At 40.2% G+C, this 144179-nt stretch overlaps 6 protein-coding genes and 1 long non-coding RNA gene across 8 annotated transcripts in view; 4 read left to right on the plus strand and 3 right to left on the minus strand.

Moving 5' to 3' along the window:
* Positions 1-13044: 13044 nt before the first annotated feature.
* Positions 13045-13539, minus strand: LOC122646183 (mannose-specific lectin-like). Its single transcript, XM_043839679.1, has one exon. The coding sequence runs from the start codon at positions 13537-13539 to the stop codon at positions 13045-13047; it is 495 nt and encodes a 164-aa protein (XP_043695614.1).
* Positions 13540-15609: 2070 nt separating this feature from the next.
* LOC122646185 (mannose-specific lectin-like) lies at positions 15610-16113 on the minus strand. Its single transcript, XM_043839680.1, has one exon. The coding sequence runs from the start codon at positions 16111-16113 to the stop codon at positions 15610-15612; it is 504 nt and encodes a 167-aa protein (XP_043695615.1).
* A 32735-nt stretch (positions 16114-48848) lies between these two features.
* Positions 48849-94485, plus strand: LOC122645593 (MAG2-interacting protein 2). Its single transcript, XM_043838904.1, has 12 exons — positions 48849-49068; positions 49175-49223; positions 58156-58329; positions 72358-72559; positions 74444-74643; positions 74859-75861; positions 76340-77316; positions 77917-78005; positions 79813-80172; positions 89563-90805; positions 91061-91326; positions 91837-94485. The coding sequence occupies exons 1-12, from the start codon at positions 48985-48987 to the stop codon at positions 94462-94464; spliced, it is 7275 nt and encodes a 2424-aa protein (XP_043694839.1). The 5' UTR covers positions 48849-48984; the 3' UTR covers positions 94465-94485.
* Positions 80922-116324, plus strand: LOC122645594 (probable small nuclear ribonucleoprotein G). Of its 2 annotated transcripts, none has more exons than XM_043838905.1 (5): positions 80922-80928; positions 98203-98253; positions 98383-98405; positions 115927-116048; positions 116131-116324. In XM_043838905.1, exons 2-5 carry the CDS (start codon positions 98219-98221, stop codon positions 116191-116193), a joined length of 243 nt encoding a protein of 80 aa, XP_043694840.1. In that variant the 5' UTR covers positions 80922-80928; positions 98203-98218; the 3' UTR covers positions 116194-116324. The 2 variants fall into 2 exon arrangements, with proteins under 2 accessions (XP_043694840.1, XP_043694841.1); XM_043838906.1 differs by lacking the exon at positions 80922-80928 and adding an exon at positions 95638-95641.
* Positions 99565-115131, minus strand: LOC122645595. The gene is made up of 3 exons (XR_006330482.1): positions 114998-115131; positions 106767-106775; positions 99565-99575 (listed from the first exon to the last, which is right to left on the minus strand). It is a non-coding gene; the product is annotated as an uncharacterized LOC122645595 (long non-coding RNA).
* Positions 116325-133177: 16853 nt separating the features above from the next.
* LOC122646186 lies at positions 133178-135941 on the plus strand. Its single transcript, XM_043839681.1, has 3 exons — positions 133178-133496; positions 133799-134004; positions 134142-135941. Exons 1-3 carry the CDS (start codon positions 133178-133180, stop codon positions 135939-135941), a joined length of 2325 nt encoding a protein of 774 aa, XP_043695616.1.
* Positions 135942-137716: 1775 nt separating this feature from the next.
* The window catches only part of LOC122646584 (inosine-5'-monophosphate dehydrogenase 2-like), an 18061-nt gene continuing 11598 nt past the window's right edge, over positions 137717-144179 (plus strand). The window contains exon 1 of the mRNA XM_043840164.1: positions 137717-138769. Coding sequence (XP_043696099.1) covers positions 137774-138769 — 996 coding nt within the window. The 5' untranslated portion in view covers positions 137717-137773. The remainder of the gene's footprint in view (positions 138770-144179) is intronic.

The following is a 144179-nucleotide window of genomic DNA, read 5'->3' on the forward strand; positions in this document are numbered from 1 at the left end:
ATAACAGCTTCGTTGACTCCCTGGCAAGGAGTGCGTTATCGGTAACGTGTTCGATGCTTTGACCCATTTCGGTCCATGGCTAAGAGACCTTTGTAATCTTCAGCCATGAGCTTTCACGTTATCCTCAATAAATTCTTTTTGTCGTCCCTCTGAAGTATAAGAACATAGACGACCGGTGTTGCTGGCCCAGATAGGCTGATCAACATTATAGACGACAAGATTTCCATCGGATTGCATCTGACAAACGCAATTCCAGCCTAATCCGTCGGTATTAGAACCCCATATTGGGGAATCTTCACGGTAGAGGACCAGGTTGCAGTCTTCTTGCATTGTAAAGTTATAGTTCTCAAATCGAAAAGAGTTTCCAGGATAGAGAGCTTCGTTGCTGTATAAGGTGAACGACTCATCAGGAAGAAGTAGAGGAGAGCAGAAATAATGATGGGTTGGATAGCATTAATGGCACCCATGCTTTCTCCCTTGCTTGTATCTTTGCAAGCGAAGTGATGTGTAAGCAGCAGGGGAGAGTTATTATATCTCTATTATTTATAGGTGAACTCGATCAATTCAGATTCTCTACGATGCATTGTCCGTGGCGGTCTGAGCAGTGCAGACACATGGATGCATGCAATGATCGCCTTACCCCTACTCGGGCATGACCCTAAGAATTTACCGCTCACACCATACTTGTGTACCTTTGATTAGGTAAGAAATGCTTAATTGATTTGGGGAAAGGAAAAGTGTTTCGTAATACCTCACTAGCCCCCAACGAATGGAAGAGATGGCGACCACAATCCAGGAGTGTTTTTATACTTTTACCTTTATCTTTTTTTCATATTTGAATGCACGATCTCGCATAACGAGGAATGGGATTTTTGGTGCATTCTAGAAAGAGAAAAAGGCCCATTCTTGACCTCATTCTAAGAATTTAGAATGAGAATGCATACCAAAAAACGTTTGAATCATTTCAGAACTGCATTCTAAACCTAGAATGCATACCAAACACTGCTTAAATGTTCTCGATTTCGTTCTGATCATCTATGTAAGTACTTTTCTTTTTAAATGGATTGTCTTCAATTCCATGTTATTTGGCAGACGTACGTCTTAGTGTCTACATGTACTGATCTCTAATCCATTAGATAATCAACAATGGAATTCTACTTTTGTGTATATGAGTTCGATCTAACCCTGCAATCCATAATACACAATAGCCTTCTCTTCCATACTTAGTTTCATTTATTCATACCCCATGGATGTGTAGGCAAAACTACGGTCTAGGGATCAAACCATGGTTCTCTAGGGAAACCAATTATAAATCAATTAGGGTATTGAACGCCCTGGGTTAGCCCATGGTGTCCCATGGGTACCCCATTTTAATTTTAGGGTTTTCCATGGTTGCCCATGGGAACCCTGGTGAATCCCTGTTAGGGTTTTTCCTTCCCTGTTGTGTCCCATGCAATTTTTTAACATAATAGGGACAGAGAAAAATCATCTCTAATCCATCACATGACAAAAGGGATCTATCCCATACTCGAATGTGTAGTGGAAATAAATCAATTCGAGTTTCTTTTGCATCCCATAAATATTAAACAATTAAAACTGAGGGAATTAATCAAGAACTGCTAACCTGGTGAGCCTTAAGTGTTGCTCCTCCAATAGACAATGGTTCTTCCTCCAAAAAGCACTCCAAGCAAACAAATCTGAACCTCCAATGGCGCTACCAAAGTTCTCTAAGCTAATCTGAATATATCTCCAACCAGATCTGGGTTTTTAAAACCCAAGCTCTCAAAACTAGAGAGCAAGAAGAAGAAATCACAAGAGAGAGAGAGAGAGAGAGAAGGAGAGCCAAAACCGTGGGAGGGGGTGGCTGTGAAATTTGTGGAAGCCTTGCCTCCCTCCTGCGTTTTGGGTTCTATTTATAGATGGATTTTAAAAACCCAGATGGGAAGAATCCCTGTGAGAGTCTGACACCCTCTCTCTTGATTTGCTCTATCTGTTTATCTCCTGATTGGCTTTATCTATTTATCTCAGATTGGCTTTATCTGTTTATCTCAAAATCCTTTGCTTGGTGAAGAAGCAGAATCTAATAAGGAAAGTATTACTTAATTACTTTATTTAATACCTATGGATAATTACAATTAGCACCATATCGATTAATTAAATGAAGAACCAATTAAAAAAAACAATTTCTAAATAACTCCCTATATGATAACAATTTATCATATACAACCCCCACTAATCAACACCATCATTATGGAATCTAGGGCATGTACACATGTACTGCCAAACCCCAATCCATAGTACATGTCTATATAAGAGCGTATGTGCATCTGATCGGGTCCCGCAAAACTCGATAAAACACTTTGTTCAAATAATCATATATAATGTATCATTTTATGTAAAATAGATTTTTGCAAAACCATTTCCAAAACGGCACTGGATCCAGATTCCGATCCGACCATACACAGACAGTCTCAATCTTGGTGTTCCCCAATCGGGCAGTGGTGACCATGTTGGATAACTCCTTCACTCACAAAGTGTTCACGCATCCCCAGAACACCGGCTTTGACTCGCTTGAGTCTCAGTCATTGATGAACCAAAGAATGCGGTCACACTTTGCATTGACAAGGTTCCCTCAGGCATAAGGTGTCGATGACACATGTCTGTCCCTTCTTACATCTAGCAGTAATACATGAGGGAATCGACAAAGTAGATTCTTCGCCAATGCACACATCAAACATGTGAGCACTCGCATTCGTATCTTGACATCGCATGTCTAGGCATACCCAATGCGACGATCATGTGATAAGGGTGCCCAGCCCAAACCCTAGTCATGACTACCATTTTAAGTTAAACTTATGGACACATAATGCTCAAAAAGTTTATATCGCATGTGACAATATAAAACTAAAATGTATAAAAGTTCAATAACAAAGGTGAACCGGACCAAACCAGGTTTGATGGACACACACTTGTCCAACAGGATGTTATGTAGTGAATTGATTAATGCGCTTATTTAAGCGTGTCTGATAAGAAGTGTGGTCGAGCAGTTACTCAAGCCCAACTGCAAGAATTCAATATCTTTGTTAATCAGAATAATTTGGTAGACCTTGTTTGGATTTTCGTATATGTGGAATAACAAGCAATTGCGGCATAGCAAGATAGAAGCATGTTTAAACCTTTTTTAAACTTGACCAAAACTTTAAAGGACTATTATGCCTTACCATGGTAAACCCGAATCTAGAATTTGGTGCGAAGTTGGCCATTATTTCATGTGAATTATTGTTTAGTATGGCCTTTCACTTTGAGTATAGCTCTTATTGTTTTCCAATGACGTTTCATTTATGAAAATCAGACCATTAAATCAAAAACTATATTTTCATATGTTGTGTTTGGAACTGCGTATGAAAATCGAATAAAGATAAAACATAATAAGACAAAAAACATGATAATATAATCATTGATTTATGCATTTATCTCTATGCTTAAATTCATCTTCTATTTTTTTTGGAATTTTTTCTTTTATTTTCTTTGCTTCCAAAAATAGCCTTAAAGTTTACCATTGATAGATGTCATTTCTGACATTAATTCTAGTTAGGCCCCACAAACCCAAAAAAAAAAAAGGAAATTATCAGCGCCACCCCCTCACGTTTGGCTATATTTTAAGGCACACCCACTAACTACCATAATATCAATGGTTACCCATTTTTGAACGGTGTTAACAATTAAAATTGTTTTGACCAAAATACCCGTCACACTAAAACATTAAAAAAACCTTACCTAAATCATTTCTTAAACACACACTGTATTCCCCTAAGAAAAAGAAGAAGACGACCTCTCTTCCTTCACTTCCCAAGCCCCCAAAACAATGCTGCCAGAACAAGTGCCACCGGAAACAATCACCACAACACCATTAACAACAGTAGCGACGGTGACGGCCACAAAGAAAAGCGTTGTTTTTCTAGCGAAAACCAGTACCCAGCCATTTCTTCCACCCTGAAGCTGTGGCAAACTTAAAATATTGGCAATGGGGGTCGGTCCTCTGTGATCCGGGTATGCGCTTGCAATGCTGGTCGGCGAAGGTCAGTCACGGGCCAAATGGTACGACGAACAAAATAAAAAACAGGGGTGGAAATTCATATTACAGACCGACACAATCAAATAAAATTAAACAGAAACCATAGGAATTGCAACGGCAGAAACGTTGAGGTTCAATCGTGGTTAATCCGATGGAGGTGGAGCAACAACAATGAATAAGTCAGAGGATTTCCCTGAGCTCCCTAGGTTGGTACCGTGATGAAGAATTAATGTTACCCCTCTCACAGTCGTCAAAATCAAATGGTTCGAATCACTTCTTCCCTAGGATGAACTGAGCTACCATGGATCCTGAAATTATTTTCATACATTGTACCGTGGCTGCTTCAGGGAGGATGACCGTGGCTGTTTCTTCCTACAGTTGGGGTCACAAGGATACATCAAAGGTGAGGAAATCGAATAGAAGAAAGACGGGGGGTGGGGGAAGAATGGGTTATAGGTTCATATGGTCACAGAAACACCACGGTAATGGTGTAATAGCTGGAAAATATAGAAGAGAATAGAAAGGGAAGAATGGAAATGCGATTTTAGCAACAGTAGAATGTAAATGGTAGGTTAGTAATGGGTTCAGTCATAATGGGTAGGGGTTTTGATCGGTGGGTTTTGGAAGACCAGTAGAGCATGAGAGAAATAAGTTTTTGGTTGGGAGACAAATAGAGAAGAAAAATGTTTGGTCAGTGGATTAGAAGGTGGAGATGGTGGGACGACTAGGTAAGGTTTTCTTTTGGAAAGGTAGAAGGTAGAGGTGGAATGGTTCAGTGATGATGGAATAAGAGTTTCAGTATGAAAATCGGAAAAATGAAAGCGAGTAGAGATGAAGACGACAGGTTGCGGTGGATGTTCTCCAATGTTGTTAGCTAAGTGTGAGGAAGAAGAGGATTTTTATCGTCTCAATTACATCTTCATCAATAACATTTCAAGTGCACACCTAAGATGAAGACACGTGGCTTAATAGAATCTCACGGTCGAAATTGAATTGAACGATTTCACTTTCATTTCACACATTGCTATTTTTCCCTCCATTCTCTCTCTCTTTCCCACCTCTCCTCTCTCAAGACGACCTGACCAGACGACGGTGGAGGTGGTTTCCGTCACCGTAATCTGCATCCTCACGCCGGCGCGGCAACCTCACGTCGATGGAGCACCCTCACAAACCTCTTTCTTTTTAAATCCCTAACTCCCTCTCTGCCATAGCTCCAGATTCGAATCGTTCTTCTTCTTCCTCGCACAAACGAAGCTATTGCCCCCTGCAACTTCAAGTATGAGACTATTTCAGTCAAAGAATCATGGTTTTCCTTATACCAAACCCAGCTTTGTTCTGATTTTGCATTTATTTTGCAGACCAAACCCTATCTCCTCTCCTCCAAGGCAGCGGCGTCAACGACTACGGCGACTCCTCTTCACACTCCAGGTATCCCCATGACTCCTTTCCTTCGATCTCTGTTACCTTTACATTGCCTCTTTGTTTTTTTTTTTTTGTGTTGTTGTTGTTGTTGTTGTTATTGTGTCGATTTGGAACCAAATCAATCAGTGATTATTTAGTGGATTCTGAGTGGTACTTCTGTGGATTCAGAAGTGAAGACCTGGTGGATTCCTGTTTTTGTTTTGTTTTTTTTTTTTGTTCTTTCTTTTTTATGTATCCCTTTCTATCATTCAAGCAAGGTTCAGGTTAGATTTGTTAGTTTCTAAACCCGATGGCTATAGTGTTTTACCTGAAATTACAGTTTCAGATTTGCTTCCATCCTTGATTCTAGCTTCTGATTTGGTTATTGATTGTTTCTTGCCATACCTGAATGCAGTTTATCTCTTTCTCTGTTTTCAGTCTCTTTTCGATTTAAAACTTTCCATCAATTTCTGGTTTTTCCTGGTTCATGTCAAATTTTTGTGTCGATTTGGTAGAAGATAGAATGTAAACTTGACAATTAATCAATTTATGGACCTGTTATTGGTTCTGTTTTGCATGGTAAGTCAGTCACTTAGATATGATGTGCTTAGTTGATGACATGAGTTTGGGTATGAATGCCCCTAAAATACTAACAGCTATGTTGTGAGTTTACACTATGGTACTCTTACATTTTGAGGTTTAAAATAAAACCCTCCTTCTGATAGATCATGGACCTCATTTTTCAGTGACTAGAACTCTTACATTTTTTGGGGTTTAAAATAAAACCCTCCATTCAATATGCTTTGCCATATTGCTTTTGATATTGATTGTAGCTGTTTGTGTCCAATAAATTACCTTCACTCTAGCTTGATTTGAAGAGTATTTGCATCCTAAAAAATACATCCTATTGCTGCCCTACATCCATGCTCTTAAAAATTGACTTGACTTCTAGCTTTCCCTACATCCATGCTCTTAAAAATTGACTTTACTTCTAGCTTTTCCTACATTCATGCTCTTAAAAATTAACTTTCATTCACCTTGATTTTATACTATAGGTTTCGATGCTTCAAGTCACACGCTCAGACTCCAATAACTGGGTGGTGTTGTAGATAATGAAAGAACAAAGAAAGTGATGCTGCCTCTAAGAAAAAGGGGAGGAAGGCTTTAGCCTGAGCCATGGGTTATTAGCCTCAATTGCAGCTACCAGCCTCCTTTTGAGTTTCTATTTTGTTTATTTGGACTAGTTATAGCAAGTTTTTTTTTTTTTTTTTTAGATTTTAGAAAATTTATTGCTTGTAATTGAAGCCAAGGCTGATCCCTCAGCATACATGTAGGGATTGACCCCTTGTAAGCACAAGGTTTTTTGAATGTCTTCTCTTTCAATGAAAGTTTGCAAGCACAGCTAACAAATTTATTAAGTGCACATTAGAAATTTCATGTATGGTCATGTTCCCAACTTTGGGTGGTAATAGCAGTGTATCAACTCTTGGAGTATGGATCGAGTGAGTCATGAATCAGTCAATTACTACAGCAAGTCTGTCACTTAGATGTGCTTAGTTGATGACATGAGTTTGGACAGATATGAGGTTCTTGATTTTAAAGCTCATTTAATGTGGAGTAATAATGATCATCTATATCTAATTTCTTGTTTTTTAAGGTGGTATTCTTTTTAGAAGGGATCATCTTTCCACCACTAACATGAGTGGGTGAAGCAGTCTTTTGTCATCATACCAGAAATTGGAATTTTTCTAGCTACCCAAAACAGATGATTCTCAATGAGGGGTCTCTCGTTCCATAAGCCCCACTACTTTCCCCTGCTAGTATAGCAAGGATATATATGTGATCACTTGAATTTCCTAGTCACACAAACTAGACAAAAAGGAACTCAATCCTCACATATCAACCATTTATAAAAGTTTTTACAAGATGTACATATAATAGTTCATCAATTGACTGAATTGGTCTGCCCATATTAAGAATTATGAAACCCTAAAATAAGCTTCAAGCCCCTTGAAGTACTCTTCTTCATAGGACGCTTGTAATAATTCTCCCTAAGAACTATGTCATTCACATAAGACCAAGTGGCCCTCTTGGAGTGCTCTCTGCCCATAAGAACCTCTTTGAGTATGGGTTCGCAAGACTTTCAGGGAATTCCTCAACAGTTTCACAGAGCAATCCTTGCAAACAAACAAAATAAAATCACAGTTAATATGATAAGAACAATTTCACCAAGACTCCACATTTAATAGACACTTTATTACCATGTCTAGTTTTTATATGAGGTGTCTATCAGTGTACATTTTTTTTTTTTTTTTTTTGGTTAGATGGGGGTTATATGGAGAGAGAGAGAGAGAGAGAGAGAGAGGGCAAAGGTGGGTTTAATGCAGGGAACTTGGACTGGTCCTAGCTCTTATGGATCCCAATCAAATGGAATGAGAAATGGTGTTCAGAACCCAAAATAAAACTCAAGTTGATAAAGAGATATCTTCATGAATATTATTGCACTGGGTTCAGTTCATATTGATCCTCCCCTGTACATTACTAAAATTCTAACAAGGAAGCACCATCATGAGGAAACAGTGAGGAAGTGTAGTTTGTAAGCACAGAGCAGAGATAGCCGGGTTCAGGTCTGTGTTTATAGTTCTTGAGAATTTGATCCATCATCTTCAATTACTATAATGTTAGGTATTGAAAATGATTCAGAGCTGATAAATCATAAAGAAAGAAAGATAAGGCAGTCCATATAAGCAACTTGCCTAAAGCATCCAGTCCCTTTTCTTTTTCTTGTACAACCTCGTGAATCTGGCATTTTCTAAGGAAGTTTCAAAATGCATGGACATGGAAGCAGTTAGCAATAGCAAGTCAAACTGAAACTGCTACTGATGATGATGCCAAAATACACAGGTTTCCATATCTATTATGTGCTTTTTCACAATGATATAAAGACCTCCAAACTAGAGAATTGTTGTCCCACTTTAAATCAATTTTCCTTCTTAACTTGACAAAAGTTGAACTTTGTCTTAAAGGTTTAACATTTCTATCAAGTTTACGTCCTATCTTCTACCAAATCGACGCAGAAATTTGACATGAACCAGGAAAAACCAGAAATTGATGGAAAGTTTTAAATCGAAAAGAAACTGAAAACAGAGAAAGAGATAAACTGCATTCAGGTATGGCAAGAAACAATCAATAACCAAATCAGAAGCTAGAATCAAGGATGGAAGCAAATCTGAAACTGTAATTTCAGGTAAAACACTATAGCCATCGGGTTTAGAAACTAACAAATCTAACCTGAACCTTGCTTGAATGATAGAAAGGGATACATAAAAAAAGAAAGAACACAAAACAAAAAAAAACAGAACAGGAATCCACCAGGTCTTCACTTCTGAATCCACAGAAGTACCACTCAGAATCCACTAAATAATCACTGATTGACTTGGTTCCAAATCAACAAAAAAAAAAAAAAAAAAACCACAAACAAAGAGGCAATGTAAAGGTAACAGAGATCGAAGGAAATGAGTCATGGGGATACCTGGAGTGTGAAGAGGAGTTGCCGTAGTCGTCGCCGCCGCTGCCTTGGAGGAGAGGAGATAGGGTTTGGTCTGCAAAATAAATGCAAAATCAGAACAAAGCTGGGTTTGGTATAGGGAAAACCATGATTCTTTGACTGAAATAGTCCCATACCTGAAGTTGCAGGGGACAATAGCTTCGTTTGTGCGAGGAAGAAGAAGAACGATTCGAATCTGGAGCTATGGTAGAGAGGGAGTTAGGGATTTAAAAAGAAAGAGGTTTGTGAGGGTGCTCCATCGACGTGAGGTTGTCGCGCCGGCGTGAGGTTGCAGATTACGATGACGGAAACCACCTCCACCGTCGTCTGGTCAGGTCGTCGTGAGAGAGGAGAGGTGGGAAAGAGAGAGAGAAAGAGAGAACGGAGGGAAAAATAGCAATGTGTGAAATGAAAGTGAAATCGTTCAATTCAATTTCGACCGTGAGATTCTATTAAGCCACGTGTCCTCATCTTAGGTGTGCACTTGAAATGTAATTGACGAAGATGTAATTGAGATGATAAAAATCCAGAAGAAGAAGGGTTTGTGGGTGTTTTAATTGAAAGGGTAGATTAGGTACTTCACCCACTAAGAAAGGTTGAATTGTCTTTTAAAAATATTATATAGTTGACATCACCACTTAACTAACTGTAGGGGGTCTGTGTGGAATTAGTTTGCTATAGCAACGGGTGGTTCTAATAATATAATAGTTAGTGGGTGTGCCTTAAAAATAGGCAAACGTCAAGGGGTGGGGTGGTGTTGATAATTTCCCAAAAAAAAAAATGCTATAATCCCAATTTTGAATCCCACATCAGAACTCGCATTTCCGTTTGAGCTCCACAATAAAGCCTCTCTTTTTTTTTTTTGATAAACAATAAAGCCTCTCTTCCTAAGAGGAAGAAGAAGAGAGGGAGGGGCACTTGGGTAAAAGGAGAAATTACCGAGAACATCTATTTTAACTCAACTCCATTTGTTTTCCAAAAAAACCGTTTTGAAATTTGCAAAATATGGTTTACCATGTTTCTCCAAAGCTGTTTCAAACACGAAAATGAGGCTGGTTTGTTTCGCTGGTATAGAAAAATAGACCGATGGTAACAAACGCAAGATTTCATTTCTCTGTGCCAGTAGCATAGAAAAACATTAAAAACAAGAAATAGAAGCGTTACCCAAACGCGAACTTAGTATTGGGCTTTGGGCCTTGAGTTTTGAACTTGCTTTTGAATTATTGACCCATTGGAGTGGAATATTCCAATCCCTTCGATCATAAATATTGCGTTGGGCTTGAGTTTGACTCATTGGCCCATGGGAGAGGAATATTCCACTCCCTCCCAAGAATTCAGATCGTCTACGGCCTGCTGCCCGTAGCAGCCATAGCAGCACCCTAATGAAGCGTAGCGCAATGATCGCCTTACCCCTACTTGAGCAAGGCGCTCGGGCAAGGGTAAGGTGGTCATTGCACCGTACCTCATTAGGGCACTGCTATGGCTGCTACGGGCAAGCAGGCCGTAGATGATCCTGATCCTCCTCCCGAGTCTTAAAAATGCCACATGGCATGTCGGGTGCAATTCAAGTTTTGTGCCAAGAGTTTAAGACTATAGTATAAACATTACTACATGGTTCCAAACTTTATTATCATAGAGACATGGACGACATATATAGTAGAGTAGTTCCTTCTAACTTTTGCTAATGTTACGTTTTGGCTCATCTGATCCAATTATCCCCAACCAATTCATTGTACCAAACTGTGCCGAGGTGCCAGTAGCCCAAATTGCACTACCATAGATAACCACATTGCCATCTTTCTGAAGTATAAGAACATAGTTGCCACTGTCACGATCAGTGTTGCTGGCCCAGACTGCTTGATCGGGATCACCAGGTTCATAGATGACAAGATTCCCAACGGATTGCATCCGACAATAGCAATTTAGGCACTTTCCATCAGTGTTAAAAGTAGGGGTGTCAATTCCAGGCCAGACCGAGCCCACCCGGTTAAAGTTCGACCCGGACCGAACCGATTCTTAAACGTGTCAGGCTTAGGCCCAACACGTTTAATAATAGGGCGGCCCCGCTGTGGGGTCCTAGTCCTTCGGACACCCGACCGGACCAACCGTTTTTAGGCCTGACCTAGCCCGCCCAGTTAGAGCCCAACCTAGCTTGACCCTTTAAGCAAACCTCCCTCCATTAATCCATTTAGCCCACCTGATAAACCCTCTCTTTCTTTTCCTATTTAACTCCTTAAAATGATTAGCCCATTAAGCCCAAATTAATGGGCAATTCAATTGATGGGTTTCCTTAACTCAGGAAAATGGTTATATTCTTCTCCATTAAGTTTCTCATTTCATAGAATCAGAACCAGACATATACAAAAAGGGCGGGGGGGGGGGGGGTCTTGCTCCAAATTGGTGTCCGTTAAATATTAGATGAAAGAACCTGCTAGTTAAATGAATCAAAGCAAGCACTAGTCCAGCAGAATCAAATATTTTAAAGACAAAACAAATTGCAGGACAAACCCAGTACCGTCAATGATGATTGAGCTGATAAGCATAAGCACTTCATAGATTTGAGTTAATTATAATTACAAAAAGAAACAAATCAGTAAATAAAAACTAATAAACATAAGTTCAGGAAAAGATTATGGTTTAACAAATTGGGCTTGGATTTGGGTCTTGAATGTGTTTTGGTGGAAACCCATTTTCTTTCTCTGCATTTTTTCAAGTAGTAATTTAATTCTGTTAAGGCCCGATTAAGACCCGGGTAAGACCCGATGACAAGTTAAACAGGCCCACAACCAGGGTAAGGCCCGATTAAAGTCCGATTTTAGTACCCGATTAAAGACCGACACCGAGCGACCCTGTCTAGGCTCGGACCGAATACTTAAATGGTCGGACACAGTGTAGCCAACACAATTGGTGAGGCCCGACCGAACCCGTCTGAGCCTGACCGGTTGACACCCCTATAAAAGCCCATATTGCTGATTCACCCTGGTAGAGAACCAAGTTGCAGTCTTCTTGAATTTTAAATCTATAGTTATCATATTCGAGTGATTCGCCATTATTGGGAGCTTCGTTGCCGTACAAGATGTTCTCAGCCTCACAACCAGTTGGGTTGTTAATGAGGAGGCCAAGGAAGAAGTAGAGGAGAGCAGAAATAATGAGGGGTTGGAAGGGATGGATAGAAATGGCTGCCATGATTCTTGTATATATCTTTGTACGTTGTGTAAGCAGGGTTACTAGGGTTGATCTCTATTTATAGATGAGTCATTCTTGGGCAAAAGATTAATCCAACCAGTAATTCACCTCCAACCACACTCACCATATCCAAGATTTTCCCAACAAGATAAGGTATAAAAGTCTTAAATTTGCAGCAAAAGCAAACATCCCTAGCGTAAAAAAATTTTGCTGCTATACTTGTAGCAGAACAAGGCTGACAGCCAAGGAAATGGAATAATTTAACCAAAGCTACCGTCTATATAGCCAAAGCTTGATTAGATCTGGGCCTAGTTGAAAGTGATCCAGAGCCCATCCTATAAGTTTTTGAGGTTGGGCCAGGGTGGTGGACAATGTAAATGGTGCAAATTTCAGGTGTGCTTCAGTTGGGCTTTTCATCGTCGCCATCATTATTGGTTCACAATCATCGTTGATTAAATGGAGTGAGACATGCATATCCCCAACCAATTCAGATCGTCTATGGCGCAGTAGCCCGTAGCGGTCTGTGCAGTGCAGACTGGGCCATGTGTGCGATGACCACCTTACCCTCGTTCGAACAAGACGTTTGGACAGGGATAAAGCAATCTTTACGCACACGGCTCAGTCTACGCTACTCAGACCGCTACGGGCAGCACGCCATAGAGGATCTGGATCCTATCCCCAACACATAATTTTATGGTGATTTTAAGTGAAGAACGATTATCCATAAAGACTCAAATATCAAGTGGTACAAGTTTCTCTACTATTATGGATTATTTTATTTCTAGAGACATACATAGTAGTTCCTTATTCCTTCCTTCCTTCGAATTACTTCTAATTACTGCTGATCCATAATGTAACCTTGTGGGTCATATGATCCGATTTCCCCCAACGAAGTGATTGGATCATCAGACTCTCTGGAGGTTTTGGTAGTCCAAATAGCACCGCCGTAGATAATCACGTTGCCGTCACTATGAAGTATAAGAACATAGTGACCCTCGCCACGACTGGTGTTGGTGGCCCAGATTCGGCGATTATTTTGATTATAGACTACAAGATTTCCATCCGATTGCATCCTACAATGGCAATTCCGGCCCAATCCTCCGGTATTAGAAGCCCATACTGGGGTAGTACCATGGTAGAGGACCAGGTTGCAGTCATGTTGCATTTTAAAGAGATTGTCACCACATTGGAGAGAGTAGCCATCTTTCAGAACTTCGTTGCGGAATAATATGCGCTTAGCCTCACAACCTGCCGGGTTGTTGATGAGGAGACCCAGGAAAAAGTAGAGGAGAGCAGAAGTAATGATGGTTTGGATAGCAATGGCACCCATGCTTGCTTGCTTGTATCTTTGTGTAAGAAGCACTAAGCAAGGGTTAGTTCATTTATAGATGGAATCATTTCTCTAATTGACAAAAGTAATTAATGAATGAAGATTCCAATTACATACGTGTTGTCAGTGTTCAGGAAATTGATACCACTAAGCCCCAACGAATGGAACAGATGGAAGGATATATAGACATATATATCACAAATATCACAACCATGCATGCATGCAGATGCAGAGGGTCCTTCCAAACACCACCATGATATGTCAATGCTGTTTCCCAGCCAGCTGGCCGGTGTGGTATTCATGCAATTGTTTAACAATCTCAGCAGGCAAATGTAATGGAATTAGTGTAGGATGCAAATACCCGTATTAACCCCCCCCCCCTCTCTCTCTCTCTCTCTCTCTCTCTCTCATGGTCGCAGAAGACGATACAGCAGGAGGTACGATTGATTCATTTCTTCCCCTTTTTCTTTTCAAATTGTCTGTTTGGTTTATGGGCTCGCTTAATTAATCCATGGAAAAGAAGTAATTGAATCCTGCTGGTTCTGATCTGTTCAAAATCTCAGGTGCGTCGAGCTGTGAATGGAAAAAAGGACAGTAGTATTTACAGGATACTCATCTGGAGCTCCGATCGCCATATTAGCTACAATATTGTCTCTCCTGCTCGGTGTGTAATGTTTGGGTCTCCCCTCGTTGGCAACCAAATCTTTGGCCATGCCCTCCGGCGAGAAAACTTGGCACCGTACTTTGTACATTTCGTCATCAGATACGATATTATCCCTCGGGTGTTACTCTCGATCTCTTCTCTCATCCATCAAAGGAAAATTGCAGACCCTTCTCCCTTGCTTCAACCCAACCCAGCTGGAATCCATCGCTAGAACTCAAGAAGCATCATCGTCCTTCTATGATGTAGTGAGAAATGCTTCGTCCCTTGCAAGCCACACCGCTTCCACATTCATGGGTTGTACCAATTCGTTGTTGCAAACAGTTACTAGCTTCATCGAGCTTAGTCCTTACAGACATTTTGGAACCTATGTTTTTTGCACAGGGAAGGGAAGAATGTCCACCGTTTAGAACCCAGATGCCATTCTCTAATTGTTATTTTATAGTCTTCAATTGGAAAATGGAGAAGCACTCACGGAAGTTGCTTGTAGAAGTTTCAAGGACCATCTGCAATACGGGAACGAAATCTCAATCAATTTGGGGAAGGAAGATGTGGTTGATCTAGAGCATCTTCTACTGCAACTTCCTCTATCTTCAGCAGGTTCTGGTAGCAATGAGATGGGATCAATGAAACGTTCATCAAGGAGCTCGGTGGTGGTGGTGGGTATGTAAAAGAAGATAATGATTTGGGGAAGATGAGGCAATTTTGGTATTTTCAAATTTTAGCAAATAGGTCAGGGCAATTAGGTCTTTTCAAAATTTTAGAAAAATAGAAGAAAGGGTAGTTTGGTCATTTTTTAGCCTTTAACACTTGGTGTGGATTTAAATGGCATTAGAGGGTAAAGCAGCGGTGGTACGAGGAATATTGAGGGGTGATACGTGGACTTATCGGAAGCTTAGTGGGTACGAGGAATATTGGGTGCATTACAAGGGGGTACGTGTGTTTAAACCAAAAACAAGAAACAGAAGCGTTACCCAAACATGACCTTAGTATTGGGCCTTGGGCCTTGGGCCTTGAGTCTTGAACGTGCTTTTGAATTATTGACCCATTGGAGTGGAATATTTCAATCCCTCCTATTATAAATATTGAGATTGGATCTTCTATTGCCGAGCTGCCCGGCAGGACCGTGCAGCCTAGATACAGTGAGGCGTGCAATGATCGTCTTACCCCTACCCGAGCATCTTGTTCTAGTGGATCCATAAATATTGCGTTGGGCTTGAGTTTGACTCATTGGCCCATTGGAGAGGAATATTTCACTCCCTCCCGAGTCTTAAAAATGCCACGTGGCATGTCAGGTGCAATTCAAGTTTTGTGCCAAGAGTATAAGACTCTAGTATAAACATTACTACATGGTTCCAAACTTTATTATCATAGAGACATGGACGACATATATAGTAGAGTAGTTCCTTCTAATTTTTGCTAATGTTACGTTTTGGCTCATCTGATCCAATTATCCCCAACCAATTCATTGTACCAAATTGTGCCGAGGTGCCAGTAGCCCAAATTGCACTGCCGTAGATAACCACATTGCCATCTTTCTGAAGTATAAGAACATAGTTGCCACTGTCACGATCAGTGTTGCTGGCCCAGACTGCTCGATCGGGATCACCAGGTTCATAGATGACAAGATTCCCATCCGATTGCATCCGACAATAGCAATTTTGGCCCTTTCCATCAGTGTTAGAAGCCCATATTGCTGAATCACCCTGGTAGAGAACCAAGTTGCAGTCTTCTTGAATTTTAAATCTATAGTTATCATATTCGAGTGATTCGCCATTATTGAGAGATTCGTTGCCATACAAGATGTTCTCAGCCTCACAACCTGTTGGGTTGTTGATGAGGAGGCCAAGGAAGAAGTAGAGGAGAGTAGAAATAATGAGGGGTTGGAAGGGATGGATAGAAATGGCGGCCATGATTCTTGTGTATATCTTTGTTATGTGTAAGTAGGGTTACTAGGGTTTATTTCTATTTATAGATGAGTCATTCTTGCCAAAAAGATGAATCATACCAGTAATTGACCTATAAATTCACCTTTACCCCACACTCACCATATCCAATATATTCCCAACAAGATAAGGTATAAGAGTCTTAGATTTGCAGCAAAAGCAAGCATTGATTAGCGTAAAAATGATAATTCATGATTGTGAAAATGATGAGATTCATGTTCCCATGTTTTATAGAAGGGGGAGAAAGGAGAATGGTGAGGCATCTATGCAATTTGGATCCTCTATTGCCGAGCTGTCCGGCAGGGCGGTGCTGCCGAGACATAGTGAGGCGAGGAATGACCGCCTTACCCCTGCTCGGGTAAGGCGGTCATTCCCCGCCTTGTTGTGTCTCGGCAGCACGGTCCTGCCGGGCAGCTCATTAGTAGAGGATTTGGATCCGGCATCTATTTTCGATGATGAAAGAATTAAGTCTCCATTTGACTGCAAGTTGTTTGGCTTTTTTTTCGATCGCTCAAGCAAATCGGTCTACCGTTTAATCGGCCATCCGTAATGGGTGATATGAGATAGAGAGCGCAAGCATGCTAGAGTCATGCGACTCAATGAAATGTGATGGAATAAAATCCAACTTCTAAACAAGACAAAATGAGATCTTTACTGTGCCTCGATTTCTCCAAAGACTTTAGGAAAATAAAAACGCAATGGAAGAAGAGGAGGAAGAAGATTGAAAATCAAATTGATAACTTGCCAATACATACCCGTTGAAAATACTTACGTGATCGTCTACGGACTGTTGAACACATACAACTTGGTGTTAACTACACTAAACACATCAAATCTTTTGTTGTCAATAGTGCATCTGTTGAAGTGGCCGGTCGCATCTTGTCTAGCGATGAACTGTTGAAGTTTCTCAACTTAATGTAAAACTGTACTATTGATTCTGACAACATGGCTAGTTGTAGATTGCAACCATTGATGATATTAACTCTGGATTGGGAAGGACCAAGTATTATATTGAATTCAATACTAGTAGATTCAAAGAACATATCAGTGAGAGAAACCAAAAGAAAGGCTTGATCGATAGGAAGACCAAATGGTCAAGGTAAAGATTATACTAAAAAAAACAAAAGATAAATTGTAATGTAAAGACATGTTTGTGTTGATCGGGGCTTGTTTTTTTTTGCATTCTCTTCTTTTATAGTTGCTCCCTTGATAATTGTGGGTTATTTCAATTTCCATTCTTTTTTTAATTTTAAATTTGAACATCTCTAAGTGGTTAAGTAACTATCCACAACCTTCTCTACCACTTTTCCACTTTGTTGTTCATATTCATAAAAGAACCCTTTCATGGCACGTGCAATGTACAACCTTAAAAAGTATGTATGGTGTTTCAGTCAATGATAAAAAATATGATGTAAAATTTATAAATTAAGGTGTAAACAAAAGTAAAAGGAAATGAAAGTGTTTTTCAAAAAAAAAAAAAGTAATTTTTGTAATCATGATTATGTAATTTCCTTAAAACTTATATCATATTCGGTAAATATCAAGATAGAGGGATTGGGTATGTAATCACTAATCAAGGCAAGTAAGTGTGACTAGATCAATTATAAAATACTCAAATAAAAATCCACACTAAGAGGTGAGATTTATCCCATGTAAGGTCTCATCATCCATTGCCCGTGAGATACAAGGTTCTTGTGGAGATATATATGGTCAGTTAGGGACATACATGGGAGGAAAACTTTTGTCATGAAAAAAGTATATGATTGAATTTGAATTTCATACGTCATACATGACAAATCCAAACCATGCCTTATATATATGCAACGGTATAGTTCAAAATTACTATAACATCCTTACATGCAAAAATAAGTTATAACTTGTCAAGAGATTTCTTTCTGGCCTCCTTGTCGAGGGAAACTTTTCGCTAAATAAATAACTTCTTTTATTTTGCGTTATAATGGCACAAGTAGTAGTTTATTTTTTAAAGGAACTTTTTTAATTTTTTGATAAATACTAATGGAACTTTTAATTTAGGCAAAAAGGTCTTATGATCAAGAAACTCAAGGAAAGAATTATGGTTTTGTGCCCTTTATTTGTGTCACAAGGTTGCAAAAACTTAAATATCATGCATGGGTTCTTACTACTTTTTACCCTCCAATAAGATCTATCCAAGGTCATACTTGGTACAAGACCTAAAATATGCATATCATTCCTCACAACTTTTTCTATAATCATTTTAGGCTTGCTCCTAGCTTTTAAAGCTCTTTCGATTGGGATCATATCACTCGTCCTTACTAGGGCATCCCTAGGCCCATATAGAAATTATTAGAATTGTACAACTCTCGAAATAATGTTTAATGGGGAAAGATTTGGTAGGTCGCCAGCTACCCTTCCTAAATGCCCATTCCATTCCTTCCAAAAATTGATGATGATAATTGAGAAGATCAATTTTGACATTGGCATTCTATAAGTACATTTTAGTTATCATAGTCAACGACCATGTCACCTCAAACGAATTTCTCATAGTTTATCATGTATGGAGTCTGTTTCAGTCCTATGTACTGCTGCAGTTTATTGCATTACCATTTCTTCTGTATTTGTCATATTGTGAGTATGTCCTGGTCTTATGTGCCGATGTGGTTTACTGCATTTCCCATTATACAGTGGTTGCATCTAGTATATTCAGCCCAAGACAAGGATTTAGGAATTAGTATCGGATATGGTATCGGCCAATCCGACATCAGTCTAAATTGCTCCGTAATGGTTTTAATCGGAAGAATTTACTATTATTTTTTCTTTAAAAATTGAATTTCCTTACTTTTTAAGCTTTATTTGTACTGACCCACTAATACTTGATCAGTTAGGTCGATATCGATACGAATTGATCAATCTAGCGGATCCCATACCGAATCCTCAAACCATGGCCCAGGAGTTTGCAGTACACACCACTACAACAATTAATCTCCATCTGAAGGCGATCAACATAGATCCGCGGAAGCGTGGTAGGATCGATTCTATCAATGGAGAATGCTATTAAAATATCTAGAACAACAGGGGAATCGATCGTTACCTAGAGTCTCACAGATGCAGGACCTCCAACCGATGATGGCCCTTTCTCAGTCGTTCCACACACTACGCAAAGCTTGGCGTTCTCATACGATCAAGCCAACTCCTCCACACATAAGGGTTCTCAAAACCCAAGCTTTCTCCAAGATCAAACACCAAAAGAGGGAGAGGAAGAGAGAACGGTTCTAGGAAGGGGAGTGCTCCACCGATTTTCCAAGGATGAGAGAGTACTTCTAAATTTTGGCAATTTCATGAATATATGTGATTTGCCCTCTCACTCCCAAATTGATAGCACACATGGACAAGGAATATTGAGTTTCCTATTGGGACTCAATCACCAACCCATCCAATCTTTCCCACCAAGGAAAGATCCCTATTGCTAGAGGAATCCAATATTGACCCAACGTCTTTTCTTTTCTAACACCATCTACACCACACTCACACACCGAATTTTTATTTTCCAGTTTCCATGCATCGTGTTTTAGCTTGGAAAGATCATGAGTACCAATCTAGTTGATTGTGTTTACTAATTTTTTCACTCATATACCCTTGAGCAAGGAGGTGGTGGTATTTTGCTTGGATGTGACAAATGTAGAATTATATCTTTGACTCTCATCTCTAGCATCTCCTCGCTCAAAGAGGGATCCGACTCCTCTCTAGGGAGCTCAGCACCCAGGGCACGCCTAGGGGGCATCCAAGGGTGGGGTTGTGCTGCACACATCTCGGTGTATGCCTAGGAATGTGTGCGGCACCACCCAATGACTAGCTACTCCCTAGGAGTGCTGAGCTCAACTCCTCAAAGAGGGGTATGATATAGATACCACTTTTTGTCACCCTAGATAACTTCTAGGGCCACCAAAATTCTATCTTGTCTGTGTGTCGTAATATTGACCGATTTGCCCTTGATGTGGGATGCCTTCCTAAGCCGTTTTTAAAATTGACCAAAACTTTAAGGAAATAGTATTCCTTACCATGGTAAACCTGATTCTAGAAATTGGTAAAAAATTGACCATATTATTTCACGTGAATTATCATTTTGTGTGGCCTCTCACTTAGAATTAGGGATGTAAATGAATAACCAAAATCTATTTATGTATCCGTTTAGTATTATCCGAATCCGTCCGAAAGCTAAACGGATGCGGATACGAATAGACTATAGTTATTCGAAAAGCTATACTTACATGTAAACGGATAAAATATCCGATCTGTATCCATTTAGCATTATCCAAATCCATCCAAAAGCTAATCAAATACGGATACGGACATAGCACTATCCAAACCGAATCTGATTTTTACATCCCTACTTGGAATATCCTTTCGATTCTGTTTCAGGTTGAATCAGGAGTCGGTCTCCATTCCAACGGATGGGATTCGCAATAGGCTTTCCAACAACGTTTGGTTCATCAAAATCGAACCGTTACATCAAAAGATACAGCTTCTTAAAGTTTACCCTCGATAGGTGTCATTTCTGACATTCTGGTCAGGCAACAGGGACAAAAAAATAAAAATGTTGTTTGAGCTCCATAATAAAGCCCCTCCTCTTCCTAAGACGGAGGGGGCACTCATAGGATTTGTGCCATAAGTTTTGGACTTGGCTTTGATCCATTGATCTATTGGAGTGGAATATTCCAATCCCTAGATCCTATGCTACATTCCGTTGGGTTTGAGTTTGAATCATTGGCCCATTGGAGGGGAATATTCCGATCCAATTGCTTCGAGTCTAAATATTTTTTTTTTATGGGAATTGGGAGGTTTACATATATAGTTGATAGAAGGGGGGGGGATAAGATACGAGCCAAGAGACTTGAACTTGAGACCTCTTGGTGAGCATGGGCATGAAGCGCACCATGGGATCGATCCCTACAGCATGTTGGCTGCAACTCAGGTTTTGTGCCAAGGGTAGATGAAAGCGGATTCGGCTCCTCTGGAGTGCGGGGGTGTGCTATAGATCTTGTAACGCGGCTTTATTTTTTGACAAGAACTTCATATATCTTCTCTTATGTTCACAAATCACGGCTCACGCTCACCAAAACATAAGACTGTTAGAATGAGAAAACAGTATGGATAAAAATGGGATTCCAGAATGGACCTTATTCTTGGATACATGCCGGGATTTGAGAACAAGAATTCAAAACAAACAACATTTCTTTTTATGTACAGCAGAATGCATACCAAACACAACCTTATTATAAACATAAATACATGGTTATAATAAACTTTAATGTCATGGACAATGTTACCCTTTTGGCTCAGCTAGCTGATCCGATTATATAACCCCAACCAAGTGTGTCGAGGTGCCGGTAGCCCAAATTGCACTGCCGTAGATAACCACGTTGCCGTCCTTCTGAAGTATAAGAACATAGTTACCACTGTCACGAGCGGTGTTGCTGGCCCAGACTGCTGTACAAGATGCTATCAGCCTCACAACCTGCTGGGCTGTTGATGAGGAGGCCGAGGAAAAAGCAGAGGAAAGCAGAAAGAAGGATGGATTGAATAGCAATGGCAGCCATGATTAATGTTTGTATCTTTGTGAAGTGCAAGCAGGGTTACTACGGCTATCTCTATTTATAGATGAGTCATGAACCTCCATGATAAAGCACAATAAGCACAAGTAGTAGTAGTTTAATTCCTAATTCAAAGAACTTTTAATTTAGGACAAAAAGGTCTCATGATCCAGCAAGTTAAGAACCCCATGATCAGCACAAGTAGTAGTAGTTTATGTTACGTGTAAGGCCTGCACTTAGTTTATAAGGATAAATTACATGTCACCCTTGGTTTTTCAAACGAAACTCAAATCACCCCTAGTTTTTGAAAATACTCATCCGTCCGTCTCCTTCTACAATAACGGTGTTAGTCTGCTGTTATTTATTGGTGTGAAAAGACTATTTTACCCTGGTACTAAAACATTAGAATTAAATTTATAATACTACCTTTCAAAATCTATGTTTGGATGTCAAGGGTAGTTAGGGATTTAAATTTATTTAACTGGCTGACATCATCACTTAACAGCACAAAACTAACGGTAGGGACTAATTTGTCATATTGGAGTCTAATACAGGGGGTGATTTGAGTACTTTCAAAAATCAGGGGGTGATTTGAGTTTCGTTTGAAAACCAAAGGTGACGTGTAATTTGCCCTAGTTATAATTAGTATTTGTATTGGAAAATTTCTTGTACCACCCCTAAGGTTTGTCTTAATTACACTTTCACATGTGAGATTTGGAAAATTTCACGAACCTCCCCTGCTTTCCAAACTAATTAACCAAAACATTCAATTCTTTAACTGTACATATTAAACGTTAAAATTGTGTTCTAATTAACCAAAATGCCCTCACATTCCCCAAATCGTTTAGGGTTTGAAAACAAAATTTCCTTCTTGGGATGAAATTCAGACCCTGCCTCTCAAATTGCTGGCTTCTATTCTGTTGCAGCCTCTCAAATTTCTTACGACCTTGATGCCTATCCTAAAATTGCTCAAAGGAGAAATATGGGCAGGGGAGAAGAGAAAACGCATACCTGGTCCTCTGGGCAGGGGCAAAGATGACTTTGGATGCAATTTAAAGACGAGAGAGATTGGCTTGAGGTTTAAGACGCTCAGAAGCTCACAAGTTACAGAAGCTTGAACCTCAGGAAATAAAAAACCTGATAAAAAATACCTATAACTGAACCGGGCATAGGTTGGGTAGGGTTTCAGTTGAAGGTCAGTAACTCCCTGTAGAGTGGAAATCTGGGAATGAAATTCTAGAGCTTGAATCGCCCAAAGGTGTATGGCCTAGCTAATTATTTGCGAGGGCTTTTAGGGCTAGCTTTAGAAAGTTACTTGGATTCCAGCCACCAGTCTAGGGTGCCTCCTATGGAGTCATCCTCAAACTTTGGCATCTTTTTTCAAGGAGTTGGGAACCCTTAGGTGCCATTTACTTCTACTGGGGGGGAGGGAGCAGGAGTGGGGCTGGGGAGATGGGATTGCAACGGCAACATGTCGATTGGGCTGCGCTAGCAAACAAGAACATGGGTGGGGCGGTGGTGTGGTAAATAGGAACAGAGGGCGGTGATTCCACATGGAGGGGGTGGTGATGATCGCACGGGGAAGAGGATGGTGTGGGATGGGACTGCACGATGGTGATGGTGGTAATGGTGGGTGGCGGTGGTGGTCGTATTGGGTATTTTTTCCCGGTTATATCAATATAGAATGGAAATGGAGAAAAAAAATACAAAGAAAACAAGGCTGCAGAGAGTTATTTGGGAATATTTCTTTTCCTCCCCTGTTTTCAGTCTCAAATGTTGGTGTTGTTCTACACCTGTTTTCAGCTTCAATTCCGTTTCACCGGTTCAAGGGTTTGCCAACGAACAACATTGCCCCCACTCTTCTTCTTCACAGAACAGTACTGCCCAACTCTCTGCATCTCTGAGCTCATGAAGGAGACGGTGGTGTTTCATCACCTGAAACAGAAAAGATGCTGACAATTTGGTGGGTTCCATTTGAATTTTTTTTTTCAAACCTAAAACGATTTGAGGAAGATGAGGGCATTTTGATCAATCAAAACACAATTTGAACGTTTAATGTGTACCACCAACAAATTGGGTGTTTTTGTTAATTAGTTTGGAAAGCAAGGGATGTACGTGAAATTTTTCTACCCTCATGAGAAAAAGTATAATTAAGACAAACCTCAGGGGAGATATGTGAAATTTTCCCTATCTTTATTTAGTTGTTGAAATGAGTGATCGGTTATTGAAGTTAGTTTTAATTTATTTTTAGGGTAAATTACATTGTCACTCCCTGAGGTTTGTATTAAATATAAAACGATCTCTTCTATTTTTAAATTATACAGTCACACCCCCTGAGAGGACGGTGAATAGACGGTGTTATATAATACATTTTAAATACCAACTTTGCCTTCTTATAATATCAGGTTAATACTCAATAGAAAATTTCAACTTTACCCTTTAACCCTTATGTTACAAAATCCTCTTTCTTCTCAGGCAACTCCACTGTCCTCTCCGGCAATCTGCGAGGGAGGAGCTCTCTGAGGGTAAAGGGCACGAAGACGAGAACAGATGGAGAGTTGCAGTCCTATTTATAACTTTCCAAATTCCAAAGCTTCCACTTTCCCACTTTCTCTTCTCTTCTCTTTTCACATCACAGAGAGAGAGAGGGAGCAGGTTCTAGAGATTACCAATACCACAGGGCCTAACCTCCCACCTCCTCCCTCCAAAATATATTCATTTTTACGGAAAGAAAAGAAACCCTCCACTGTGCAAGAAACCCGCCATTGTTGACTGAAGAACATCCTTCACAACAATTCGTATCAGAAATAGATAGTCATCACAGAAAACCGAATCAAAATCAAAGAAAAGCAAAAAAGAAGAATAAGAGAAAAATAGAATACCATTAAAAACCTACCTAATCCAATTAGATGGACTTCTCCTAAAATTTTGATCAGATCATCAGATAGAGATATCGGTAATTGATAACAATGTTGTCATTTGTTACTACAAATCGACGGAAAGAGACCATTTTCTGGTAGATTTCGCTTTTGCAGAAAGAGGTTAGTCAATTGAGAGTAGATACAATGTCTGCAAATAGAGAGAGAGAGCTCTTAAATGATCGAAATTATAGGAAGAAAGAGAGGATAAGCAACGAAGTTCTTTGTACGCCTCACGTATGTACGGTCCACCTCAAAAGGTAATCACAAGCATCAAATTTATGCCACCCTTTTTATTTCTATGATCGAATTAGCATATTCTTCAATTTTGTTCCGATTTCCGGAAAGCATAAATACCCTAAGCATCCGAACACTTCTCTGTGTTTAGGAAAAACACATTTCTTCTCCAAAGTTTCAGCTTTTCAGGTGGTGGGGCTAGTGGGGTTGCAGAGCAGGAGGAGGGATGGGGATGGGTGGGTCCCTTTAAATTTATTTCAAGGTAAAATTAGAAAAAAGAAAAAAATTAAGCAATTAGGGGTATATTAATCATTTTAAGTCATGAATTACCACCACTATACTACTTAACGGGCATGATATAATGGAGTGGGGTTGTCTGTAACAACTAACCAAACCTCAGGGGTGTGGCTATATAATTTAAAAACACAAGGGGTTACTCTATATTTAATACAAACCTCAGGGGGTGATAATGTAAATTTTTTTTATTTTTATGTAATTGTTGAAGGAGTTGAATCAGTTGTTGTAGGTGGATAGGAATCATGGAGGGAGGGTGGAGTTATCCTAACTAAGTAAGAGTTATACATATGAATTAATGAAAGGAGATATCAGAATATTAATCTAAAAAGTTTATATTGAGATAAGAGGATTAGCTACCTCCAAACAAGCCAGACGTCCGGTGGTTTCGTCTGTAAAGCCCCAAACTCTATTTTATTTTCTCCCCTATCCTCTCTCTCTCTGTCCTTTATTTTCTCTCTTTTTTTCTATTTTGTCTCAACAATATCCGTGCACTTATTATTTTAGAAGATATGAGCGTTTGTAGGAGTTAGTTATTAGGCTAAAGGTTATTTATTTGTTCAATTTGTAACAAAAGGGAGGAAAATTAAATATCAAACAACTGTTTTTCCTATTGGAGGTTGGTTCCCTCGAAGAACCGTGATTCTAATATTATTTATCTTGTTCTTATCTATTTATCAAAATAGGTAAGAATAAAGGAAAGACAGAGAAGAGAGAGCTTAGATATTTGACACAAGAGACATCCTAGTCCACCTTGACTCTTATAGCCGTTAAACTCGCTTGTAACAAGGCACATAACAGATTGGTATCCAAGCTAGGCATGGTTGACCGGCGGTTCATGCAACTCGAGTCTGAAATGGGTAGCTTGAAGTCGGATGTGGGAAATTTGAAGGAGGAACAAGAGCACAAATACAAGGAGATGATGGATTCAATGCAAAAACTGTTTGCAGCCATCAACACTCGTCTCGATCACGTTGCTGGCAGCCATGATCACAGGAAATCCTCCAACAACCACCAAAGGCGTAATGGAGGAAAACCAACGGTCACCAAAATAACTCAAATACCACTAGGATTGCTAGAACATGTTTGCCGAAGATGGTAACGTTGGATTTTCCAAAATTCAATGGTTCTGAAGACGCTACCAGCTAGATTTGCAAAGTAGATCAATTTTTTAATTCCACCAAACTCCAAAAGAAGAACGTGTACCACTTGCTTCTGTCAACTTATCTTTCAACTTGGCGGGTGATGGGCAACTATGGTTCTAATTAATGAAGGATGAACAAGTGAGAGTTTGGATATTTGACGCAATAGAGCATCCTAAAATAAATTCTTATAATATGAATTGGTTACACAAATAATAATAAAATAATGTTCCACACATTACAATAATAATAAAATATTACATTCCTCATTATAACGATATGAAAATGACAAAAATAGAATACTAAACATTATACGAATTCATATACTCCATGTGATAGATTACAACTTTGCCATTGACCATTAACAACATTAAGATAATATATTTAGGGTTTTTTTTCACGTACCCCCCTAAGGTTTGACGTAATTATGGAAAAATCCCTCAATTTTGCAAAATTATGTGTGCCCCCTTGAGGTTCTTAACAGTTAACATATTCCCCCATGCCGTTAGTCTAGGACTAACAACGTTAAAACCTTTGGATGAACTGACAAAAATGCCCCTCCTGTTGTGAATGAAACCTAGGCGGAAGTTTTAGGGTTTGAAATTTTGGGGGAAAATCCCAAATCTCAGCCTCTACTCTGCGCAACCTTCCTCCTGTGTCATCTTCCCCAATTGTGCCCTAGCAGATGAATCACCGTCATCGTTCAACTGAAACGACCCACATAGAAGTTTTAGGGTTTGAAATTTTGGGGGGAAAATCCCAAATCTCAGGCTCTACTCTGCGCAAGCTTCCTCCTGTGTCATCTTCCCCAATTGTGCCCTAGAAGAAGAATCACCGTCACCGTTGAACTAAAACGACCCAACGCAATGGTACTCTGAAAGTCATCTTCTTCAAATAAGGGAACATCTCCTCTGCTTTGCGTTACTTGCATTTCATCGTCCACAAAATCATGACCTAGCAATGAGAAGCTAGTCATCCCCTAGCTATGCCGTAAGCTAGTACACTCCTCCACCCTATTCGACTACAACTTGGAGCAGGCAGATTGAAGATATAGCGGCAACGCCGGTCCGATCATCCTGCAATTCTTCAATTGAAACCTCTCTGTAAGTGAAAACCATTAATTTGTTATGCATTTTAGGTTGTTTAACAACCCAGTGAGTTGTTAGGCTTCTTGTATCTTTAATCATCCACCAATTTCATATCTTGTCCGCTTGATAAGAGCTCCTATTTCATTCCATTCAGTTTAGTAAAGAATTGAGCACAGAGCCAATAAAATCTCACAATCTGATGATGATTACTCTTCCAAAACCAGGTTGCTTACAATGAGAGAACTGAGTCCCTGGAGCATTTGAATATAGAGAGCCATTATCAGTGGCTCAAGTGCTACCAATGTGTTTGATGTGTATAATTATTCAGAAATATGTATAGTTCTATTAGTAATTATTCAGAAATATGCATTGAGTCCCTGGAGCATTTGAATGTAGACAAAGGTCTTTACCCCTTCAAGGGCCCTTAATTAGTCAGAAATATGTATAGTTCCTCATATACTGGTTTCACTTTCTTTTACAAGTATAAGCCATTGACTATTAGTAACCTTCTGACCAATTAGATATGACATGTATCTAATAGTGCACCAATGTTAGTAAACTCCATTGAATATAAAGCAAACAAACAGGACAATAATGGACTGTATTTGATTCTTAGATAATATGTTATGTCTGTGCAATTTGTACAATGTGTTATATATTTTTCTGATGAAATAATATGTTATGTCTATGCAATTTGTACAATGTGTTTGATAACATGGCAAGATTTGAGTAATGTCAAAGACTGTATGCAAGTTGGTCTTTCATTATGTGAAGGCTGAATCCAGAGTGGTAGATATGGATAGATTTGGTTATTTGGATATGATTGCTGACATATATTACTCAGTTTTGAGTTATATACCCAAGGGAAGGTTTGTGAGGTTCAATGTGAAATACATAACACCTGATACAGGTAAAGAGATAAAATTGGAGACAGATGGAGATTTGATTAAGATGTTTGATGTGTTGAAGAACCAACATGAACTACACCTATATGTTTACAATGTGCATGTGGGTGATCCAGTGTCATGTACTTATGTGATTGGACACACAGTTGAAGTGATTGGTAATGATAATGCCATTGATAGACTAGGAAGTGGAGAGGCACTACTTTCACCTGCAGAGCTATTTGGTGGTGAAGAGCCAAGAGCTATTGAGACTACTAGTAGGCGATCAAAAGTAATTGTAAGGAGGGGTGGTGCTTCTTCAGGTTCACCCAATTTAAGGAGCAGAGCCATTGGTATTACAAGTACTAGTACTACACCCACTGTAAGAAAGAGTGGTCGTATTGGTAGTACAGTCACTGGTACTATACCTACTGTGAGGAATGATTATAGTAATACTTGTGTTCTTGGGGCTATAGATGGAAACCCTACTGCTGTGACATTTTACAACAAGAGTACTGCACATATGAGTGGACATGGTATGTCACTTGAAGAGGTTGGGATGTCTAGTAGATGTGTAGGTAGGGGAGGTGGGTTTGTTAACACAGCTACCACAAGTGCTACCAGTATTGAATTTGAAACAGTTGCTTCACCTAGCAAGATGCTTGACAATGAAGAGAATGAAGATCAGCTCAGTAGTGATTCCTCAAATGATGAATGGGAAGCTGGAGAGACGGATAAAATAAATGAGAGTCAAACTAGTAGTGAAGATGATGTTAGTGGTGAAGAGGTGGGGAAAGAGGTTAACAACAATAATGACATATCTGAATGTCAGTCTGAAGAAGGGGATAATGTTATTGATGGAGAAGGGGATGTGGACCAACATATCACATTTAAAGTTGGTCAAGAATTCAAGAATGTGAAACATTTCAGGGAGGTCCTACAGGATTATGAAGTTCAAGAGGGCTTCCATACTTTGAGATAAAGGAATGAGAAATCAAGAGTAGCTGCAATATGTGAGGGGAAAGGGTGTTCATGGAGGATCCATGCTTCATTAGAACCAAGGGATAGTATCACATTTGTGATCAAAGCACTTAATGACAGTCATACTTGTCAGAGAGGAGATAGCATCAGCAAGGTAACTTCAAAATGGATAGCAAAGAGACTTGCTTCTAATATGAGGGCAGACAAAGGAATGAGCAACAAGATAATGGGAAATGTGTTGAAAGAGAAGTATAATGTGGACAACCAATATACGAATGTATAGGGCAAGATGGAGAGCCTGATGGGAGTCATGCAAAGTCATTTAATAAGTTGAAAAAATATGGAGATATGATAATGGGAAAAAATTCTGGTAATTCATTTGCGATCCAATACCAGAATGCAAATAATTATGGAGAGATGGATGCATATGGGGTGGTTAGAGTAAATCCACAGTTTAAGCGTATGTTTATATGCTTTGATGCATGCATATAAGGATTTTTTAAGGGATGTAGGTCATTCATAGGCCTTGATGACTGTCATTTGAAAGGTGTATATGGTGGAATCTTAGTTTCTCCAGTTTCAATTGATGGAAACAAAGGGATATTTCCAATTGCATATGGAGTTGTAGAATTTGAAGGAAATGACAGCTGACTCTTCTTCCTCTACCATTTACGTGAGTCCATTGAGAGATGCATAGACAGATCCATTGGAGTAACGGCCCCTATTATACCACTCACATTTATGACAGACAAACAAAAGGTATAACTTTTTTCTTAAGTCAAAACTGAAAATCATGCTTTGCATTAATAAAAAATCTTATGGTTATGCATATGATGTCAATCAATATGTTTTACAGGGTCTTATTGAAGCTATTTCAACAATTTTCCCACAAGCAAACCATAGACACTGCAGCAGACATTTATACAATAATTTCAAGAAAGTATTTGGAGGTGGGCCTGCATTAAGGAGATATTTCTGGGATGCTAGCAAAACATACAATGTTTTCCAATTCCAAAGGGCTATGGATGGTATGAAAACAGAAAGGAATGATGCATATGATTGGTTGACGAAGACCCCAGTTAATATGTGGAGTCGACATACATTTGATCACAGAGCCAAGAGTGATCATATAACCAACAATATGACTGAGTCATTCAACCAGTGGGTTGGACCCTGCAGGGACAAGCCAGTCCTTACCTTAATCGATGAAATCAGATCTAAGTTGATGGGTAGGTTATAGAAAAGGTTTGCAAAGGCTTGTAATTTTGAAGATGTCATTACTCCAAGAATGAAGAAAAAACTTCATGGTTTCCAAAAAAATGTGTGGTATTATAGACCAACATATTGTGGAAGAGATAAGTATGAGGTACAGGATCAAAGTGCTAGGTATATGGTGGACATGGCAAATAACATATGTGAGTGTGGGATCTACATAGTAACTGGATTGCCATGTAAACATGTAGGAGCATGCATTCAATTTAATAGGGTACCTCTTCTACAATATTATGCTTCATACTACACAACAAAGAGGTATCTAATGGTTCATGAGGTAATGATTGATCCAATGTCTAATCTCAGTACTTTAGAAAAAAAATCCTTACCTCCTCCACCATTCAAGAGGTGAATTGGCAGATCAAATAAGTTAAGGAAGAGAGAACCAGATGAGGCACCTAAAGGAGACACTAAGAAGAGGGCTAGCACTGTAAGGTGCAGTAAATGCAACTCTCTTGAACATAATAGGAGGACATGCAAAGGACCTCCAGTTAATGAGAAGATGCCATCCTCATCTCAGAAGAAAGTACTTCTATTAACTGAATTTTATCATTCTCCTTTTAAGTTCTTGTACATAAATCTTTGGAATTTTAAATATTTGTTTTGTTGATGCAACTATAGAGGAAAGCAAGGAGTGATGAACCTGATGATATAACATCCTCTTAGAGGGTAACCAGGTCCTCACAGCAGTCTTTTATAACTGCAGTAATATGTAGACAAGCTAAGATTCAAGAAAAGATAGCAGCCAAGGCTATTAAAGAGAAGGCAAGGAGAGCCAGTAAAGCTACCAAATGACATGGAAGTTGGTATGTGTCTCATAGCTTCCCTAGCTTTAAGTATTGTAGGAGTTTGTTCTAAACTGACTTCATATGTTTTGAAAAGTTTTCTCAGTTTTAATGCATTTCAAATTATCATTCCCAGTTTCATCATCTTTGCCAAATAGACTGAAACAATGTGTTCTTTTGCCATGTACAGTTGAGTTGATGAGGAGCTGAAATGGAGTTGATGTTTAGGAGCTGAAGGCAAAACCTGTTTATGATCAAGTTTTGTTTTATGCATGAACAAGTTCTACTTTGATGGACCTTTTCAATTGATGAAAAATATTTAGTGATCTAATGTTTTGAGTTGGTTTTGAGTTGGATTTGGATCAACAATTTGAATTATGTTGTAACAGATATTGTTTTTAATTTGATGGATGGATCAATTTGGTTGTAATGTAATGGTTTGTTCAATTTTTATGACTGAAAATTGAAGCTTGCTTTTAGCAATGGAATGTGTGATACAGTGAGGTGAGAGGCTTTTTGTTGCAGTGATAGAAGAAGATCGGCACAGGTTGACTCAACACAGGCTTTCTGTTGAGTCAACCTCTAAAGAGATTGACTCATGCAGAAATGGGAAGCTATACTCATGCCTTGGTTTTTCTGATAATCCAATCGAATTAAACCTGGAGACAAATGCTAGGAGCCATGTGAAAGATAGAGAATGAAGAAGCAGTTTGAAGTTTAATTTCTTGCAATGGCAGTTGAGTGATAAAGATATCAGAACTGTTCATGTGCTAAGCAAATAAACAGGAATATATAAAGCTCCATCTGGATGGATGTAAAAGTTAAGATTTCTTAAGCTGAACAAAAAATGATGAAACTTTCTAACTAATACCAACAAATTGCAAAACTTTAAATTGTACTAAACCTGCGAAGCAAAATTTTCAGCTGAAACTCCCCTTCCCATACATTAGGTGAAATACCCTTCTCATACATTAGGTGCCCTTCCCACACACTCCATCATATCTTCACAACAATTACAACAAAGTTCAAGAGAAACAAAGCGACCATAATTTGACAAAACATCTTCATTACGACATTTGACTTTTTCATTTCAATCACTCTATTCTTTAAACCACATAATTCTTCCTCCTTCTGTTGCTCCCTCCTCTGTTGCTCTTCTACACTAATTTCACCCACATTATTTGATGGACCTGGAGCATTTGTGAGGCTAAATTGACCTGATTCAGTAATGGTACTACACCATTGGAAGAAGTTACATCCCCCCTTATTATTGTCTGCACAGTTATAATATAGCCTACTCGGGTTGTCTGTCGAGTTCAAGATCCTCAAAGCAGCTCTTTTCCTACAAAAACACAGCTTGTTCTCAAACTTAACGTAACATGAATTGCTCTCATTGATACTGGCAGAATTCATTTTACCTATAAAAATAACAAATTTTTATACAATATTAGCACTCCATACCACAAACAATCACACTCATTAATATTAGTCCCTTCCTTCCATCTTCTAAGAGATAGACTCATCAATCGCACTTCATTGATTTTGGGTAATTTTTAGCTCATTAGTCAGAAAGCAGGGAGCTTGGGCTGTTAGTCTTAAGTGTGTGAATTAGCAGAGCAGAGCATTTGGATGGGTAACTGTTGTGGGTTGATCCACCTGGAAGATATCCAAGAGCAGAGCAGAGCATTTGCATTAGGAGAGCAGAACAAATTATTTGTGTTAGTCTCAACCGACTGTTCCTACAAAGTCCAACTGAAACCACTATTCAACCTCAATAAACCACTACCACACTTCAAATCTCAGATACGATTGCATTGCACAACAGATTTTTGTTGGGATGAGTTGCAGGTCGCACCGAGTAGGTTGGAGTTGCAGGTCCAACAATGGTGGTCCAAGAATCGATCTGGGCGGAGGAGTTGCAGGTGGAAGATTAAACTCTCATGACTTCTAGAGCACTATTGCATCGGGTCGATTCTTCTGCTAGGGCACGATTGGGGAAGATTAAACTCTCATGACGCAGGTGGAAGATTAGAGGCAGAGTAGAGGCTGAGATTTGGGATTTTCCCCAAAATTTCAAACCCTAAAACTTCCGTCTAGGTTTCATTCACAACAGGAGGGGTATTTTTGTCAGTTCATCCAAAGGTTGTAACGTTGTTAGTCCTAGACTAATGACATGGGGGAATATGATAACTGTTAAGAACCTTAGGGGGGCACACAGAATTTTGCAAAATTGAGGAATTTTTCCATAATTACGTCAAACCTCAGGGGGGACTTGATTTTTCCATAATCAAGTCCTCTTTGATGCTAATATTAATAAAATATGCACAAATGCATTAAAATATTCACAAATCTCTAATATAATAATAAAATATTCATGACATACATGCGAGATGTTACATCTAGCACATCAAGGAAAGATTTATCATCTTGTGCACTTTATTTGTATCACAATATTACAAAAACTTCAATATCATGCATGGGTTCTCTTTCCTAAATACATGTACGTAGTAGTTCCTTCACATAGTCCATATGATATATACATGCACGTGTGGACAAAAATATGTGAGTGGTAAACATGCACGTGTGGACAAGAATATGTGTGTGTGTGTGAGAGAGAGAGAGAGAGAGAGAGAGAGAGAGAGAGAACGGAATGGGGAGGGAAATAGCAAATGATCAATATTTATGCATCCTTGCAGTTTATTCAACAAAGCCTACTAAAATATATTTATTGAATCAAGAATCAGCTTGATTCAATGTAACTAACACTTACGCACGTTTTTTTGTGCATATTTCCTTTTAAGTTTCAATTAAAATAAATTTATCATTACCATGTTTAGATTAAGAAAATAAGAACCAAATAATAAAGAAAAAAATTTATGGGAATAGCATGACCAGTATAAAACAAAAGGATAATAAAGAAAATTATGTAATAAGGGAAAATACCCGATTAATACGTGAATGCCATTTTTTTTTCATTGAAAATATACGCATAGATACTCTTCTATATATCATTAACATTCTCAAGATCAATGCACAACTTTTCCTTGAATCAACAAACAAAATTCTTGATAAATACATTTACAATTACAATACTAAAATAAATCAAGAAGATATTAATGTTTAAGAATTATAAAATTAAAAAAAAAAGAGTGTACAATCAAAATTAAACAAGTTAGATGGAGATCCAATTTTGTAAGCTATTGGATTCTCAGTATCTTGAAATACCAATTCCCATGACACTACTATTGAGGTTAAATGAAAATATAGATAAGAGACTTGATGGATTCGAACCACCATCTTCTTGAGGTATGGAGTCATTTCTCACACCTCAAGTACTCTGTCAATTAAGCTAAAGACCAATATTTAAATTATAAACGCCACGATGAAAGAAAGAGAAAGAAAACCTACTTGAAATATAATATTTCATACTGATAAAACCCATGCTCTTTTGCCAGTATGATGTTTCTATTAGGGGAAAAATGAAGGTACAGTTAATAGTAGTGAATTTAGTACCCTAATCCCATAAAGTGGTTCCAAAATTTGATTTATTGCAAATTTATGATTGAAATTAAATTAAAACCAAATTAAAACTTCAGTTACCATATCATCCTTTGATTGTGCTGGTCAATCCATATTGGAGTTTTTGAAATAAATGAATGAGAAGGAAATAATTACATAACTTCATTAATTTTAAAATATGCACTAAAGAAAAAGGTTTCTCTACTCACAATGGAAAATGTGGGAATTGAGAGTTTAGTGAAACAAAATTTAGTATATCATGTAGCTTTTTTTAATGTGGTTCGTATTGTTTGTACTTTGTATAAGTTTCAGAATACCCCCTTTTCTGATGTATAGCAATAAAAATTACATAGATATTGGATTGCTAACATAACCACTACCTATGCCATTTAATTTTAAATATGCACTTAAAAAGAGGTTCTTCTACTCTTCTATAGAACACATTTCCCTTTATTTTAAAGGAACCAAAATCTATCTTCTATAGATCCTTAACAATCAGAACAATATAACCAAAAGTTTCAGAAAAAACTAACACCATAGAAATTGTAAACACAACCTCACATTGATCTTTCACTACCCAGTGCCAAAAATTGAGACCCACAAAAGGTGTATCATAACAAAGTCCGTAATAAGTCATTTGGAGTTTGAAAGGTTCAATTGCTTAAAGCTGAGCACAACAGAGCATAAAGCAATTTCAGAAAGAAAAACGATGCTCAATCTTGCCAAAATTTTCTTTTTGTGAAGGGGGGGAGGGGAGACATTAAAGCAAGGAAGTTGTAAAGTCAAATACCTCAAGTAAATAACTCTGCATATGTTGCACCAAATATGACAACTTCTTAAATCTCACACCACACTTTCATGAAGTATCTGACCTTTTCTGTTCTCCTTTATTACAATCAACTATCTCCTCTTCAATCATATCTTAAACTGACAAAGAAAAAATAAGAGATGCTTTGAACTTTCCTTCTATTATCATCATTTCATGGAATTATTACTCTCTTAATCAAAGAGAAAAAAAATTAAAACCTACCAATTTCGTTGACCATCAAGCAAACAATTAAAACCTGCAAATGCATTAGAATGGAAATCGATAAAAAATGGATTAATATTAAAAAAAAAAAGAGCATAAAATTGTTTGTGTATGACTTGCAAATGAAGATGCAAGCGGTGGCGACTTATGGACTCTAGGTTTGATCAACAGAGCATTCAGAAGAGACCGATTCCCTAGCCCAAAACCATAAACCATACCATGATACAAGTTAGGGAGAGAGAATTAGTTTCACTAAAAGAAGTAATTTGTTTCGCTCTTACGTAAGTTCTAAAATCAGCACAGGGAATTCCTTCAGTAAAATAGAAAAATTTACTCTTGTGGATACAGTATTGTGACACGGATATGGGCCAAATTGTTCCACACACAAGTATGAATTCAAAATAATTCAGACGAGTCTTGCATGTTCTCTGTGTTATTCAATTTCTGATCTCATAAGTCACATGAGTCTTGCATGTTCTCTGTGTTATTCCATTTCTGATCTCATAAGTCACACAGGAACAATTTACCAGTTGGAGGATCACAAAATTGCAACAACTTTTTTGTAGCACTTCCTAAAGGATTCCTCTTATAACATCATAAATTTTTATAGCCTACATTTGTGTCAAAATGTTGGGTACATAGCCAGATCTATCTTTATATATTCTGCCAGATAATCTGCATTAAAATATCATTTTATAATAAGCTCATGATCTTAGAGTTCAAAGAGCATACAACTTGCCTCCACAAACACCCCCTACTGCCCCCAAAAGAAAAAGAGATTACATATCTTAAAGCCAAACATCAATTCAATTCCAGACAAAATTTTCAATCACTAATATATGATTCTGACTTACCCGTGTATAAAGTTTCTTCTTAGGATACAAGTATATGCATGTACGAATAGACATAAGTATTACTATTCTAGCAAAGTTCATGGACATCAATAGACTAACAATCCAAGTGCACACTTCATCTTTGATGTGCTTAATCATATCTATCATGGGTTACAGAGTTTAGCTCTACCAAATGCAAGGTTACAATTTTAATATTGTCCCATGAGGTGCATGAAAGGAAGCATAAGCACAACATGACAGCTTGAGAATGCAGTGAAGCATCATATGTTGTCAAACCCTCAGAGAATAAATATTTGATCAACACAAGGGCCTAGATACTTCTTAAAGAGAGAAGGTAAAACGTGTAACGTAAAGTACTTGTGTTCATTCAAAATCTTATAACATTAAAGGAAAAAAATCAGACCTATAAAATGTACTGGCTTACTTACAAGAGATTCTGCAGAATGAGGCCCTCTTGCTTTAGAATTTTAATTGTACTGGCTTCAAGACTGAATCCAAGGTCACTCCAACTACCATTTCTACAATCAATCAGACCTACAATATGAAAATATTGTACTGCTTAAAATGCATCATGTTACAGGCAAGGACATAAGAGAGAGTCGTAGACAACTAAACTCATCAATGACCTTGTAGACATGTTTTCCCTTTTAGTATTAAAATTAACACTGTAATAGACAGCTACAGATAAACCAAAATTTCCACAAATTGGGCTGATATAGCAAGAGCTCCAATACTCCTTTGCTGGATGCCTTCTTGAACATGAAAATATCCAAACTAAACAAGATCACCATTAGAATATATAACTCTGGGAAATCAAATATGTTTGTCACAAGAGTTTAAGAAGCAAAGTATGGGATGCAAAATGGATTCATAAACAGTCCGGCTATAAATTACCTTCCAACCTCCATGCACTACAGGAGAATTACTCTTCAGTGTTTGCATATAATCATTAACTTTGCAACAGAACATCCAAAAGTTAATCAGAAATATCAAAGGCAGTACTCTACTTTAATGCCATTGCATCTCCAACAGAGATACTTTATCTTGGCTACGAAATGTGCAATGGCTTCAGGCCTTGTTTTCTAAAAATCATTTACTTCCACTACAGTCTGCAGAAAAGAAGAAAAGTAAGATGTTAATTGCACTTTCAAAGAGTGCATCCATCACAAGTGGAAGCATGGCGTAGGCAAAACAAGGCAATATGGATCTTATACTGCTATTCCTAATAAAAGCCATATAGTTTGAAGGGTTTATTTTCAAACCAGAATTACAGAGAAGTCAAACCTAGCCTAAGCAATAAAATAAGAATGGGGGGTGAAGGCCGCCCAACCCTTCAAATAAGCATAAAGCATCCTCAAAAAGTCCAAGAAAAGAAACGCAAATTGTCCACTACTTTCTAAGGAACTACTGAACTGAAACTTGTAAACAAATTAAGTTACACAGTAAATTCTTTAATAAATGCGTAATTCAATAACTAATGAAAATAGACTTCTGAAACAATCATGTGAACCACATTAGTTATTTATTTGCTCCATTCCGACTAAGTGATGGCAAGTTTTAAAGGTTTTAAAAGGGAAAAAAGGGAGTTGCAATTAAGAACCATGACACCACCTAAACAAACAACCAGCACGCCTAATGTACTTCAGTATTTTCTTCACGTAATTCTTTTCATTTTCTCCAATTCCTAAGGCAAAACGTTTTCTATTCAAAATTTGAAATACAACTGCCGAAACATCTTTTGTAAAGTTAAATTGAATACCAAAAAAGTAAGAACCCAAATATTTTTCCTTTTTTTTTTTTTTGGGGGGGGGGAGTTTATTAAAGTGAATTCTATCAAGTAGCAACATTAGAGAAGGAACTCGGCAGGAGAAGAAGAAATCAAAGGGAATTCAAGTACAAAAATATACTTTAAATAAGAAAAGAAGAACTTGCAAACAAGAAGAACCCCTTTTTCTCAGTGCATCTCCTTCTTTGCTCTCTTGAAGCCTAGTATCAAAGAAGAACTTGCAAACAATTGAGTAGATATTAGAACATATGCACGTAGATACCAAATAAAATCCAAGAAGCGGTACCAATCATACTTGTCCCTTATACTGGTAGGATATGATTTTGGATTGTGTATCTATTTATTTGGAAACCCATACTTTTAGAACACCATAAAACATCCATCCCACACCCCTCCAAATCGTAGGCAACATTGAAGTCTCTTATTAGCCATAGTCATCGTAGAATTACAGAAGGTACGCAAGGGACAACACATCCATTGATGAGTTTAGTTGTATACGACTCTGTTTTATGTCCTTGCCTATAACATGATGCATTTTAGGTCATTGATGAGTTTAGGAACATAAGACAAATAGGTATAAGTCATTCACAGGATAAAAAATCTTTAAACATAAATTAACAAAGAAACTCGAACAGAAACTGAAAATCTGAATCCTCAGTGGGGGAGGGGGGATAAACACTAATCAATGAAGCTATTACAAGAAAAAATTTACAAAATAACTTGCCTCGAGGTTGAATTTACGGTGGGCTGCAGTTCAGCTAGGATATGACAACAAGTGTGCTAGGCAATTCCAACCAAAAAAGGGTATTTCCAAGTAGGTGCAGCGTAAGGCAAGCAATGGTTAACAAAAGCACCTCGGCTAGATCCTAATCTCTCAACATTGCTACCATATAGCATACAAGGGGCAACACTTCCAAGGAGACATAGCCAGATTACAACATGTTAGTATATGAAAGACCAACAATAATATGTGAAATGCAATGAAACCAACAGGATTGAAAACCTCTTAGCAACTCAGTAACTCGAAACCACTTAAAATGAAATACAAATACATTAACATTAAAGCCTCAGCCCTTCTAAACCTTGCAACATGAAAGAGTGACCCCAAGCAATAACAATAATGGGAAATATGTTAGTATCCTGACTTTAAATTTAAGGTCAAGAATCTAACCTCAAATTGAATATCAAGTGATACAATGGGTAACCATCAGCCAAGCTACTAATGAACAAGCTTGAGATCAATTTTAGTCCGGATGCCTTTTTCCACACCCCTCCAAATCCTAGGCAGCATTGAAGTCTCTTAGCCATGGTAATTATAGAAATTGCACAAGGTACGCAAGGGACAGCACAACCATTACTCCGAGAGAGAGAGAGAAACGTGTGAGGAAGGAGGTGAGAGAGACCATGTGAGACAGAGAGGAGAAGAGGAGAGAAAGAACGGGGTGTGTTTAAGAAAGAGAAGGGTATTGAAGAGTGATACATTTGAGAGAGAAACGGAAAGTGGATAAATTATAACATAAATGGTATTATATCAATTGGCCGTCCAAGTATGTCGAAAGGACGATTACTTTGGACATAACCTTAAAGTATACACATATTGTTTGCTACACAGACAAATAGAGGAAAAAATTAGAAATTTTTTTAGCAGAAGAATAGCAAGATAATTAGATTACATACTTTAAAACAAGATGAGCAAAGCAATGGGTAACAATGGAAATGAGCTCTTGGACGAGAGAATCACAATTCACACTCCTGAGAGAGAGAGAGAGAGAGAGAGAGATGTACCAGTCGCACCAAATAAGAAATATGAAGATGGTTTTCATTTCTCTGCAATACAAAATTGCAGATTTTAGGGCAGCACCATCCCAGAAGTTGTTTGTGCCTCCAAGAAAGGGATGTGAGAGAGTATTTCTAAAATAGAGAATAAATCACACACAGTGGTACCCTATTTTTGAAATTGTCTTTCCCCCCCGGAGGTTTCCCGTGACGATTATTACCCTCCAAGGCCTAGAGCCAGTGTATCTGTGGATGTAGCGTCAATGTGTACTGCCCGAATCCATTTACCGATAGTCAACTCCCCATGTCGGAGCCCGAACCCAAGCGTCCAAGCCCTCCAAGATCCCCTGGAAAGGCTAGCCCTGACTCAAACCCCTTGGAACCAGCTTGGCCCAGCACAGAACCTGGCCCAAACAGTCCATTTCATGCCTGTCGACACCGAAACTCAGGTCGACACTCAAAGACCCCGAGTCAACATCGACCCCACCTTTCATCGACACAGAGACATGCCCTTTGATTGTCGGGCAGAACCTTCCTATTTTCTAACCTACTTTGACATTCAGAAAATAACTATCGACAACCGAGCACTTCCCCTCGATGTCAAGTATTGTTCATCGACAATCACTCTATTTTGACCTCATCCCTCTTCGATGTTGACTCGGGCAATTTCACTATCGAATCTATGCAAATCTGAGAAGCCAAAACTTACCATGTTTAGCTCCGATTTCGATTCCTTTCGTGACCAAGCCTATTTTTAGCACCTTGGATGCATATAATGGCTTCCTTAGGCCCCAAGAAATATTTCCCAAGGCAATAAAACACATGCCCACCTCCTATTGGCTCTTACCTTAACCAAACACCCATCGTCGATGCAAAGACAGACCCTTTTGATGATCCGGATCGAACCTAGGTTCCCTACACGAATTTGGGAGTACACACACCTCTCTACATCTATAAATACACCCCCTCTCACGTTGATGAGGGTTACATGCACTTGGACATGAACATACCGATAATTTCCCAATTGCTCAATTGCCTTCCCCCACTCTCTTGCTATGAAGTCATAGCTTTGGCTCTTACTTGGCCTTAGTCTACTACTTCCCCTTTGCCTTTGAGTGCTACTACCCACTTGAGACTTCAAGATCAAAGCTTAGAGTCATCCATCCAGTGATTTCGGTGCTTGGACAATAAAGTGTCGCTTACAAGGAGACAAGAGAAGCCCCCTATAAGCAGCAAAACTTGGTCCACATACAAATCTCCTAAGTCATGAAGGAAAACCTCCACATTCTCTCTTTCGAGTTGTTTTCTAACTAGGTAGGTGACATTCCATTCTCAAGCTTATTTAATTTATGTTGTTCTTGTCGCTTAACTCATTTTGCATCTCCGAAGAAGTGTGATCCCATCTCTCTAGATGGTTATCACACCTCTTCTTCTTCCCCTTCTCTCTTTTTTTCATGTTGAGAACTCTTTGCACACATGCTTATCTCTATGATCCTCATCCCCCGTAATCTAAGACTCCCTCATGCAAACATCTCTATTCTTCTCTTCACATGCCATGCATATGTTTCATGTTTTACCTTTGATTGACATGCTTTTCCATGCATATGTATCTAATTATCATCTTTGCTTTCACATGGTTATCATCTTACCCTGCTTAGCTTAGTGTCAACCATGCTTAGGTTGTCTAGGTTTTGAGTCCTTTCTTTATTTTTTGATACTAACCCCTACCATGCAACCAAGCTTCCAGGTATGCTTCCTTACCTTTCTTTGTATTTTATTCACTTTACTTGCACTTTACATTCCCTCCCAAAAGCATGTTATGTTCCCACCTTACCTAGCAATAGAAAGACCAGCAAGTCTGGGTAGACTGGGGTGCCTAATACATTTCCTGGACTGTAACTTGACTCGTACCCAAACCAACGGACTGTTTGTTCCCAAAAGGGCAAAGCATGAGAGTCATTACATTTCAATCTTGGGTCCTAAACCCTCCTCTAGGTGGTGACTCCCTACATACGATTCACCTCTCTCTTCTCTCCCCAAAAGAGGGATGAGGTGGAGGACACGTGGTGATTCCCCCTCCATGTCATTGCCCTCATACACGGCATGTCATTTTTCTTCATCCCATGCTATTTTGGCAAGAATCTAGGGATTTGGTGAATCTCAGCTTGGGATTCAATTTTTATTTCCTATCCCATGACCTTAGTTCCCTCTAGACACATTTTAGGATCTAAAAGACACCCAAAAAGACCTTAGAAACCTTTCTTTGGGGGGCAAAATTGATTCCCTTCCATCCAAGGACGAGATTAACCCCTCTTCTTAAAGCAAGAAGATCCCACTGAAATAGATGGTAGGATTTTCTGTGGGCTTAATTAATTATGCCATACCTATTGGTGTGGGTCCACAATCATAAACCCTGTTTAGGAATAGTTTTAACGATATTGGGGGTATACTAGTCTTATCCATTGTGGGGGTGGATTGGATTAGGGTTTGTATTTATTATAAATACATAGTTGGGGTCTCTGTAGTCTCTTAGTCTCATTCTCTATTCTTCTCACAAGAAAGGGAGCCAAAGTGGGAGGAGAAGGCTGTGAAAGATTCGAGATACATCAGTTATTGTTCGAGGATGAATCAAGCTTTGGAGCTTTTCCTTGTTATTGTTCTTCGCCAACATACGTGGGTGACAGGTACACTTTATTTACCCGTTATTTTATTCAATTGTGTTCTAGATCTCTGTATGGAGATGGATTCGGGTTTGACAAGACCCAAGGTTATTCTAACAAGTGGTATCAGAGCCATCCATATGGACCTAGAATCGATTGTTTGTTTGTGTGAGCACTTGAATCGATTTTTAACGACGAAGAGTGAATTTTTTTTAAATTTTTCTGGGAGAACCCGTACTTGTTTTGGCCGCTGTCGGAATTTTTTACCAATGAAACCGAAAAAAATTTATACTGAGTTATAGGGCTCGACGAGATGAACGCTTTGGTGGGTGGATCACCACCATCGACGATTGGACGCGCCGCCACGCCCCTGCCAAAGCCGCGGGCAAGATCCACTCTCTAGCTGATTTAAAAAAATAAAAAAATAATTTTGACGTCATAGGGCTGACATCATCATGGTGTCAGCCACTATGACTTGCAGGTCACGTTTGACCCTGTCAGAGAAGGACCCGACCTAGGTCAAAGATACCCTGACCCGGTCAACTGGGACCAGGTCAAAGATTCCCGACCCGATCAAAGATTCTTTGATCCGGTCAAAGTAAAAAAAGACCCGAGATCCATTTTTTACCCTTTTTTTGCAAACAAACCTAGTTGGGTGAACCAGTGGGCTGGTTTGGTTGAACTAGATTGATTTGATTCGGTTTGTTCGGTCCGGTTCAGATTGAACCATTTGGTTCACTCTTAAGAAAACCAGAAACTTCAAGAGGCCCGAGTGGGTTCGTTTGGATTAATTTTGAGGTGCGCTTTTTTTTGGAACGTCTGCTTTTTCGTGCTCTTCGTTTTGATATGCAATTTGGCATATGTTGAAAAATTAGAGACCATAGTTTTGACATTATTTGTGTTTTTCTACAAACCTTAAATGCATGTTTAGGTCAATTATTACTTGTCAATGAGCATGGAACTATAGCCAAGCATTATGTGATACATGATAATCCTTAAGTGCATTAATTTTTACTGTAATCCCACACATATTAGCTGCAAAGTAGGATTACATGATATTATGGTATAGTTAGGCGGGACCCACCAAAGTGACATGCTTAATTCTATTATAATGCCCTGTAATTCAAGGTTTTATGATCAAAATTATCATGGCAACAAAGTAGATAATGTTAATCCAAATGTGACGTTGTCAAAGTTAAAGGTTAATGCACAAGAAATGGAGAGGCATGGCCTAGGGATTTCTTATCACCCAAAGGTGGATGAGATTTTCGAACGTTATTGCCCTCTCGCGGTATTTGCGGTAAGAGGACCAGTGCATTCCATCAACCCAAAGATTGAGAATGTAGTGCGGTTGAAACCCTTGTTTAGTTAGTTTTGTTACTGACAAAGTTTATTAGGTGTGGGTGTACCACATCAAAGTGTTTGTTGATTGATTGTTGTAATGGTTATTTATTTTCTTTAAATGTTATCACCAGGATGGTTTCCAACCTCAGTTTTTTGAATTCTATCCTTGTCCTCTCTGGGGAAAATTATAAGAAATGGCTTGAGGAGTTAAAACTAGTTTTGGGGCTTATGGATTTGACCTCTATTTGAGGGTGGATAAGCCGGCTGACCTTACTGCATCCAGTACTGCTAAAGATAAAACTAATTTCAAACAGTGGGAAGATGCGAACAGAAAAAGTTTGACACTAATTGAGCATTCCATACCTGAGGAAATGCATGGCAGCATAGGATCTCATACTCTTACAGAGGATTGTTTGGCGACTGTGAAGTCTATGTTTGAGGAAACCAAGAAGTCAGAGGCAGGAAATCTGATGACCAAGCTTACAGGAACAAAGTTTGAAGGGAATGATAGCGTGAGGGAACACGTACTAGGAATGGTAACAACAAGTAACAAGATCAGGGAATTGGACATCAAGTTTGACGATGATTTTTTGATTACCCTAGCTCTCAACTCTTTGCCGGAGGATTACAAGACTTTATATACTATATACAATGCATAAAGGAAAACATGGAGATTGAGTGGACTTATCAGTGTTGTAACACATGAGGAAGGAAGATTAAAAAAGAACACGGTAGAAAGCGCCAACCTAACTGAGAACAAGGGAGCGTCTGACAGTGGTTTTTATAAGTCTGGTAAGAGAAAGAATAGGCCTTTTGATAAGGACAACAAGAATGACATAGAGTGCTACTAGTGCAGAAAAAAGGGGTACATCAAAAGGGATTACAATGCTCGCAAGGCATGGCTGAAAAAGAAGTAGGGTACTGGAGCGTCTGGTCAGTGGGAGCTTAAACATTTATTTTGAACTATTTCCTATAGTTTGGACTATTTATTTTCTTTAGGTGATACATTGCTTGTTTTGGTTAATCAGTGGGAGCTCAGTGGGAGCATGTTTTATTTACTTAACTAGTATGTTAAAACTTGTTTTGTTAAGCATGGACATTTATTGGAATGTATTTTATTTTTATATTATTGTGTATGTGATTGTTTGACATGTCAAAGTTAGGCGATAATTGCCAAAGTTAGATGTTAACAAGGTTGTGGTGGTTTGCCTAATGTCGGTTAATATCAAAGAAATGATTTGTTAAGGGCGTGACAACAAGTTTGTGATCACATGGTGGTTGTCATGGTTTTATTTCTCAAAGCGATTTTGATTAACAGATGGACTTGTATTTGTGATTGACAGAAAGTTGTGCATCGTATATTGAGGTGTATCTTCTGTTGTTGTCCGATATGAGTAGATTTGTTGACTGAATCAAGGATTCAAAACTATTATTTTCGGTGTGACTCACTGGCCAAGCCAGTAGGAAAATGAGTATAATTAATGTAGCCCAAGTAGAAGATTGTTAGGATTTTTTGTGGACTTAATTAATTATGTCATACCTATTGGTGTGGGTCCATAGGCATAAACATTGTTTGGGAATAGTTTTAAGGATATTGGGGATATACTAGTCTTATCTATTGTGGGGGTGGATTGAATTAGGGTTCGTATTTATTATAAATACATGGTTGGAGTCCTTGCAGTCTCTTAGTCTAATTCTCTATTCTTCTCACAAGAAAGAGAGCCAAAGTGGGAGGAGAAGGCTGTGGAAGATCCAAACCGAGGGACATCAGTTATTGTTCGAGGACGAATCAAGCTTTGGAGCTTTTCCTTTTTATTGTTCTTCGCCAACATACGTGGGTGACAAGTACACTTTATTTACCTGTTATTTTATTCAATCGTGTTCTAGATCTCTGTATGGAGATGGATTCGAGTTTGACAAAACTCAAGGTTGTTCTAACAATAGAAGCTAAGAACCATTACCTTGCACGATTTTGGGACCCTAAGGCTATAAATAGGTGACCCTTTAGAAAACTAAGAAGTTTAGAGAGAGGGGAAACCTTAATTATGTCATAAACAACAGATTATAACCTAAATTGACTCCATTTAGGAGGAATCAAAGTCAATTGAAGTGAATTAAACCCTAAATATGATTTAGAATATAACTAACAAGAATTTACCAGATTCAACATTATATGCATTGATCATATTATCAAATTGACCAGAAAAAGGTCAAGGAAGAAACAATTGTAGCTAATCAGCCATGCATGCAAGATTTAAAGATGGAGCTTCAATTCAAACACTAACCCATAAATTAGGGTTCCTACCTGGTATGGAGTACAGTTGTAGCAGTAGGGCAGCAGCAGATCAGCAGAATCCCCCTCTAGGAAAACCCAATTCTTCTCTGTTCTTCTCTTCTTTCTCCATAGCTCAAATTCTGGTTTGAGATGAGATAAAATGAGCTTTCAACATAGAATTTCTATTTGTACTTCTCCATTGCTGGGTCTTGTTTGCCTGAACACCATTAATAATTAAATCACATTATTATCGTTCATCGGGCTGAGTGGTCCACCATCACAACTTTGTAAGGTGTACAAAGTACCGGACGGATCCCACAATGTGGGGAGACACAAGTTGGAAGACCTGCCATAAGGCACAAGGGTCCCACAACAGATTAATGTAATTTACTGTACAACACCACTGGATGATCATGGATCGTCTGGTGAGTGTTACAAAACTTAATCTGTAGCCTTTGCTTCTAGGGTTTTAACGACCACATTTATGGACCTAAAAGCTTACCTTATGGTCTTCAATAAGCATGGCCCGCATATCATTAGTGTCAGTGGAAGCTTCAGTGGGACCTACATAATATACAATAGTAAATCAGACCCGGTTCAAGTGCGGGTATGGCATTTTACGTTTCCAATGCCCATAATCGCCATCCTCCTCTCTGTTATTTACCATAGACACGCCTCTCCTTAAACCCCATCCTCTCTTCCAACATCTACCACCATCACCGGACTACCCCGCTCCTCTTTTTGTCATTGGTTAATCAGATGTAGGACTTGGGTGACGACAATAGCAGAGGTGATTCTCCATTTCTCTCTCTCATCTCTGGATATCAAAATGGATTCTAGCATCATGAAATGTACTAGGTTCTATCTTCATCAAAATGGGTGGATCACAAGGGCGGTGAGTGTATTCAAAGGCTTGGCCATCCTTCGGCTGTGGGATTCATCCGAGATTTTTTTCATCGCCTGTTCTACTGCAAGTCCGTGCTCTGTAATAATCCCCCTACCCTTTATTATTTTGGTAGGACCGACCTTTGTCGAAGGGTTATTCTGTCCTTTAGCCTTTTGAATGTTGATCTACATGATTGGATTTCTGATTGGTTAGAAGGTTTGATTATCTCATTCCTTATTAAAAAAAAAAAAAAAACAATGTCTGCTTGAAACCTTAGACATTACAATTTGGATGTATTTCTTTGTAAGGAAAATTTATGATATGAAACCTTTTGATATTACAATTTGGATGTATTTCTTTGTAGGGAAAACTTATCTTATGAAACCCATAACGTTGCTTTGCCAAGAGTACACAGCTTGCTTCGTTTTTGTCTACTCTCTGTAATTTTATTTCTGAAGTTAGGTAGCTTTGGACTATCAAAAGCTCTTCCATATAGCAGCAATCCTAAAATTCCATGTTTTTAAGCTTTCATTATTACCATGCTCAGGGCAAACTCATAAGATAGACCAAACTAGTAGAGAAAGAAAGAGAGATCTGAATAGTGCTTGCAAACTAGGGAGGACAGAGGAAGGAGAAGAGAGGTTTGAGGAGCAATTTAAGTACAATGGTTCAAACCCATGGATTAAACAATTTAAGTGTTTTTTTAATGGTGATTTTTGGCTTAAAAAAAGTGTGAGTATAAATATTATAGTAGGTGACATTTTATGTAATTTTTGGTAAACACCAAAAACAATTATGTTAAATGCGATCCATACGGGTTGCTGTTTCTTCATAGTTACTTACAGAAACATTTTTTTTCCAATGTTACCATACGTTAGGACCCAGAAACATTCAAAAAACATAGAAATGTTGTCATTCAAAGCTTTGGTAACCGTTCTTTGTGTTTTTTTTTTTTTTTCATATTCTTCATGTATTTTCTTAATTTTTCCTAATTTATATATATTTATTGCACTTTAAAAAACAAAAAAACATGACTCATCTTGACTAGGTTTGACCAGGCCAAGTCACTAGATTTTTTTAAAAGGCAAATCGAGTCATAAAACCTGATTTTCCAACTATGCCAAGAATAACGAAAACCACATGAAAATAAAAAGAATTGAAAATTGGGAGGCTTGAACACAGGAGGAGCCAGTCAGGTTCGATCAAGGCAGGCCCGACCTTAGGTTTTCAGGGTCGGGCTGGGCTTGGCTCGACCTGGGGTCAAGACAGGGCTGGGCCTGGATTGAACAAAGAGGACCAGGGTTGAGTTAGAGTTTAAAACCGGGTCAATCCGGTCCGTTGCCCTGTTTAGAGAGATCTCGAGTAGCCAAACTTTTTTAGTTTTTTATTTTCTTTTTGAAAAACAGATGCGAATTGGGTCTTGATCATTGAAAGTGTTTTTCATGGAACCAAGACAAGACAACATTAACAAAATTTGAGCAAATGGGGTTTTGAGATCTTGGGAAGAGGAAACGCAGTTGACACAGAGAGATACTCAATGGAGGAAACCGTTAGAGATGTGGTATTCGAGACGCGTTATCATGCGTCGAGGCCTTTCTCTTCTAATTATCCTCCTCAGCAGGTACTTGACTTCATGGATTCTTTTTATTGCTTTATTTTCTCCGATCTGAAGGGAATCACTTACCATGGGATAATTTGGCAATCTGATTATGTTTTTGAAATTTCAGTTAAATGACGGCGCTAGGGAAGGTTTATTATCGTTGCTTTCTGCTAGAGGTATGCTTCGTTTTGTTGTTTCTGTTTGCCCCTCCCCTCCCCTCTGTCTATGAACCAAGCTTTATTGTAGAAGCTAGACTGAAGGAATTGGCCAGTGTTATTGCCTGAAGTTTTGAATTATAGAGTTTAATGGAATTTTTTTTCTGGGTTTTCCTGCTAAGCTGGTTTATGACATACTAAGTTTCAATTTCTATCCTGGGTGGTTAGAGAGGTCTTATTCTTGGATCATCTCTTTAATCTAATGTATTAATCTGTCTTGTGCTTCGTGTAAGCTTGATGTCTTTATGAATTGAATTTTTATGGAATCTCCTTTCTTTCATCTACATGCCAATCATATTGGGTTGTCATTGTTATTGACAATACCATTTCATAAATCAGTGGCTTGCAGAAACATGGCTGCCTCAACCGAGTCATTAAACATTCCTGTAGGATTTCAGTTCGCCCTTTTCCCTTACAGTAGTGAACCAATAAATATAGTAATATACAAGTGGGAGCTCATTATATGCAACTTCAACTATTTCATCGAAAGGTTCTGCTATTCATTCAGTATCAGTCTCTTCGTTGACTATAGATTCAACCAAAAATTCTATACATGTAGTCCCATTTTACAAGTTTCAGAAACTTATCGATCCGTTCTGTTTAACTCCTGATATCATCTACTAGGATTTTATTTGCCAACCTGGTTTTATCTAAGCCTTCACAGATTCTGGTGTTGTTTTGGGAGTCGTATTGCGCTTCTGAGTCTTCTGGATCCACTTTCTACAGCCAGCTTAAGTCTTCACATTGCTCTTTGCTATGGCGGCTCTTAAGCTGACCCTGTTTGGCACATCCCGTGATGAATATGCCCTTGCTGTTTACCAGTACTGAAACAGATAGAGCACCGTCAGTGCTAAGACAATTTGGTTCCATCCCTCAGTTGCCGGGGCTATAATTGGCTGTAAGTTTGTGGGAGCTGTTTAGTGGACAAGTACTTGCATACATCTTGTAGTGCTGTTGCTTGACATAAATCCGTCCATCTCAGTTGTAGACGAATATTGTCCGTATGCCCAACATAAATGGTTGGAATGGGTCTACGATTGATTAGGAAAATGAATAAAACTTTACCTTGGAAGTGGCTTGGGAGAGATTGCAAGAGAGAGTATCTGTAGGATGGTTGTTGCAAGTAAATATGGTTATGCAAATATGTTGGAAGAAAATAAACAACCAGTCAAGGAAGGGTATGGGCCTGTGGTAAGGCATTATGAAGCAGCATGAAAACTTGTTTAATGACATTCGTTTAGATTTCAAAACAGTGACTGTTTCTCTTTCGAAGGACAAAATGGTGTGGGATCTCAGCTTCAAAGACCAATTTGCAGCTATTTGTAGAATTGATAGAAAAAAAATGAGCTACTGTTGCTCTAATAATACGGACATATCAACCTGTTATTTGAAGACTGTTGAATTATGGTACTTCCCTCCTTAGGCTGATCTTCTCAGTTGCTTTAAGATGGATTCAATCTTGAGAATGGAGTTAATAGAAGGGTTTAGACTTTTGGAAATACAGGTGCTTTTACTCTTAGATCTCTTCATAATGCCTTCTGTGCAGGTCAGCCTTTGATATCTTCTTCATAGGCTTTTTCAGTTAAGTCTCATTCCTAGCAGACTGAGATTCCTTTTATGGACATCAGATAGAATACTGGCCATTGATCATTTGAGAACCAAGCCCAATATCTGATTATTGTATTTCTGTTACTGGGCCGAATTTCTGGACAAAAAAATGTGTTTGGTAACGCATAGTAATTTCTATTTCTGGGCCAAAAAAGAAATAGAAATGCGCTTTTTAAGCACAATAATTTCTGTTTCTGGAACTTCTATAAATTTTCAAAAATGCCATTGAATACCCAAAAATTTGGTGGAGGTCGTCGTGGTGGTGGCGGCAATGGAAGTGGAGGTGGTAGCAGTGGTGGAGGTGGAGGTGGAGATGGTGGTGGTGGTAGCAGTGGTGGAGGTGGAGGTGGTGGTGGTGGTGTTGGGCTGTCGGCAGCGGCAGTGGCAGCGGTGGTGGAGGTGGTGGTGGTTGAAGTTGCATTAGTAGTGGTGTTTTATTTTGAACATGAAATTACTACTTTGCCCATCAAATCATGTGCTCATTAAAGAGCAACTTCCCCCCCCCTCTTAATTTTTGGGACAAAGAAGCTTCAAATTGGAGCTTCTTTTTTTCTATTTCTCAGCAACTTTTTTGTCCAAGTTCATTCCCAGGAACAAAAAAATGAACCAGTGTTAACAAATGGATTTCTATTATTTTTTTGTTCCCCAGAACACAAAAACAGAGAAAAAAGGAAACAAAAGTGTTATCATGCAGGCCCTATATATTTGCAATTTCTATTATCCTGTTGGCATGGGGCAAAATATGTGCAAGGTCTATTATCCTGCTGACATCGCTCAAATTGGGATAAAATGGGTTTTTAGTGTAAACAGCCTTGAGAATGAATGCTTGAATGATCAAAATCGATCATCCAGGCCCTTTATTTATAATAAACTGAATTACAACTAATCAAAGTAGAAATAGGAATGCCACCTCAGCCTAATCCTATTAGGAATTCCTAATCCAACTAGGAATACCAAAATAGAGGTCGGCTGAGGAAAAAACAGAAAAAAGGAGAAAAATAAAAGAAAGACAAAACATAATACAACTAGGACTAATTACCCCAATCGGGTAAGTAGCCTATTTCAACACTCCCCCTCAAGTTGGAGCATAAATATCAACCATGCCCAACTTGACCAGAATAGGATGAAAAACCTTTCCACTTAAACCTTTAGTGAACACATCAGCAAGTTGGTCAGCAGATTGCACAAAAGGAACATACACCAGCCCTCCTTCCAACTTTTCTTTAATAAAATGCCTGTCAACCTCCACATGCTTGGTACGATCATGCTGAACAGGGTTCTGAGCAATTCTAATAGCAGCCTTGTTGTCACAATATAACATCATGGGAAGATGAACAGGAGTACCAATATCTTGCAATAAACCTTTGAGCCATAACATCTCACAAATACCTTGTGCCATAGCACGAAACTCAGCTTTAGCACTAGACCTTGCCACTACGTTATGCTTTTTACTACGCCACGTAACAAGGTTGCCACCAACAAATGAGCAATAGCCAGAAATGGACTTTCTGTCAGAGGAACCAGCCCAATCTGCATCAGTATATGCTTTGACACGAAGATGACCATTCGGAGACAAAAGAATACCTTTACCCGGTGCTGACTTTAAATACCGAAGGATCCGGATAATAGCATCCATGTGAGAGGAATACGGATCATGCATGAACTGACTGACCATACTCACAGATACTGCTATGTCAGGTCTTGTATGAGACAGATAAATGAGCTTACCAACCAATCTTTGATAACGACCTTTTTCGACAGGAGTTCCCTCCGTTTCTTTAAGTCTGGTAGTAACATCCATAGGTGTATCAGAAGGATGACACCCTAGCATCCCAGTCTCGGTCAATAAATCTAGGATGTACTTTCTTTGAGAAAGAAAGATGCTTTTAGAAGACCGAGCAACTTCTATCTCTATAAAGTACTTTAGTTTTCCCAGATCCTTTATTTCAAATTCTCGCCCAAGGTAAGTCTTCAACTGGGTAATTTCATGATTGTCATTCCCGGTTACCACAATATCATCCACATAAACTATTAGGAGGGTTACCTTTTCACCATTTTTCTTGATAAACAAGGTATGATCAGCGTTGCTCTGCTTATAACCCGCAGAGACCATTGCCTTGTGAAATCGTCCAAACCAAGCACGGGGGGACTGTTTCAGCCCATATAAAGCACGCTTCAATTTTCAAACTTTCCCGCTGGTTTTATCACAAGAGAAACCTGGTGGAATGTCTATATACACTTCCTCGTCAAGTTCTCCATAGAGGAAGGCATTCTTCACATCTAATTATTGTAACTCCCAGCCAAGATTCACTGCACAAGAAAGTAGCACCCTGACGGTGTTTAATTTCGCAATTGGTGCAAAAGTCTCCTGATAATCGATCCCATAAGTCTGAGTAAATCCCTTTGCAACCAAACGTGCTTTGTATCGATCCACAGTGCCATCTACCTTCTGTTTCACCACAAACACCCACTTACATCCAACTGGTTTCTTTCCTGGAGGAAGAACCACAAGTTCCCATGTATCATTCTTTTTTAAGGCTTGCATTTCTTCCATCATTGCTGCTTTCCACTTTCCATCTGTAAAAGCTTCCTGCCAATTTTGGGGAATACGAACAGAAGAAAGAGAAGAGTCAAATGTACGAAATGATGGAGAAAGGGAGTCATAAGAGACTACATGAGAAATGGGGTGTCGGGTACAAGCCCGAATACCTTTACGATGAGCAATAGGTAAATCAGGAGAAGAAGGAGAAGATATGTTACCTGGAGATTGATTTGGTTCCAGGGCCGACAACTGTGGTGGTGTTGGTGCTACAATGGATGGGAGCTGCTTGTATTTGGAATGTCCCCTGTGATAGGTTTTGAGATTAGAGTCGTTAATTTTCTTCTGAAATTCCCTAATGGTTTGTTGGACTGGAGTCATCTCCCCCTGAAGGGAATTGTCACCAATAGGATTTTCAGCATCTTCTAAGTTCTCCCCCTGGGGAAAATCCTATGGGGGACCATTAGAGGGAAGAGGGGTGGAAGCAACAGTCGGTTGAGGGGTGGGATAAACAGGTGGGTGGACCCGAGTCTGGGCTTGTACGGGAAGGTCAACCATCACATCTTCACTGAAAGTCTCCCCCTGAAGAGGTGTGGATTGATAATAGGAGAGAGTTTCATGAAAGACAACATCCATACTGGTGAAGGTACGATGTGTAGGAGGATGGTAACACTTATAGCACTTTTGGGAGGTAGAGTATCCCAAAAAAATACAATGGGCCCCACGGGGTTTGAGCTTGCCTGGAGATCGGGTATCACGAACATAACAGACACAGCCAAAAACTTTAGGTGGGACGACAAAGGAGGAAGAACCCTGCAGTAAAGAAGCAGGGGTGGCAGAGTCAACGACTCGGGTAAGGAGCCTATTGATGAGATAGGCAGCAGTCAGGACAGCATCTCCCCAATATTGGGAAGGGACAGAATGGGCAAACATAAGAGCCCGAGTCACCTCAAGGAGGTGGCGGTTTTTCCTTTCAGCCACACCATTTTGAGCTGGGGTATCGACACAACTGGTTTGATGGAGTATACCATGGGCAGCAAGGTATTGCTGGAACTGACCATCCATGTATTCTTTAGCATTGTAACTTCACAATATCTTGAGAGTGGCAGTTTATTGGGTTTGAATCATCTTATGAAAATTTTGAAAACAAGAAAAAACTTCACTTTTGTTGTGCATTAAATAGACCCATGTACTCCTAGAATAACAATCAATGAAAGAAACAAACCAACGATGGCCTTTGAGAGATGGCTTCTGGCTAGGCCCCCAAACATCAGAATGAATAAGATTAGAAGGAGAAGAACTTCTTTTATTAGAAATGGAATAAGTAGAATGATGTTGTTTAGCCAAAATACAGGCTTCACAAAAAAAATCATTTTTATGACATTCTTTAGCTAATGCTGGAAATAAAAGAGATAATGTTCCTAAAGGGGGGTAACATAGTCTGTTATGCCGTTGTTGAAGTTCAGAAGAAACTAACGCGCTTTGATGTATGGGAGAAGCCAAAGGTGGTGGTGAAGTAGGGCTCCCATTATCAAGCAGGTACAATCTACCATGCATCTTACCACATCCAATTGTCGCCCCCGTTGCCAAATCCTGAAACACACAGTGTGAAGGAAAAAAGGTTACTTTACAATTTAAATCACCGGTAAGACTACTGATGGAAAGAAGATTAGTGGTAAATTTAGGAATATGTAAAACAGAGGATAACTGTAAGGAAGGAGTACAACTGATAGAGGCCTTCCCAGAGATAGAAGAGAGAGAGCCATCAGCCACCCGCACTTCATCTTTACCAGATGTAGGAGAGTAACGAGTAAAGATGCTGGAGGATCCAGTCATATGATCAGTGGCACCGGAGTCTATGATCCAGGGAGAGGAGACTACCGATGCACAGTGACCAGCAAAAGAAATACCTGAGTGGGCTAAATGTGAACCTGGAGGAGTGGAAGAACTGGCAGGTGTTGATGTAGTAGAAGCAGCGGAAGCCTGTAACATACGACGGAAAGCATGAAGTTCATCCTTGGATAGTCCAGTGTCAGTAGGAGGAGCAGGAGTGACAGCCTTAGTATGATTAGCTTTGTTTTTCGATTTTCAAGCAGCAGGTTTAGCCTCAAAGTCGGCTGGTTTGCCATGTATCTTCCAATAGGTGGCCTTAGTGTGCCACAACTTGCCACAATGCTCACATTTAACTGATGTTTTCTCAGATTTAGAAGTATCAGCAACCGAAGGAGTAGAACCAGTCCCAGTGTGCAAGGCTGATCGATCAGGAAGTGTAGTGTTAAGCATAGCAGTTCTTCGGCGATCTTCACTATTAACCAAGGCATAGGACTGTTCCAATGTAGGGAAGGGCTCTTTGCCTAGAATCTGAACCCTAATTGGATCGTATTCCACATTAAGGCCAGCCAAAAAGTCATAAACCCTAATTTTATCAACATGCTTTCTGTAGGCAGCAATGCCAGTGGTATTAGTGGGCTGATAATCAGAGTAATGATCAATTTCTTGCCGACACTTGCAGAGTTCAGCATAGTATTGAGGGATGGATAAATCATTTTGCTTGGTGTCATGGATTTTCTTCTTTAATTCATAGGCCTGAGCATCATTCCCTACCTGTGAATAGGTGTCTCTGGCAGCCTTCCATATCTGGGCAGCAGTGTCTAGGAGAAGGTAGCCCGGTGCAATTGAAGGATGCATAGAATGAATAAGATATGACATGACCATGGAGTCAGTAGATAACCATTTAGTCTGGGCAGCTCCTTCTTCAGTAGGGATAGGAGTAGTGCCTGTAAGGTGTCCTGAATAGCCACGGCCAGCAATTGTAAGGTAAGTGGATCTGGACCACATTAAATAATTTTTCCCATCTAGTTTGGTGGGAGAAGCAAAAGGAAGATACTCTGGTCGAGAACATCCATTAGAGTCAGCTGAAGTGATGTCAGACATCATGTAAGTGTAGAAGATACGGGTTTTAAGATTCCCACAAATTTAGCCGTCAAAAATAGCTCAAACTAGGATCGAAATCTCTGCAGGTGGTAGGGAATATGTCCTAAAAAAATCAGAACCTTTTGATGATGGAAAAAGAAACCCTAAATTTGAAAATTTTTAGGAAAAGCTGAATGCAGATCAATTGCAGGTTTGAATCTGATATAGTTGAATTCAAACTGCAATCTGAAAGTAATAAAGGAGGTGTAGATCAACAGGGACAGGGATCAATCTCCAAAGAAACACAGAAATCCAGCTTGAGAAGGAAGCAGCTCGATCTGTTGGAGGAAACCTGCGGCAGATCTGATCACACCCAAGGTTGTATAGTCTTCAGTGAGGTGTCATTGAGGGCAGCAGCTAAATCTTCATTGGATCACCTCAAAGTTGCTGCCCTGAGTGAGATAGAGAGTCCGAGAGTGGTGGAGATGCAGAAAACCAGAGGCTGAGAGAGTTTAGAGAGAGAGAAAACCAAAAAAATCGAGGGGCTGCTCTTTAGATCAGAGGAGGCTCTGATACCATGTAAACAGCCTTGAGAATGAATGCTTGAATGATCAAAATCGATCATCCAGGCCGTTTATTTATAATAAACTGAATTACAACTAATCAAAGTAGAAATAGGAATGCCACCTCAGCCTAATCCTATTAGGAATTCCTAATCCAACTAGGAAAACCAAAATAGAGATCTGCTGAGGAAAAAACAGAAAAAAGGAGAAAAATAAAAGAAAGACAAAACATAATACAACTAGGACTAATTACCCCAATTGGGTAAGTAGCCTATTTCAACATTTAGCATATGGTAGATGTTATCAGCAGCAATTGGCTGGTCTTTGTTGCTTGAAAGGAACCATAGATAGTTTGACAGCTATGCTGAACCTGCATACTGAACAGCTACTGAATTAAGGAGCTTGTGAATTTTTAGACTTCAGTGAATAATGAGTTTGGTGGAGTTATTCTGATTTTAGGGTGAATCCACCTTTTCTTTGTATTTCCTGGCCTTGGCCGGGTTTTGTGAAGTTTTTTTGTCTAGCTTTGTGTATCATGGTAGGCGTATGGCTGATGCAGTAGAAGTAGGGTGGGCTAGATATCGTTCTAGCATAAACGACCTCGTATCCACAAGGTAAGGTATAGAGACAAAAACGTCAATTTTCAATTGATTTCATGATAATCTTACAAACCCTAAAGAGACCTTTTATAATAGGTCAAATACAACTCAAAATTCAAAAAGTGCGCCAATAATTCAAAATTCAAAATTCAAAACTTCAGCGGGCTTTTTCACCTTTGAAACGCGCCCGGATGGCCAAAAAACGCATATGCCAGCGCCATAGGCACTGTCACCCAAAGAGCTTCTCGAGATCTTCGATTTGATATATGATTCGACCCATCATGCTTAGTACCTCCGACCATTCCGGGCGGACTTTTGCTGGCCCAACTGGCTTAAATATTCTCTACATCAATGGCTGTCTTGTGTGGTATGATGGGTGGTTTTTGGTGTTTCTTCCCTTCAATAAAATTTATAATGAGTTTGTATTTTTTTTTAAGTGATGCCCTTCACAGTTTCATTTTTTTTTATTGCTTTTGTTGGTGATCACTATGTGATGAAATGATCTATTACTGGTCTTGCTATTCTGAATACTATTTTGTTGGGCATCTTTTACTATGTGACTTTTTATGGTTTCAACTACTGACCTCAATATGGTTATCACAATGCTTCAATAGAAATTTGTTGATTCTGATAAAATATAGAACCACTGATCCATTGCTTATGAAATGAAGGTGTTAGTCAGCTTAAAGAGAAATGGAATGAATATAAGCGACCGAGAAAGCTGAAGAAATTTATATCCTTATTTATCTCTCCCAGTGGTCAACACATTGCTGTAGCTGTTGGAAATCAAATAATAGTCCTTCATAAGGATGATGATTACAAGGAGCCATGTGGCATTTTTACCAGTAAGGGTTACTCTGATTCGTTTTATCAAGAAATCTTAATGAATTGTGATAGTCACTGTAATAATAAATAATATTATAACCTGGCTTCATATAGATGTTGGTTTGCATGAAATTTTCTTAGTTCTGTGAAATTAGGGTTATTAGTTTGTAATTTGTTCAGCCGACCCCATTTAGTTGGGATAAGGCTGAGTTGTTGTTTTAATTTACAATTTGTTCGATTTATGATCACAGTAATTGCTTTTAGCCCTATTAACATTTGAGAATTTATGTATCTTAAATTCCAGATGCTAACCTGACACACCCAACCATCTTCCTTTATCTGGTTGGTACTGCCAGTGCAAAAGCTCTATGGAGTTGGCAGTCAAGAATTTATTTATTTGTGTAAATTAAAGAAACAATGGCAACAGTCTTGCAACATATTAATTGATCTTCTTGCGATCAAAATCAAATCCGTAGACAGTCAAAGTAAGAACTTAATCTTCAAAACTTCATTTAAGATGAAGAATTACGCTAGGGATGTTTTCTGATTTGAAACAATAGTTGTGCAGTTCATTTTCTTTATGAAAATTTACCAACCTGTTACTTCATTCCTTTGAAATTATGTGCTTGGTGTTTGAATGGTAAGTTGTATAGTTATTTGTGCTATTAAATGATGGATTGAACTTGTTGGATGTCACGAATACTTTGGGATAGGGTAGCAAAAATGATCAAGAACATAAATTCAACTCAACTCAGACTTATCCCAATAAAATGAGGTCAGCTACATGGATCCTCTTTCGCCAGTCTACTCTTTTCAAAGCTATACTTGTTTTCAATTTTAAGCTATGTATGCTTTCTCACCACGTCTCCTCAAATCATTTTAGCCCTACTCCTTACTCTTTTAGTTCCTCCAATCTGAATTATATAGCTGCTTACTGGATTATTCAAAGGTCATTGTTGCATATGTTCATTCCACATCAAACAAATTTTATCAACTTATCATGTATCAAAGCTACTCTTAAATTAGCTCTAATTTGTCCATTCCTTATTTTAAGTAAAAATGATCAAAAACATAGAAAACAATAGTCTCTCACTGAATAGCATGTCTACTTTTTCGTTGAACTTTGCGTAACTTCTCTTCCTGCTCTATTAGATTTAAGCTGGTCCCAAATGTTGGGAATGCTAGAGTAGGATGTTGATGATATCATGGTACAAGCTTACGAGCATCTATATAATGTAGAAGCATGATAATGGGAATCCAATGGGGTAAAAGAGGAAGAAAGAAGAAACATAATCCAAATTATGTGCTATGGCTTTTTGCTTTTTTTTTTTTGGTGAATAAAAAATGCATTACCAAAGCCAGAGAGGGGCGAAGGAGGAAAAAAGGGGGGGGGGAATATACAATACAAACCCCAGACCAACTAGGAGGGGGGCTGTAAAATAGAGCTGTCTAATCCCCAAGAGCTAACAATATGCCTATTCCTTGGGGAGTCCAAAGTGTGCTGGTGAGGAAGAAAGCCTAGCTTCGCAGAGACATCAAAGGAGATGGCTTTCCAAATCAAGTCGAAGGACCGAGAATTGGAAGTCCATCTCCTAAGGTTTCTCTCCATCCAAATGTGATAAAGAGCGGTGCCAAACACCAACTTCCCAATAGTGTCGCAGATAGAGTGATTGGGGAAAGTCATGACCAGCCAGAGCCACTCTCTAGCAAAGGGGAGGGGTCTCCTGCTATAGGGCCAAATAAACGAAAGGGCTTTTTTCCAAATGGAAGAGGTAAAGGAGCAAGCAAAGAAGAGGTGTTCAATGTCTTCGGCTCCGGACCAACAAAAGATGCAGGAGGGGGGAGCAGGGATTCTACGGTGGAAAAGGAAGGCTTGAGTGGGAAGGCAAAGGCTAAGGGTTCTCTAGGCTAGGAAGCTATGGCGAGGGATGTGGCCTTTGAACCAGACAAGTTTGTGCCAGAGGACAGTAGGGGCATGGGGTCTAACAAAATTCTAGGCAGATCTGAAGCTAAAAAGGCCGTTAGAGGAGGGGAGCCAAATAACCTTATCCGCATTAGAAGGGGGGGGGAGGGTTGGCCAGATCTGGGAAAGGATGGGGATAGGGGGGAGGGGGGACCAAGAACCTGAAGAGATAAGGGAGGAAAGAGGGGCGGACTTGGGAATGCCGGAGGAGTAGATTGCCCTGGCCCCAAGGAGATTATAAAGAACCCCCATAGGGTGCCAGGGGTCCAGCCCAAGGGTGGTGGAAGATCCATCAATAATAGAAGAGGAAGTGGCTCTGAGCGCAAGGGGATGGAGGAGGAGAATCTTACGCTAGACATAGGATGAATCAGAAGGAATGGGGACGGTCCAAATGGAATCATTTTTAAGGAGGTGGAAGTACACCCAATGAACCCAAATGGAGTCATGCTTGGAGGAGATTTTCCAGATAAGCTTCAGAATACCCGCAGTATTGGAGTCCGGCGAATGCCCAGGCCTCCTTTAGATTTGGGAAGGCAAATGGTCTTCCAACTGATTAGATGGAGGAATTTGGAAGTTTCCTTTCCTTTCCAGAGGAATGCACAAAAGAGGTTTTCCATAGCTTTAGTAGTAGCTTTAGGGAGGCCAAAGAGCCCACACCAATAGATGTAAGAAGATTGGAGAACCGATCTGATGCACTCAAGCCGACCCGCATAGGAGAGAAGCTTGCCTTTCCAGAGCTGGAGATGCTTGTGGATATTGTCAAGCGTGGGAGTGCAGTGATGACTGGAAAGCCTGGCAGGGATGAGGGGGAGGCCCAGGTATTTCACTGGGAGGGAGCCAAGGGAAAAGCCCGTCAGACGCAGGAGGGAATCTTTGTCAGCATCAGAAATTCTAGAGAGAAAGAGTTTGGATTTAAGGAGGTTGATATGGAGGCCAGAAAGACTCTCAAAGAGGTGAAGGGAAGACATGATGGCGGAGATAGAGGAGGTGGAAGCTTTGGAGAAGATCATCAAGTCATCCGCAAAGGCCAGGTGGGTCAGGTTGATGTGCTTTGCATTTGGGAATAGGGGAGATTAGGTGAAGGTCAGTTTTGGCTTGGATACTCCTTGAGAGGACTTCCAGGGCTAAGGAGAAGAGAAAAGGAGAGAGGGGACAACCTTGACTAATATCAGCTTTGGACTGAAAAAAACCAGCGGGGGAGCCATTGATGATAGCGGAGAAGGAGGGGGAAAAGATACAAGCAAGAATCCACCTAACGAAAGTGGGGGGAAAGCCCATCTAGGAAAGCACATCGCAGATGAAGTCCCATCGGAGGGAATCAAAAGCTTTGTGAAGGTCAATCTTCATCAGGGCAGCGGGTGAATGGGATTTTCTCTCAAACCCGCGCACAATTTTGGAACAGAGGATGATGTTATCCGCAATGCTTCTGGCAGAAATGAAGGCAGATTGATTGGGGTTGACGAAGGAGGAGATGACAAGCTGAATCCTATTGGCCAGGATCTTTTCAATGAACTTATAAAGGAGATTGCAAAGAGAGATAAGCTTGAAGTCAGACAGAGAGGAGGCTCCATCTTTTTTACGGATGAGGCAAAGAAAAGTCTGCTATGGCTTATTTATTTTTTGAGTTTTAGGTCTGTGGGCCTGCATGTGAGTCCCATTGTTGGAAACTTGGAATTAGTTTCATTAACTAGGGTTTGATTAGTTATTCAAATTCAGTTACAACAAATTTTCAATGGGTGTTGTTGAGAGATGTACCACCGCAGGGGCATTGGTTTAACCCTGTGGTAGCCGGTAGTGTGTTGGTTAGGTGTTAACCACGATAGGAGGAGTATCCCTATTGTGATATAAGTTAGGTAGTAGAGATGGTGTGTGTCTAAGTTGAGTAGTTAGTTGTTTAGTTTATTTATGTCCTTCCTTGTAATTAGTTGTATATTCTTAGTAGGATTCCTACTAAGGATCTCATTTCTATTATTACAAAAATTAGCCATTAACCACAATAGGATTTTACTGAATTCTATTGTGGTCTATGGAATTCTCCTCTTTAATCGTCTCTCTCTTCTCTCTCTCTTCTTCTTCTCTTGTTCTAAGGACTTATTGAATCCTCTGCTGCTACCTTGTATCAGAGCATTTATAATCAATTCTTCACATTCAAATCTGGTTTGAGAGTCTCTTCAAGGATTTTTTGTGTGGTTGCAGCAACCTATGCTGCCTTGTATACTATCTAAGGCCTAGTTGGTGTGATATGGAATAAAAACTAGAGTATCTTTGCATCTACTACCTATATCTGGTTTTCCCATGGAGTTATAAATCTACAGGAATCAAGTTTATGGATATCAAGGCTGGCGATATTCAAGTCTGGAATTTTTTAAAGGTTCAATTACATTCAAGTCTGGAATTTTTTAAGTTTCAATTGGCTTAATTCGATCCGTGTACTTATCTCCTTAGCTGTGAATTTAAATTGGCCTTTATATCAGTTGAATATTGAGAATGCATTCTTATATGGTGATCTACATGAGGAGGTATATATGGAGCAACCTCCAGTGTATGTTGCTCAAGGGGAGATAATGTAGTCCTAGATAGACAAAGGTCTACTAGGAGCCAAGTGAACCAGGACCTCCCTAAACAGCTGGCCGATTGGGCAGAATTGGGGAATTAGGTCAATTCTAGGGTTAGGGTTAGGGTAATGGCTAAGTGTGCTAGATGGTAAAGCTAGGCAGGTCTAGGGGAAGCTGATGATATAGGTTTGATGTTGTTTGAGTGACAAAATAAAAAATCAGAGAATTAGGGTTTCGGGTTTTGGGAAAGATGGAAGTGATGGGTTTTAGGGTTTAGGATGGGAATTTGAACGAGGGCTTCTGGCCGAGTGTTAGGACCAGTGGGATGAAGTTTTGGCTGTAGCAGGGTGTGACTCTGATGGTTAGATTAGTCTAGACAGGAATTTAGGGTTTTAGGGTTTTAATAGAGATGAGGGGATTTTAGGGTTTTGAGTTAGGAATGGGGGCAGAACCTAGGATCGAGTGAAAAGGGTGCTAAAAAGGAGCTATGGTCCAAATATGGTGGGATTCTAATGGAGGAATGAAGCTGGACAGATTTAAGATGAGTTAGGGTTTAATAGACCTAGGGTTTAATGGGGATCGAGTAGGATTAATGGAGGGGATGGTATTGAGGATCGGCTGGCTTAGGTTAGAGGAATAGGAGAAGAATGAGATGCTGAAACGGTAAATTACTTGTAATTGAAAATCTCCAAAGGCAGCAACTTGGAGAAGAACTAGAGCAGAACCTCCCGATCTACAAGATGCAAGGAGTCGATTGGAGTCCACCAATCCCTTCACCTTGATATTACTCACAAGGTTCACTCTCAAAGGAGCATGGCAGCAGCAGCAAGCAGAAACGATTTTTGAAGTCTGAATAATGTGGGGAGCCTTCCCACGATTTTATTAATATAATAGGCCAATGGCCTAAGTCCTAGATCGATTACAACTCTCCCATCTTTAGAAATCGTAGAGGGGTATGATTAAACAACTTAAAACAATTTTAAAACACTTAAAACAGCTGAAATTAAAGAGATTCCTAAGTAACCAATAGGAAATAAGAACCTATTAGCCAATAGGATCATTTCACTTAAATTGAACCAAGTATGAATCGGTTCAATTTAAGTTTACAATTAAACTGAAAAAAAAAACTAAGTATAGAATGCAGAAAATAAACTAAGGCTAACATAACTAAGGCTCCTAGGTATGGCCCTATGATTAGGGTGGCTTCTTCAGCTTGTGGATGCTTGGATCTGCATCAGGAGAATTCAAGCAGAGTTTGTAAGTTATAAAAAGCAATTTATGGTTTAAAACAATCACCTAGAGTCTGGTTCAACAAGTTCAGCTTGATTGTTACTCAGTGTGGATTTTCACAATGTTATTCTGATCACTCTGTATTTGTACGGTATCAGGATTCCAGAGTGGTTGTATTGGTTGTGTGTGTTGATGACATTACCATATCTGGGGATGATGTGTCTGGTATTGCAGAGGTAAAATCTTATCTACATCAGCATTTTCAGATGAAAGACTTGGGTGCTCTTAGGTACTGTCTTGGTGTTGAAGTCTTACGGAGTTAGAGAGGGATTAGCCTATCACAGACGATAATGTATTAGATCTCTTGTCCAAAACTGGTATGCTTGCTTCTAAACCTACCAATACCACAATGGATCCATACAAGAAGTTTGGGGCAAGTGATGGTGAGGAATTTGATGACAAACATCAATACATGAGATTAGTTGGTAAATTCATTTATCTTATGGTTACTAGACCTAACATATCTTTTGTTTGTAGAGTTATTAGTCAGTTTATGGAGTCACCTAAGAAAACTCATTGGGAAGCGACATGTCGAATCCTAAGATATCTCAGGGGAGCTCTAGGTAAGGGGCTTATTTATTGACCTCACCAACATGTTGATTTGGTCGAGTATTCCGATGCAGACTGGGCTGGTGCTGATGGTGATAGGAGATCTACCACAGTGTATTGTACGTTTATTGGTCGCAATTTTATCACATGGAACAAGAAGCAAACAATTGTGGCTAGATCCAGTACTAAAGCTAGGTAGTAGGTATACGGTTATGGCTCATATTGCAGCTAAGTTGATCTGGTGGAAATCATTGCTTCAAGAGTTGGGATTTCCGGTTACTAAACCCATGATGATGATTTGTGGTAATCAAGCTGCTATCTACATTGGTAGCAATCCGGTGTTTCATGAAAGGACTAAACACATTGAGGTTAACTGTCACTTTGTGAGGAGTGCAGTTATGAAGAAGTTGATTGTTACTCTGTTTGTTTCTTCTGCAGATCAATTGGGTGATATGTTTACCACGCCTCTCTTTAGTCTTGCTTTCAAGAACAATTGCGAGAAGCTTTAAGGCAATGGGAGACTCAGTTGCAGCCTTTTTTGTTTTCTCTTTTTCTATTTAGTTTTTAATTACAATAGAGTCTATATGAAGATAGGTACCCTCAACTTTTTCATGGAATAAAAAATTTCCTTCTTGATTTCGGTGTTTCTGTGTGGATTTTTCTTTTTCTCCCCCTTGTTAATTGCTGATATCTTCAAAACATATTTGATGTAGGGGAAACCCTAGGGACTAGGGGTCCTACAAGGGCCATAGTACTAAATCTCGCGAAATCTCGAATATTTCGAGTATCTTGACCTGAGTGAAACAAAACAGCAGCTCGAATAAAAAAAATGCAAAAACTCGGTCGAAATTTCGACCATCTCGCGATATCTTGAGATAAAATCAAAATCTCGCAAGATATCGAGATTTCTTTTTCAAAAGTAGCTTTATAAATCATAGTTGTCATGGCGTCGCCATGGTGTCCTGGCGTTGGGAGAGGTGGCATATCGAGCTACGCCATGGTGGATGTAAATATATCGTTCGATATAGCTTCAATGGCGTCGCCATGGACGCCATACCACGATATGTTGGCATATCGGTCGATATTTGTACATATAAAAGTTAAATTAAATTTTTTTTAAAAAAAAAAAACCATGTAATAGCTTAGATGCTTTTTTATTAATGTCTACTGGAGGTGTAACTTAAAAGTATACACCTGCAATACACATTATCAATTTATCATAAAGTTTAAAAACAATAAACATATTACCCTAATAATTGAGGGGAAATAGAAATCGCAAAAGGCTAAACAGTTCGAGACTTAGAGGTTGAGAGGAGAGAGTCGAGACGGAGGAAGTGAGGAAGAGTTTGTGAGACGAGATTCCGGCAAGCTTCCTGCAACTCTCGGCAGCAGTTCTTCACTCCTTCGAAGTTGCGAACATCTCCGGCAACCTCTAGGACTCCATTCCGATAAGTTTTTATTATTTTGTAATTTGTATTTTTGTTTAATTTGGTTCTTCTTTGTCCTCCCAGTCCTCTGCAACTCGATTTTTGAGTTCAGTTCTTCTCCCAGCAGTCCTCTTCTTCTTCTAATCTTAACTTCTTCTCCTCCCAGCCTCCGGTAATGATTAGTGATTACAGCCAGTAGTAGTAGTATCGTTTTTTTTTTTTCCCCTTCTTGTCTTGCACAGCCACACATACGCAGTTACACACAGAGACATGGAGAGAGTTGAGAGACAGAAGGGGGGGGGTTTATTTCAGTTAGTACTTAGTAGTCCTCTCGGTTTTTTTTTTTAATTTTTTCTCTTTTCTTCTTCGCAATTGCTTGTACAGTGGGAGATAATCGAGAGACAGAGGGGGGCCTCTCGGTTTTTTTTTTCTTCTTCGCAACCTCTTTGTTCAGTCTCTGTGAACAGGGACTCAGGTAGATAGTCGAGACTCGAGAGACAGAGGAGAGCCTCTCGGTTAGCCTGTCATTTGATTTTTACTATTGCTTTCAATTATTTGATAGGTTAATCTATATTTTCAATTTTTCATACTTTCATATACACTAATGGATATTAGTTACACTTTCATGAATTAAACCATAGTGGCATAGTATATTAGTAGTAGTGTAGTACACTTTCATGTTGATTTTTGATGTTATAGGACATATATTATAGCATACTAAATGACATTAAAAATAGAGAAAATAAAAAATTAAACATGGTCGACATGGCGGGCGACATGTCGATATATCGACGTGACACCCTTCCACCGACTTGGATCGCCGTGATGCCGTGACAACTATGTTATAAATACCAAAACTCATTAGTCTCAGTCGAAATTTTGACCGAAACTTAACAAGCTCTGGTTTTTTGGGTTTTTTCCTCCTTGTTCTTCATTCTTTTACTTCTCCTTTCTGATTCTTGCACCGGCTTTCGAATCTTTGCCGCATCTATGCCGGAGAACACACCATTAGCACATTTGTGAAGCTTTTCCACTAGTTCAGGTAAAACCAATTTCTCCAAAAATGCTTTTTTGAAAGAAGCATGATCAATACTTGTTTGTTGTGATGAAATTAATATATGTTAGACACCAGAGGCCGATCTACAACCTCACAATGTCAAATTTTTTTTCTATATATATATATATATATATATATATATATATATATATATATATATATATATATATATATATATATATATTATTTTTTTATTTTTTCGCTTCAAAATTTTGATTTTCTTACAACAAGAATGTAAAAAAAAATAGGGGTTATGTACATTGTATGGTGATCAATTAAATATCTTCTCCATCCATTCCCAGTTTTGAGTACGACTCCCACTCACAGGGACGTAGTGGATCATCTTTTGTAGATGACATCTTTTCCTACCCAACCCACCAGCCGTGCCTGTACATGCTCCCAGAGGCGTCATATCATAGTCATAGTTGTCATGGTGTCGCCATGGCGTCCTGGCGCTGGGAGAGGTGGCATATCGAGCTACGCCATGGTGGATGTAAATATATCGTTCGATATGGCTTCCATGGCGACGCCATGGACGCCATACCACGATATGTTGGCATATCGGTCGATATTTGTACATATAAAAGTTAGATTTAAAATTTTTTTTTTTAAACCATTTAATAGCTTAGATGCTTTGCTCCAAATCACACACCCTAAAGAAAGACTATTGCTATCAAGCTTCAGTAAACAGGTTAGCCTATCATTTGATTTTTACTATTGCTTTCAATTATTTGACAGGTTAATCTATATTTTCAATTTTTCATACTTTCATATACACTAATGGATATTAGTTACACTTTCATGAATTAAACCATAGTGGCATAGTATATTAGTAGTAGTGTAGTACACTTTCATGTTGATTTTTGATGTTATAGGACATATATTATAGCATACTAAATGACATTAAAAATACAGAAAATAAAAAATTAAACATGGTCGACATGCTCGCCATGGCAACGCCATGGCGGGTGACATGTCGATATATCGACGTGACACCCTTCCACCGACTTGGATCGCCGTGACGCCGTGACAACTATGATCATAGTGAATCAGTGAGTAGTACTTCTTCACAGTTTGGTGATCTAGATCCTAGGATAGATTACCTTCAGCATGTTGATGATGCAATTTACATGGCCACTGTGGATGACTATTCTCGTTTCTTCTCCCATTGTATGACATGGCATTCATTTATCCTACAGTTGGAGAACAATGCACGTCGGCTCCATCGGACTATGAGTGGGGTCAATCCTGGATGTCGGAGTAATTATTATTAGAATATTTGTAAACATTTGAGTCACTAGATGAGTACTTGACTTGTATTGAACTATTGGGGATATTGTCATATTGATATCATCTTCTTAACTTGTTATTTACTTATTGTACATAATATTATGACTTATGAGTCATTCACTTTATGTTTCCAACTTCCAAGTTAATTTACTTGTTTAAATTGCTTATTAATCATTAATTTATTATGTCCTCTAGTACTTAAAGTTTTAAACAATGTGTATGTGTAATTAACTAAGTTATACATTAGGATTCGACTGTACATTGCCAATCAATGGTGCAAATCCAAAACACCACTTTGGGTGACTATTTTTGCAATTTGAACATTTAAATGTGTTTATATAGCCTAAAATAAGGTTTCCATGAAGTTTCAGACCTTAACTTGGTCTAAAACCCACCGAAATGACCTACCGAAACATAACAGAAAAATGCAAAATTTCGACCGAAATTTTGGATATTTCGGTCAACCCGAAACACCGAAACGAAATGAGTTTTCGAACTATGACAAGGGCTAGTTAGGTAGGTTGGACTAAAGGTAATATCCTAGGGCAAAGTTATGAAGATGGACTGGCAGCAGCATATAAAAATGATTAACATGAAGTTAAAACAGGTTATAAAAGAGTAATAAACAATCAAAATCCTAACTAGAGGCAGCAACATAACGATAAAAATCAAGGGGGAAACATGGGGATAGGGACATGGAAGCAAACTGATGCAGATTCATCATCAAATAGGACTTGTTTCATTGGGAATAAGTGTAGGGTTGGGATATATATATGTTGGGCCTTTGTTCCCAAGGGTTTTCTATGTATTAGGCCACTTTAGTGGGCCTGAAATAGGGGTATATAGGTTGCATACGGGATTAGCCCAATACTTAGTTTTTATTTTGTGTTTTTAATTGAACCGGTTTAAATTGGTTGCATCCAATTGGTTCAATTGGTCTAATTTAAGTGAAGTGATCCTATTGGCTAAGAGGTTCTTATATCCTATTGGCTACTAGGGAATCTTCTTTATTTTAAGTAGTTTAAGTTGTTTTAAGTCATTAGGACTCTATTTTGAGTCTATTTGAGTTTCCTAGTCAGTTTAAGTTGCCTAATAGATAAGGTTAGGCCATTCCCTTTTAATGTCTAAGTCTATTTTTGAGTCTTCTATATAAGTTTGTAAGGGAGGCCAGCATGATACACGAATTTGATTAATAAAAAAAAGCTTTTGTTTGCTGCCATAGCTGCTGCTCTGCTCTGTTGAGTGAACCTTGTGAGTAATATCAAGGCTACCTTGTGGGTAATATCAAGGTGAAGGGATTGGTGGACTCCGATCGACTCCTTGCATCTTGTAGATCGGGAGGTCCTTCTTCTAGTTCTTCAAAGCTGCTACCATTGAAGATTTAATCTTTCAAGTAAGTAGTTTATTAATTCAGCATTTAACCTTCTTCTTCTAATCCTCTAACCTAAGCTCCATCTACTCGTATTATCACCCCTTCCATTAATCCATAGATCCATTAGAACCTTAAAACCCTAAATCCAATTCTGCCCTAAATTGCAGAATTTTGTAACTCATCCAAACCCTAACTTCTTTATACCAAAATAACCCCCTAGACCTGCCCATTAATACCCTATAAACCTCTTTCCTAAAATCTGCCCTTAAACCCTAGATCTTACAAACAGTCCATTTTCATAAGGCATCCTACCCAAAACCCTAGAATTCCAACCTCAACCAAATATGATCCAACTTATACCATTAGACTCATAAAATTCTGCACATCATTACCAAATAAAACCCTAAGTCGAAACCCTAACCATAACCCTAATTCTGCCCTAATTAGCCTAAGCTGTCCCAATCGGCCAGCCTTGTTAAGAGATCCTATTACCCTGGTTCCTAGTGGGATTACTCCTACCTAGGACTACATTACAATCACTTCATTGAGTGCAATTATGCTCAAGGTTCTGAAAATTAATTAGTGCTATGATTAAAACCCTAACATGCAGCCACTAAATGATAGGACAGCAAGCTAATCAATTGAAGCAATCCCTAAATCAGTGGGTTAATTAATATGGTCATAAACAGGGAATAATGGGCACAACAGAAACTGTAGGGATTGGGGATAGCATTCGTGCAATAATAAAAAAAAAGGTTGAGGTGCGGATTAATGTAAGCAGGGGAAAGGGGCAGAATTAAAATTCGGGGGGGGGGGGTGTTGGTGTCTACAGTAGCAGCAATAGATAAGGAAAGGAGAAGAGAAGAGAAGAGAAGAAGCCTTACCTGGCCAAATGATAGAGAGAGAGGGAGAAGAAGAAGAATAGCACGATTTTTTTTTTTGGGGGGGGGGGGGGAAGCAGTCCACAATAGAGAAGAGAGGGAGCAGCCGAACTTATTTGTTTTTAATTCTCATTCAATCAATATTCCATCGTGGGGTTTTACAAGGCTTTATAAGCTACTTCACCCTAAAACAGAATATTCTATTCTAATTGGAATAAATACCAAGTAAAAAGTAAAAAAAAAAAATGACACTTAAGTGAAAATATCCATAGGTTTGATCCGTGGTCAACCCATTAAACCAAATAGACCAAATAAACCCAACTAAACTAACTAAACTAACTAGGCTGCACTCCATCAATCCAAGTATGCAAGTAGGGGCTGAAATCATCGATCCAAGAGTCGGGGGCTAATCAGGGGCTGAAATCATCTTCCATCCTCCTAGCAATATGGACAATACGGTAGCCTCTAAACTCATCATCCATCCATATCTGTGCTGCAGTAGGCTGATCTCTACGTCGTCGTCTCTGGTACACTCTGATCTGTCGGCTCAGTGGGCTGATGTCTTCATCAATATTTATTGATTCATTAGGGTTGAAGGTGAACCGCTTCGAGCTAAGGTGGATTCTAGATGCTATGGTTTCTACTGTCTCTCTTTTTGCTATTCTTCTTTCTACTCCCTATTTTCTGATTACAGCAATATTACCCACCACAAACCCTGGCTTTTTTTTTCTTTTTTCTCTTTTTCTCTCCCTTTAAAAACCACTTCCAATATTTTTCCCTGGCATCCATACCACTACTTTTCAATTGTGTCTTATTACCCAACTATGAACCTTAGCAGCACCTGCTGTTTCACTAGAATTCTAGGTGAAGCAGGTAAACCTTCCAAATGAACCTACTTTTCTCAACTAAAACCTATTTTCTTGAACCCTAACTCAACCTAAACAATCAAGCTTGAACCATTCTCTCTTTCTTCACTAGCTAATTGCTAGGAAAGGGTTGTCTTGGTGTTTCTTGTACTCTTTGGCACATTTGTTACTGTCTGAACTGTAGCCCTATGTCACATGACAATTATTTTTATTTAACACCTTGTCGAGTGACTGTGATAGCAGCCAATGTGAGATCCCATTATCAGATGGTATTATCTCAATCGCCTATTTCTCAAGATTTTGAAGGCTCCCTTTTTTCAAAGCTGTTTTGATTCCATGTCTAATGTGCATGATATGTATTCATAAAGAAGTCCAATTATTGGCATTGCTATCCTCCAGCAGATTTGACATGCTAAAAACATTCCAAGTGCCATGTCTAGCATTCATAATAAGCAAGCATCTAGGTATCCATTTATCAGATGGTGATATCCTCCAGGAAAATTTTCATGCTGAAAAATCAATCATGTGTCTCTTTCTGTTGAACAATCTCCACTTGTCTCAGATTGGATAGCTTCTCTTAACTGTTTATGAGGTAAGCACAAATAATATCTTCATAGCATAAGAATGCTTTAAAGTAAATTACATATGCAGATGTCCAAGCATTTGTAGACTTGTCAGTGTTAAAAAGTTGATGTAATGTATTGTGGCTTAAGCTAGCTATGCTCAATGTCCTTTCTATTACACAGTGTCTAACCATTCTGGTTCAATAAAACCATTTCTCGCCTGTATTATAACCAGATGACAGGATGTCTGCGTTCATACATGGAGCTTGGTCAGATTTTCATGATGTTCTTGGAGTTATTGATGAGGTAGATACACTCTATTTTATCAAACCAAATGGAGACGATATAGCAAGGATAACAAAACAGCAGCTAAAAATATCAGTTCCAATCATTGGCCTGATTTCTCAGAATGATCCTGATGCAAAGAGTTCTTGTTTGTAAGTATTCAATTTTCATCAGTGCCTTGCAAGATTTCAATTTACACAACACACAGATGCCCTTGTATGGTTTGGAGTCTCATTTCCATTCTGAATAAGTTAGGAACATGGTTCAAGAGATCGGAATTGGTCAAGGATCGGCAGGAATCGGCTAAATAGCCCTAGGAATCCTGATCTTAATTTGCCAGAATCGGGATCGGTTTTGGTAATTTCCGATCTGAATCTGTCTATTCCGCCGATCCGATCCCGATTCCTCAAACCCTGGTTTAGAATCAAGTTGATGCATCTTGCATCTAATATGATTTCAATACCTAAAACTTTCTTTGCTACCAATGTGATGCAGTTCAGAGTTCTAGAAAGAATCTAGAGGGAAAAACTACAGATACATCCAACCATTGATCAGATCTTAATAAATTCTGGTCGAGTGAGAAGGGTAATCTACCGGGTGTTCTGGCCGTGGCTTCCAGGGGGGTATTCACGTTTGGCATATGCCCGCTCTGACCGAGATCTTTGGGGATGATTCCGTATTCTATCTATTGATATCAAAAGAAAATCAGTTAAGGTTTTGTAGAAGATTCCTAGGGTGCTTTAGTTTCAAGATAAATTCAATAACAACAACAACAAAAACAAACTCAGTCTTATCCCAACTTAATGGGGTTGGCTACATGGATCCTAACAAAACAAAATAGTGAAAACAGTTATACTAAAAAAAAGTGAAGAAAAGATGGGAGAAGAGGGATGGGGAAAGAGATAAGAAATGACAAAGTAAAAGGACAAATGGAAGATGGGAAATAAATGTGGTCTGCGACATGGATCCTTGCCCTCCAATAGGCTCTGTCTGAAATCATACTTGGGACCAGGCCTAGACTATGCATGTCCTTCCTCACCACTTCGCCTATGGTAATTTTAGGTCTGCCCCTAGCTCTTTTAGCTCCTTCAATCGGAATCATATCACTCCTCCTTACTGGGGTGTCCCTAGGTCTCCGTTGAATATGACCATACCACCTTAAACGACTCTCTTGGAGTTTGTCATTGATTGGGGCAACTCCCAAGTCGCTTCAAGATAAATTCAATAATGAAGGAATATAAGCAGAATCTGATGATCAGAGTTGATAAACAGTTCAATAATAATGTTAATTGATCTCTAATAACCAGATTTGAAAGATAGAATTCAGTTTCAGCACACACACACTCACTCACTCACTCACACTTGGAAAGTAGTAAAACTAGAAGGAGAATAAGAAGGATAAGTAAAAGGATAAAGGAAAGAGAATACCTGGTGAAGTAACTCTTAAGAAAACTCTACATTTTCTTTACTCAATTCATGCTTAATTGATTTTGGGAGGGGGAGGGGAGTGTATATATAACCTTTTAAAATTGCTTCATAAAACCACAAAAGAACTCCTAATCACTCTTGTATACTAAGAAAAAATTCCTTAATTGACTCTCAAAAGGACTCCCAATCACTGTTGTATACTAACTAAGAAAAATAAATTCAAATCTGGACTCTGTTGTAACTAATATATATCCTAATCTAACTCAAACTCCTAACTTAAAACTTAAGACACTATTAACTTATGCTAACTTAATCCCTAAATACGGGTTATAGATTAAGCCTGTTACATTGAAACACATAAAATTAAAAAATGCCCAACGTATATTATAACTACCCATAGCTTGTTTTCAGCTCATTTGGATTGCCGCCAGCACCTTGTGGTCCTCCCAAGCTTGTGCTTAGGCTTTCATGTAGGATCGAATTGATCCAATGAGTCTAATGCAACTCCATCACATTGACTACACTAGTCTGCCACTTTTTGATACTTTTGAGAAGTTTAATATTTTATTTCTCTGTTTATATGAGTAGCTTCTACTTGATTTCGACAGGTGTGGCTTCAATATTCTTACGTCAGATGGTTTGCTTCATTATATTGAGGTTAGTCGGCAGTCAGATGCATCGGTTACTTCCATCCCTATTTCAAGTAATCGTGCTAGCCTGAAGAAAAACATTCCTCGGCGCATCTCATGCCTGGACTTTCATTCAGAATTTTCCTTGTTGGTTGTAGTTGGTAGTGCTGATGATAATGGTATGGTTTTATATCCATAGGTGTTTTTTTTTCTTTTTTTTCACTTGATTCTTTTCCCAAAGAAATAGTACTTAACCCAAGTATCTATGAAAAAAATACTTGGCACATTCCTTTTGTCAAGTATGGATATCTTATGACGTGCCTGCTGTTACAGACAAACATCTTATTTGACAGGGTAGTGTTTCTGCCTCATGGTTTTTCTGTTTTTCTTCCAGGATTCTATTTTCTCTCTCTTGGGCGTATATCAAGGAATGCAGATCTAGATCTTGTGTTCCATAGTCCTCAGTTTGAAGGTTTTGTCTCTGCACCAAAAGGTTATATGGGTACTCTGTCAACTCCAAAAGTGCTATTCTCACCACTTGGCAAATATGTCGCTGTTCTTGATTTAATGGGGGGCTTGGATGTTTTTAGCTTGGATTCTGAACAGTGTTCTCTTTCCATTATTGAATGCGGCCAGATGAGCTACTCACATACAACCAGTATCTTAAGTGGAAGAGGGAAATTTTACAATGATGTTGTAGATTTCACTTGGTGGTCTGACGACATCCTTGTTCTTGCAGAGAGGAGTGGTGTTGTCACCATGATCGACATCCTGAGTGGTGTAAAATGTATGGAGAATGATCCAGTATTCACTGTGTCTGTCTTAGAAAGAGTACAACAACACAAAGGTTTTGTTTTTCTTTTGACATCATCAGAGACTTCACATGTTGCATCTGATTCGATTGAAACTACCATTGTGCATGATATAGGACAGACTGCTCAAGGTCAAAGCAGGTTTAATCGGTTAGATATTGCTAAATCACACTGGAGCTTGATGTCATTTTCTGCGAAATCTGTTTCAGAAATGTGTAATATTTTACTTAGCAATCAAGAATATCAGGCTGCCATGGACTTTGCTAACCAGCATGGGCTGGACAAAGATAAAATCTTCAAATTACAGTGGTTACATTCTAATCATGGAAGAAATGATATAAACATGTTTTTGTCAAATATCAAGGATCAAGATTTTGTTCTTTCAGAATGTGTTGATAAAGTAGGACCAACGGAAGATGCTGTGAAAGACTTAATTGCATATGGTCTTCGTATCACTGACCGGTACAGATTTTCAGAATCGGAAACTGGTGAATGTAGGCAAATTTGGGATTCCCGGGTGCGAAGACTTCAGTTACTGCAATTTAAAGACAGGCTGGAGACATTTATTGGCATAAACATGGGCAGGTATGTAATCTCTCTGGAACCTACCCTTGAAATGAATCATAGAGATGAATGTAGTTCAAAAGGCTTTTTGTATTTGTATGATACTCAACTGCTGTCCCATTTGGACTTCTGGTTTCTCTTCGAAGTAGGTGGCTCATTGTGTTTTTCTCATGGAAGATACAATTTGGATGCTCTCCACTAAATTCCTTTGTTATAATTTGTTTTGGTGAATAGATTTTGGTCCAGGAAAAAGAAAAAGGTTTCTTAACACATTTTGCTTCTAAACTATTCTTAAGATGTCCACTGTTTTGCTTGTCTGACTTGAAATTTGTGACTGATCGTCTACTTTTTTTCCTGACTTGGATATTTCGTTGATAAAGATTCTGTGGTATTCGCATGCACGTACTTTTGAGTCCTGTCTCTTATAAGGGCCTTGGCGATTTGTTACTTAGTGGTTTTACTTGTGGAGATATGTGCTTATTGGTGTATTTTGCTGCAGGTTTTCTGTGCAGGAATACTGCAAATTTCGGGTTGTGCCTCTCAATGAAGCTGCTGTAAGTCTTGCAGAAAGTGGAAAGATTGGGGCCTTAAACCTTCTCCTCAAGCGTCATCCATATTCTCTGGGTCCTTTCTTGCTAGACATTTTAGCTGCCATTCCTGAAACAGTTCCTGTTCAGACCTATGGACAGCTTCTTCCAGGGAGGTCTCCTATGACTGCTGCTGTGAGGGAAAAAGATTGGGTTGAGAGCGAAAAGATGGTAAATTATATTAAGAAGTTTTCAAATAATCACGAGAATGTTGTCCATATTAGAACTGAATTCATTTTGAATCAGTGCTTAGGGTTTGTTTGGCCATCTATTGATGAACTTTCCCTTTGGTACAAGAATAGAGCTAGAGAAATTGATAGTTTGAGTGGACAGCTTGACAACTGCCTTCGTATGGTGGAATTTGCTTGTCAGAAGGGTCTTGAGGAGTTGCAGCAGTTTCATGAGGACATCTCGTACTTGTACTCGCTTATTTATACTGATGGAATTGATGATGAAGTAAACGTCGCTATGAGTCTTGTTGCATGGGAGCAATTATCTGACTTTGAAAAGTTTAAGATGATGCTCAAGGGTGTCAAAGAAGATAAGGTTGTGGAAAGGTTGCGTGAGAAAGCTATTCCATTCATGCAACACAGATCTGATGCAATGGCCTCAGTGTCTGGATATCAAGGGATTGATGATCAGCATGCTGTAGGTTGGATGCCTGATGACTCCTTTCTGGTTAGATGGCTTCTAGAGATATCCGCAGAAAATTATTTAGATATTTGCTTGATGGTCATCGAGGAAGGGTGCAGAAATCTCCAGATTGATGGCTTTTTTAAGGACGGAGTTGAAGCTATAGAATGTGCCTTGCGGTGCATATACCTGTGCACTCTTAATGATCGGTGGAATACAATGGCCTCCATTTTGTCGAAGATTCCACAGATAAGAGGTAGCGTACCCCACTTACAGGGGTTTGGAAATTTCTCAGTTTCCTGATTGTTAGTATAATTCTGATCAAAGCTGGAAAAGTAATTCATTTTTATTTTGGGCTGTCTCGCTATAAAGAGTCTAGCCTCTGTTACCAGGTAGAATAAAGATCTAAATGCTCCCAATGTTTGATACATGTCCATTTGAGGGCATTTTGGTAACTTCATTGGAACTTATGGGTTGCCTTCATTTCCTCAGCTCATTTTTGAGTTACCAAGACATTCTTATTAAGTGTTGAGGGCATACAGATGGCTTAGTCCTGGTCGAGTAACATTATGTTTCCTCAATAGCATGACTTACGGTTACCTGATGAGTCATTTCTGAAATATCTAGACTGGTGCTGATTGTTTTGTTCCAGTTTTTACAATTTTATCATGAGTTGAGCTAGTTTCTGATTTGTGCTGACACTTGGAACTGTTTACAAAATCTATCAAGGCTTGAAAACTCATCTGAGATTTTGTTTTTGTTGTGAGCTTTTAATGTCAATTTTTTGGATTGTACATTTCTCTCTCTCAATGAGAAATTATGTTTTGGGACATGATGGAGCTTTCTGAACTGACAGATACTAATGTCTATGCTGCGGACCTGGAGAAAAGAATTAAACTTGCAGAAGGCCATGTAGAAGCAGGGAGGCTTTTGGCATATTACCAGGCTCGTATATGTTTTCTTCTCTCTCTTCATATCAGTGAAAAGGAATTTGAGAGTTGCTTTTTACTAGTCTAATGTCACTGCTGAGTCCTGATAAAGCTATAATTTCTTGGCACACTTTTAGACAATAGTACCTTAATTTCATACATTTGTGAATTCCTATCTTTCTATGTTTGTAGTTCTGTTTATTTATGTGATACTTACAAGGTTCTCAATTGTTAGTCTAGTTCCTTGGGAGAAACCTGTGCTTGGATGAGAACTATACAATATCAAATGAACTCCTCTTTGTATATCCTTGGTTACTCTTTCTGAGTTCATGAGATTCCTGGACTAGTGTAGTGGCTTCTTATTACCACAAAAGTTACTTGTTGATTTTTTTTATTTGTTGGTTGTCATTTGTCAAATCCTCTACCAGTCTACCATCGACTTTGAACCCCTTTTAGAAACTATTGACCACTCAATAGACTTACGGTTCTGATAATAAGAGTTAAATACTTGCGTAATGTGGTAATCAAGGATTGAAGTTTGAGACTCTTCTGTTTGATCTATCCCCACTGGTTAACCCTATATTGACATGATCTGGTGAATGTTTTTAGTTTGTTTGACATCACATGGTCTACTTCTTATGCAGATGTAGTATAAGGCAAGACATAGAATAAAGCATTAATCATCACCTCACAGGAAAGAAGGAAACCGTGACTCTTATTCACTGTTTTATATATAATTGATCACCGTTCGACTTCTGTATTATTGGCATTATTAATAAAGCTTATCATCTTTTAATTCTCTTCTTATTATAAAAAACCGTATAAGATTCTCTTTTTAAACAGAAAAGACACCTGTATTGATGAAAGAAAAGTCATAGAAGGGAAAGAATCTGTTTGCATCCTTAGCCAAAAGGTTGAAGACCCCTTGCTGCCAAAAGTGGAAAAAAAGAAAAAGAAAAAGCCTGCACAAATCTATATAGTCGCAATCATCCTGTCAACAAAAAATAATAATTGATAAAGCAGCATCCCCTCCAAGACACTCAAATCAACCTATAAACAAGAGAGTAGAATCTTAATCCTCTTGGCCTCTCCACCTCTGCTACCTCTAAACTGGGGATACTGGTCAGTGCTGTTATTATTTTTCATAATAATTAATTTTTCTGGATCATTATACTTCTGTGATTTAGTTTTAGCTATTGCAGAACACGTTGTCAAGTTGATGCTATACTTCTATGCTTCTCCTTTGGATTTAGTTATACGACAGTCTGATAGCATAACATATGGTCTGAATAGCATAGTTGTCACAGGGTCTAGGTGATCCAAGGCATGGGAGAGGGTCCAAAATCAAGGCAACACCAACAAGGCGCCGAAGGTGACCAAGGCGCCTGGACGCCTAGGCGATGCCTTGATAACTAGTGAATATTAGTAAAGTTAAAAAATGTTTTTGGTGCCAAATTTCACAAACCATCTGGAAGAAGAAACATTTTGGACAGAACCTATGTTTCATCTCCTGAGGAGCCCAGGGTCTCTGTGGAAACAGAAATTATCATTCTAGCTTCATCCAATCAGTAAACAATTAGGGGTCTACAGTCCATTACTTTTATGTCTCCTTGTTTCTGTAACAGGTTTTCCAGTATGGTGTGTTTAATTCTGTGCTATTTTGTTTGATGAGAATGCTTGATTGTATGACATGAATCCTGGATGTTGTGTATTCATGCCTTTTGTGATTTGAGAGAGGTGTAGCTATTGAAAATTGATCTAATTTGATACTTCTGCATTTATGCCTAGGGCTTTACTTGCTTGTGTTTCTTGTTTACTTGCAGGTCCCAAAACCAATTAGCTTTTTCCTAGAAGCTGGTTCTGATGAAAAGGGTGTAAAACAGATTCTTCGTCTTATTCTCTCAAAATTTGGTCGCCGGAACCAGGGGAAATCAGATAATGATTGGGCAAACATGTGGCGTGATCTTCAGTGCCTTCAAGAGAAAGCATTTCCTTTTCTGGACTTGGAGTATGTGCTGATGGAATTCTGCAGAGGACTGCTGAAGGCTGGAAAGTTTTCTTTAGCTAGGAACTATTTAAAGGGGACAGGTGCAGTTTCTTTGGCAACAGAGAAAGCAGAAAATCTTGTTATTCAAGCCGCAAGGGAATATTTCTACTCAGCTTCAAGTCTTGCTTGCTCAGAAGTGAGTATGCATATTTCATTGAACTAAATTTCTTCTGTGTATCAGTTCTTTTTTTGTTCAAGAGTTGTAGTATTTTTTTACCTGTGAAAGGGGTTTGATTGTAGTTATGATTGTTGGTTCAATCCATCATGTTGCTAAGGTTTAAAATAAAGGACTGAATTGGCCAGATCAGCCGATTCAACTGAGGATGATCGGTGACTGTTGCCCTATACTACCCTGATGTCTACAAGTTTCTTCCAAACTCGGCCAAAATCAGGCCCTTTTACAAGATTTTCTTAAAGTGTAGAAAAATCTGAATTTGTCAAAAACTAGGAAAACTAATTGTGCATCACAATAATGTAATCTTGTTTACCAATTAATAGCATAATATCGTCAGATATATTAAGATCATATTTGATAGTGAAAGAGTTCGTGATATTATGGATACATGACACGTCAAAGTTATAATTCCCATGACTCTTGAAGGGTCAATTGGGCTGATTCTCATTGTAAACTTGATTTTGTTTATCATTGGTATCCTAATCCCTCAGTTGCCCATTTTGGTTGTTATCTTTTTTTATTATAATTTAATCTCCACTATCTCCCACTCTTCCTTGTTTTTATCTTTTTTTTATTTATTATAATTTAATTTCCACTATCTCCCACTCCTCCTTGTCATCATCCATGCGTGGAGGGGTGCCTAGGAGCGATAAGAAGAGTGTCCTACTCTTCCTATCATGGTGTAGTTGTGAGTCCTTAGTTTTAGTTTCTATTTTGGTCTTAGAGTTGTGTTTAGACTTATCTCAGATTCCTATTACAGTCTAGAGTTATGTAATCTGATGAGTATAAATAAAGACTTTTTTTTTGGGGGGGAGGGGGGGGGGAGGGGAACTGCTAGCATTGATTCTACTTCTCTAGTCAGTCCCCCCATCTCCTCTTCTTTTTCAGATTCTGGTTTGTATTACCTTTCGTTACATGGTATCAGAGAAGTAACCAAGTACCTGTTTCTCTCCGTCATTGCCGTTTTGAGAGTCGTTTTGGGTTCCTGGTTTGAAGAAGAAACCCTAGTTCATAGAAGAAAAAGAACTAGGGTTTCATACACTGATGAAGATTTGTATGAAAATTTGTACCTGTTTGGCTGAAGATTGGAGCCAAAGTTTGTTCCTACCACTGGTCATTCCACTGGTTGTATAGCTATTGGTTTCTGGAAAAAATTTCTGGTTTTGAATCACTGGTTGCTGTTGATCGAAATTTATTCCTGATTCTTCGACTAGGTTTGCTGGTCATGATTTGCTGAAGCCAAACAAACCGATGCCTCTGCTGCATACTCTCTGGTTTTCTCATCTATATTGCTGATTCTATTTTCTGCTAATCGACATCCTGCTGCTAATGGCGGCTGGGTTTCCACCTCTGGTTGCTGGTTACAGATCCAGCTGCCTTTGATGGTCAGAGAACTGATGTTGGTTTTGGTTTTCAAATATGCCTTCGATTTATTTTCTCTAACGGTGTTTACTGTTCTCACCTCTGCTGATGGAGTCTCTTGATTTTCGTCATCATTTCCTTTTGGACCTTGGCAGTGAGGTTTAAGACAACCACTGTCGTGGTTTCTTTCCCTTTGGTTACCGCCAGCAAGATGTTTGATTACTTTCTTTTATCTTTTATTTGACCATATTGCTCCCACCCACTTTATTTTCTCTTGGTATGCAATCTCGTTTAGGATGGGTTTCTTTGTTACTTACGGTTTCTCAAACTTCATAATTATCTCATGTCAGTTATGTCCCCTATGTCACATGTCACATATGTCCCCCATGTCTATTGTATCATCCATGCAATCCCAATGACAGTTGTTTATTATATTCCATCTTTTATCACTTTCCTAATTTGCCCTTGCCTTTATGCCTAATTCAGCTTCTATCCATCACTTACAATTGCTTCCAAGATTGTCCCTTCTTAATAAATAGTAATTTCTATTGCATCCCATTGCTTCTTTGTTTACCAAAAGCCCTTGAAAAATTCTGGTTATTTACCAGCATGCCACTCCTTTCTTAATTGGGGTATGTTCTTTGATTTAATTACAATATTACCACTGCCATTACACATTGACATGTTAAAGCACTTGGGTGGGCCCATAGAAAACCCTATTGAACCTGGGATTGCATTAATTATTTACAAAATTGCTATTGGGCTGATATTTTTTTAATATTTATTTGGTGAGCCCCGATCATATCACTTTGGGGTTCCAATTTTTGAAGATTGGTACTTGCGTGACAATTATTTGCTACCGTGAGGAGAGATTGGAAATTATTTATTGGGATCTTGAATGGAGATTATTTCTACCATGAAGGGGTGAATTGGAGATTATTGGGATCTTGTTGCAGCGCTACTCTTGATTATTGGTTTTTTTTTTTTGTTTTTGTGATGCTCATCCTTTAAGATGTTGATTATTGGTGGTCATTTTTTGTCCATGTGTAATGCTATCCGTGAGGGGGAGATTGAAGATTATTATTCTCTTATCTACTCAAGTCATCAGTTCGAGACTATTTTTATCTGAAGATTACTATTATTTATTTGTTCGTGTCCTCAGTAACAATTTTATCTAAAGATGGTATTCAGCAATAATTCATATTTACTTGGTCTACAACAACCTAATGTTGTCTAGTTTGCAGTAATCTATACTGCCTATCTGGTCTGCAACAACCTGTTGTTGTTTGGTCAGTAGTAACCTATATTGCCTATCTAGTCCATAGTAACCTATACTGTTTATCTAGTCTACAGCAACCTGATGTTGTCTGGTCAGCAGTAACCTATACTGCTTATTGATCATTGGAGTTTTTATCTAAGACCTCTATTTGGGGCTCAATATCTGCCTTTGTTTGAGCAGAATACTACTTACTACGTACCTTTCTTGAGAAGTGTTTTTGATGTAGCTGTTGTATGTTGCACTTTTTTTTGAGAAGATGACTACCTACTACTAGCCTTCTTTGTGAAGTGCTACCTACTAGCTACTACTAGCCTTCGTTGTAAGTGCTTTTGATATTGTTGTTGCTGATATGATATTGTGGATTGCCATTAGTGTTCACCACTGTCTATTTTGCAATTGTGGTTAGTGTTCACTACCGCCTATTTTGCTCTTTGCTTATTGGATTCGACACAAAGGTTATTATCTACTGAAATTGCTGATGGTTGATGTGCTTGAGTTGATGCTGATACTTGAATGAAGTTCTCCCTATGTTCACTGGTGTCTACCACTACTATTTATGCTCAAGACTAGTGTTGCTCTTAATATTCTGTTCTTGTTGTTCCAAGCCGGAGCTTTTTGATATAGCTATACTCCAACTTGAGGGGGAGTGTTAAAGACTACTCACGATAGGGAGAGTGTCCTTATTGTGGTGTAGTTGTGAGTCCTTAGTTTAGTTTATATTTTAGTCTTAGAGTTGTGTTTAGACTTCATCTGAAATTCTTATTACAAATAGGAGTCTAGAGTTATGTAATCTGATGAGTATAAATAAAGACTTGGGGGGGGGGGGGGGAGAATGCTACTATGCTAGTGTTGATTCTACTTCTCTAGATAGTCCCCCTTTCTCCCCCATCTCTTTTCTTTTTCAGATTCTGGTTTATATATATATATTGATTTTCTTTGGATGGAACGTAATATCAAGAAATGGACTACCAACTCTAGGACTATGCACCAGATTTGTGATTCCATTTCTTTTGAAATTAAAGCCAAACTCTTTGTGGCTGTTCCCTCTATTTGTAATGGCACCCCAAGGAACAAGCTTATTGTTGTATCCTGGGGTATCTTTCCCATCTCTCTTCGAGCCTTTGCCCCCTCTGTTTGAGGCTTTGGCTTTTTGTGTTTTGTTTGATTATTTTTTCTCCCCCTTTTTCTGGGGCTGTTGTTTTCGCTCTCTTTGGTAATGAATTATTTATCCACCCAAAAAAAAGGTGTCAAATGGTTTGTAACCTTGTTTTTTTGCCCTTTTAGTACAACAAAAGGGTAAATCCTATTGATTCGCATGTGTACTTGAAAAATGTGATAAAACAATGACAGCTTTTGATAATGACATAACGATAAGTCACTTTTGAATTATTTTTGAAAACCTTTTATACCCCTAAGTCCCTAACTTAAAGAACTTTTGGGAATAAAACAAAGAGCAATTAAAAGAAGGTGCCAAGTTCTAAATAAACTTATATTAAATTCTACGTTTTGATTATATATGGTGATCAACCTTGGAAACAATAGGTTTTAAGATTAGTAAATCAAAGACGGAGTATATGATGTGTAACTTTAGTCAAACTATGATGGATAATGATATGGTGAAAATTGAGGAGAGAGATACCGCCAAGTGACTATTTTAGATATATGGGGTCTACCATAAACAAAGAAGGAGACAGATGATGATGTGTCACAGAGAATTAATATGGGATGGATGAAGTGGAGAGGTACGACCGGAGTATTGTGTGACCGACATATTCCTTTAAAGCTTTAAGGAAAGTTCTACAGGACTATTGTCCGACTAGCTATGATGTATGGGGCGGAATGTTGGGCAGTTAAGAAGTGTTATATAACGAAGCTATGTGTTGCAGAGATGAGGATGTTAAGATGGATATGCGGCAAAACTAGGAAGGATAAAGTGAGGAACAAATGTATTAGAACTGACATGGGAGTTGCCCCGGTCAGTGACAAGCTCCGAGAATGTTGTCTGAGGTGGTATGCCCATGTTCAACGGAGGCTTGGGGATGCACCAGTAAGGAGGAGTGATCTGATCCCAATTAAAGGCGCTAAAAGAGCCTGGGGCAGGCCTAAATGACCATAGGAGAGGTTGTGAAGAATGACATGCATAGTATGAGCCTTGTGCCAAGTATGACCTCAGATAGAGCCTATTGGAGGGCAAGGATCCACATTGTCGACACCATGTAGCTGAGATTTTCCTGATTTTTTTGGCTATCCTTGTTTCTCTTACTTTCATTTTCCATTTCTCACTTCTTATATCTTTTCTTCATTTTTATTCTTCAGTCCTCTTATTTTCATTTCCCTTAGTGAGGACCTCAGTTTTCCCAACTTTGTTTTGAAAGGATCCATGTAGCCAACCCCATTTAGTTGGGATAAGGCTTGAGTTGTTGTTGCCTTGCTTATATATATTATGCTAGCTAGTTAGAAGCCATATCAATGCAATATGATATAATGATGCTAATAATGACTTAATATCAGAAAACCAGCTTATAATAAGCAAAAAATAGAATTTAATATAAGTATATTTATAAAAAAATTTAAAAAAAAAAGAGAGAAATAAGTATCAATCAATGTGAAGTGTCAAAAAACCCATATAATGTAACTTTTTAAGATATTCATTATATGCTCCTCTTTGAATTGGCATATGCAATAACACCAGGAAATGGGCAGTTGAATAATAGTAGAGGTAATTGTTTTTATACTCAAGAATTGTATATGTTTCAATTGAACAATATTAGCATACACAATAGTGTGAATTGGCAAACACAATAACACCATCTATATACTCAAGAATTTCATATGATGCAGCTACTGTTTATCTTAAAACACACACAGAAAAAAAAAAGAGAGGAAAAAAAAAACTTCGCACTAAGGTGTCTGTCCAGGCCACAAAGCAGGCCAAGGCGATGCCCAGGTGATGCAGATCAAAAGAAGGATCTACTATGGTGGACTTAAGAGAGACTGAGAGAGAGAGTAAGAGAAGGAGAAAGAGAAGATAAGGGGCTGTTCCGGGACTGTGAACAGTACCCGTGAACAGTAATTTAGAAGAAAAAGGAGAGGAAATCCGTGGGGAGAGAGAGGAGGAGGAGAGACAAAACCAACCAAAAAACTATTCCATTCATTCAAAATCATGGAGTAGGCTATGCCTTTTACAGAGTTAAATAAAAATTCAAGACGGAAACAAAATACGACTGGCAAACACTAGTCCAGTCGACCATCTTAAAAAGAGCCCTAAACAAACTCAACTAAGAACAGAAATAAAGTCTATCTAAACCTCCCAATCGTAGGATACAATAAAGAGTCATGTGCTGACTAGGAAACTAAATAAAATAAAAGAAACAGACTTTGACCATGACTGGACATGGCCCAGCCTGCAGGAAGAACTAAAATATTAAATAAACAAATAATAACAACCCAAATAAGAATCCCTACGACAGGAACTTGGGGATAATTTTCCTGATTTTCAGGAACCGCAAGCTTTATAAGTCTTCTAAACTGTGCCCCACATCTTGCTGGGGATAAGATTCATAGAATGACCAGTTTTCATAATCGTAGCTGTGTAGAAGAATCCAAGTGGCCCCCACGATAGACTGATAGAGTTTCCTGATAAGATTAGAAAACTGAGATCTCTTCTGGCCAGATTCGTTGAATCTGGACAGTAGAAATAATCCAGTCAATTGGACCAGGTTTGTACCAGAACTGTGATTATGCTCCTGCATTATTTCCTCCTTGTTTGAAAAAACTCGTCCTTGAGTTTTATAGAATGAGAGAATCATTATCATTCTATTGGCATTCATGATCAGCCGACTTGATTTGACGATCCAGTGCTTCTCACGAACATCAAGGACAAAATCAGTGCTGTTGAAGATTTGTTGTGGAAGAACAAATTCAATGCATTCGATCTCTAAAGGATCGATCATTATTTGCTCCTCTTCAAGTTCATCTTCATCTTTGATCTGTTCATCGATCAATTTATCTTCTATTCTGATCATGGAATCCTCTTGAGAGTCTTCATCGTCAAAGGCTTCATTGGTCAACTTGCCTGCAACTTGTGGGTGCAGAACTTCAAGTAGAACTCCAATTTTTTGCTTGAATTCTTCAGATGCCTGTCTTTGATACTCTCTTTGGGTACGCACACTTTCTTGGAGTGAAAGTAATAGATCGTAAATACTAAGTGTCAAGCTCCATGCTGAAAAGCTTCTTCAGGTTTGGCTCTGATACCAAATTGATGCAGATCAAAAGAAGGATCTGCTATGGTAGGCTTAAGAGAGTGAATAAGGAAAGAAGAAAGATAAGATTAAGGGGCTGTTCTGGGGCTGTGAACAGTACCATGACCAGTAAATTAGAAGAAAAATAGAGAGGAAATCAATGGGGAAAGAGGGGAGAAAGGAGAGAGACAAAACCAACCAAAGAAAAACTATTCCATTCATTCAAAATCATTTTACATATTTAAATAAAAATGCAAAACATAAACAAAATATGACTGGGAAACACTAGTCCAGTCGACCAGCTTAAAAAGAGCCCTAAACAAACTCAACTATAAACAGAAATAAAGTCTATCTAAACCTCCCAAGCGTTGGATACAATAGACTCGTGCTGATTAGGAAACTTAATAAAATAAAAGAAACAAACTTTGACCACGACTAGACATGTCCCAGCCTGCATGAACAACTAAAACATTAAATAAACAAATAAGAACCCTTATGGCAGGAACTTGGTGATAAGAGTTCTGATTATCAGGAACCGAAAACTTTATAAATCTTCTAAACTGAGTCCAACACCCAACATCTTGCTGGAGATAAGATTCCTGGAATGAGCAGTTTTCATAATCGTAACTGAGATCTGTTCTGGCCAGGTTCATTGAATCTGGACATTAGAAATAACCCAGTCAGTTGGACCAGGTTTGAACCAAAACTGTGATGATGCTCCTGCATTACCAGGCGACCAAGACGGTTGCTTTTCTTGCTTCTAGTAAGGCATGTTGTTGCCTTGGTGATGCCTTGATAACTGTGATTTTCATGCATTTCTTTTTCTGTAATTTATTTTTGGCACATCAATGTGTATCCACAGTTATCTTGTGAGCAAGGTTCTAAATCTCAGTTTTGAGGCTGGTTTCGACCCTGACCGGGAGATTTCACAGGTTTCTGTCAAAACCTGGTATTTTTTGGGCAAAACTCGACATGTTATGGGCTGGTTGAAATTGGTTAAAATAGGTCGAAACTTGTCGAAATTATCGAAATTTCCGAAATATTGTCGAAACCTGTTCGATACAGTATAACATATGGGTTTTGTCTCGGAAACTTGGGAAACCAAGATCTTGAACCATGCTTGTGAATTTGCTTTACCAATTCTCCCCTAGACTTTTGTCCTTGTTTATCTATTGCTGAAGTAAACTAAGTAAATAATTTAAATACATAAGCTTTGCAGTATGGCTTTCTCATCTCCCTCTTAACTTTGGTATTTGGATATCACTTAGTAATGATATGGCTCTGTACATGAACTAGAAGTTCATATTTTAAATGAATGTGGGAAGTGATATCCTAAAGCATCAATTGTCGGATCTTCCATTATTAAGATAAAGCTAAACTCTTACTGGAGAACAGAACACATTGTTTTTCTTTCAATGTTAGCCATCTCCCAAACCTTTTCTACTTGTGTTCATTTTACCTGACAACATGCAAATTAAAGTGCTCAGGATATGTTATATAGATTTTAAAACTGTAAAACGTGGACCTGGTTGGTTGGGTTTAGTCTGGACTTGTTCCCTATAAGTCTTTGTGGTTCAGTTTGCAGGGCATGTCTTGTAACAAACTTTGATTACCCACTGAAGGCGATTGTTAAAGCTTAAAGGCATCTTGTAGCATCTAGTAGCATATAGAGGAGTATAACTTGTAGTGGACTCGTGGTTTCATTAAGAAAAGTGATGCTAAGCTCATGGTTTGATTTATGTAAGTTTTCCGCAGCTTCATATTCACAACCAATCACCATAAGTGTCCGACATGGATCATCATTGTCATTATTTGGTATCAGATGTGCAGACTCTGCTCCATGCTCATTTCCCTAGACTCCCCAAATCCTTCTCTCATCACCTTGGTTGGCATCCTTTCTGACCTTCCACTTGTCATAACAAAGGCTCTGACTTGCACTATGGCACTCTTATTTGCTGTGCATAACATATGTGAGTGTGAACACCACAAATAAGAGCTACAGAAACAGTTAAGGGTTTATTCACCCCCCCCCCCCCAAAAAAAAAAAAAAAAGAAAGAAGAAAGCAGAAAATAGTAAAGGGTTAATGCCAAGAAGGAACAAAAGAGGGGGGGGGGGGATGAATAAACCTAATTTACTTGCTTGAGGTGGGTTTCAATCAATCAAGAGCCTAAAACAAAAGAAACAGAAAAAAAGGGGGGGGGGGGGGGACAGTGAACTTTAGATCTAAATTTTGAGCTTTCTTTTAGGGAACAATTTGAGTTTTTTGAACTTCCCAAGGTTATTCCTGAATTTTAAGTTTACATTCACCTTTTTTGCATTATTATTCTGATCTGGCATTCCTTCTATCCTTTTGATACTATGTTAAAATTTTAATGATTTTTGTCAACAATGTAATATGAAAACTAGGTTTTTCAGCTTGATACCTCTATTTATTTTACTGATGGAAACATTTCTTGCATCTGCTTCAGATCTGGAAGGCTAAGGAGTGTTTGAACCTCTTTCCAAATAGCACAAGTGTTAAAGCAGAGGCTGATGTTATTGATGCATTTACCATTAAACTTCCCAGCCTTGGCGTTACCCTTCTACCCTTGCAGTTTAGGCAAATAAAAGATCCAATGGAGATTATTAATATGGTAATTACAGGTCAACGTGGAGCTTATCTCAATGTAGATGAACTTATAGAAATTGCTAAGCTTCTTGGATTGAGCTCCCAGGATGAGATAGCAGCTGTACAAGAGGCTGTGGCAAGAGAAGCTGCTGTTTCTGGTGATTTGCAACTAGCATTTGATCTCTGTCTTGTTTTGGTTCAGAAAGGGCATGGACCCATTTGGGACTTATCTGCTGCAATTGCAAGAGGTCCTGTCCTTGATAATATGGACATAAGTTCTCGAAAACAGCTGCTAGGTTTTGCTTTAAGCCATTGTGATGAAGAATCAATCGGTGAGCTGTTGCATGCATGGAAGGATCTTGATATGCAAAGTCAATGTGAAAGATTAATGATAATGACAGGGACAAGTCCTCCAAACTTCTCTGTTCAAAATTTTTCAATCACCTCACTTCCAATACACAGTATTCAAGATATAGTGACGCTAAGAGATTGCTCTGAAATGGTGGGTGTTGGTAATGGTGATCAGGAAGTTCATTTTGAAAACATAAAAAATATACTTTTTACTGTTGCAAAAGAGTTACCGAATGAAAAAAGAATAGATTGGGACTCTCTTCTAAAAGAAAATGGAAAAGTACTGACTTTTGCTGCATTACAACTTCCATGGCTGCTTGAATTGAGTAGGAAACCAGAGTATGGGAAAAAAAAGATTCCTGGCATGAAAACTCTTGCTGGGAAGCCATACATGAGCGTGAGAACACAAGCTGTAGTGTGTATCCTGTCCTGGTTGGCAAGAAATGATATTGTTCCTAGTGATGATTTAATTGCATCTCTAGCAAAATCAATAGTGGAGCCACCTGTTACCGAAGAAGAAGACATTCTTGGATGCTCATTCTTGTTAAATCTTGTGGATGCTTTTCATGGAAAGGAAATAATAGAGGAGCAGTTGAGAACAAGGGAAGCATACCATGAGATCTCCTCCATCATGAACATGGGGATGTTATATAGTTCGTTGCACAACTTTGGTGTTGAATGTGATGGTCCTTTTCAGAGAAGGGAGCTGCTGCTGCAGAAATTCCAAGAGAAGCACAAATCTCTAAGTTCAGGTCATTTGTTACTCTCAATATTGTCTTCACATAATTCTTACTCTGTAATTCTATTCATGGGTCTAGTCTTGTTATGGGAAACTACATCTTTAAAATTTCATAAAAAGCAAAAAAACTATAATTTTTTCAAGATATTACTCTCTCGCTAGGATCCATGTAGCCGACCCCATTTAATTGGAATAAGGCTGAGTTGTTGTTGTTGTCTCTCTTTCTCTCATTTCTCTTATTTCCTTTTCCCTATTATTTATGTATCAGATGCTATGGTCAAGATTGATGAAGTGCAATCTACCTTCTGGAGAGATTGGAAATCAAAACTGGAAGAGCAGAAGCGCATGGCAGATCAATCTAGGGCACTGGAGCAACTAATACCTGGAGTTGAAACTGCACGGTTTTTCTCTGGGGATTTTGTTTACATTGAAAGTGTTGTTCTCTCCTTGATTGATTCAGTAAAGCTGGAAAAGAAATCCGTGTTGAAGGAAGCATTGAAATTAGCTGATACTTATGGCTTGAAGCAAACTGAGGTATCTCTCTCTCTCTCTCTCTCTCTGATTCGGCTCCTCTCCTGCGAGCCCAGTGCCCAGTGAGGCATCCAAAGGCACGGGGCTGCTGAGTGTGCCGGGCCCAGCACCGTTGGATGCCTCACTGGGCACTGGGCTAGCAGGAGAGGAGCCCAAATTCGTTAGGAGATTTCTGAGTTTTCTATTTTAATTGAAAGATTTGATATACTACAGGAAGCAACAAATTACTCTTTTCAGATTTTGTCAAATTTCTCCCATCTTTCTTCATATCTGTCCATATTGACATCTGAGATTTTTCTTATGTTGAAATCTTTTTTCTTACTTATTTAGATTCTATCTGCTGCTATTTATTATACTGTTATTTAGCTTCTGCCCCCTTTCATATCTGCTTCTATTTTCTAAATCTGTCCACATTGTGCTTGGAGTTCCATCCTTGCAGATTAATTATGTATTTATAGCCACCTTCTAAATGTTCGATCTATGCTAATACATGGTTGTTTTCATTTTATGTAGGTGCTACTACGGTTCTTTAGTTCTGTCCTTGTTTCTGAGGTTTGGACAAATGATGATATTGTGGCTGAAACTTCGGAGCATAGGGACAAAATACTCGCTTGTGCTGCAGAAGTCATTAAAACCATTTTCTTAATTGTCTATCCTGCAATTGATGGGTGCAACAAGCAGCGCATTGCTTACATATACAGTATTCTCTGTGACTGCTACTTGCAGCTGGAGAAAACTGAAGAACCCTTATTAGTCACACCCCCTGATTTATCAGATACTTGTAATCTTGGTTTAACACAACTCTACAGGACTCTTGAGCAAGAATGCAGAAGGGTTTCCTTTATCAAAAATTTGAACTTTAAAAACATTGCTGGGCTAGGTGGTTTGAAATTTGAGTGCTTCAGCAATGAAGTTTGCAAAAACATTGATGAATTTAGTGTGGAAGCTTTGGCAAAAATGGTTCAGAATCTTGTCAGTATGCATGCTGATTCTGAGTGTCTTGTGTCATGGCAGGAAGTTTACAAGCACTATGTTATGAGTTTGTTGGCAACTTTGGATGATAGAACCAAAATTTATAGTCATCCTGATCCAGAAAACTTTCAGCGCTTCATAAGTGAACTTGAGCAGAACTATGATCATTGCAGGTTCTATATTGGATCCTTGTCACAATCAGATGTCTTGAACATTATGTGGCGATACTTCACATCAAGCCTTCTCACAGATGGTTCTTCTGAGAAGTTAAGAGGTGACTCAGCATGGCTGGACTGCCTTATCTCGCTTTTAAATTTCTGGATTAGAATGACAGATGATATGCAAGGGATTGCATACCATGAGAGTTCAGAAGACCACCTCATAAACTTTAATCCAAAAAAACTATGTAAATGTTTGAAGGTTTTCAGTAGCTTGGTGATGGAGGAGAAAGTATTGGTAAGTCAAGGTTGGCACACTGTTCACAATTATGCAAAATGTGAGCTCATGAACAATTCCTTTGATCAGGTTTTTATTTTCTGCAAAGCCATGGCTTTTTCTGGCTGTGGGTTTGGAGCCATTGCTGAAGTCTTTTCTGAAGCCATGGTACAGGACCCAACCAGCTCAAATTTGGACCCAGATAATGAATCCGATCTGGATTATTCTCAGAATCTTCCACAACTTTACATAAATATATTGAACTCTGTTTTGCTTGATTTAGCAAGTGAATCTACTGAATGCCTGAATTTGCATTATCTGTTGTCATCACTCAGTAAATTGGAGGGTAATCTGGACAATTTGGAGAAGGTTAGGTATGCAGTCTGGGGAAGATTAGGGACATACTCTGGTAATATGCAACTGCAAAATCACGTTCGAGTTTATGCTCTGGAACTTATGCAGTCTATCATGGGTAGGAATCACAAGGGTCCATCCGAGCCCTTACCAGATGTTCAATCGTGGGAAGGATGGGATGAGGTTCATGCTACCACGGCAAGCAGCAAGACTTCCAATCTGGGTGGAGCGAATGTCTCAGATGCATCAAGCCTATTTACTAATACATTGATTGCCCTTAGGTCGACCCAACTGGCAGCAGCAATTTCACCAAATATTGAAATCTCTTCAGATGATCTTTTGACGTTGGACTCAGCAGTCTCTTGTTTCTTGAATTTTACCAGAGTTGCTAGCACTGAATCACATTTGGATGCTCTACAAGCCATCCTGGAAGAGTGGGAAGGGCTTTTCTCTTGTGTGAGAAATGAGGAGGATTCATGTGAAGCAGCCGGTGTTGTAAACAATTGGAACAGTGATAAATGGGATGAGGGTTGGGAAAGCTTTCAGGAAGAACCTGTTGAGAAAGAAGGGAAAAATGAGAGATCTCTTTCTGTTCATCCTCTACACATGTGCTGGATGGAGATAATTGAAAAGCTTGTTGTGCAGTCCCGATTTGTAGATGTGATAAGACTGATGGACCATTCCTTATTGAAACCTAATGGCGTTTTGCTGAATGAGGACAGTGCTCGGAGCTTGAGTCATGTTGTTGCCGGCATGGATTGCTTTGTGGCTCTAAAGATAGTGTTGTTACTTCCTTACGAAGCTGTTTGGTTGGAGTGCTTACAGACTGTTGAGGCTAAGTTGAAGCAAGAAGGTATCACAAACACAAGGAGTGAAGATCATGAGCTTTTTATCCTTATCCTATCGTCTGGGCTGGCATCTAACATTGCCACCAACTCCATTTACTGTACCACTTTCTCGTACTTGTGTTATTTGGTGGGGCATTTCGCTCGCCTTTGTCAGGAAGTGAACTTATCCCGAGTCAAATCTAGAGCGAGGGAGGAGACTAATACTGGTCAAGATGACTTTCTGTTTCTCTTCAGAAGAATTTTGTTTCCGTGCTTTATATCTGAGCTTGTGAAGACAAAGCAGCAGCTTCTAGCAGGGTTTTTTGTCACTCAGTTCATGCACACGCATGCTTCTTTCAGTCTTATCAACATTGCAGAAGCTAGTCTCACAAGGTATTTGGAAGGAATGGTTCGCCTGCAAGAGTGTGATGAACCCATTCTTGGAGAAAATGGTTCTTGTAGGTCATTAGTAAATACCATCTCTAGATTGAGAGGTAAGTTGGGAAGTTTGATTCAATCTGCATCGTCATGTCTTTCAACTAATATGAAATGAAAATATTTCTCTCTCTCTCTCTCTCTCTCTCTCTCTCATATATATATCAGGTTGCAGTAGACAGGTGATGTACGGGTAACACAGTAGAGTGTTGGTGTTATGGAGAATTGCCGAAGGATTAGAATTTTACATGCATTAATAAATAAATCAGTAACGAATTATGTCACCCAGCAGGGTGTTCATAAAGTGCAAGGATCTGTGGTACTATAATGTGTTTTCCTACTTCCGCATTTCGTTGGTTGATTGCAAACTCTGATGGAACTGTAAGTCTTTCCGGCAGCCTGAACTATTGAAGATCTAAGGCTGCTGCTAGGAAGTGATAGTAGGAAAGACATTTAAGCATTAGACAAAGTCAAAAAGTGGGACAGCAGTCTAATTTAGGTTTTTCAAGAGGAAGGAAAGAAGGGGAAAGTAATAAAATAAATTTAGGTTTGCATGAAGAAAATTGGGGGTTGAAAGAAAAAACAGAAATTGAAATTCTTATGGGTTGATGAAAGCAAATGGACAGAGGTCATAATAGTGTTGTTACCCAAAGAAGCCGGCAAAAGATCATTAGCCCCTTGATGACAGCTGAAATAGTTAATTTCAGTTTTTTTTTTTCAAATATCCCATAGGAAATTTTGTTATTATTACAAAGTGCGTCGGAAATTTTGGAGTTTACAAAACAATGGAGGTGGAAATCTGTTTGTCTTACATGTGTGTTGTGTGTGTTGTGTGTGTGTGTGTGGGGGGGGGGGGGGTGGTTAATGATGTGATCTGTGAGATAAATGAAATTATGTACTGTATTAACGAAAAAAGACCCATTAGTTACTGATAATATAATGGTTTATTAAGTTTTTGGTTTATAAGGAGAAAATCCTTTAAACAGAATGAATAGTTAAAGAGATTCTCAAAACGACACTTGTTGCGATCAAGAAAAGCATCTTGAAGCAGTGATTACTTAAATAGTGAATAATACACTGATAAAAATAACAGTCACAATTTAACCGTCACAAATTTAAAAAAATAGTACCTCTTCTGAAATGGTGGCTTTCAATCACAAGTGAGTTGTCAAAATTTTGTCTAATTTTTGAAGATTAAACTGGAAAACAGAATCTACCATAAAAACATGGAGACTTGCCTTCTTCAAAGATTTGAAGCCAAACCAATGGGCCTATAAGGTCCGAATTCTAGTTAGGTAATGGTATTTGATGTCACATTTTTTTACCATCAAAACCCACCTTGGGAATCTTCTTAGGCCATGTTAGCAATCATTGAATTCTTCTCTTCTCTATTCAAATTCAAGTACACATGTATATGTACTATCATACGAGATAAATATTCTCTTTGCAATGCCGATTAATTCTTGAAGGGTTTAAGAAATTGGTAATTAGAGTTGCGATTGCTCAAGCAACTCTACAGACATAAGAAGTGCAAAAATTCAGGCATCAATACAATCTTAAGAAATGTAGAAAATAATCATCACTATAGGGATAAAGTAAGACTTGTCTTATTGCAAGCAATTCTTCAAACAACGTTACACTTAGGAAAGTTGGTTTTCGGATCACGATCATAAATATCTACTATAGAAACAAACAAGACTGAAAAACGAGTTTACTTGCAAATCAATTTCCTAAGATACAATAGCTTTTACAAGCCCACTCAAGAGTCCTTTGCACTTAATTTGAAGGCCACATTGGTAGACAAGGTAGTGCTAAACACATAAGGAAAACTCACAAAAGTTTTGAACACTATGCAATTTTTTTCTATGTGAATAGATACAAGAGAGAACTTTGTAAATATTTGGAACGACAAAACATACGGATGACCTGAAACAAAAAGAAAAATCACTTTGCACATGAGGAAGCCGCTCCTGTAAGTAGAGGAATGACACCTCCTCAAGACATCCTTCCAATAAAGCCTCAAAATTCACATCTTTTAAAACAACACTTGAAAAAGGAAAAGACAACCATGTGAAAATGTGGCAACCAAAAAATTTGATTTTGACTATTGGGAACCAACTATTTTGAATTTTACTTTTCGGTTATCAATGTTAAAATTATAAGAACAAAGACAAATTCCTCTAAGAACCCGTCGATGAGACAATCAATGAGAATCATAACTTTAAGTAGCATTGAAGAGCATAAAAATATATAGAAACAAACAGTCAATGACACCATAACTGAAGAAGCCCAAGTCGAGCAACCCCAGTAAGACTTCACCGCCCAAGCTGGAGTGCTGGACTGGTGAGCTCAGTATGTAATACTACAATAGTGGAAGATGTCGCGCATTGTCTTACGATTCTTTTGAGGGATATATGGATGAGATGTTGCGCTTTGTATGCAATACTACAATAGTGGAAGATGTTGCACATTGTCTTACAATTAATGTGCCCATGCAACCAAGCAACTACAAGCTAGCTCATCCTAGATCACTCTCTCCTGGTGGTTGAGCTGATCGTAGAGCATTGTTGCCTCGACTCTGTTCGGGACGCAATAGTTTGATTGCAGCACATGAGTGCAACAGTGCTCTACAATCAGCTTTACTCCACCTAAGTGCTTTCTTTGGTTGCTTGGTCGCGTTAGTGCGCTCCTGAACATATGTTTTAGAAATGCTAATCCCAGTGGTGGCAATCTTTTGAGGGATATATAGATGAGAGAACAGGAAGAAGTTTGGAGCCTCTTCTATTTTGCATGAGAGAGAGAGAGAGAGAGAGAGAGAGAGAGAGAGATGTCCTGGAGGGGGAAGTGGAGAGGGAAGCGGGAAGCTGAAGGTGGGAGGAGGGGAAAGGGATTTGGTGGAGTCCGGATCCTCTACTTCCACCTGCCCGTACTTCCATGTGCGCCCTACACACAATGGGGCGCGCAAAGACCGCCTTACCCCTACCCAAACGCCTAGCCTGAGCAGGGGTAAGGCGGTCTTTGTGCGCCCCGTTGTGTGTAGGGCGCACATGGAAGTAGGGGCAGGCGGAAGTAGAGGATGTGGATATGATTTGGTGCATGTTGCTTTAAAAATAAATGTACATAAATTACCCTTTCAATAGAAATTTATGGGGTTAAAAATGTCATAGTGATTTGAACTATCTCACTAGATATAGTGACACGATTTACAATTTATACCTTTACCTGAAAAACAAACGACGCCCAAAGGAAAAACCCTAAACCCCATCGACCGTCGCTTTTCCCTTTCAAGAGTTCGAGCGAAGCCCAAACCCTCCATCTCACTGATTTTCCCAGTTGCAGACAGCTGCGGTTGACGCACCGAAATCTTTTCGCCGAGCTATTCCTAAATCAGGTATACCATTGTTCTCTCTCTCTCTCTCTCTCACGAAATAGGGTTCTTATTGGTTGGAACTTCCAGTTACCTTGGTAGGAATCTTTTCGGTGGATCCCTCTTGTTCCTGTTCAGTCTCCTTCGTTTCGGATTTTGTTTCTATTTCTATATCCAAATGTCTTATTACTAGCAAGAAATAGTTGCATTTGCCCTACGATTCTTCATTCCTCTCCAAGATAAATAGACTGGATATATATATTTCCCAAATAGGGAAGAATCTTCGGCGTTATTGGTTTGGTAACTGAACATTATTTTATGCTGATTGACGAGTCTTTGTAGCCACTATGGTTGTTTAACCTATAAAATTAAGACATATTCTAGTAGGCAGACTGCTCTATGTTTTTTCTGAATATTGTTGCCCCCCTCCCTTTCCTGCTTTTAGGGTTTAATGGCTCTCCCTAACTCTGTCTTTTGGCATGTTTCTAGCTTTTCTATCGTCATCATGAGTAGGTCTGGTCAGCCCCCGGATTTGAAGAAGTAAGTCTCTTCTTCTGTGTTTATGCTTGGGTTTAATTTTCCCTTTCATTTCTAATGTCTAGTGATTCTTTTTTTCTCTATTTCTGTTGTGGTACTGACTGGTTTTCCTCCTCCATTTTCATGGAACAGATACATGGACAAGAAGCTTCAGAGTAAGTTTTTTTTTTAATATATAGTTTTTTTCTGATAATCTTTGCCTTCTAAATCTCCTAGTTAGGAATGTTCACCTTTCCCCTTATTTCTAATCACATTTACACCTTCGGCCCCCACCATGTATTTTATGATTGTCACTACAATTGAATCACTTTGTGTATTTCAGTTTTTGATTGATTAGTTGTTGATGGAACTGTTTGGTGTGCTTCTATAACTTTTATTTAGCATTCTTTGATATAACGGAAGTCAGTTACACCAATCCATAATGTTTCTCTAATGATTGGGTTAAGGTTGAGCTTGTTCAATTTTTCTTCAATTCTTGTAACCAACAGGAGGTTTACACAGTACAATTCCTCATAGAAATTGCAACTTTGAGTGTTCTCACGTCGTTTTTAACTCAAATGGATAATTATAGATTAGGATGGGCTCATAAGTTCCTATATAAATCGAAATGGGTTCCAGTAGGATGTCTCTATTGACTACAAGTGGCTTGCCTTGAATGAACTCCTCTGGGTTTGTTGACTTGCTGATTCCATTTGAAAACTTGGTTGGAAGAGGTCTGTTCGGCTTACAGCTCTAATTTTATGGTCGTGTGGGTTACATAAACCATTGGATGTTAGGAGTTTCTATTGGGATAAAAAAAAACATGGACAAGTGTCTTAGTCTGTTGCATTCAAGGTTTAGCCAAGGTTTAAAGTATCGGTATAGCATATCGTATCGGTCGGGTGATTTTAAAAGACGTATCATATTGTATCGAAGATACGTATCGCACATCACAGATACGTATGGAAATGGCCAAGATACACATGGAAGTACACTTTTGGAACAAAAAAAAAACAATACAAATAAACAATATATGACCTGTATCATGCATAAACACTAAAAGCACAAATGCATGTAAATCATACAAAGAAATGGTTTAAAAGTAAGATTTTAACAAAAAAATCAAGTTTTTGCAAACCCATACCTTTTTTGTGTTCTTCTTCAAAACAAGAAATATGAGTGTTGCTTGAGCAAAAATCAGCCCTTTTTCCTCCCTTAGATTCATTTTGCCTTGTTTGAGCAAAGCCCTAACCTAATAGAGAAAGAAGGGGAAGAAGAGGGGCAGAAATGGAGATTTTGGACTGAAAAAGAGACCGACCTGTTCTGTTTTGCGTCTGGTTCACAAACTAAGTGAAAAGGGGTCATATCCAGTGTATCACAGTGTATCAACGGTATTGACAGGTCTCGCAATATATCGCAGCGTCTCTAATGTAAGGCTAGATTTGATAACCTAACCCCAATAATACCCACAAAACATTGAAACCCAAACATCAATGAATTCCCAAACTCAAGTCTAGTTTAGGCTGAAGTCAGAAAATAGAAAGTAAAGAGAAATAATGCAAACCATCACTAGAAAGCCCACCAATTCTGATCGAAGGTTGTCCTTGGTGGGGTGAATATTCACCCCAAATCTTGGCCAATTCTGATGGCTGATTGCTGAGTTCTGAGTAGTACTTGAAAATAGAAGATTAAGTGTTGCAGACCAAACCAGCCAGCAGCAGGGCTTCAAAGTAGGATCGAGTGAAGGCCTAGGCAAGGGTGGTTTGTGCTCCAAATAGCAGCCAATTCTAATAGCTGGTTGTGAAGATATTCAAGCCTGAAGTTTTCAGCAGAATCAGCAAAGAAAACAGGGCCACAGGATGCAGCAGTCCTTCAGTTGAATGTGTAACAACAACAGCAGCACTTGGAGTTGATTGTGGATTGAATCAAAGCTTCAAAAAGTTCTCCAGCAGTTGTTGGTCGCAGATTTAAAAGCAGCAGCCCTACAGATTGAGTAGAGGTGGAAGAAGAAGATAGAAAGGGATAGAAGGGGATAGGATCGGCTCTCTCAACCTTTCATCCTTTCACCAGGACACAATGTTGCATAAAACAATGATTTCATTCATCAACATAATCGTGGGGTGCCTCTATGGGCAGTTACAAATATATAAGCTCAAGTGTTGAGCTTCAAAAATAGAATAAAAAATTAGAAAGTCTTTCATAGGGCTGAGACTTGAGTTACAAGGAATTAAACAAATTGTAAAGTAACTTAAAATAGAAACTAAGGGTCTTTTTGGTATCATTTTTTCATTTTGTTTTTTTGACACAAAAATGTTTTCGCAAGTGTTTGGTATCATTTACGGACCCTATTTCTATTTAAAAAACATCCAAATAATAGAAAAACCATAATAGAGTTGAGACCCTATTATGTATTTTGGCCAACAATTGTTTTTAGTCTTTTTTGCGGACACTTTAATGAGCATGTGCTCATAAGTCTCAAAATTGAAGGGTGGGTAAAGTCATCATTTTCTTTTGTTATTAGAAAAGCAAGCCCCAGCCCCTACTTCTTCTTCTTCAACTCCGTTTAGAGCCGCTTAAACTCTGCAACAGATCAATCTGTGATATGGGATCTGGATTTTGGGGCTTGGGATTTGGGAGAGTGTGCGGGTATTTAGGAAATAGGGTGTGAAGGAACAGAGAGCGGTGCTGGATGCTGGGTTTGCATGAAAGCAGTGAGGGGTTAAGAGATGGGGGGTTTCAACGGAGATGATAGTGTGGCGGTGCGAGGCTTTGTGGGATGGAGAGTGATGGAGGTAGGCTTGGCGGTGATGGCAGTGACAGGTATTTGCAAAAAGGGTGTGCGGATGTAGGTGGAGAGGTATTACAGGTTTTATTGCAGCAGCTGAATGGAATGCAGGTCGTTGAATATGGTGATGCAACGGTGTTTTGCTTCAACTGAACAGGGGCGATGGCAGGCAAAATCTATCTTCTCGTTGTCTCAGCCGAAGAGGATTTGCAGGCAGATTGCTACTAGTAGCAATGTTACAGAGATAGTAGGTGTGATGTGGACTTGCAGATTTGATTGCAGGTTGAAGAAAAAAACTAGATTTTTTTTTTTTTGAGATATGGACTTGGTGGAGCTATGGCTCTTGATACCATATAAAATCAATTAATTTTATTATGCTCATTGCTACAATGGTAACAACACCATCATATGTGTTCGCAGTTGAGGTCCTACAGTGTGAATGTCATGTGAAGGAGCATTGAGGGTTGTCCCATTGTTTCAGAACCTTGCAGATCTTGAGGTTGCTCCTGCTGCTCTGGCTCGTTTCTTTTCAGTAGATTGGTATAGGGACATGATTAATGGGAAGCAAGAAGTCATGATTGGGTACTCAAATTCTGGGAAGGATGTTGGGCGTCAAACAACTTGACAGTTATATGAGGGTCTGGAGGAAGATGGGTGAAGGGAGAATCCATTCACCCATACTTAAACAATATATGAACTTTGGGTCTTGAAGACAAAAGGCTAACTTTAATGCTAATTTTCTCTGGTTTGGACCCATTTCTTTAAAAATGTTATAAAAATTATTTACACCTAGGTAGGTCAAATGGTTTCTCATTCCATACTCTATTATATCTAATGTGTACCAAACAGTTTTTATTTTTTGATCAAAAATGGTTTTCAGTAATTATTTTTTTAAATAGGCCAAAAGCAAAATGAAAGATGATACCAAAAAGACCCTAATTAAAGTCTCAAATCTTATAGGAGTCTTCAAGATGCTCAGCCGATTCTATTATCTTGTGGTCTCCGCCTTTAAAATCTCTTCAAGTATTGCAGCCGGCTCTATTGCCTTGTGGTTCCCACTTTTAAAACAATAATATTGGCCCCTGCTGAGAACTTAAATAACTTAGATAAATAGACAAGTATACCCCCACGATCTGGGTTTGAGAGACCAACAACTCCCAGCCCAAGTGGACTGGCTGGTTGGCTCTATGGCCTATTGGGTTGGTCCACCAATTGATGAAGTGAACTAGCCCCTTTATGATGTTTGTGGCTAGCATACTGCCTAGCATATTGCTTGCCAAAGAGTTTGTCTACATCAGTCTTGAACCTTATCGGCCGATACGTCTGCACTTTGAAATACGTACCGATACAGTTTGATGTAGATCAAAACATGAAAAAGAAGAGGCCAAAACACTGTTCACGTGAGCAGTGTCACAGCCCTATATTTTACTTGGTGAGAATGCAACTAGAAGATCTTGTGGGGTCCAACACCATTGTGCTAAGACTTTTTAGAAGGGTCAATTTTGTCTATGCGTGGGAAATTAGGAGTTTAGTTTAGTTTCTATTTTTTAAATTATTCTCTTAGATATTTTGTGATTGTCTATTAAGCAACCTTAGCTCTTTAGTTTTTAATTCCAGATTTAGAAAGTAGGCTTTTATTTAGAAGTTTCTATTTTTAGTTTGTTTCTTTTGCTTGCAAGTTTCTAATTTTCTCTTACTTGTAATGCAAGCATAGCTGCCCATAAATATGTAATGCTCGTAGAGGCCCTGTTGTGAAAAATTAGGTAACCGCAAGCGCACAGTTTATCGTGTAGCCAACGGGTCGATCACAGGGAGATGAATGCCACTTTATCTTTCCTTTCTTAAGTGAGGCGAAAGTGTACCAAATTAAGATGTTTAATTAAACTAACGAATCCTAACTCACAAGCATCTACGTCCTAACACACATCCATCTAACCTACTATGCATCTAACGCGGATCAACAAAATTGGATGAATCAAAATTACCACAGCCACACAATCAAAATCTAAGAAATCCAAGAAATAAAACTAACGAATATTGCTTGAACCGAACTGAAGTTGATTGGCTACCACACTTGAATTTGCGTTTCAAATCTGAAAAACAAAAATAAAAATTATTAAACTAAGAACTTAATATAGGGCATGAAGATGAGAGTAAAAATAAATAAAATTCCAAAAGAATGGAAGAACTAGAGGGGGTGAGAGTGAGAATAAAGTAGATAGAATGGAAGAAACAAGAGAATGAGAATAAGAGAAAAAATTGAATCAATACTCCCTTCTACTGAACTTGTAATTGCATGTATTGAATGGGCATTTGATGGATGTAGTTGATGAAGCCTACTTTGGTTGAATGAACTTGCATGTCTTCCTCTTCCAAGTCTCTAAGTCCTCTCACAAGAATTGGAAACCTAGAACTAGAAAGCTCAAAATAAAAACTAGAAACTAGAAATTGAAGAGATTACAACCACAATTGAAGAACACTTGTGGAATTAAACTAGCATTAATAAGAATTACAACCTTTGAAATCAAATTCATAAAAGCAAACTAGAAACTAAAAGCCAAAAATTAGAGGAAGAAGAAAATTCTCATTAAAGTTGAACACTTGTTACAAGCCCAACCCTTGTGTATTTATAGGGAAGGAGAAGGAAGAGAGAAGAGGAGGGGGGAGCTTCCACGTTTCTTGAGTGGGCCCCTCCAAAAAAAACGTTGGAGCTTGGAGAGCCCTCTCCATCTAGGGTTGGTTCTCTCACAACTTCCTAATTTATCTCCTTCCATAAAAAAAAAAGATTACATTAAATATTATCCTCATGGACCAGAAAAAATCGTTGGATGTGGGAATTGTGGAGATGAGATTCTTTTCTCTTTCCTTTTTTCTTTTCTTTCTCCCACGATTTGGAGTTATTGATGGTGAGATGTTGTGTTGAGAAAAAAAATTGGAGACTCCACCTTAGTAGACACGTTGGAGATGAGAGAGGTTTGGAGACAATTTAGGAAGTTGACCTCTCTTTCTTTCTTCTTCAAAATCCAAGCCCTTGATTTGATTCCTTCTTCATCTATATCTCTTGCTAAAAATTAAAAAAAAATTCCTTGCTCTCCAAGTGATGTGGAGATAAGATAGGAAAGCCAAATCTCCACATTCAAGAGTCCTAAGTTTGGAAATCTCTCAAAATAGAGATCCACCCTTTCTTTCTTCTCTTGGTCACGTATGACTGGACGTGGGTCCCATGTGTTGAGAGAAAATAGGCAGCTCCATCCCTTTTCTTTTAAAAAAAAATCGTCCATATGGAGAGAGAGAATAAAATATAATTAACAAATTTCTCTCTCACCTCCACATTTAGCAAAACGCAGAAAGGGGTGGGGAAAATCTCAACCCTTGATAAATTATCTTCTTTGATGTCAAAAATACCCTTGGAAAGTGGCAGACTGGCTTGGGTTTGCATTCCAGCTCATTTCTGGCCCATTATTCTTTCCTAGCCCGAAAACGATAATTGCTCGCATGATGGCCTAAACGAATGTGTTCTTGAATTTCGTCACATCCATCTAGCCTAAATTTTAGCTCTGACCACAGCCATGCAAAAACATTGGGTAGCTTTACGTGTAAATTTGGATATTCAGCTCCCGATAGTATAAAATGACCAAAAAGACTTGAAACCTGAAAAACACAGAAAAATACCCGAGTAGCTCCGTAAAATGTGAGTAAAATGCCTGCTTATGACCCTAAGATTTAACATATTAATGTGCTTATCAGATTCCCCCACACTTAGACTTTGCTAGTCCTCGAGCAAAGCAAAAACAAAAAAGTAAAACAAAGAATCATAACTTACTTTCGTAGGAATCACTGTTGCATTTAGCACGTGCAACAAGCCTTTAAACCCCTAGGTTACCCCTAGTGGATAAGTTGTGTCTCGTGAGTATTTGCAGTGAATATACACCCAAAATTCAATACGTCAAAAAAAAATTGCTGCAAATTTTAATCATGGCATAAGTAGAATGGTGCACACAATCTCTGACAATGCTCAACTAAAGATCAAGGAGCCAAAGATTCCCCGACACTTGAATTTTATTACCCCACATCAATTCAAGCAATAAGCATATATCAAGATTAAGGGATCTCCTCATTTCTTCTGAACACTACTCACCTTTAGGTAAACCACTTATAGCATCGATGGAACCAAAGACTCAGGCTTTAAGCCTTTTTTTTTTTTTTACCATACTTTCTTGGTAGGCATTAAGGCAATAGCTTTTCTTTCTCTGCAAACAGTAAACTCTATTTCTACTCCACTACTGTTCCCTGAATGACATGGTGGAGCATACACCAGACACCCAAGTACTTGGTAGCTTCGTTTTTTGCATGTATAAAGACATTTGTGACATTGATGCTAAAGTTTTATGTTTTTTGAGTTTCCTTCCAAGGAATTTCGAACAAGTCACCTTGCTTCCTGAGGCACCAGTGGCCTGTCTAGTTCCAAGGAATTTCACTTTCCTTTTTTTTTTTTTTCACTTTCATGCCTTGCCACAAACAAATTGGTCTCAGCTACTAGCCAAAAGATCAAAGGGTCCATAAAACACACAGAGGGATCTAGCCATCAAATGAAATGGTGCTCATATTTTCCAACTTAGTCCCCATCACCAGATACGTATTAATTACCGTCCTCGAAAAGGGATTTTTTATTATTTCGCATGCTAGGGCACCTAATTCCCTCTTTCTCTCGCTTCGCAATCAAAGAAACGTATGCACAAAACCAAAACTACCGCCACAATCAAAATTCACCAATTTAGTTCACCCCCCCCCCCCCACTTAATTCATGCAGTGTCCTCAATGCATGCAGAAAATAAAGAATAAGGACAAGGGAGGGTAAACATACCAGGAGATCAATCATCAAGGTAAAGAGGCTTATGGAGATCCATGACCTCTTCCATAACTGGAATGGGCATCTCAATGTATGGCTTCAAACGTTGGCCATTCACTTTAAAAATAGTACTTGTACTTGGATTGACAACTTCAACAGCCCCATGAGGATAAACAGTTTGAATAATATAAGGGCCATCCCATCTAGAGCGTAACTTACCTGGAAAGATGTGCAAACAAGAGTTGTACAAAACACTTTATGACCTACCTCAAAAGATTCTCAAAATATGCCTGTCATGGAAGGTCTTGGTTTTCGCCTTGTAAATCCATGCATTCTCATATGCCTCATTTCTCAGTTCTTCCAACTCAAATAGTTGGAGTTTCCTATGGGCACCCGCAGTAGGTAGATCAAAGTTAAGGTTTTTAATAGCCCAAAAGGCTTTGTGCTCTAGTTCAACAAGTAAATGACACGCCTTTCCATACACCAGACGGTATGGAGATTGACCAAAGTCGGTCTTAAAGGCGGTCCTATGGGCCCACAAGGCAGCTACCAAATGATTAGACCAATCCTTGCGGTTCGGGTTGATGGTTTTCTCAAGGATTTGCTTTATTTGACGATTTGAAGCCTCAACCTGGCCACTGGTCTGAGGATGGTAGGGTGTGACCAACTTGTGAATGACACCATACTTTCTCATGAGGGCATCAAAGGGACGGTTGCAAAAATGCTTGCTCCGATCACTAATGATAGCACGGGGAGTACCAAAACGGGAGAAAATGTTCTCCTTTAGGAATTTTATAACCATCTTGTGGTCATTGGTCCTGCAAGAAATTGCTTCAATCCATTTGGACACATAGTCCACAGCAAGTAAAATGTACAGGTTACCAAAAGAATTAGGGAAAGGACCCATGAAATCTATATTCCATACATCAAACACCTCAACCACCAGAATTGGATTGAGGGGGCATCATATTCCTCCTAGAGAGACTCTAAAGATTGGCATGAAGAACACACCTTGCAATAAGTAAAAGCGTCTTTAAAAAGACTAGGCCAATAAAATCCGCACTGTAAAACCTTGGCCGTTGTCTTATTGGGCTTGGCCTCTACAAGCCTGATTATGGCAAAAAGATATGATAGATTGTTGCTCATGATCAGGAACACACCTCTGGATGACTTGATCCGGGCAGGTCTTAAAAAGATAAGGATCGTCCCAAAAGAAATATTTAACTTGAGAAAAGAAACGATTCTTATCTTGGGTGGACTAATGTGCAAGTGTCACACCCGTAACCAGATAATTAACAATGTCTGCGAACCAAGGTTCACTAGACACTGCCATCAGATACTCATCAGGTAAGTTCTCGTTGACTAGAGAAGCATCAGTCAAGGAATTTGGCAGCTGGGATAGATGGTCTGCAACCAAATTTTCACTACCCTTCTTATCCTTAATTTCAAGATCAAATTCTTGCAACAAAAGGACCCACCTAATGAGGTAAGCCTTTACATCTTTCTTCTGCACAAGATATTTGATAGCTGCATGGTCAGTGGAAGGACCATATGGAAGGACCACTTCCCCTTGCCTTTCATTAATCAAATGTTAGAGAGCCTTGGCATCTTTCTTCTCTAAACGAAATGGAGAGTGTGCATTGACTATAGGAAGCTGAATGCGGCAACATGGAAGGACCACTTTCCCCTGTCTTTCATTGATCAAATGTTAGAGAGACTAGCTGGCCATAAATATTATTATTTTCTTTATGAATATGCTGGCTATAACCAAATCCCTATTGCTCTAGAGGACTAACATAAGACCACATTTACATGCCCTTATGGAACTTTTGTTTACCGGCGTATGCCTTTTGGGCTTTGCAATGCCTCTGCTACTTTCCAAAGGTGCATGATGAGTATCTTTTCAGATGTGATTGTGTATACTGACCATGCAGCTATCAAATATCTTATGCAGAATAAAGATGCCAAGGCTCGCCTCATTAGGTGGGTCCTTTTGTTGCAAGAATTTGATCTTGAAATTAGGGATAATAAGGGTAGTGGAAATTTGGTTGCAGACCATCTATCTCGGCTGCCAAATTCCTTGACTGATTCTTCTCCAGTCAACGAGAACTTTCCTGATGAGTATCTAATGGCAGTGTCTAGTGAGCCTTGGTTCGCTGACATTGTTAATTATCTAGTTACGGGTGTGACAACTGTACATAGGTCCACCCAAGATAAGAATCGTTTCTTTTCTCAAGTTAAATATTTCTTTTGGGACGATCCTTATCTTTTTAAGACCTGTCCGGATCAAGTCATCCGGAGGTGTGTTCTTGATCATGAGCAACAATCTATCTTATCTTTTTGCCATGATCAAGCTTGTGGAGACTATTTTGGGCCCAATAAGACAGCGGCCAAGATTTTACGCTACGGATTTTATTGGCTTAATCTTTTTAAATACGCTTTTACTTATTGCAAGGCGTGTTCTTCATGCCAATCTTTAGGGCGTCTCTCCAGGAGGAATATGATGCCCTTCAATCCAATTCTGGTGGTTGAGGTGTTTGATGTATGGGGTATAGATTTCATGGGGCCTTTCCCTAATTCTTTTGGTAACCTGTACATTTTACTTACTGTGGATTATGTGTCCAAATGGATTGAAGCAATTTCTTGCAGGACCAATGACCACAAGATGGTTATAAAATTCTTGAAGGAGAACATTTTCTCCTGTTTTGGTACTCCCCGTGCTATCATTAGTGATCGGGGCAAGCATTTTTGTAACCATCCCTTTGAGGCCCTCATGAGAAAGTATGGTGTCATTCACAAGTTGGCCACACCCTATCATCCTCAGACCAGTGGCCAGGTTGAGGATTCAAATTGGCAAATAAAGTAAATTCTTAAAAAACCATCAACCCAAACCGCAAGGATTGGTTTAATCGGTTGGTAGATGCCTTGTGGGCCCATAGGACCGCCTTTAAGACCGACCTTGGTCAATCTCCATACCGTCTGGTGTATGGAAATGCGTGTCATTTACCTATTGAGCTAGAGCACAAAGCCTTTTGGGCTATTAAAAAGCTTTGATCTACTTACTGCGGGTGCCCATAGGAAACTCCAACTATCTGAGTTGGAAGAAATGAGGTATATGAGAATGCACAGATTTACAAGGCGAAAACCAAGGCCTTCCATGACAGGCATATTTTGAGAAAATCTTTTGAGGTAGGTCAGAAAGTGTTGTTGTACAACTCTTGTTTGCACATCTTTTCAGGTAAGTTACGCTCTAGATGGGATGACCCTTATATTGTTCAAGCTGTTTATCCTCATGGGGCTGTTGAAGTTGTCAATCCAAGTACAGACGCTATTTTTAAAGTGAATGGCCAACGTTTGAAGCCATACATTGAGATGCCCATTCTAGTTGTGGAATAGGTCATGGATCTCCATAAGACTCTTTACCTTGATGATTGATCTCCTGGTATGTTTGCCCTCCCTTGTCCTGATTCTTTATTTTCTGCATGCATTGAGGACACTGCATGAATTAAGTGTGGGGGAGTGTGTGAACTTAATTGGTGAATTTTGATTGTGGCGGCAGTTTTGGTTTTGTGCATACGTTTCTTTGATTGCAAAGCGAGAGAAAGAGGGAATTAGGTGCCCTAACATGCGAAATAATAAAAAATTTCTTTCGGTGATGGGGACTGAGTTGGAAAATATGAGCACCATTTCATTTTATGGCTAGATTCCTCTGTGTGTTTTATGGACCCTTTGATCTTTTGGCTAGTAGCTAAGACCAATTTGTTTGTGGCAAAGCATGAAAGTGAATAGAGAAAAAGAAAAAAGAAAGGAAATTGGAATTCCTTGGAACTAGATAGGCCACTGGTGCCTCAGAAAGCAGGGTTACTTGTTCGAAATTCCTTGAAAAAACTGTAGCATCAATGTCTCAGTGTCTTTATAGATATATGCAAAAGCAAAGCTACCAAGTACTTGGGTGTCTGGTGTATGCTCCACCATGTCATTCAGGGAACAGTAGTGAAGTAGAAATAGAGTTAATTGTTTGAAGAGAAAGAAAAGCTATTGCCTTAATGCCTGAAAAGAAAGTATGGTCAAAAAAAAAAATGCTTATAAGCCTGAGTTTTTGATTCCATCAATGCTATGATATGTGGGGTAATAAAATTCAAGTGTGGAGGAATCTTTGGCTCCTTGATATTTAGTTGAGCATTGTTAGAGATTGTGTGCACCATCCTACTTATGCCATGATTAAAATTTGCAGCAATTTTTTTTAACGTATTGAATTTTGGGTGTATATTCACTGCAAATACTCACGAGACACAACTCGTCCACTAGGGGTAACCTAGGGGTTTAAAGGCTTGTTGCACGTGTTAAGTGCAGTCGTGATTCCTACGAAAGTGAGTTAGGGTTTTTATTAAATTTTTTTTTTTTGCATTTTAGGTTAGTTTATCTTTTTGCTTTACTCGAGGACGAGCAAAGTCCAAGTGTAGGGGAATCTGATGAGCACATTAATGTGTGAAATCTTAAGGTCATAAGCATGCATTTTACTCACATTTTACGGAGCTACTCGGGTATTTTTCTGTGTTTTTCAGGTTTCAAGTCTTTTTGGTCATCTCACCATCAATAACTCCAAATCGTGGGAGAAAGGAAAGAGAAAAGAATCTCATCTCCACAATTCCCACATCCAATGATTTTTTCTGGTCAATGAGGATAATATTTTATGTAATCTTTTTTTTTATGAAAGGAGATAAATTAGGAATTTGTGAGAGAACCTACCCTAGATGGAGAGGGCTCTCCAAGCTCCAACGTTTTTTTTAGAGGAGGGGCCCACTCAAGAAATGTGGAAGCTCCCCCAGTCCTAAAGCTCTTCCTTCTCCTTCCCTATAAATACACAAGGGTTGGGCTTGTAACAAGTGTTCAATTTTAATGAGAATTTTCTTCTTCTTCCTCTAATTTTTGGTTTTTAGTTTCTAGTTTGCTTTTATGAATTTGATTTCAAAGGTTGTAATTCTTATTAATGCTAGTTTAATTCAACAAGTGTTCTTCAATTATGGTTGTAATCTCTTTAATTTCTAGTTCTAGGTTTCTAATTCTTGTGAGAAGACTTAGAGACTTGGAAGAGGAAGACATGCAAGTTCATTCAAGCAAAGTAGGCTTCATCAACTACATCCATCAAATGCCCATTCAATACATGCAATTACAAGTTTGGTTCCTCCTGCTCTATGTTAGTACTTGTGTGTAACCAAGGTTAAAACACCCCTACAAAACCGTTCCTCCTGCTCTATGTTAGTACAACATAGAGTTTCGAGAAGGCTCAAAACCTTTGGGAAAAAGGGTATACGTCTTAGTTTGAATCTGGCACAAATCTTGCTTAAATGCAGCAAATCGTTGTTGTAGTAGTCCCCAACACTTTGTTCTACCAAGAGATGTAACTGATTTGGCCAAAATACCAAATCTGGGATTTTTTAAAGTTTTTTTTCTCTTAGTAGAGTTATCAGTCAAGGCAGGGTTGACTACTCATTGGCCCAGTCTAGTCGACCATGTTTAGCCCAGCACATGTCAAATGTGATTTAGCAACGGTAGACTGACGAGAAGATCTGTCATGCTGCTGTCCACCTGGTCCACGGCTACGACCTCTCCCAAAGATAATAGAACCATGTCCTCCACCAGCAACAAAGAGTGAAGCTTCCTTATGAGAAGGAGGGATCAACTGATGCAGATAAGCGTTGGATAAATTAGAAGTTATTTTATTTTTGTCTTTATTACAGCTGTATATAGAAGAGTAGGGTTCGAGTCAAGTTTCTTTCAATTGAGTCCATGATAGAGTTAAACTCTATTTCAGTTTCAAAGTAGGAATAGGATTTTTTTCTTTTAATTCTATAAAAGAGCCTGTACTCCCACGATGGAATTAGATTTGGAATGAAAGTAAAGGTTGTTACCGAAGTGCTGCCAAGAGTTGTGTGCATCTCTCTCCTTCCTCCTCTGATCGTCTCTCTCTTTTCTCTCTTTTCTCTCTTCTCCTATTTTCTTAATCTCTTCATTTGATATTAAAAACCTATTTCCAGCGACACCTGCAACCTACTAGACCTGAACTGAACCCATATATGGTTTCCAATCCTTGGGATTGGACCATCAACCTTGGATGGAGTATGAAGACAGGAGAATGTCTCATTCAAGGATGGTACTTTCTCACCAACAAGGTGTTGACTTTTAACAGATTGGTAGTTAGGGTGTAGGCCGGCTAGAAACATAGCAACATGGAACTCAGCCCGCTGAAGCTTCAACTGCTCCATATTAGTAGTGAGAGGCAAGGTACTAAAACTCGAAACTCGACCCCAACTCGATCCTGGGAAAAACCGAGATCTCGATCAAGTTGGTGTATTTTTTTTTCAACTCGAAACCTGGTTTCGGTGGGTTTTAGACCTAGTTTGGGTCTGAAACTTGGTACTCAGCCTATTTTAGGTCATTTAAACATAATGGCATTATCAGATTTTGCAAAAACAAAATCCAAATAAAAGTTTCACTTCGGACCCTAGGTTGGTAGGCGACGATATACTAAAATACCCTACTCTACACATAATTTAGTAATCAAAAGCAATCAAAACATTCAATTAATGTAAAACAATTTACATAAGCATTAGAAATGTTAAAGTGTTTGCTTGAATCACATAAAATTTGCTTGAATCACGCATTCAGTCCCCAATAGTGCAACATAGTCTTCCCATGTCATAGTGTTGCTAAACTGTTGCACATAGTTTTCCACAACAATCATATAAGAGTTGTCATTAGCATATATGCCAAGTCCCCTATCCTAGGATATAGTAGTTGCCATGAGGCGTGAGATCCACTGCTAGTATCATATTGAGGCATGTATGGGTGTGGCTGGTTTGGGACTTGGAATATGGGCCCAAAACCTGACCAAATGTTTTGATTGTCAAACTCGAGTGTTGACTCCCCAAACTGACCATAGCCACTATATTAAGAACCGGTGCTCTCCTGGCCATAATTATAGTCATGATGAGGCTGAGATGAATGCCACGACTGACGCTCTATACTCATGCTTTCGAAACTTGCAAGCATGGTCTGCATACTCATGTCATCATCCTGAGCCTGTGAATGATTGCGACTCTTCTTTCTCTTGTACGTAGCGGGGGCACCATGGTCTTGATCCTGTGTGGCACGCGTAAATTGAGACTCACCTGTGTAACGCACAGGATCCGCCTGCGTTCCCACCTCATGCCGGTATTGCTCGCGCATCCCCTCATGACAATCATCATAATAACCACCACTCTGCATGCCACCACTACCGGATTGTACGTTGAAATCCGGAGGTAAAATGAGCTCACAGCCTTCAAAGGGGAAGAAAAGAGCCTCTGGACAGAACTCGATCGAGAAATCTCGAGTTCTGTTGAGTTACAACACTTTTAAAGGATAACATGGGTCGAGATCTGGGTTGACCCGAGATCTCGGATCTCGAGTTACCCGAGATCTCGACCGAGAAATTGCACTTTTAAAACTCGTATTACGACTCGTCTTGACCGAGATCTCGTTAGATCTTGCGAGTTTTAGAACTATGGTGAGAGGTTGGTGAGCTTAGGGTTCTTTAATAATGCACTTGTAATTGCTAAAGTATTCATTCAATGACTTGTCAGCTTGTTTAAAACTGAACAACTTCTCATAATGCTCATAAGTCTGGCAAATATTTTTCTCTTAAGAGAAACTTCCCTTCAAATCGTTTCAAACCCCCTTCTTGGTAGAGTGGAACATGATGTTGGCAGCAATTGCAGGGTCCATACTATTCCACATACATATCTTGAGGGTGGAATTCATACATCCAGTTCTCATATGCTGTGAGTGAAGCTGGATCTTTAGAATCGACAGAAGGGGGATCATTAGTAGGGTATTTCGACTTGCTTTAGCATGAATGTAGACTAGGACAGCTTGAGACCATAGCATGTAGTTAGATGCACCATTCAATTTGATGTTGGTAATCTAGATATGAACATTATCCACGGGTACCTTAGGATCAGCCTTCATGCAAACAGGTAAAATTGGGATCAAGGAGAATATACAAATTATCAACCGAGGATGGTATTAACACAATGGGTCACGACACCACCGCAAAACAAAGAGCAGCAGTAAGTAGTAACAATATAAATCAGTGCCTTATGACCCCCCCCCCCCCAAAATAGGTGATAATGAAGAAGCCGATATCTGCAGAAATTGCAGTCAAAGTAGCCCCTGGTATAGATGATTAATGTCCCAAAATATTAACTTGATCAGCTGGAAGTGACTCTACCAATCAGAGAATCAATGGGTCTGAAATATAACCCAAAAACAGCGTATCACAGGTATGTGGGAGAAGTCTGATATCAGAAAATCAGACCAGCAGCTGATCATAAAACCAAAGTGCCAGAGTGTACCTCCAGAATTATGCAAAAAGCCCTTGAAAAATAAATACCATCAGCCGGCTGGAGGAAAAGTAATCACAGATCTCGATAACGTTGAGAAAATCTTCAAAACTTTAAATCGCAACCATTAGATGCATATGTACTGTAGTTTCGAACCAGATATCTTCAATAGCAGTAGTAGACAGGTACTAGAATGCCCAAGTTCAGCTTCATAGCATCATTACGTAGTAGAATGCCCTAGTTGAGCTTCATATCATCATTAACTAGGTCAATAGGTAGTAGTAGATAGGCAGCATAGGCTGCTTCAACCACAAACGAGGGTAATCCTTTGGACTTTCAAAACAGCAATGGAAACAATTAGAGTACTGTTGTTTAGAGCTCTGATACCATGTAAAAATATCAGAACTAAACAACAGCAATCACACAAGAGGAGAGAAAGAGAAGAAGTAGACCGAGGAAGAAGAGAGGCAAGACTGCTAAGAGTGCAGAGTCGATGCAACTGCAGTCTCCCCATCACCACTATTATGTAATCAGCCAATAAGTTACATCCAGCAAGCAAAGGCATTCCTTGTCAAGGAAGAGAAGGAAAATAGAAGTCTAGACTAATTAGGAAAGAAAAAACTAGCCTAACTAGAAGAGAAACAAACTAAAGAAAAAGGAAACTAAGAATCAGCCACGATGGGGATACTCCCCCTATCGTGGTGTACAATAAAGTGTAACCCCCTTGGTACGATACATCCAATCTTTAACAGTCAAAATAATAAAAGTTTTACTGGATGATTCATGGTTCTCAAGGAAGATTAATCTACATTACAGTACACCTCGTCGTGCCATGTGGAAGGATGATATGGAAATTCAATTTGTTGTTCATCTAGGAAATGATTTTGTATCAGCAAACTAGTCAAATTAAAACTCAGATTTAGTCATATAACCTTCCATATATTGGCATTTTCCTTGTGTTTCTGTCATTCATTTCTTTCCTATCATTTTTTTGAGTGGATTTTAAAAGCTTTATTGTGTCACTTAACGAATTTCATCTGGCTAAAACCTAACGTTTGAGCAGGGGACCTTAGGGTCTTGCTGTCCAGAATTATCAGCCCCATCCAACTGCGGATATTTGGGCTATCTGGGAAGTTCTTTTGAGGTGGGGCATCAAGGAATACCTCTGATGTACTTTATCTCATAGAATTTTTATTGGGGCTATAAAAAAGGGCGTACCCAGTGCACGAGGCTCTCGCCAATGCGGGGTCTGGGGAGGTCCTAATGTATGCAGCCTTACCCCTGCCTCGCAAAGAGGCTGTTTCCAGACTCGAACGCATGACCACTCTGTCACAATGGAGCAACCTTACCGCACCAAGGCCCGCCCTCTTTGTTGGGGCCATAACAAACAAATATGAATTTTCTAGAGTTGAATGGAGAGACATGATTCGTATGGTTTACCCCTTATATTTTTAAACCTTTCAAAACTGTCAATGTTTAATTACTTCCATAAAATAGTGCAAACTCAAATAGAATATATGATTTGAAGTTTTGAGCCACTCGATAATATTCACTATAGATTTTGAGTGTTTACCCATGTATCTCACCTTTCGCCAGGCATTCTCTGTAAAATTTCTTAACTAACTTTCTGGTTTAGAACTATAAACTTCTGCTCTTACACCAATTATTATGTGCTGCAGTTAAACTGAATGCTAACCGGATTGTGATTGGCACCCTTCGTGGATTTGATCAGTTCATGAATCTGGTTATCGACAACACTGTGGATGTAAATGGAAGTGAGAAAAATGAGATAGGCATGGTGGTGGGTTCCAATTCTTTACCCCTATGTTATTTCTGTTAAACTATTTTTTCTAGGTACCTCACCATCATATTTGTTCCTGCAGGTTATCCGTGGAAATAGTGTAGTCATGATTGAAACACTGGAGCCAGTTAATAGACCTCAGTAGATTTACTTTGGTTATCTCAAGCACAATTTGTGTTTATGATCAGATAGAGGATCAGTACAGTTGTATCATTGAAAGAGTGTCTGCATGCACATACTGACGCAACGGTAAAGCACGTATTTTGTGTGCATCAATTAGGGTCTTAACACTACTGTCATTTGGAAACTTTAATATGGTGCAAGTTGTTGTATCTGATGGTGGTTAGCTTGACATTACTGTTATTTGGGAACGTTTATGCCGTGCACTTCTTTTGCCAGGATTGTGGTCAAAATGTTTAACAGATTATTCCAGCCTCGTGAGCCTTACAAATCAATTCACATTCCTTACAGAACAATGCAGGGTTTTCATGAGGTTTTAAACTCATTTTATTAGTAGAAGATGCTTTAGCCTGCTATGATAGATAGGTGTCCTGAGTCTGAGTGATGGGGCCCTTTTGCGGTCCATTTTGGGAGCTTTAGCCGAACCTTGATTTTCAGTCAAACTTCTCTAGATTGGTTAATAATGTGTCCATGCCAATCCAAGAGAAGAAACCAATAAATTTTAGTTTAGGGCAAATAAGTGAACCCCCTTTGGAATCTGACAGAAGGGGGAGGGATATTTATGACATATCCTCTTGCATGAACAATAATATGTTTTTGGGGGAGGGGGTTTGTTGTGCAATTTATTTTTGAGCTGGTGTTGTATAAATTTTTTTCCCATTTTATTAGAGGGAGGGGGTTGTCTCCGATGCCCATATGCAGTTTCGGCTTTCGGACGTTGAAGTGGGGTATTACAGGAAACTGATAATAAGGGGGTATACTAGAATTTCAAAAGGGGTGTTACAATAAAATGGGTGGGGGGTGTATAAAAGTTGACCTTTATCTGCTGCTGTGCGTATCCTGCGGTGCAGTAGCGGCCATGTGCGTATAGTGGGGTCTGCTGTGCACACATGGCCGTTGCTGCGCCGTGCGATGTGCACAGTAGCGCTCTCAGCGGATAAAAATTCATAAAAGTTGTTCGGATGCTGTCGTGTGGATCTTTTTCCCTTTATTTTAAATGTAATTATTATAAAAGAAATAGACCAATCCAAGTGGAAAAGAGAAGACCTAATAATGGGCAAAAAGATATATCATGTGGCATGTGGGATGGGAGTTGGGACTCAAATTATGTGGAAAGTTAGATCGCAAGATGCTTTGCTCATATTTTAAATTTCAGCCTAATTGGTATTGATAAAATAAAACTTTGAAAATCTTCGATCGTCAAAAAGAAGCATCAAAACATGAACTACAAAGATGGTGCATGACGATACATAGGAATATAATTGATTTTAGATTGAGATATTTGACACTAGGCACTGAAGAGAGGGATTCTAAATGGCAATAATTTTTCTCTATTGAAGGGCCTGAAGGTTGATATAGCCAAACCAATCATTTTTACAAATAGAACAATAGGGTATCATGTTGATAAGCCACTTAATCAATTTTTGAATCAAACTCAAGTATTTGGTTATGTGTGCATCAAAAAATTTGCTTGGCATGATTTTGTCTAAAATTGACTTTTTCTTTTTGAATGAAGAAAACTGACCAATTGTTCGTATCAAGTGTTGTTAGTAGCAGTTCTAAGTTGAAACTTAGCACAGAGTTGATGGATATTTGAATAATGGGAAACAGAACGCTACCTGGGTGCGTGCAGTCTGTTATCCCTATGCCCAAACACAGGGTCATTCTGTGCCCAAACATAGGCACATGCGGAATGACCGTCGTACCCTTAGGAAATTTCACCTTTACATGTGGGCACGATGGTCATTCTGTACCCCCCTATGTCTGGGTGCAGGCGCCGCGCACCGCACGTGTCTAGGTTGTGTTCTTTCTCCCTTGAATAATTCACGAATAAATTTGGGGTTTTTTTATAAATGCCCCCCTAAAAATGCCCATTTGTCCAAATGCACCCCTACAACTTTTCAAATTACAAACTCCCCCTACATTCAAAACACTGTAACACTTTGGTCCAATCTGTTAGTCTGGGACGTTAGAGATTAGTTTCAGGGAATCTAATGACCAAATTGCCCTCATCTTCCCCAAATCGTTTAGGTTTGAAACTGAAAATCGAAAAAACCCTAAAATCTATCCAAAAAACCATCTTCTCCCAACCATAAATTTGAGACTAATTGTTCTCAGCGGCATCCACCTAATATAAATACTCACTTAGAGAGTTTTTCTTCACCGCAGATGAAAAGAATCTCACCACTAGGATGTCATAAACATAGTTAGTCAGTTCGGGTACGACAATAATACAGAAACAGATAAGTACAACAATTAATTGCCCCATACGACAATAGTACGTTTTAAAAAATCCAACGCAATAAAATGCATACGACAATGATAATATGTGGTTAATACGTGTTTTATTACGATTGTTCTGTAAAAGTACGTGAGCAAACATACAGGTTTATCCTAGTAAAAATTAAGAAGCAAACTGATAATTTGCAACTAAATTCTAATCGCCCATGACTTCATGAACACTTAAAACCAATATAGCTTACCTATTTGAAACCATTTCTCATTCTTTTGGATATATACATCTATTATTAATTAAGTTTAACCATGTCTATCAAAGCAAATGTTGATAGGTAATCCATCAACCACAATCTAACATAGCAAATAATACCATGTATCAGTCAAAATAATAATAATAATAATAAGTAAATAACCATTTAACAAATCAAAATATCATCATTGAAATTATCTCATCAAACAAGAAAATCCACAAAATATTATCTATAACAAGAAATATATAAATCATCCGTCATCTAACCCATGAAATCCATAAAATATAGTTCATGCCATAAAAAAAGAAAAAACATCAATTGTTATATCTGATGGTGCTTGTCAAAATACAACACATAAAGCATGCATAGCCTCATCAAATCTAAAATTAAAAACGAGAACAGCTATCCATAGCGTTTGATTAAGGGAAGACAAAAAAGGGGGGATAAATTCAATCCCATAAAAAAATCTCCCAAAAGGAACAGAATTTAGTGATTCTTCCAAGTATTTCAACTTTGATGAATCCAAATTCTAGACTAACACTAACCCTAAGCAGAGAATCAAGAAAATAATAAGGCCACAAGCAACGAAGCAAAAGAAAATACCAATTGAAGAAAAAGGGACAAAAAAAAAAAGAAGAAGAAGAAGAAGAAGAAAGGGATTACCTTGCACCATGAAACGAAAACAACTAACACAAATAAAAAAATAAAGGGAAATATCAACGGCACCCCCTGAGGTATCCCATTATTTTAATGCAACCCCACTAAGTACCAAAATATCAAATCTGGCCCAAAAACTAATGTGGTTAACTGAGTGTAATATAAATGACTAAAATACCCTAGTTTTGAAAAATTTTATGGAGAAATTGCAGAAATGACTAAAATTTTATGAAATCAAAATTTAACGGGGACTGATGCTTCGGCGAGGATTTCTCCGGTTTTGTGTCCCTCTCCTCCTCTTTGACACTCTCTTTTTCCGAACCAGTTTCCAAATCTAGTTTTTATTCATCGTTTTCCTTTTCTATCTGCTCTATTCATGTTCTTCCTTCAATCCCTTAACTTTCAACTGTAGGGAACTGGAAAAAAATGAGAATTGTTAAGTCAAGAAATTGTCGAGCGGTCCTACGAGTGCCGTCACCTGCAAGAGGACCAAGTAAGTCACCAGAGAGAACCGGTGTTGTTCTGGCCTAGGGCTCTCCGATGCCAAAGTGAGATCTCCTGAGCAAACAGATGAATAGAGATTATTCAAGATGAGTTGAGGGTGTGAGATACCTTCTCTTTTATAGTAGTGCATGGCGGAGTGGAGAGTCCCTAGTTGATGTGGAGTCTTATTCGTAGGTGGAGGTTTCCCTGAGTAACAGGGCTCCTCTCCGGTTGGTCGTCTTCCGACGAGATTTAGAGTCCCAGTAGGGTTATCCTTCTAGATGGAGAGATCCTTTCGAAGGGATAGATCCTTCCGGATGACTAGGTCCTTCTTGAGTCCATGTGGGTTACGTGAGTAGTAAGCCAGGCTCCGGAGTCCTACAGAGGTGTTCATCTTGTTGTTGACGTAGTGTAATCTAACTCGTACTTATATCCCGTTGGAGTACGTTGCCTTGGAGGAGAGGACGTCCAGGTGGATCTTCTTTCTTAGGGACACATGGCATCTTCCGATTGGTGGGGATGATTTGTGGTTCATCATTTGCCCCCCACTCTCTTGGAACAACGTGCTCAAGAGAGTTCTTCATGCATTTGTATGTCATCTAGGGGGTTGTTGGCAAATAATTCCTCTCTAGGGGTGAGTTTGCAAATTATTGATGTGAGGAGGTTGTGGGTTCAAATCCCTCCTCTCACATCCTTTTACCTTTTTCCTTCCTTTTCTTTTTTGTATAGATATATATTCATCTTCCTCTCTTTCATTTTCACTTTCTCTCTCTCTTGTCTTGTGCTTCCTACTTTTTGTTTTCTGGCTTTTCTTCCTCGCCTTGTTCTTTGTCCCCATCTTGGTTTACCCTCCAAGTGTTTGCTACATGTCCTTTCTCAAGCTTTCTCTTGCCCACTAGCCTTGGGAGCTTAGTGTCTGGTGGCTTGCCTTGAGCTTGCCTTTGTGGTGTCTTCTTTGTTAGAGGTGTGTCTAAGGTCCTGCTCCTTGGTTCGTGCCACACTTGGGCCTTGGCTTTGGTTTGCGCCTCGTTCTCGCCCTCATCTTTTGGTCTGACTCGATCGCACTCAGTTGGTGACGCCAGCTCTTGATTGTGGTCACCTTGGTGCGTCACACGCCCGCCTGCTGTCACGTCACTTCCGCCTGCAATCGCGCCCTTGTTGGTGCGTGGCGCCCGCCTGCATCGTCGCCCCCTCTTTGGTGCGTGGTGCCCCTGCCTTGTGTCGTGCCCTCCTTGGTGCGTGGCGCCCCTGCCTCATCGTTGCGCCCTCCTTGGTGCATGGCTCCCACTTGCATCAGCGCGCCCTCTTAGGTGCGTGGCGCCCGACTGCCGTCGTGCTCCCTCCGATGCGTGGCACCAGCCTGCCGTCGTGCTCCCTCTGGTGCGTCGCGCCCGCCAGCATTGTCGTTCCCTCCTAGGTGTGTGGCGCCCGCATGCCTCGTTGTTGCGCCCTCTAGGTGCATGGCGCCCGCCTGCCGTCATGCTCCCTCCGGTGCGTCGTGCCTGCCTGCCGTTGTCGCATCCCACCTTGGGCCGTCACGCCCTTCTTGGTCGTTGCGCCCTCCTGGGTTGTGTCCGCCTTACATCGTACTTGCCTTCTGGATTGCTCCTCGTCGCTGATGGTCATGAGACAGGTCATGGCCCGCTTGTGCATCACGGTCACGATCAGTGCTCTTTCGGTGGTTGGTGCTTGGTGAGGACTTATACATTTCTCCTTGTTTTTTTTTTTCCAATTACGATCTTCCCTATCTATCTCCACACTCTGATGCTTGTAGGTTGACGTCTCTCTTCGGCTGTCGGAACCGTCGCTCTGAGTACATAGCTTGATCCTCCCCTGCTTATTCATGTCATCCTCCGGTGACTCCGATTCGAGTATTGCGTTGGTTGAGTCTCTTGGGGAGTCCTTGTCGGGGTCATCCTCTCTTACGGGTACCACCTCGCCATTGCCTTCGCCCCTGCTAGTGATGGGGAGGAGGAGGTCCCTAGAGGCTCCACTTTCAGTGTCGACAGGGCTTGCAGGGTTCCCCGAGCCTTGTTGGGGGACCCTCACAGTGTGTTGGCCCAGACTACTAGTGTCTTGACCGCCCCGGACTTACCTTCCATCCGTTGCAAGTTCCATATCCCTCCTGAGATCATTCTTTGCGTCCCCGATCCGATCCCGGTGACCGTGGCTACTCCCACGGAGCGGATGAGGTCTGCCTCTTTTGTGTTTTCCTCACCTCTGGTCTCCGTCTCCCCATTGTTTGATTTGCAGAGTTAGTCTTAGAGCATTGGCGTCTCACCCCTGGCCAACTCGTGGCGAATTATCTTAGGGGTGTATATGTTTTTTACCCGAGCGGGGCGTGCAGCCACTGTTCCCCTGTTTTTGTACTTCTATCTTCTGAGGAAGGGGGACGGCGGGTGCTATCACTTTGCCCGTCGCATTCCCAAGGGCGCTCTTGCCGCGTTCGATCCAGTTGTGGGGATCACCGACTCGGTGAAGCGCTGGAGGGACCGCTTCTTTTTTGCTACGATCCCTCGATGTGGACTGCGGTCTTCCTGGGAGGCCGTTGATATCAAGGGGGGTGAACCACCCTCTTGCTTTGAGTGACTTGGAGCTCGACACCCTCCGGCAGTGTCAGGGACATGACCCATTCGATGTTCATTAGTTGGATTCTGAGGCCTTCTTGTGCCTCTGGAAGTTGAGTCCCGGTAAGATGTTTCCTTTTTTAGCTTGCACATACATTTATCTTTTGCTTTATTAGTTGCTTGACTCATTTTGTGGTCTTGATGTGATGTTGTCATGCAGTGGATACGCGTTCGGATTTTCGCTTACTCCGCAGTAATCTACGGAAGAAGGCTGCTTCTCAGGGAGGTTCATCTGTGGGGGTCACAGATGTCGGTGGCTCCTCCGCGCCTGTGGTCGTCGGGGCGAAGCGGAAGGGCATTCCAGGCTCTACTCATGTGACGAGCTCCGGTGTGCGACTCGTCCTTCCTCGTATTTCTTTGGTTGTTGATGACGCCTCGGGATCTCTGCCTCTCCCTTCTACTGTCGTTCCCTCAGGGTCTTTTGTATTGCCCCCCTCCAAGGGGAAAGGGGTGAGTTCTTCCAGTGGTGCTGCCGCTGATCTTCTTACCATGGATGAGTCACTGGTAATCACTTTAGGGGTGCCGGAGGGTTCGACCTTGGCCGGGTCCAGCGTGTCTCGGGAGTGGGTGGACAAGGGGAGGCTTCCTACTGCGAGAGTAGACTTACAGAGGCTCAGCGACGTGTCTGGTCCAGACTCTCTACCACGATATGGCTTCGATGAGTTATTCCTTTTGGTTTCATTATGTTCGTCGTTCCTCCTATGTTTAGAGTGTTTACTGCTTGCTATGCTGATTATAGATCACCGTCTTGCTGAGGCGGTGCTTCGACTGGAAGGTCACTCTTCCCGTGAGGTGCAAATATAGTGCATTCTGCGCGAGGTGGAGAAGGAGCTACAGGGGTATCATGATGCTTATGAGAGGGCCGAGGCCCGTACTCAGAGGGCGTCGTCGAAGCTTGTGGTGGCGTCAGGGAAGCTCGAGGGAGAGGCATGAGGCTGAGCTAAAGTCTGCGTGTGAGCAAGCTGTAGCTGAGTTCCAAACGTCTCCAACATTCTTGGCGTTTTACCAGGCGCAGCTTCAACCGACGTACGAAGGGGGGATCCGGGACCTGGCGGCTTACGTCTAGGAGGTGACCCCTAGCTATAACTTCTTCGACCCAGGGTTCTCCGAGTTTGCGGCTGCACTTCCTGATGTTACAGTGGTGGCTAGCATCCCAGCGTCGGAGGTGGATGCTCCTTTGCCTGAGGACGGTGCTACTTGTATTCCTCAGGCTGACATGATATCGCCTGCCGAGTCGAACGTGACCCTTCTTCCTTAGGCTTCTTAGCTTTATGGTTGTACTGGATGCATAGACTTGTTTGACTTTTGTGTTTTGAATTTCGAGCTGTACATATCATGAACTCGGTCGTTTGTGGTTAATGTGTTTTCCTTCTATTATTACTTGCTACGTAGGACCTTGGTGTTCTGACAATCTGGGGACCTGAGTGGCTTTGTGCCTTGGTGGCCTATGGGCCCCGATGGTTGCTAGACCTGGGTGGCATTATGCTTTGGTGGCCTTCAGGCCTTAGTGGTCAACGGACCTTGCGCTTTAGCGGTCAGCGGACCTTTGGTCATCGGTCCTTGCGCCTTGGTGGCCTACGGGCCTTGGTGGTCAATAGACTTTGGTGGCATTGCGCCTCGGTGGTTAGTGGACCTTGCGCTTTGGTGGTCAGTAGACCTTTGGTCATCGGATCTTGTGCCGGCTGGCCTACAGGCCTTGGTGGCATTACGCCTCGGTGGTCAGCGGACCCTGCGCATTAGTGGTCAGCGCACCTCATGCCGGGTGGCCTACAGACCTTGGTGGCGTTACGCCTTGGTGGTTAACAGACCCTGGTGGCATTGCACCTTGGTGGCCTCCGGGCCTCGGTGGTCGTTGGACCTTAGTCTTGGTGGTAGTCGGTCAATGAGCATGAGTAGACAATCGTATTGCAGTCAAATCACCAGACTTCTTTCATAAATAAAAAATTCCAAATTGCCATTGAAAATCTAAACTGTGGCTGACTACCGACTCTGCTACTACTACCTGGCTGACTGCCGACTCTGCTATTGCTACCTGGCTAACTGCCGACTCTATTGCTAGCTTTTTCGGTGATGCTTTTGGTGTTGCTTTACTGCTATTGCTGGGGTTCTCCTTACTGGTAGTACTTTTTTAGGTGTTCTGAGTTCCAGGTGCGGTCTATCTTCTTGCCCCCCGGAGTCTTCAGGCGGTAGGTCCCTGGACGTATCTGCTTGGAGACTACGTAAGGTCCTTCCCAGTTGGCTGACAACTTTCCTTCCTTCCTTGGCTCTGATGCACTTGCCCGTCTCTGTACCAGGTCGCCCTAGTGAAATAGCCTTTCCTTGACCCTGGCATTGTAGTATTTGGCAGTTCGTTACTGGTAGGCCACGTTTCCTAGTAGTGCCTTCTCCCGAATTTCATCGATGAAGTCCAAGTTTTCCTGGAGCCCGTCGACATAGGTTCTCTCGTTGAAGTGCAGTACCCTATGGGTCATGGCGAGCACCTCTACCAGTGCCAGTGCCTCTGTGCCATATACCAGGCGGAAGGGGCTTTCTCCTGTGGGTGTCTGTACTGTGGTTCGGTATGCCCACAGAACACTTGGTAGCTCCTCGACCCACTTCCCCTTAGCTCCTTCGAGCCTTTTCTTGACCCCTTCCAGTAGGGTTCTGTTAGTCACCTCCACCTGACCATTGGCCTGTGGGTATGCTACCGAGACAGGCCGATAGTGAATGTTGTAGCTTTGGCAGAATTCTCTGAACTTGGGATTGTTGAACTGTTTGCCGTTGTCTGAGACTAGAATCTTTGGCACCCTAAACCTGTAGATAACGTCATCGCGGACAAACTTCTTCATCTCGTTCTCAGTTATTTTGGCCAATGGCTTGGCCTCGACCCACTTGGTGAAGTAGTCAATAGCGACGACTAGGTACTTTCTATTTCTGGAGGCCGTAGTGAAGTTGCCCAGGATGTCCATCCCCCACATGGCGAAGGGTATGGGGTTGAGGATCGATGTCAATTTGGTGGCGGGTAGATGGGGTACAGGGGCGAATAACTGACACTGCTGGCACTTCCTCACGTACTGTATGGCCTCGACCTGCATTCGTGGCCAGTAGAGTCCCTGACGGAGGACCTTATAGGCTAGGGCTTGTCCTCCCATGTGGCTTCCGCATACCCCCTCGTGGACCTCTGCCAGGGCATACTTGGCTCCTTTGGATCCCAGGCACAGGAGTAGTGGTGTCGTGGCCCCCCCCTCTTATATAGTACTCCGTCCAGGATGGTGTACTTCGCAGCTCTCGTCCTGACCTTTCTTGCCTCAACCTTGTCTTTCGGTAGGGTATCGTTCTGTATGTAGTCAAGTATGGGGTCCATCCAGCTAGGCCCTTCCTCTATGGTATTGACCTGCTTTTCCTGGAATGTTGGTTCATGCAGGACCTCAATGTACACTGCTCCTGCCAGGTCTCGGAACTCATCGTTGGCTAGCCTGGACAGAGCATCGATAGTCGTGTTCTCGATCCTGGGTACGCGAACCATCTTGAACTTCATGAATCCCTCGATTAGTGATCGGGAACGTACTAGGTACGCTGCCATTCACTCGTCCTTTGCCTCATATTCTCCATTCACCCGGTTCACGACGAGCTGAGAATCGCTACGGATGGATAGGTGTGTTGCTTGGATTGCCTTGGCCACCCAGAGTCCAGCTAGTAGTGCCTCGTACTCTGTTTTGTTGTTGGATGCCGAGAAGGTGAATCGGAGTGCATACTGGATCCGGAATCCCTCGGAGCTGGTAAGTATGAGGCCAGCCCCATTTCCTACCGCGTTACTCAAGCCATCCACGAACATCTCCCACGATCCACAGTCCTGTTCCTCTGGTTCATCTGCCTCTGGGTCTGTCTAGGGTAGGGTGCACTCGGCGACGAAGTTTGCCAGGGCTTGGCCCTTGATAGCAGTTCGTGGTTGGAATCTGATGTCATGCTCACTTAGTTCCACCGCCCAGGCTATGAGTCTTTCAGATACATCTGGCTTGTGGAGTACCTTCTTCAAGGGCAGGTCGGTAAGGACTGTGACAGTGTGGGCTTGGAAGTATGGTCATTACTTCCTGGCTGCGACCACTAGTGCATAGGCTACCTTCTCAATCCTCGTGTACCTGGTCTCTGCATCGATCAGAATGTGACTGACATAGTAGATGGGCCTCTGGACCCTGCCCTCTTCCTTCAGGAGTACTACGCTTACGGTGACTGGGGTGGCCGCCAGGTAGACCTGTAGATCTTCATTGGGCTCTGGCTGCCTGAGTAGTGGTGGGCTTTCCAGGTACCCCTTTAACTCCTCGAACGCCTTCTGGCACTCCTCTGTCCACGTAAAGTCCTTTGGGCTCCGAAGGTTCTTCAATGTCTTGAAGAACGGCAAGCATTTGTCTCCTGACCGCAACATGAACCTTGAAAGGGCTGCCACCCTTCCATTCAACCTTTGTACTTCTCTGACTGTTCGAGGGGGTGATATCTCTCGGATGGCTTTGATCTTGGATGAGTTGGCTTCTATTCCCCGTACTGAGACCATGAACCCCAGGAATTTTCCTGAGGTTACACCAAAGGCGCACTTGGCAGGGTTTAGCTTCATCTAGTTCCTTCTCAGTACTGTGAAGGCTTCCTCCAGGTCAGCTAGGTGCAGGTGGGCCTAGGTGCTTTTCACAAGCATGTCGTCCACATACACTTCCATGTTACACCTGATCTGCTCCTCGAACATCTTGTTGACCATCCTCTGGTAGGTGGCCTCTGCATTCTTCAGCCTGAACGGCATAACGTAGTAGCAATAGTTCTCCGTGTCCGTCCAGAAGGCGTTGTAAGACTCATCATCCTCATGCATAAGGATCTGGCTGTATCCGGAGTAGGCGTCCATGAAACTCATCATCTCATGGCCAGCAGTAGCATCGATCAACAGGTCGATCCGGGGCAGTGGGTACTCGTCCTTCGGGCATGCCTTGTTTAGATCAGTGTAATCAACACACATCCTCCACTTCCCGTTGGGCTTCGGCACCATGACTACGTTTGCCAGCCAGGTGGGGAATTTCTCCTTCCTGATGAACCCAAATTGGCTGAGTTTCTCCACCTCTTCCTTAATGGCTGCTCGTCAATCTAGGGTAAAATTTTACCTCTTCTGCTGGACGGGCTTTCGGGTCAGGTCTACATGTAGGCGGTGTTCTGCTATGGAACGTGGTATACCAGGCATGTCGGAGGTCGACCATGCAAAGACATCCACATTCGCTTGGAGGAGATGCCCCAACTCATTCTTTTGCTCGTTGCTCAACAGTGAGCCTATCTGTACAACCCTGGAGGGGTCATCCTTGCTGAGTGGCCATGGGACGAGATCCTCCACTAGCCTACCCCTTCTTTCTGTCAATTCATCTCTCTGGTCGCTGGCCAGATTCTCTATGTAGAGTGTCATTCCGCGGGTGTTACCATTATTTTTCTTCATGAAGGTCGCATAACACTCCCTTGCCTTCTTTTGATCTCCCCGAACTTCGCCTACCCCATTCTTAGTGGGGAACTTCACCTTCAGGTGGAATGGTGACACGACTCCTCTAAGGGCTATCAAGGAGGGTCGCCCTAGGAGGCCATTGAATGACACCACGGACTTGATAACCATGAAGTTCACCATGATCGTTACTTGCTGGGGGTACACTCCGAACGTGACGAGTAATTCTATGGTACCTCTAATGGAGGCGGTTGCACCGAAGAATCCATGGAGGTAGGTAGGCTCCGACTTGAGTTGATCGTCTCCGAACCTGAACTGTCGGTAGGCATCCAGGGAGAGTACGTCTACCGATTCCCCTGTGTCTATCAATACCCTGTGTACGGGTCGGTTGGCTACCTCCACCTGTACCACCAGTACATCCTCATGTGGGAAGCTCAGTCCTTTTAGGTCTTCCTCCGAGAAGGAGATTACTGTCTCAGTCTTGGCTATCTTACTTGGCTTCTCTGTAACTCCCATAAACCTGGCATAGGCTTTGGCCTTCTGGGTGGACTCCTGTCCGATGAGGATGGGGGCTCCCTTGGTGCCACTCGGTTCTGCTGCATCTCTTCCCCCTTCTAGGCAATCTCTCTCTCTCGATCCATCCTTCTTTCCTCTCTCCTTGGCTCTTCTCTTTCTCAGTTACGACCTCTGTCTGCCTGACCCGAATGGCCATCGTACCTTCCTTTCACGTACCTGTTTAAGCTCTCTGCCCTTACAAGGCTTTCTATCTCTCTCTTCAACTAGAAGCAGTCCTCTGTGTCATGCCTATTCTCCTTGTGGAAGAGGCAGTACCTGTTAGGGCTTCTCTTCTCAGGTCCTGCTAGCATGGGTCGTGGCCATCGGATTAGGTCACGGTCCTTGATCTACATGAGGATTTGTGACCGGGTAGTGTTCAGCGGTGTGAACTCGGGGCTGTTGGCTCTTTCACTTCTCTCAGGATGACTATCAGTTCTTCCGGAGGGAAGATCGTTCTTCTTATGCCGACGCTCGGTCCTTGTCCGCTTGCCTTCCTTACAGTCATCCGGTGTTGACCTCTTGTTGTCTTGGGGCTTGGCCTCTATCACTTTCTTCCTGGCCTGCAGTACCTCCGCCATATTGGCGAACTCGTTGCACCGCTCCAGGAGCTCCTTCATGGTCCTGGTCTCATGGCCTGCCAGGTCCTTGATCAGGTCCAAGTCTCTGATGCCTCCTGCCAAGGCTACATCCTGGGTCTGGTCGTCCAAATCTTGAACCTCCAAGGACTCCTTGGTGAACCTGCTGACATACTCCCTGAGAGATTCCCCAGGGTTCTGTACCACGTTCAGTAGGTTGACGGTGGTCTTCTTCTACTTGACGCTGCTCTAGAAGCGGGTGACGAGCTGTTCACATAGCTCTGCGAACTAGCCTATCGACCTTGGTCGTAGCCTGGAGAACCATGATGTAGCCGCACCCTTGAGGGATGCATGGAATGCCCGATAGGAGACCACGTCCGACCCACCATACAGTGTCATCATGCCATTAAAATAGTTGATGTGGTCATTAGGGTCCGTGGTACCACTGTATAGTTCAAAGGTAGGCAGTCAAAACCCGAAGGGGAGTGTGGCTGACATGATCTCTGTGGAGAATGGGTGTTGTCTAGGTACAGAGTGTGTCTCTCCTCTGGTCTGTTTCTTCAACCCTTCCAGCTTCTCATCCAGGTCCCGGAGCCTTTGGTCCAACTCTTCCTCTCGTGCCTGTCCTTCATGTCCGGCAGGACACTCACTACGACCTCGTTCACAACTTCTCCTTGATGTCCCCTCCCGCCTTGAGTGTTTATGGGATGGTGAATGGTTACGTCGCGATGAACCCTGACGCAATGGGGAGGGGCTCTCCTCTCGTCGGATCTGGCTTTGTCCTGGCCTGTGACTCTCCCCCAGTCGACCTTGGACCACCGACCTCCTGGCGGATCTCTCTGGGTTTGGCACCCGTGCCCTAGGCGTCGGTGTCCTTCCACCGTCTGATATCCCCGGGAGGTCTCTCGTCCTTCTAGGGTGCCGAGAAGGCTCCCCCGACAGGGGAATGGGTGTTCGCCTGGCGAGTTGCTGCTCCCTTGGTAGGGGAATGGATGCTGATCGCCTGGCGAGTCTCTCTGACCTTTCCTCCTAGAGTGGTGGTCCCCTAGGATCAGGCTCTTGTCGAGGTACAAGCTCTGCCCTTGCGGCTACCGATACCCTATGGCGGTGGGACATCGAACGCTACGTCATATAGTCTCAATAGAATCGACGATCATCCAGTATTTGTCGCTGTAGGTCATGGACCAAACCTACAGTTGCCGGTGAATTAGGGTCGGGTACCACCTCCACCACCGCCTTGTTGTTAGGTTCGGCTACAACGACCTGGTCATCGTTTGGGACCTCCGCCTCCAGAGACACATGGTTGTGGCCATTGGTTCTGTGGCGATGAGAGCTCTCCAGGGGTGGTGATCCGTTCCTCGAAACATTGTTGGTGGAGGCAGCGGTCTTCCTTCGTGGCGGCATTGTATGAGTATAGAAGCGAGCTAGTAGGTGTAATGGCTAGCGTTGTTCCCATAGACGGCGCCAATCTGTTGAGTTAAGAAATCATCGAGCGGTCCTACGAGTGTCGTCACCTGCAAGAGGACCAAGTAAGTCACCAGAGAGAACCGGTGTGGTTCCGGCCTAGGGCTCTCCGATGCCAAAGTGAGATCTCCTGAGCAAACAGATGAATAGAGATTATTCAAGATGAGTTGAGGGTGTGAGATACCTTCTCTTTTATAGTAGTGCATGGCGGAGTGGAGAGTCCCTAGTTGATGTGGAGTCTTCTTCGTAGGTGGAGGTTTCCCTGAGTAACAAGGCTCCTCTCCGGTTGGTCGTCTTCCGACGAGATTTAGAGTCCTAGTAGGGTTGTCCTTCTAAATGGATAGATCCTTCCGGAGGGATAGATCCTTTCGGATGACTAGGTCCTTCTTGAGTCCATGTGGGTTACGTGAGTAGTAAGCCAGGCTCCAGAGTCCTACAGAGGTGTTCATCTTGTTGTTGACGTAGTGTAATCTAACTTGTACTTATATCTCGTTGGAGTACGTTGCCTTGGAGGAGAGGACGTCCAGGTGGATCTTCTTTCTTAGGGACATGTGGCATCTTTCGATTGGTGGGGATGATTTATGGTTCATCAGGAATGAAGAGGGTAGAGAGAGATACTTGTTCTGGTTTTGTGTGATGGAGAGAAAAAATAGAAAAAAACAAAACAAAAAACTAAGAAGAGGAAGGAGGAGGATGGACTCTTGGATTTCCCCTAGCGCAAGGAAATCCTTCCCTGTTTCAGACTTTTTTCTTTTGCATTTTCAAAAATCTTTTCCAAATGAGTTGCTCCTCCACTTCTTAAAAAATGGGATATCTGTAGTTCTATAGCCCATGATAAAAAATATGATTTTGAAGACCTTGACTTTGTGGGTAGTTGCTAGAGTGAGGTTCGTTTCTTCACTACCACGGTTGCAGAGGTGAATTGTTGGTTTGTTTCTTCGATTTTGATGATGGTTACAAAGGTGCAGGTGGGAAGACTTGAGCAGTTGCAGAGATGAGAGGTGACCAAGTGAGTGTAGCGGTTGTAGAGGTGAGAGATGAGGAAGAAGAAGACCTGGTTCAATTGTTCTAAAGGGAAGGGCAAAACTATCTTTTAAAAAAAATAACCTGCTGACATCACTAATTAACAGTTAAAAGGCTAACCTCGTTAGTTTTTGGGTCAGATTTTATATTTAGGTACTTAGTGGGGTTGCATTAAAATAACGGGATAACTCAGGGGGTGGCACTGATAATTTCCCAAAGATAAAACCCCTAATTCGTGAAGAATTGCATATCTATATAAATCTTATCAACACAAACACAAATAGAGATAGAGAGAGAGCTGTATTTGATGAATATGAACTAGAACTAGAGTCTTCGAAGTTGGTTAGAGAACCAAAGTGCTTTCCTTGGCTGTGAGAGTAGATGATTTGCTAGAACGAGAGTCTTCGGGTTTCAGGTTTGTGTTTTTCTCATCGGCTTTTGGGTTTTTAGTTTTTAATTTTTTATTTTGTTTAATTAAAACTCATAAATATGTATTAATACTTGATTAATACGATATTTCTTAAACTACCTGATAGAATATGGTAAAAATCGGATTATTGATTCAAACGGTTAGATACAACAATTAATAATACTCTCCCCCTATATTGTACAAAGTCTGAATTGCTCTTGAGATTGTTCCATTAAGTCCTATCCAACCCTCAATAGTGACGGATAAAGAGATTCTCCTTCACCTTGGATGAAACCAAGAAAAACTACTATTTGCCCACGTTTTTTTGCGATTCAACTCAACCATCGTGTATTTTACCAAAAAAAAACTCAACTATCGTGTATTAGATATTCTTTAGGCACAGTTTTAACCAATTTTGGCCTAGAATTAGAATTGTTGCCAGAAGTGATATATGTGTGTAGATTTTATTCGAACCAATGTTTTAGGAATCCAAAGCGACCAATTAACCAATCCCAAATCCCCAATTTTGGCCAATTCGAATTTGGTTTTAAGAACTATTTCAGATTGGAATAGGAATTGGTGGAGGCTGATCCCATTACCGATTTCACTTCCTTAAACCATGCTTGGATCGATCCTGTACGGAACGTAGGGTTTTAGCCGATTATCATCGATTTTGAGCCGACTCTGACTGAATCCGAGATCGAATAAAATCAATCCAGAGTCCAGACAAACCCTTTTCCAATTTCTGATAAATCGACACGGTTGTCAATTCAATGGGTGCACAGATGGAAGTACCTCAAGATTTGTATATAGACAGCATTTCAAGAATCGATGAATTGGATTGGGAATCACCCAATTAGGTCATAATCGGTGATCACTGATCCTTTTTCTTGGATAAAAATGCCAGATTCATATGAATATTCCTCAAATATATCGATTCTAGGGCTTTTTCAAACCGATTCAAATGATTTTGGTCCAACCATTTCTGTCATTGATTATACATTTTATTACTCCGAGGTTCACAGGAGATTCACATGATCAGGAAGGAGAGAGAATATTAAGAAAGAGAAACAAAATAGGGCTTTGTCGAATCATTCTTGGAGGCTACATCATTCTAATGCAGTGGTTTTTGTTAAACCTGCAATTGGCTCTGATCATTGTCCTCTTTTGGTTGAAACTGAGGGTGGTTGTTTTCAAGGCCAACACCCTTTCCACTTTGAGGCGATGTGGTTTTGCCATCCAGATTGTAAGGCTGTTGCTAGTGGTGCTTGCTCTGATCCTGTTACAGGTGATCCTGCTTCTATAATTCATCATAAACTTGATGTTTGTAGAAGTAATTATGTGAGGTGGAATAAGGATGTGTTTGGGCATGTACAAAAGCAAATTCGCTATACTATTGCTGATATTATTTCTTTGGAGCGATTACCTTTTTCTGATTCTATTTGCACACAACTTAAAGTTCTAAAGTCCTCCTTGGATGATCTCTTTGCTAAAGAGGAGGATTTATGGAGGCAGAAATCACGAGTAGATTGGTTGCATGATGGTGATAGAAATACAAAGTTTTTTCATGCTACTACTATTCACGCTGCCAACATAACAAAATTTTAAGCCTTAAAGGACCTAATGGTGTTTGGACTACTGCTGTGAATGAGGTGTATGGTTTGGTTCTTACTTATTATGAGGAAGCCTTTACTTCTGAGGGTGTGGAACAGAATGCTTTGGAGTCTGTTTTAGAATCAGTGGAGCCTGTTATCTCTTAAGAAACTAACTCAATGTTTGTATGCCGGCCTAGTGTTGATGAGATGCGTGATGCATTATTTGCTATGAGCCCTCTTAAATCCCCAGGTACTGATGGGTTCCCTCCAGCTTTTTTTCAGAGGTATTGGGATATTATCAGGGATGATTTATATCATTTGGTTTGCAACTTCTTTGAGACTGGTACTCTTTCTTGTGCTCTAAATGAGACATTGATATGCCTTGTCCCTATGGTTTTAAAACTTGAAAGTGTAGACCAATTTCGGCTGATAGAATTATGTACTATTGTTTCCAAGGTGATTACCAAGATTATTGCTGGCCGCTTGAAACTGATTTTAAATGATGTGATTAGTCCATATCAATCAACATTTATCCCTAATCGTTCCATTTCTAATAATGTTTTTATGGCCCATGAGTTGTTTCATTATATCAGAAAAGGAAGAAAAGTAAGAAGAAATATCTGGCAGTGAAATTAGAAATGAAGAAGGCCTATGATAGGCTTGAATGGGAGTTTATTGAGAGGTTGCTCTTATGTATGGGTTTTTGTTCACAATTTGTCCATATGATTATGGGTTGTTTGAGATATGTTTCTAATCATATATTGATAAATGGAGCATCTAGGGGATCTTTCTCACCATCCCGTGGTATACGGCAAGGTAATCCTTTATCTCTTGCATTATTTATTTTATGTAGTCATGCTCTCAGTTGTCTACTGTTGAAGGCTGAATCTGAATCTCTCATTCATGGCATCAAAGTGCGCAATAGGGCTCCTCCAATTACTCATTTATTATTTGCAGATGATAGCCTTATTTTCTCAGAAGTAAAGGTGGATGAGATTTACCATTTGAAGGATATTCTGTCTACATATTGCAAGGCTTCAGGTCAATCCATTAATTTATCAAAGTCTTGCTTGACTTTTACACCAAACACTCATCAGAAGTTGAACAGATGGTTTTCTTGTATAATGAAGATTCCTTATGGTTCTGGCCCTAAGAAGTATTTGGGTTTGCTGATAGACTTTAGTATCTCCAAGGCTTCTCTTTTCAAGGATATTACTTCTAAAATTGATGGGAGAATCCAAGGTTGGAAGTCAAAGCTATTGTCTCATGCAGGTAAGGAAGTCCTTCTAAAGTTTGTGTTTTTTTCTATGGGTAATTATGCTGGCATGCATTTTAAATTACCTGCCTCTCATCATCTATATGTGAAAAAGAGTGCTGCAAATTTCTTTTGGGGTGATAAGGAGGGACGACCCAAAGTTCATTGGGTGCCATGGGATCGTATGTGTTTGTCAAAGGAGAAGGGGGGACTTGGATTTCGTGATCCAACTCTTCATAATCAAGCATTACTTTCTAGGACTGCCCATAGAATATGGTCTGATCCGGGTTGTTTGTTTTCTCGATTTATGAAGGCCATTTATTTTCCAAATATTGATTTCCTTAAATCAAAAGCAGGTAATGATCCAAGTTGGGGGTGGCGCAGTATTTTGTTGGGTAAAGATGTTCTGCTTGATGGTTTGGGATGGAGTAATGGAAGGGGTTTATCCATTGATCCTTGGCATGATAAACAGATTCCAATAGATGGTGGAATGAAGACTGGTTTATCAAAGTTTGTGAATCCGGATTTATCATGCTTGGCTGATTTTATTGATCAAGAGTCTATGCAATGGAAACGAGATTTATTGAATTTCTATTTTTCCCAAGATGATGTTGATCGTATTTTAAGGATCAATCTTCGCATGTATCCTAATGAAGATAGGCAGATATGGGTGGCTTCTCGAAATGGTGTTTACTCTGTTAAGAGTGCATATCATATGTTATCCACTATGAAAGATGATACTGATCGGCAAAGAGCTTCTACCTCCACTTCTTTGTCGACTAGTAGGATCTCTAATGATGTTTGGCAGATTGTATGGAAGTGCAAGTCTCTACCTAAAATTCAGAGGTTTATGTGGCGAAGTAGAAACTCTGGTCTTGCCGTTGGAGAGGCTCTTCATCACCGCAAATTTGCAATTGATCCATCTTGTTGTCGATGTGGCCATTTTGAGTCTATTACTCATACTCTTCTCAACTGTGATTTTGCGAAAGCAGTATGGTTTGGTAGCAGTTTTGGTTTCTCATCTTCAGCCTTGAACGTTGATCATCTTTCTTCTTTTATTCGAATGTGGAAATCATTCTTCATTATAGGGGAAGACTATGGTCAACAAATGTGCACCCTTGCTTCATTCTATCTTTGACATATATGGTTGGCTAGGTGTGACATGGTTTTTGGACGGCGAAGATGTACACTAGAAGAGGTTATTAGTTGTGCAACTTGTGATTTCGAGGATTTTCAAAATGCTTCTAAATCTGATCAAAGGGCTGCAACTTCAATACCTCATGTGGTATCTGATCATGTTTGGGTTGCTCCATCGGTTGGGAAGATTAAAGTTAATTGTGATGCAAGTTTAATCAGTTCCGAAGGCAAAAGTGGTTTGGGTTATGTTTTTCGGAATCATCTGGGTTTGCCAATTCGAGCGGTTTTTGTTCCAGCCATGTTTAATAATGTCATGGTGGGTGAAGCTTTGGCAATCCGAACTGCATTACTGGATGGTGTTACAGTAGGTTATACTGATTTGTAGGTGGAATCTGATCATATGGGTGTTGTCAATTTTCTACAACATCGTGGCAGATTGATTACGATGGAGGTGTTGCCTATTCTGGAAGATATTCTTTTATTATCTTCATCTTTTGTATCTTGTTCTTTTGCTTATGTTCCAAGGGAGATAAATAGCTTTGCTGACTCCCTAGCAAGGAGGGCCCTGTCGGTAATGTGTTCGACAGTTTGGCCTAAATCTCATCCATGGTTTGTGTAGTTTGTGTCTACTTCACAACCTGTGTGTTCTACACGATAAATAATATCATTTACTCTTTCTACCCAAAAAAAAAAAGAGAAACAAAACAGGGAAAAAGTTCTATGTCTGGGAGTGTGGCCTACGCCAACACTCCCATGAGTCTATCTCTCTCCTCCCCATGTGAAAAGACATCTCTGCCCCCTTGTTTTAAGGAGAAGAGAGATAGACACAAGGGAGTGCTGGCGTAGGCCACACTCCCGTGCAAAAAACTACTTCCCAACAAAATATATGAGAAGTACGGAAAATTATCCTCTAGGTTCTCTGTTTGGTATAGTTCTCTAGTAGCTCTAACAAGAGGGAGTGAACCCCACCCAGATAGTATGTTCAAATAAGGGGTAAGGTGATCATTTCTGCCTCCTTATGAGAGGGATCGAACAAACTGTACCAGACAAAGAACCTGCGAGGATAAAGATCCGGCTGTGTACAAGTACAAACACTGAGTAGTATGTACATCATTCTCTCATGGTTCATTATTTTATTATGAAATTAAAGTTGTAGAATGAGGAATGTCGTTCTTTCAATGTTGATGGTTTCATGCCTTCAGTTTCATTGAGTGGATTCTCCACCAAAATCTCTCTCCATGGTTCCACCTCAGTTTTGGTTATTTTTGAGTCATTTTCCACTATCAATGACTCAAAATGATTTGTTTAAGGCGGCGGCGACTCTTGGTACTTCGGGAGAAAAGTAATAGAATAATCAGTGATAGTGTGAGACGCTTCGACCAAACTTTCCGAAACTGAAAACGATATTAAAAGGACAAAGGTTTGCGTCTTTATCTACAAATTTTTGTACCATAACTCTATACCGATTTACGATTTTGCCATTTCTTTCATTCATTCATCTTCTTCCTCTCTCTCTTCCCAACTTCTGCGCTATCCTCTTTAAACCCACAAGGCGGCGCAGGAGTACTTTTCACTGTACTCCACTCTGCTCCACTCTAGTGTGTGAAGAAGATTGAAGGATTTGAAGAAGAAAAGAGGGATTTGAATATCAATCAACTAAAGCATCTCTCAAAGGTGAGCCTTTGTTTTTTTCCCGCTCTCATTGGGGTTGTGGATGATTGATTTTCTTCTTACTCTCTTCTATCTATGAGCATGGGTCCTTTTCTCATATAGGTAACCTCTCTCCTCTTTGCCCCAGTTGCAAATTCTGGGATTTTGGTTCATTTCAGAGCTATGGATGGAGTCTTGGTTGAAGATGGTTTCCCAGCTGATCGTCTTTTCAACCAGGGTTATTCGTATACCTATGATGATGTTATCTTCCTCCCTCACTACATTGATTTCCCAACTGACTCAGTCAATCTAAGCACAAAACTGACAAAAAATATTGACCTTTATATTCCTTGTGTTTCTTCTCCAATGGATACTGTGACTGAATCCTCCATGGCAGTTGCAATGGCTGCTCTGGGTGGCATTGGCATCATTCACTACAATAACCTTCCTCTTGAACAAGCAGCATTAATCAGATCTGCCAAGTCACGTCGGATTCCGTTCATCTCAGACCCAATTTTTATGTCACCTTCTGACTCAATTGCTTCCATTGATGAGTTTGTATCTTCACCATGTGTTTTTATTACTGAGTCAGGGAATTCAAAATCAAAGCTGTTAGGTGTAGTTGCAAAATCTGATTGGGAGAGCTTAACTGAAAAAGAATCTCCAGTTTCTGATTACATGTTGGGCTCATCGTTTTCAGCTCCTTCAAAATATACATTTGAGCAAGCTGCAGCATATTTAGCAGCAAAAAAACTTGATTATGTACCTTTATTGAGTGAACCAGATGGTGAGATTGTGGATTTGTTTACAACAGCTGATGTGGAAAGAGTTCGTGGGTATCCAAAATTAGGGCTTCCTTCATTGGGACCAGATGGGGATTTCATGGTGGGTGCAGCAATGGGGACGAGAGAACAAGATAAGGAGAGGTTGGAACATCTTGTTAAGGCTGGGGCGAATGTGGTTGTGCTGGATAGTTCCCAGGGAAACTCGATTTATCAAATAGAGATGATCAAATATGTGAAGAGGACGTATCCTGAGTTAGATGTCATCGCTGGTAATGTTGTAACAGCTTATCAGGCTCAAAATCTGATCCAGGCTGGGGCTGATGCTTTGAGGGTAGGGATGGGTTCTGGCTCCATTTGCACCACTCAGGAAGTCTGTGCTGTGGGGCGTGGTCAGGTAACCTCTTTCCTTCATCATCACTTGATGATGTAATCAAATGTTGATGTTGTTATTCTTTTTATAAGGATAGATAGAAGGTGAGTTGACCTCTGTTTTGGTTCAGTTCAGTGGCCATTATTTTTTAATAATTTTTTGGTATCTAGTTGTAATTTCACTGATCACTTACCGCCCCTCAGTGATCTTGCCTTCACAAGTCTCTCTTTTTGTTTTTCTTCCCTGAATAAAAGCTTGTCCATGATATCTGCTTTTATGATATTGCTATACTGAAATTTTCATGTTTCTGTCGTATTGCTGTCTGTTCAATTTGTGAAGATCAAGAGCCTATTATCAGAATTTTCCAATTCATGCTGCAAAAAATACTTATAAGCCATAACTGAAACTGCTATTCTAGGTAAAATTGAAATTGGCACAATCAGCTGTTGACAATTGTAGTCCTTTGGTACAGGATCAATATTAGAAACTTTGTCCATTACTTGCTGTAATAATGGGTACAAAGGCCAAAATGACTTTGACCTTAACTCTTTATCACACACATATACACAGAAACACATATATTGTTTGAAAATTTTGAATGTTTTTAAATAATAAGAAGAGAAATTGTGGGGTTCATGGGGTTTCCAAAGGGTTCTCTTGGGAAACTTTGTAAATGTCTTTTAAGAATCTATGTTTTGTAATCTCAGCCATTGGGTTATCTTATGATCCAAGGTCTAGTATTGGGGATTAATGGGATTTGAATCCACCTAATGTTAGGTTCCAGAAAACCAACAGTTCACAGGATCACAAACTTAAACACTTTACAGAATTCAAGAGTAATTAAATATCAATAAATCAACCACTCAGATATAGACAGAAATCTGATTGAAGGTGTTATTTAGCTGGGAGAATATTATATCGAAATTTAGGGCCAATCAAGGGTTGGATTACTAGATATTGAAGGATCCTACTCACAAAAGGATGCTTCAAGAACCAGAAACTGATATCTGATTGTCAAAACCACTTTGGCAAGGGAGGCCACCTGGTGTTTCTGTTTTAAGTTTCGGAGAGCCATAGCTAGCCAAGTATCCCTATTTTTTGATGAAACAAGCAATCAATTTCATGAATAGGTCTAGTCTACCAGAGAAAGATGTTGCTTTAAGACCAGATATCACAAATACCGAACAACAGATCGACATTGATCCCCTTTCTTTACAAGTACGAGTTGATTGCCCAAAAGAAATGAGACGCCTGGAAAGAAAGAAGCATTATTGAGCAAATCGATTCCACTAGTGTAACTAGTGGCTTCGTTCGAGGGCTCTGATCTCTTCCGATCTCACTGGGCTGGGCGAAGGGGAAGGAAGGGGTGGGTGGTACAGGAACATCAATGGGAGAGAGCTTGTTAAGGCTTTTTGGCACTGCTTCCTTAGTCCGAGGATGCTGCTACCCTTTGCTTACTCCAACCAAGGGAGGTTGTTACTAACCAACTTGCGCTACTATAGCTACTTTTGGGTTTCGAACTCCATATGGGAAAGGAGCATTGCAAGGTCTCAATCATTTACATGGACCCACTTCTCATTTCATTTGTGAGAATTTGATGATCTATGAATCGCTTGCTACAGAAAGGAACAGGGTTTGATCTCTGAGCAAAGCCACTTGCATTTTCACTTGCATTTTCACTTGCACTTTCCCCACGAACCTGTGAGTCCCCCTTACACTTACAACATAGAGAGTAGCTTCCCAGCAACAACTGGCCTTTGTTTTGAAAGAGGGGGGGGGGGTTTGGGGGTAGCCTTAAACACCTATGCTCCCTCTGGTAACTGGGTTCATGAATTATGGTCAACAAACAATACGAGCTGCAAGGTACATTGGTCAAAGTTTCATGATTACTTTATCCTTGGCTCATTGCTTGTTTTGTATATTAATTGATTAGAAACCCGAGAACCATAATCTTTCCTAGGAACAGCTTCTATGATGATAAATAGGGTTCAGGTTTGGCATCTATGCCCCTGCCCTCTGCTGAAAGACATTGGAAGGTAAATGAAACTCAAGATGCCATGTTCAGCTTCAGAAAATAGTTGATGTGAAGTTCTATACTCAGTGGATTTGATCCCTCCAAAGCTTCAAGAACCAGAAATCGATCTCTAATTTCACAAAGATCAAAATATAATTTTTTTTTTTTTGGTAAATAAGTATATTACCGAACCCCAAGAGGGGGCAGGGGAAGAGAGAACCAATATACAAGAGAGGAAAGAAGAAAAATAAAAGGGAGAGGGAGAGAGGGGGAGGGAAGGCAATCAACCAGCTTATGCAGAGGAGGAAGACCGCAAAAGGGCAATATCAAGGCCCCAAAAAGTTAAAATATGCCTGTTCCTAGGGTTGTCCGTGGAGTGCCTCTGACAGATGCAGCTGAGCTTGGATGACGCATCGAAGGAGATGGCTTTCCAAATCACATCAAACGATCTAGAGTTGGAAGTCCATCTCCTGAGGTTCCTTTCCATCTAGATATGGTGAATAGCACCGCTAAAAACTAGCTTCCCGATAGTGTTACAAATGGAGTTCCCAAGAAAAGTCTTGAGCAACCAGAGCCATTCACGGTCAAAACTCCGGATCCTTCTGCTACGCGGCCAGATAGAGGACAAGGCCTTTTTCCAAATGGTGGAGGTGAAAGGGCAGTCAAAGAAGAGATGAGGGATATCTTCACGGCCAATCCAACATAGGTTGCAAGAGGGGAGGCCGGGGATAGTGCGGTGTATGAGGAAGGCTTGGGTAGGCAGGCAATGTCTGAGGGCCCTCCAAACAGTTAGGCTATAGCAGGGGATGTGGCCTTTGAACCAGACTAAGTTGTGCCAGGGGACAGAAGGGCTAGGGTCTCTGGAGAGGTTCCAAGCAGAAGAGGAGTTGAAGAGACCATTGGGGGAGGGAAGCCAGATGACCTTATCCACTCGAGGGGAGAAGGTTTGCTGCAACGGGGGAACGGTTGCCCAAATATGAGAGATGATGTCGGGGTTAAGGGAGGGGTGAGGGGTCCAAGAACCAGAGGAGATGAGGGAGGACATAGGGGCAGCCTTGGGGAGGCCAGAGGAATAGATGGCTCTGGGGCCAATAAGATTATAGAGGATCCCTAAAGGGTGCCAAGGGTCAAGCCAGAGAGAGGTGGAGGTGTCATTAGCAATGGATGAGGAGATACCACGAAGAGCAAGGGAGCGAAGGGAGAGGATCTTATGCCAAATCCAAGATGAGTCAGCAGGGATGGAGACAGTCCAGATGGAGTCAGATTTAAGGAGATGAGAATGGACCCAGGAAACCCAGATAGACTGCTGGCGGGAGGAGATTCTCCAGAGGAGCTTAAGGATGCCCGCCGTGTTAGAGTCACGGATGTGGCGGAGGTCTAGACCACCCTCGGATATTGGGAGGCAGACAGACTTCCAACTAATAGGGTGGAGAAATTTGGGGGTGTCATTCCCCTTCCAAAGGAAGGCGCAGAGGATGCGCTCAATGGCCTTGATGGTGGAGTTAGGGATCCTAAAGATACCTGACCAGTAGATGTAGGAAGCTTGGATGACCGAGCGGATACATTCAAGTCTTCCAGCATAAGAAAGAAGCTTGTCTTTCCAAAGCTGGAGACGCTTATGAATGTTGTCGAGCATAGGAGTACAGTAATGGCTCCAGAGTCTGGTTGAAATCAGGGGAAGGCCAAGGTAAAGGATTGGAAGAGAGCCGATGGAGAAGCCAGTTAGGTGGCGGAGGGACTCTTTAGTAGAGTCCGAGATACCAGAGAGAAAGATTTTGGATTTTAGGAGATTGACTCGGAGACTAGAAAGGGATTCAAAGAGATGGAGCGAATCCATACTGGCAGCGATAGAAGAGTGGGAAGCCTTAGAGAAGATCATTAGGTCATCGGCAAAGGCCAGAAGGGAGAGGTTGATGTGCTTGCATTTTGGAAGAGGAGTGATAAGGTGGAGACCAGTTTTGGTTTGGAGGCTCCTGGAAAGGACTTCCAGGGCAAGGGAGAAGAGAAAAGGGGAGAGGGGGCAGCCTTGGCGGATTCCAACTTTGGAGCGGAAGAAGCCAGCGGGGGAGCCATTGACCAAGACAAAGAAGGAGGGGGAAGGAGATACAAGCATAAATCCAACGAATGAAGACAGGGGGGAAGCCTATGAGGGAGAGCACATCACAGATGAAATCCGAACGGATGGAGTTAAAAGCTTTGTGGAGATCGATTTTTAAGAGAGCCGCCGGGGAGTGCGATTTGCGGTCGAAGCCTCTGATGATCTCAAAGCAGAGGATGATGTTGTCGGCAATGCTCCGGCCGAAGATGAAGGCCGATTGGTTGGGATTGATAAGGGAAGGAATGACTGCCTTGATCCGATTGGCATGAATCTTGGCAATGAACTTATAGATGAGATTACAGAGGGAGATGGGCCGAAAGTCAGACAGAGAAGTAGCCCCTTCCTTTTTAGGGATAAGGCAGATGAAAGTTTGATTGATCTGAGCTAGTTGACCAGGCTTGAAAAAGAAATTGCGGATGGCTTTGAAAACCTCTCCTTCAAAAGAGTCCCAGCAGCTGAGGAAGAATCCCATACTAAAGCCATCAGGGCCAGGAGCCTTGTTGGCCTTATGGGAAAGGATTGCCTGGGAGATTTCATCATCAGAGGGGATGGCTATGAGGGAGTTGAAGAGGGAGGGGGGGATGAACTTATCAATGAGCGCAAGGGGGATAGGGGAAGGGAGGAGGGAGGGGTTGAAGACAGTGGAGAAGGAGGCACCCTCTTTGATATCAGTGGGAGTGGTGAGAGAGGTCCCATCAAAAGCGGCAAGAAGGGTGATGGAGTTCGAGTTCTGCCTAGCTTTGAGGGAGCGGTGGAAATAGGCAGAGTTTGAGTCTCCAAGCTCCAACCACTTGGAGCGAGATTTCTGGCGCAGAAAGCTTTCCTCGAGGAGGGAGAGAGAGGATAGCTCTTCGGAGATTCTCTTCTCATCGTCGGCAAAAGCCGGGTTACGGGGGTCGGACTGGAGCTTAAATTGGACAAGAGAGAGATCGGACCGGCAGGAAGAGAGCTTGGAAGGGAGATTGCCAAAGGTGGAGAGATTCCACCTTCGAAGAGCTGATTTGGTGTTGCAGAGCTTTCTAGCTAGGGCAACCAGAGGGAGCGAATGGGACGAGACCGGGATTCGCCAAGCTTTCTTGATGGTGGGCAGATAGAGGGGGTGGGACGTCCACATGTCGAAGAATTTGAAAGGTTTGGGACCAAACGAGGAGTAGGGCTAGGGAAATGAGGCAGGGGTAGCGATCGGAGAGGCCTTGAAGGAGGAAGGAGGCATGGGAATGGGGGAGAGAGGAAAGCCAGACTTCATTGACGAGAAACCAGTCTAGCTTGCAGGTGATGCGATCTGGGCCTACTCGGCGGTTGTGCCAAGTGAGAGGGGAACC

This window comes from Telopea speciosissima, chromosome 11, assembly GCF_018873765.1.
Source record: "Telopea speciosissima isolate NSW1024214 ecotype Mountain lineage chromosome 11, Tspe_v1, whole genome shotgun sequence".
Classification (NCBI taxonomy): Eukaryota; Viridiplantae; Streptophyta; class Magnoliopsida; order Proteales; family Proteaceae; genus Telopea; species Telopea speciosissima.

What these genes read in the sequence shown, in the direction of transcription:
- LOC122646183 (XM_043839679.1), bottom strand. Translation starts at nt 13,539, where the DNA reads ATGGGTGCCATTGCTATCCAAACCATCATTACTTCTGCTCTCCTCTAC.
- LOC122646185 (XM_043839680.1), bottom strand. Translation starts at nt 16,113, where the DNA reads ATGGCCGCCATTTCTATCCATCCCTTCCAACCCCTCATTATTTCTACT.
- LOC122645593 (XM_043838904.1), top strand. Translation starts at nt 48,985, where the DNA reads ATGGAGGAAACCGTTAGAGATGTGGTATTCGAGACGCGTTATCATGCG. An exon ending in ATCGTTGCTTTCTGCTAGAG is followed by an intron (nt 49,224 to 58,155) that starts GTATGCTTCGTT and finishes TATGAAATGAAG; the next exon opens with GTGTTAGTCAGCTTAAAGAG. An exon ending in GGCTTTTGGCATATTACCAG is followed by an intron (nt 78,006 to 79,812) that starts GCTCGTATATGT and finishes GTTTACTTGCAG; the next exon opens with GTCCCAAAACCAATTAGCTT.
- LOC122645594 (XM_043838905.1), top strand. Translation starts at nt 98,219, where the DNA reads ATGAGTAGGTCTGGTCAGCCCCCGGATTTGAAGAA. An exon ending in CATGGACAAGAAGCTTCAGA is followed by an intron (nt 98,406 to 115,926) that starts GTAAGTTTTTTT and finishes TATGTGCTGCAG; the next exon opens with TTAAACTGAATGCTAACCGG. An exon ending in AAAATGAGATAGGCATGGTG is followed by an intron (nt 116,049 to 116,130) that starts GTGGGTTCCAAT and finishes TTGTTCCTGCAG; the next exon opens with GTTATCCGTGGAAATAGTGT.
- LOC122646186 (XM_043839681.1), top strand. Translation starts at nt 133,178, where the DNA reads ATGTGGTTTTGCCATCCAGATTGTAAGGCTGTTGCTAGTGGTGCTTGC. An exon ending in AGTAGATTGGTTGCATGATG is followed by an intron (nt 133,497 to 133,798) that starts GTGATAGAAATA and finishes TTAAATCCCCAG; the next exon opens with GTACTGATGGGTTCCCTCCA. An exon ending in TATGTACTATTGTTTCCAAG is followed by an intron (nt 134,005 to 134,141) that starts GTGATTACCAAG and finishes TCATTATATCAG; the next exon opens with AAAAGGAAGAAAAGTAAGAA.